This window comes from Eumetopias jubatus, unplaced genomic scaffold (assembly GCF_037043125.1).
Source record: "Eumetopias jubatus isolate StellerSeaLion01/CBP00866 unplaced genomic scaffold, mEumJub1_p1.0 scaffold_13, whole genome shotgun sequence".
In the NCBI taxonomy this organism is placed as follows: Eukaryota; Metazoa; Chordata; class Mammalia; order Carnivora; family Otariidae; genus Eumetopias; species Eumetopias jubatus.
The window spans coordinates 57,704,913-57,840,925 of NW_028274819.1; the positions used below are offsets into that span (position 1 = coordinate 57,704,913).

General features: G+C 53.1%; 2 protein-coding genes across 2 annotated transcripts; both read right to left on the bottom strand.

Annotated features, from left to right (window-relative positions):
• Nucleotides 1–19,827: 19,827 nt before the first annotated feature.
• On the bottom strand, nt 19,828–40,978 carry LRRC32 (leucine rich repeat containing 32). The gene is made up of 7 exons (XM_088017509.1): nt 40,805–40,978; nt 37,206–37,320; nt 36,411–36,607; nt 34,396–34,492; nt 33,557–33,734; nt 26,534–26,624; nt 19,828–22,009 (listed from the first exon to the last, which is right to left on the bottom strand). The coding sequence occupies exons 1-7, from the start codon at nt 40,976–40,978 to the stop codon at nt 20,105–20,107; spliced, it is 2,757 nt and encodes a 918-aa protein (XP_087873635.1). The 3' UTR covers nt 19,828–20,104.
• A 6,150-nt stretch (nt 40,979–47,128) lies between these two features.
• Nucleotides 47,129–87,241, bottom strand: LOC114218609 (guanylate cyclase D-like). Its single transcript, XM_028115778.2, is given in 22 exon segments — nt 47,129–47,237; nt 51,381–51,466; nt 53,283–53,377; nt 54,220–54,318; nt 55,313–55,469; nt 55,471–55,491; nt 61,824–62,016; nt 62,449–62,612; nt 66,161–66,246; nt 66,249–66,308; nt 69,638–69,787; nt 70,065–70,221; nt 70,457–70,633; nt 73,196–73,267; nt 74,601–74,729; nt 74,813–74,912; nt 75,583–75,667; nt 79,217–79,571; nt 81,980–82,275; nt 84,691–85,041; nt 85,044–85,449; nt 87,203–87,241. Coding segments are annotated over 22 exon segments (3,387 nt in total).
• Between the last annotated feature and the right edge of the window lie 48,772 nt (nt 87,242–136,013).

Genomic DNA, 136,013 nt, shown 5'->3' on the forward strand with positions numbered 1-136,013 from the left:
CTCTCTCCGGGGTGGAGGTGGCTGCCAGTGGCAATGGGGACTCCATGCCTCTGTGTACGCGTCTGGCAGGAGAGGGCGAGAGGCTTCTCTCCCAACCCTGGACTAGAAGACCTGCTCTTTGGTCCGCATAGGACAACCTGGGTCATGTTTGCAATCAGTAATGGTCTCTGGGGGCCTACCATGTGCGGACTGGCTTAGATGCATTGGGATCTTGTGTTAAACCCGGGGGTGAGGGGAACGAGCGGTATTGGGGTCCTTTGAGGAAGAAAGAGAGAAATCGGTGCTGGATGGGCAACCAACACGTCCGCATGGTGATGAGCTTCCACTCCCCATCAGCTCATCTGATCCCTACTCAGCCTGGGGCTTGGCAGGACAGCCTTATCTCCAGATGAGCCCTAGGGTCACTGAGGTATAGACAAGCAGAAGGGCTCGCTTGGGTCACCCTGGGTAAGTGGCAGAGCCCAAACTGAGAAAAAGAAAGGCACACCAGACAAACCAAACAGGCCTCAAGCTGCCAGCCCTTGAGTCAAGCTGCTGACCCCGTTCCCTCAAGCCCGGGGCCCACGGCCTCCTCTGGGCTCCCGCGGTGCCTGCCCACCAGCCACCCTCTGACTCAGAGCTCATGCGGCGCCGGGGGGCTGCCTCCCTTTTTAGCCCGAGCGTGCACACTCTTGCTCATGGCATCAGGCTTCCCAAGAGCTTCGGGATCCGAGGCCAAGGGTGTGGGTTCGAATCCTAACTTTGAACTTCTGAGTCTCCCTCCGTGCAGTGGGACCATGAACCCCACCTATACCTCTTGGCATAACTGTTGGATCAGATGACATGACTAACTGTAAAGTGCTATGATGCCATCAGGTCTGTCTCCTGGTGAAAAAGGGTCCTTCTAAGGGTGTCATCTACACTGGAAGGCACCAAGAGACAGGCAGCTGGAGAGACCCCTCAGACAGCCAGATGTGGATCCATTCAACCACAAATGCATAGTTAGAATCTGTCATCTGATAGATGAGGAGATATGCCCAGAGAGGGGCAGCAACCCACGTAAGGGCACATAGGACTAGAACCCCGACCCCCCGGCTCCCAGGCCTGTCCTCCCTGTGCCAGGCCCCTAGCACCGGGTGAGGTCCATTCACCAGCCTGGGGTGGGGTGCTGCAGCTGCAACACCCGTCCCTGCTCCCAGCACGTCCCCACGTTTCTCGGGCGCCAACCTTCAGGGTTCACTGAGGCGAGGCCACCCTGCCCCTCGGGCGGCTTCCTGTTTGGGCCAAACAATGACTTTTGCTGGGACCTGGTGCCAACTGGCTGCAGCTGTTGCCTAGGCCTTGACTTCTCGCCTGCAGAGAGAGGAGATCCTGGCCCCCGGAGTCAGAGGCTGGCCTCCCCCCGGCCAGGAACCCCACACTCAGAGGGGCCTCACTGAATTCAGCAATCCCGTCACGTACCGATCACACACACACAAGCACCTTCTGCTTGCCAGGCTTCATCTGGACACCCAGGACACAGGTACATAAGGGCGAGAGTTGAACAATTCTCCAAGTATTTATCCTCTAGCCGTGAGGAGTAGAACGTTGTACAAGGCCCCGCCGATGCAGACATGAGTAAGATACACCCTGTAAACTCGCTGACTGACTCGTCTGCTTGTCCTCCCTGGCCCGTGCAAGAGCTCAGAGCTGGCTGTCAGTCATTTACCTGCTTGTGTGAATTAGTGAATGCAGCTCCTTCCTGGAATAATCTCCCAGGGCACATGGAAAAGGGGTCATAGGGGTGTGGGTAAAAATAATAAAGATGAAATGTTTAGAATGACTTGTTTTCATGGGTGAGAAAAGCAAGAGGCAGACATGTAAAAGGAGTTGCTAAGGCAGGGGACGGAGCTAGCACTTTGACCCAGGTCTTTAGACTCAGCCTTGCACCCCAAGATGCTTCAGAGAGCTTCCAATCTCATTTGGGGATGCACAGGACCGGAGACGCTGTGGGCTGCCTCCGGGTACACGGGCGGGGTGCTTGCTGCTGGATACAATGCTGGGGGGGGGCCCGATGGCAGAGGGAGGCAGGGAGGGCTTGTATATGACCAGCGCCCAGTCACCTGCGGCCGTACCTGCTCCGCCGATGCAGAAAGTAACGAGGTGGAAAATCTCCCCGAGCATCTGGAAAGCCATGCAGCGGGCACTTCCACCCCGGTCCCACACTGTGCCGGTCCTTCTCTGTGTGCCCCAGTCCGTCCCCTGCCCTGCTCTGTGTCCTAGGGGGCTGACTCCTGTGGCTGATTTACCTTCCCATTAGGTTAGGCCGCCGGGAGGCTGTGGGAGGAGAGCAACGAGAGAGGAAAAAGAGGTCCAAGCCTGCCGCCTCCCTGCTCCTCCCTGCCTGGCCACAGCCCTGGCAGCGCCCCCTCCTAGAGCTCCAGGCACGACCGGCTCCACCACACCGTCGCCACCTTCTGACCCTGTCGGCCGTGGAGGGGAACCGCTTCCTGCTGCTGCTGGGCCGGGTGCCCCTCACCCCCTGTTGGTTCCCTTCACCTTGCCCATCCGTTCACTCATTGCTCCTCAGCCCCTCACTTTGAGTGGCCCCATTTCCTGCTGGAATCCTAGGCAGGACTGAGCTGGACCCTTGTCCCGCCTTCCTGCCTTGCTCCCTGTTTCCATTAGGATGCCCCCCCCCCAGCCCATCCACACCCGCCTGAGACGAGGCAGTGACTTGGCAAAGTCTGCTTCTCCCTGGGCCTCCTGAATTGTTTCTGGGCTGGTGCTGCTGGGGAAACAATGAGAGGGAAGCTTCCAAGGGCTGGGACCGAGTCCCTCTGTGTCCCCCACCTCCTGGGACAGGCTGGATCTCCCCGGCTCTAGGCTGAGAAGAAGCAGAGTGTCCTGCTGGGGCATCTTGGGAGAGTAGAGGTCTAGACCCAGTTGGTCCATCCTCACGTTGGTGGTGAGGAAGGTACCAGAGATAGGGTTGCTGCAAGACCGTTAGGAGTCATCGAGGTAAACCCTCCTGGTTCAGTAGCAGGAACAGGCCCAGGAGTGACAGGCACTACAGAAGTCCCGAGGTGACACCATCTACTTCAAGCCCAACCTCCCTCCCGGGAGCCACACGCACACACCCCAGAGACCTTCGTAACGCACGAGAACCCACACCCAACATATCCCCGTCCTCCCCAACTCCTGTGCCATGTCCCCTCCAGGTTCGGACCAAGTGCAGAAGTTTGATCTTCTCAACTACTCTTGACCCTACCCTCCTCTCTCCCTCGTCTGGGTCTTGTCATCTACACTCGGTACCACAATGGCCTCCTTACTTGTCTCCCTGAACCCATCTTGCTCCCTTCCATCCGTCCTCCACACAGCAGCCAAAGTCGTCTTTCAGAAATACAAATCTAAGCATGCCTCTTCCATGCTTATGTGGAGCCTAGACCCTTTTTTTTTTTTTTAAGATTTATTTATTTTAAAACAGAGAAAGAACACATGCGTGCAAGCAGGGGGAGGATCAGAGAGAGAGGGAGAGAGAGACTCAAGCGGACTCTGCTCTGAGCCCAGAGCCCGACACGAGGCTCCATCCCGTGACCCTGAGATCATGACCTGAGCCAAAACCAAGAGTTGGACACTTAGCCCACTGAGCCACCCAGATGCCCCGAGCCTAGACCCTTTAACCTCTATGCATGCCAGGCCTCCCTCTCCAACTTTCCCTCTGAAGTGGAACCCTATTTGCTGATGCATAAGCCACCAGCCTTTCCTGGCTTTGTGTGTGTGTGGCGCTGAGTCCATCTTGGAATGGCCCCTTGGAAGGGGTTCCTCCTCATCTCCTCCAGCGCCAGCAACACTGTCTTAGTTTGGATTCCTCTAAAAGCAGAGTATGACGCAAGGTCTCGGTGTGAGTAGTTTGCCAGGGTGGTGATCGAGGAAGCAGGAGGAGGGAAGTGGGGAGAGTGGAACAGGGAAGGAAGAAAAGCCCGTGCTCGGGGGTGTTACGTCCGCCTCCACAGCGGGTGACGGGGCCGCATTCCACCAGGACCCCGTGACACCCGCAGAATGCCTCCCAGAACCCGCCACCTGCAGGATGGGCAGCCGCAAGTCCATCTGCTGCCTCCCGCCCATCCGGGCAAGGCCCTTCAGTCCTCTTGGCCGTGCTCACCTGCCCAGGCAAGCTCCTGTGGTGTGAAGAGCCTTGGGGAAGACGCCGGCCAGGAGGCGAGCTTCGGCTGAAATCGGAGGTGAGCCAAGGGACGTGAGCATGGCTTCGGAGGCGGCTGTGCAGAACCGTGCCTTCACCAGCCCATACGGCTGGCTTGTCGGAGCTCAGCAGCTCAGGAGGTGCCTCGAGTCGCCGAAGAGGAGGCTGTGGCCAGAGTGCAGCTGAGGAGCTCTGGAAGGAGATTGGGCTTCGCTGCCGAACCTCCTGGGTTCCAGCCCCGTTCCAGCTGGCACCTGCTGAACCAAATGTACCCTCAGAAATGAATGTCTACGGCAGAGTCTGATGCCAGATGCAACGAGCAATGTCTGTTTTTTCCCTTCCCTCACGGGGCTGTCGCCCTGGACCCTTCCTCGCTCCGCTCCCTCAGTCGAGAGCACCCCGTGTCCTCCACGCCATGGCTTTAGCCGACCTTACCCAGGAGCCCTGGCCCCCAGTAGGCGGCACCGGTTTGGCCCCGTCCCGGCTTTGTGGCCAGGACCTGTGCAATGCCCTCCCCGACTCCACGTTCAGAGCAGAAGGAGCTTCTGTGGAAACACAGAAGGGTTGACAGTGCATACCACACAGCAATAACTTATTTTTTTTTTAAACCCCCATGAGCTCTTTCTGTCCTCCTCGAAATCCCTCTTCCCACCTGGCTGCCTTTCTCACAGGGGCAACTCTAGCCTGAGCTTGCACCTCCCATTCTATTCCTCCATGCTCACCTCATCCCTGTGGGCTCTGGCCTCTATTCACCTGTGATGGGTTGAATTTCATCGCCCCCAAATTCATATGTTGAGGCCCGAACCGCCCCCCCATCCCTCAGAATGTGACCTTATTTGCAAATAGGGTCTTTGCAGATGTTGATTAATTAAGAGGAGAGCCTGCTGGAGTAGGGTGGGCCCTTGACCCAGTCTGACTGACGCCCTGGGAATTTGGGGCGGACACAAGCACACGGGAAGAATGCCCTCTGAAGACTGGAATTGCGCTGCCCAAACCAGGGAACGGACCAGAAGCCAGGAGAGGCGCCTGGAATGCATCCTTCACTGGCACATTCAGAGAGAGCTGGTACCACCCACACCTTGACCTCGGACTTGCAGCCTCCAGGACTAGGAGACATGGGTTTCTGTTGTTTGAAGACATCCAGTTTGTGGTACTTTGTTCTAGCAGCCCCGAGAAACTCATATGCCCCCTCAAAGGGCAACGTATTTTTCTGCTACAAATATCATTTTCCAATCCTTCCCTTTGAATTCCTTTGCATCTGTTTCTGGGTTTCTGGGTGGACCATGAACCCCCTGGAGGCAGGGCCTGTGTCACTCTCATTGCTGTATGCTCAGGGGCTCAGGACAGACCCTGGCCCACGGGAGCCCTCCAGGAAAGTTTTCTGAAGACTGCTTGAAAGAGGTAACTTTGATGCTTGCCTTTGGAAGCATGGTCCCTTTGGGCGGGCAGAGCTGCAGGGGAAGGCATTCCAGAGGGGAAAGCAGCAGGAAAGGGCCATGTGGGAAGGAGCGAGCAGACTGAAGACTGGAGACCGGGGAGGTCGAGGGGGCCATAGTGCAGTGGCCCAGCGCAGCCCAGGGCCTGAAACTTCAGGCAGAGAGAAGATGAGAGACACTAAGGAGGATGCAACGTGGGCCTGATGACTGATTTAGAGATATTTCCCCTTTGAGGTGCCTGCCTCCAAGCTCCTCCTTCTTCTGAAGATGCCACACTGAGACTTTCCATGATGTCAGCAGTGACATATAACTCACCCCACCCCCGGTCCCCACTCTGACTATTGGCAGTCTTGGTGAGGGAGCAAAGGAATGGGCCACCCCCGGCCCAGGCTGCTAAGGTTTCTGGTCCCCCATTGAAAATGTCAATTCATGGAAGCAAGTCATTGTTCACTTTTTTTAAATATCATTTTTTCTCATCGCTCCTGAGTAAGGTAAGTTCACTGTATAAAAAAAAATCTGAAAATACAATGGCATTGGGTCTTAGGAGTATATGGTGAAAATTGCATTCAGTAAAAATGACCCTGGGTAATCCCTTCAGTGGAAGGACCTGGGATATTAGAAATTCAAAAGACAAAGATGACACTGTGCCATTTTCTTTACCTCTGGACTGTGACTTCCTTTTCCCTAGAGCACCAAAGGCCAAGGCGCAGGAGGTGAGAGGGCATGGTTTGCAGGTTGGGCGGGGGGCGGGGTGGCTGGCTTCAGTGTTTGCAGGTTGGGTGGGGGGCTGGCTTCAGTGTTTGCAGGTTGGGCGGGGGGGCTGGCTTCAGTGTTTGCAGGTTGGGCGGGGGGGCTGGCTTCAGTGTTTGCAGGTTGGGCGGGGGGGCTGGCTTCAGTGTTTGGAGTTGGGCAGGGGGCTGGCTTCAGTGTCTGCTGGGTGCGAGTCCAATAAACGTGTAAGTCAAAAAAGAAAGTAAAAATCATCTGAAATCCTCCTCCCGCTCTTATTTTTTGGCCAATATCCTTCCGAGTCTTTTCTCCCCTAACGCATATTAAAAGCCACACTCAGTGGAACATGAGGGGCCTCCTGATGTGGTGACCTGAGAATGACAGACATCGCTTTTGTGGCCTTGTTGCCAAGAAGGCAGGACCTGACAGAGGAAACATCAGACAAAACCGAATTGGAAGCCAGTCTACAGAATAATCGGCCCAGACTCATCAAATGTGCCAATGTCATAAAACACTGTGGAAGACGAGGAGCTTTCCAGACTAAATGAGATGAAAGAGATGCGGCCACCAAATAAATGCAGGATCCTGAGTTAGGTCCTGGATCAGAGGGGAAATTGTTAAAAGGACATTACTGGGGCAATTCGTGGAATTTCAATCTGGCCCGAGGACTAGATGGTAGTCTCATAGCAAGGTTACATTTCCTGAATCCATCACTGTCCTGTAGTTACGTAAGAGAGTGTCTCTTTTCCTTAGGAAATAACATGTTGAAAGATTTGGAGTAGTGATGTATGCAGTTTACTCTCAGATGGTTTGGGGAAAAATGCAGATGTATAGAGAATGTGACAAAGCAAAATGTTAACAATTGCTAACAGCTGGGGAATCTGGGCGAAAGCTCTATGGGCGTTCTTTGTACTATTCTTGTAATTCTTCTGCAAGTTTGAAATTATTTCAAAACTGAAAGTTAAAAAAAACCAGCTCCAGTCTAATTTAACTGAAACTTCGGTCTCTGGGAGAAAGTATTTGCGAAAGACCTATCTGATGAAGGACCACTCTAAAAGAATTTCTGCCTTAGATACACACACACACACACACACACACACACACACACACACACACACACACACACACGAAACTTCGTTCTCCCAGTACACTCCTATTAAATAGATCATATTAAATAGATCAACAAACAACAGTACCAAGTGTTGGTGAGGATGAAGAGCCACTAGAAGTCTTACACGATGCTGATGGGAATTAAACATTAAACAATCACTTTGGAAAACAGGTTGGCATTGGCTTTGAAAGTTAAACATAACACCTGCCTTAGGACCCAACCGTCTCATTCCCAGGTTTTACCCAACAGAAATGAGAATGTGTGTCTGAACCAAAACCTACATGTGAATGTTTAGAACAGGTTTATTTATAATTCCAGCCCCGAAGCTCAAATGTCCTTCGAGAGGTGAACGGTTGGTCACACACCCCGTGGTACCTCCGTTTAATGGAGCACCGTTCAGTACTAGGAGGGAACTTCAGTCCTTTCAACAACGTGGATCAACCTCAAGTGCATTGTACAAAGTGAAAGAGCCCAGACTCAAAAGGCTACATACTGTGTGCTTTCATTTAAATGACATTCTGGGAAAGGCAAAACTATAGCAGAAAACGGATCGGTGACTCCTAGGGGCTGGAGATGAAGAAGGAGGTTGGCTAGAGAGGGTCACAAGGGAACTTTCCAGGGCAATGGCCATGTTTGATATCTTGACTGTGGTGCTGGCTTCACAACTGTTATGTGTTCATCAAAACTCCTAGAACTCTCACAAAGGGCGGATTTTACCATCTGTAAATTATACCTCAATTGCACAAGCAAACAAATGAACCAACCGGAGTTTCTCAGTGCTCCTCTCTTCCCCTCTTGCTCTCAGCCAGAGTTCAGACAGCTGCGGTAAGGAAAGGAAGGATCTTTTGCCTCTCTTTCTGTTCTGTATCTTTGAATCAAGGCTCAGAGTGGAGGGCGGTCAGGGGAGGGTAAAGGAAAGTGCTGCATCTGCTCAGAAGAGGGTTTTGTAAACTGGCATTAGACCCCTCTGGGTGGCAGACGCCCACATTCTGGCCCTTGCTCTCATGAGGCTAACACTTTTCTGGGTTGTGCGGAACCTCCTTTGTGGCCTCTTCCCCTTAGTCCCTGGGCTCTGGGGACGTGCACCTGGCTGACCCCAAGAGCCTATTCTCTCCACGCCTGCTGACAAGTCCCTCTTCAGAGGCAGGGCAGACATCTCAGGCAGAGATCTCTCAGGATGACTCACACTCAGCCATTGTGCGCTGTGTCCAGTAGATCCCGCAGGAAATATTCCTCTCTTTTGCTGGCAAGCTCTGGAAGCACAAGCTGCTCGCACAGCAGCCCCCATCCCCACCTCGGGCTACCACCAGGGTGGCTGCCACCCTCCTCTCCTCTTCAAACCTTTCCATGCAAGAGATGGGCTTGAGTGTGTCCTCTAAGCTCCCGGGGAGCCCCGGTTGCGTGGCTTGAGCCACGTGGGGTGATGCCGGGCACTTGGACAACTGTCCCCACAGAAAGCCTCAGCACCCATCCCCCTCTCCAGGGTCGGTGTCTGCTGCTGGGCCCGAGGCCCGTGAAGCGGGGGAGGACATCACCAGCTCCGCTCTAGTCCTCCGGGCTGTGTCCCGTGCTACTTTTGAGGCTCTGGGGGACAGCAGCGACTCTGAGACAGGACGAGTCCCGTTGAACATCCTATCACGCAGAACTATTATGTTATTTTAACGAAGTGGGATCTTACACATATTTTATACCCCATTTTTTCACTTCATACTATGTTTCGAGCATCTTTCCAGGTCAGTAAATACACCTCTATAGTCATATCATTTTAGAGGTTGTTTTTTTTTTTTTAAGATTTACTTATTTATTTGAGAGCATGAGAGAGCAGGGTGGAGGGAAGGGCAGAGGGAGAGAGATTCTCAAGCAGACTCCCCACTGAGCACAGAGCCCAACAAGGGGTTCGATCTCACAACCCTGAGATCGTGACCTGAGCCGAAATCAGGAGTCGGATGCTTAACAGACTGAGCCACCCAGGCGCCCCTCATATCATTTTAAAGGGCTGATCAGTATTCCCTTGGATAGATATACTATAACTTACTTATATCAAACTCCAATTGTTGACTGTGTTAGGTTATTTCTAATTTTAGATTATGATTGCTAATGTTATGACTGGGTCAATTTACGTGAAGATGATGAAGCTTCAGCTGCAGGGTCCCTCTCAACTGTAGAAACTCAGGCCCCACAAAAGCTGGATGTGTACTTGGCTCCGATAAACATCCTCACACTCAATTTTCCTTTGGCTACATCTTTATTTCCTTAGGATAAACTCCTAGAAGCAGAATTGCTGGGTTAAAGCAGATGCACATTTTTAAGATTCTTGGAACACATTGCCTAAGAGCCCTCCAGAAAAAGTGATCTAATTTACACCTCAACCCCGCCCTGAGTGAGAACATCCAAGACTGGGGTGGCTTCTATGCGATTGTGGCCCCATTGTAGCTGCCATCAGCTCCTTCCCCCCAGAGCAGAGTCCTTGAACTGAGATCCAGGGGGCCCATGGGTGGAATTCTTGAGGTCTGTGAACTTGGATGAGAAAAGAAGATACATTTTTATTTTCATCATTAGCCTTCAATTAAAAATTCTTTCCATCATGAGTGTAGACCTTGTACAAACCCCCGTAATATTATCAGTGCCTGTTACGTTAGCCGCCCCTTCACCAACAAAAATGACAGATGTTTACATGCCTCGTTACAGTTGTTGCAGATCTCTCAAAATATTGTTCATACCCACTGGTGCTTTGAAACTACAGTAGTTATTAGACCTACCACTAGATCTCATTATTTGAAGTTAATAAAAAACATATATTACTCAGTCACAATTATCTTCTTAATATTTTGATAACTACATTCAACAGAATTTACTTCCTTTGTAATCATGTGTATTTTTTGTTTTACAAAATAAAAAACCTCATTCTGAGAAGGGGTCCGTAGGCTTCAACAGACTGCCAAGGGGTCCACGGCACAATAAATGTCAGAACCCTTACTGTAAGAGATTTTACCTTCACGTGTTCTTGAAATGTGTGCGTGATACAGAACGAAAGAAATTGAGCTTTCCTGACCCCCACCTGGAGCCAGGCTTTGTGTCAGGTGCTGGAGTATAGAGCGGACAGGATGACACCTTGTTTTCGAGAAGCTCATAGTCTAAGTAGGAGATACCATTCCACAGCTTGGGTCACTCATTGCCCTGTTGGCTGGGGTCCAAGTTCTCAGATTTCCCAGGATTTTAAGAAAAATTAGAAAGCCAGATTTGATATGTTCTCATATAAGACAATTCTTCCAATTTTTAAATGTTGGCAATTAAACCAGATTTTATTTTTTTAAAGATTTTATTTATTTATTCATGAGAGACAGAGAGAGAAAGGCAGAGACAGAGGGAGAAGCAAGCTCCCCACTGAGCAGGGAGCCCGACGCGGGACTCGATTCCAGGACCCTGGGATCATGACCTGAGCCTAAAGCAGACGCTTAACCATCTGAGCCACCCAGGCGCCCCTAAACCAGTTTTTAATAAACCACTGTGTGGGCCAAATAAAGCATGCCTAAAGGCTAAATCTGGCCCACAGTTCACAAGTTTTCAACCTTTGCTCTAGAAGAAGGACAGAATTCCAGTTAGGGTGGAACAAAGCAGCAGGGATTCTGAGCTCCCTCCACCCACACCTCCACTCTGCTCCTGCAAATCAGGGAGACAGAGGATGAGAGCCCCAAGTCTTGGGAAGAGAGGATGTGGAAGAAGAGGTTCTGTGGTGGGCAGTGGGGCGGGGGGGGGGGTCCCTGCCACCTGGCTGCAGGCCAGGCAAGGAGAGGCCTGGCTGAGGCAGATGCTGCTGTGGGGAGGGTAATCAAGGGAGCTGTGGGAACAGTGAGGTCATTAAATGATTGTATACCTAGAAAACCCAAGAGTCTCTGGCAGAGAAACAGAAAGCAAAAACACACGCAAAACCAAAAGAAACAAACAAAAACCTTTATCTGAGTGAAGAAAAATTGAGAAGGTTATTGGGTGCAAGATAAATATACAAAACCAAGCTCTTTTCTCTGTTTTGAAAATAAGCACATAAAAATGGAAATAGAAAAATATTCCACTTACAATATTGACAAAAAGTACAAAATATAAAAAAAAAATTAAAAAAAAGTACAAAATAGTTAGGAATAAATTTAACAAGAAAGGCACAGGGCCCACACGAAGAAAGCTATACGATCTTATCGAAGGATTGAAAACAAGTTCTGAACAAAAAGAAAGACATACCATTCTCTTGGATGGGAAGTTCTGATATCACAGAAATGTCAAAACCCCCCAGATCAATTCCAAACAGCATGAAATGTCTATTTGGAAGAAGAAATGCCTGAAAATAGTAAAAAAAATTATGGAAGATAATAGCGATGCAAGAGGACTTACCTTATACATGTCAGAACAAACTCTAAAATCAATCACTAGAGTATTGGTATAGGAATAAGCATAGATCGGTGACATGTACAGAGGAGGAAATCCAGAAATAGATACCAAACATATATCAGAATTTAATATCTGACAGAGTGAACTTTTAAGTATTTAATAAATGATGCTGGCACAACCACTGTTCACCGGGAAACAAAATTTGACCAACCACCCAACTCCATAATCAAAAATACATTTCAGATTACTTAAAAGATTTAAATGTAAAAAATAAAAGAAGGAAAAAACTAGGAGACAATACGAGCAATCTGAGTGAAACAATCAAATCAAGAACTCTAAAGGAAAAGCGAGGCCCCAAAACATTGGGGGGCAAAGATGCATAAGCAGAGTCAAGAGACAAATGAGAGCTTTGGAAAACATTTGTTATAAAAGTGCTAGATAAAGTTGAATAACCACGTTGCACAATGAGATTTACACATTGACAAGGAAAAGATAACAGAAAAATGGGCAAAGGACAAAAATGGGTGATTCATGGAAGAGTCCATCCAAATGGCAAACAAACAAAGGAAAAGCTACTCAGATCCAGCAATAGGGAAATGTGATTTAAAGTAACAATGGGTGACCACTCTCCAGACCACTCCTTAGCTATTACCTGCATTTCTGGCAGGGAAATGCAGAAAAGATACTCTTATAAGTTGTTCATGGAAAGGTGAAACATTACTGTCTTTTTTAAAGGTAAGCTTTATTAAAATCATCTATATCACATATATATAATATCTATCCCTTGATCTAGAATTTTGCTTGTAAGAACTTATCTGACAAAAGTACAACTCCCAGAGATACGGGCATATGAACAAAGATGTTTTTGCAGCATGTTTACAGTGGCAAGAAAAGATTAAACAGTGAATGTCTATCAAGTGGTCAACAGCTGAATAAATTATGGAACGTTCACACTATGGAATATTATGTACTGTCCAAAATGAATTAGAGCTAGGGGCGCCTGGGTGGCTCAGCCGGTTAAGCGTCTGCCTTTGGCTCAGGTCACGATCCCAGGGTCCAGGGATCGAGCCCCGCATCGGGCTTCCTGCTCCGCGGGAAGCCTGCTTCTCCCTCCCCCACTCCCCCTGCTTGTGTTCCCTCTCTCGCTGTCAAATAAATAAATAAAATCTTTAAAAAAATGAATTAGAGCTATATCAGTTTGCCTGGGGGGGGGATTTCTTTGAAATATTGTTGAATAAAAAAAGTGAGATGCAGGAAAATGTATTTACCACAATCCTGTTTTTATAAAACAATGATACATGCATGTGTTTTTGCATATAATTTAAATGTGTCTATCAATGATAATTATAGAGAAAACACACAGAAGGTGTTAGTAAACACATATAGATGAGAATGTCTCAAGTTACCTAGGATCAAAGAGGAGAGTTGGTGCAAGCTAATATGCGTGGTGCGGGAACGGAGGAGGGAGCCAAGCCCATGTTATCTGCCCCTACGCCACCTCCGCCCCCACCCCTGCCCCCAAATGACAAAGCAAGGGCCTTTGGAAGGGGACTCTCACCCTGTAGCCTAGCTCCCCTCCCCCCACGATGCTTGACTCCTGGGACCCCTCCTTTGGCCATCCCTCCCACCAATCCATATGTGGCCTTCCATATTTTTCTCTGTGATTCTAGAATAGGGCAGCCAAGGCACTGAGAGGGACAGAAGACAGAAAGGGTCCCAGTGTAGGGTGGCTGCTTTCAGCACATGAAAATTGGCCGCAGGGTCTAGAGTGTGGCTCTTACTCTCCTGGGCATTTTGGCAAATCCACGGGAGTGAGGGCAAGAGGCGAGAAGGACTATTATTAATCCACTCTCTCATCTTTTTTTTTTTTTTAAGATTTTCTTTATTTATTTGACAGAGAGAGATAGCGAGAGAGGGAACACAAGCAGGGGGAGTGGGAGAGGGAGAAGCAGGCCTCCCGCGGAGCAGGGAGCCCGATGTGGGGCTCGATCCCAGGACCCTGGGACCATGACCTGAGCTGAAGGCAGACGCTTAACGAGCCACCCAGGCGCCCCTCTCCACTCTCTCGAGTCGTCCTCCAGGCTCGGCTTACAGCTGGCGTCCTCAGAGAGGACATCTCAGTTACACCTCCCCTTCGTTTCCCCGCATAGGACTCATCACAGATGCCATTCTGTCCCCATCCGTGTGCGCGTGTGTGTGCGCAGGCCCCGGTGTGAACATCCGTTTCCTCCAGCAGACAGCGAGTACAGCGAGGGGTGGGATCTTGTACGCACAGCACCTAGCGTGGTGTGTAGCAGGGGCTTAAGAAAAATAAATGTCAGTTGAATGTAGTAATTCACTTACTCACTTATTCTCCTCTTCATTGACTCACTCTTCCATTCATTCCTTTATGCATGCATTCCCTTATTCATTCCAGAAACATGTGCTATGGGCCAGTGACGTTTCCCCTGATCTGGGTCTTCCACTTTCTGGGGTGGCTTTTGGTGTGTGCGGGGTGGGCGTGGTTGGGACATGACTGGAGAATTCCAGGAACACATCCACGACTTGGATGAGCCGGAAGCTCTCCAGGGAAGGAAAGAAGATTCCAGAAGGCTGGAAGGTTGGGGTGGAAGGTGCTAAAGGACCAGAGAGGACAAAGTTGGGAGACTCCTCTCTGTCCCATCCAGACCTGGGTTTGCTGGTTCCCGTTCGCTCTGCCTGGGAAGAACCTCTCCCCACCTCCGAGTGTTGAAATCCTACCCTTCCCTGCCTGGCCAGCCCAGATGTCCTCGAAGTCTGCTCTCCTCCAGCTGGAAGGGCCGCTCCCTGCTGCAAACAATCTTCCCGAGCACAAAATCTGGACCTCCCTCGTGGCGCTGACCACTTCCTGCTTGTGATGTGGTGTGGCCTCGCCTTCCACCCAATAGGCAGAGGCCCTGTCTGACTGTTCCCAGGAACCCTGCGGGGCCCAGCACAGAGCGGGCGCTCAAGCCACTCAGGCCTAAAGAGTGAACAGCGCTGTGCATTCGGTGGGCAGTGATTATGACCCCATTTTAGGGATGGGGAAGTGGAGGCACAGACAAGTGGCAGGACTTGCCCTTACGCCCAAAGCAGAGCCTAGACTTAGCCCTGCATTTCTGGTCCCCGAGGCAGGGATCTTTCTAGGGCAGCTTGGTGGGAGGTGGGAGGAGGGTGGGGTGGGGTGGGAGCTGGGTCCTGAGAACCAGCGGGCCAGAGAGATTTGGAGTTCGAATGGCCAAGTTCAGGAAAAGCACAGCTGGGGAGGAGCCAAGGTATTTATTATGCTTGGTCTCCCGCTCCAAACAGAGCTGATGGATGGAGCTGCTCCAGTTCCTATAAACAGCTCCGGCCTCCCTCTCTTCTGCCCCTCCCCACTTTCAGCCACCGCAGCCCCAACTGCTTCTGGGTTGGGGGGGGGGGGTTGGTGGAGACGACCAAGGGAGGGAAAGGAGAAGTGAAGAGTGGGGGGAGGAGGAAAGGAAGGAGACCATAAAACAGGGTCCCAGAGGCAAGAAGAAAGTGATGGGAGGTAGAGGATGTTGAGAGAAGATTTTTCCTTTTTCTCTTCACTGGCCAGGCCGCCCACATCCTGCCTCCCCCTCTCTGCCCCTGCGTCCCTTGCATCTGTCTGAGAAGCCCATTGCCCCCTTCTCTTTCTGAGGGCTGATCTTAGTCCCCGTAAGTGGTTAAGTCCTGCAGGGTCGGGGTCCTGCATTCAGGAAACCTTTTCTGAACTCACCGTCTGTTTGGCTCACGGGCCCTGGGGACGCAGAAAGGACTCAGGTAGAAGCTCTTAGTCTGGTGGCAGATGAGGCAGGGATCTCCACCGCTGTGGCCCACAGCAGCCTGGGGCTGTGGAGGGAAATCAGGGCAGACTCCCCAGAAGAGGTGGTACAGGCCAGAGTTGAAACAGGAGTTTGGCAGGTGGGTCTGAGTGGGTGAGACATTTCAGGTGGAAGAGATGGGAGAGAGCCTGGTGTTGGGAGGTAGGGAACCCCATGGTCAAGACCGCTGGCTCTGGAGCAGGGCATACCTGGGTTCCAGTCTCAGCTCTGGTGCTTTACCGCTGTGGGAAACTAGAGTCTCTCTTTCTTTAAAATGAGGTTGATAATAATAGAAATCTCTTCAAAGATGGTAAGAATTACATATAACAACGTACATCAAGTGCTCAGTGCAGGGCTGACCCGGAAGTGGTCACTAATTGTCAGCTCTGAGCACAGGGTTGGAGGTGGGCCAGAGAGAGACGGACCGCAAGGCCCTTGTGAGCTGCCTGAAGGACAGGGGCACAGAAAGCAGACTGTGGCTCCTGGGCCCTGTTGGGGGTGGGGGTGACCGCCCAGGGGACTGAGAAGTCAAGGCAGCTAGTGGGCCGTGAGCGCTGCCTGCCTCCCCTCCTGCCCACCAGGCCTGTGAGCCTCCCGGAGCGCCATAGCAGCTTACTGAGTTGAATGGGCCGGGTGACCCGGCACCGCAGGCTGAGACGTGGGTAGAGGGCCTCCCCTCTCCCTGGAGCTTGCCGGATGCTCCGATGATCTAGTTGGCAGCTGCGTCCATGTTTGGCTGAAAACAGGAATTTCTGCCTCGCTGGGGGTCTTGGCCAGGTAAGCAAACTCCCCTGTTTGCCAGGAAAAGGGGTCAGGGACCCGGTAGGCTCCAGCTGGTGTGGAGGTCCGCAGAGCCCTGGGCTGAGCTCAGCCTGTGCTGTTGCCCCCCCCCCCTTAGGCCTTCCTGAGCACCTACTGTGTGCCAGGTCACTGAGTCACATGCCTTCTCACCCCCAGCCCCATCTCTGACATAGGCATTTAAAATTTTCCTTTGGAGTAGGAACTGGGAGGTGAGAGGTCAGAGCCCGGAGAAGCTGCCTTGGAGAAACCTCCAGGATGTTTGGGGATAGAGGCGGTAGAGCATCACTGAGCTGGAATTTGTGGGAGACGAAGCAGGGCAGAGAAGATGAGCACCCACAAAGGGGGTAGTGTCTGGGTGCCAGGCAGCTGAGAAGGGGAGACAGGGCCACATGAGGACAGGCACAGGGGTCTGCCAATTAGAGGGTGGGGGAACCCCCTGCCCTCGTGACCCCACCTCAGAGGCCCTCACCCACCCCCACCCCCACCACGGGTGAGGGGGCTCTTGTGCCTTCGCCCAGACCTCACAGCCCACACTGTCACCCTCCAGTTCCCTTCCAGAAACCAGGAACGCCCTTCTTCAAGGTCAGTCTTGAACTGCAGCCTGACCACTCGCTCAATTCTCTGGCCCCTGAGAGACCTTTAGCTCTCCAGCTGGGGAGGCCTCTGGGTATCAGGTATCAGAGCTGGATGCTCAGGGCTGGCTGGGGCTGGAGACAGAGATATGGGCATCATCAGAGTGATGGAGTGGCTATGACAATGAGGGTGGTGACATTCCTGAGGAAAGAGGGCCTGGGACAGAGTGCTGGTGATCACCACTCAGATGCCTCGAGGAAGATGAGCACATAGCAGAGTCCGAAAAGGAGCGGTCTGAGAGCAAGGTGGAAACCAGTGGGGCGGGCGGGGGAGGGGGGATTGGCCCTAGATGCCAAGGAGAGTGTGCCGAGGGGAGGGACCCCAGCAGCTGAGGGGTCGAGGAGGTCCAGTCTGGAAAGAACACGGAGTTCAGCAAAGGATATCCTTGGTGACCTCAGCCAGGGCAGTGTGCGGGTAGGGAGGGCAAAGGCACTTGGGGTGGGTGGAGAATGGAGGGCAGGAGGGCAGGAGGAGGGGGCTACTTCACCAGCAAGTAAGGAGAAGGAAAGGGGAAGTGGTTTAAGGGTCTTTTAACTATTTTTCAGATCGGCGAGACTTTGGCACAGCCACTGTGTGGAAGGAAGATGTGACGAGAGAAGAGAGGCTGCAGAGGGAGGCCCCCGAGGGTGGGCAGGACAGGTAGCACGGCCTCTGCCATGAGGCAGGGGGCTGAGCACAGAGAGAAGGTGAGAACAGGAGCTACCCAAGAAGGAAGGGCTGGGTGGGGTCGGCCTGGGTGGAGTGTGAGGGTCAGAGATGTGGCAGGGGAATGAGGGCTGAGGCCCCACGGTCCAGGGTGCTGAGGACCCAGAGCCTCAGTCTCCCCGCCGTGGGGTTCGCCATGAGCATTCAAAGACCGGGATGGAAGTAGAGGGAGGCCAAGTGGATGCAGGGATGCCAACGATCCGCAGCAAGGAGGAAGCTGGCAGGCCACACTGTTTCTCCAAAATTATATTTTAATACATTCATGTGGGTTATACAAAGAGCTGGTCCCCAGGCCGGAATTGCGGCCTGGCTCCTTGAGGTGAGAGCAGCATTGTGTAGTGTTTTCAGAGATCAGGCCTGAAGGGGCCCACACCTTGCCCTCCAGGCCTGGGGAAGAGTGTTTCTGGGCAGTGAGCACCTATGGTTGTGATCCCAACCAGGACTGGGTCCACTTGGCTGTCCCACATGCCACCAGGGCCCCAGGCTGAGGCCAGGACACCAGCTTCTAGCCCCGGCTCTGCCACTGACTCCCTGAGTCCTTGACCCTCTCTGGGCCTCAGTTTTCTTGTCTATAAAATGGGGCGGAGAGAAGGGTGTTTTCATTGTCTCACACTTTACCAAGCACCATCGTGAGCCAGACCACGGGCCAAGTATGGGTAAAGACAACAACATGGGTGAAGACAACAACAGAGGGTCTTGGGCTGACCCCAGGGCTTCCTGGACAGCCCACGATTCCAAGGGCGTGAGGAACAGGGGGTCATATCTAGATGGGCTTTTCTACCCACTTTGGTAGGAGGAAAGGTCCGTGCATGACGAGGACCCGAAAGCGTTTGGAGCCAGCGTTATCTTGTGATAGGACAGCTGGGGGAGAAGGAAATCACTCCGGTCCAGCCCCCAAATCCCCTTCACACCCGCAATGAGGTCTGAATCCACTTGTGTCACAGGCTTTACCACTGGCTTGTGAGGCTCTGAGCAAGTGCCAGTCTCTTCCTCAGCCTCAGTTTCCCTATCTGTGCAATGGGGAGGTTGGACTCCCCGGTCTCAAACTCCAGGCTCTGCTCAATGGACGAAGAGAGAACGCAAGAGCAAGAGGTGAACACACACCAGTCTGCAAACGAGGGAATAAGGGAAACTGAGGCAGAGAACGAGGCAGCCTGTGTCTGCCTGCCCAGGAGAGAGGAGGGAGAGGAGTGGGTGGGCATGTGCAGTGCCAGATGCTCCCAGGCCCTGCTCCCTCGATATGGGGCCATTTCCTGTCCACCTAACAGCCGACTGCCCCCGCAGTGGCAAAGGTCAGGCTGGGGAGACAGGCGGATTTGAGCCTGAATCTCAGGTCTGGCATTTCTTAGCTGCAGGACCCTGGAGGGAGAGTTCTGGAGTTCTTGTAAAATGGTTAAATCCCAACCTCAGAGGGCTGGCTGTCCTAGAGAGGCAAGACGTGTTCCCGCTGCCGGCAAGCCTGGGGCAAAACAGAACCGGGTACCTTAGGTTCTAACTCCTGGCTCACCAGCCAGGGTGGGGGCGCTGGGGACGAACAGGGTGCCTGCATAGGGAGTTGAGGGGCTAGAACAGTACTGGGGTGAGTATGCGCACCCCGAGAGTGCCGGGCAGGGAAAGAGCCCCCTCGGAGCAGGAAGTGGAAGGGTCGGCCCTGGGGCCAGAACCCCAGGCTCTGCAGGAACCGATGCAGCCACATAGCTGGATCCAAGACCCACTCACGTGGCTGCTCTTCCGCTCACAAGCTCTTCGTGCGCCAGAGAAGCTGAAAGTCATTATGGGAAGATGTGACACACAGTCCGCTTGGACACGTCTCAGACAACTGTCCCTGGTCTCGCCCCTCCTGTGCTCTGGCCCCGCCGGGGCAGGACTCTCCGCGTCTCAGCCAGCTGGGGCTGCAGCGCCCCGGAGCCCCGGCCTTCCACTCTGCGTGGTCACTGCGTGGCTTGGCGACCCCCTCCCCCCCCCAAGGACTCGGAGCTGCTTCAGGGCAGGGGTGTGTCTCCCTCACTGGCGTCCCCCACGCCCGGAGCAGGATGTGGCACAAAACAGATGCCTGGCCGAGATTTGCTGATTGGGCAGGTCGACCTCGCTCTCTGTCACTCCTGAAACTGGCCAACTTCCGGCCTGCACAGCCGGACCACATGTGTGGCCTGGGAAGTGGGTTGCCTACCAAGACAGCAGCACACGAGGAAAGGAGCCCTGGGCTGGGATGTAGAGACTCGCCGTGTGACCTTGGGTCAGTCCCCACCCCCGTCTGAGCTCCGGCTGCCCGGCTCACCTGGGCAGGTCTCCCGGCTGCGCCGTTCTGCCGCCCCCGGCTTCTCTAGGCTTTGTACTGTTGGCTGAACTTCTGCCGGCGGACACAGCAACAGGTGGCCAGGGTGGTGAGGAGGATGGCCGAGACCAGTGTAAAGGTGAGGATGATGATGAGGTTGACATTCTTGAGCCCCCCCTTCTCACAGTCCTCGGGGCGCACGTGGCTCAGGGCCACCTCCTCCTGGGAGCCGAAGCGGCAGGTCAGGTCCTGGGTGCCGTCCACGTCCACACGGCCCTGGTGCAGCTGGGCGGCCAGCCAGCCATTGCCGCAGCAGCTCAGCGGATTGCCCTGCAGGTAGAGGCGCCGGAGGCTGGTCTCCAGGCCACCCATGGCGCTGCCGGGCAGGAGGCTGAAGCTGTTGTTTCTCAGGTCCAGTACCTCCAGGGACACGGCCTGCGTCCAGGCGGGCAGGCGGCTCAGGCGGTTCTCGGCGAGATTGAGACGCTTAAGGCAGCTGAAGCAGGGCAGGTCCACTTGCAAGACGGCCAGCCCGTTGCCTTGCAGGGCCAGGACCTCCAAGGAGGCCTCCAGGCCTGCCAGGGCCCCTGTGACCACATCCAACCCGGGGTTCGCAGAGAGGTCCAGCTCGGTAAGCGGCGTGTGGAGGAAGGCCCCCGCCCGCAGCCGCTCCATCTCGTTGTCCACCAGGTTCAGGACGCGGAGGGAGGAGAGGCCAGAGAAGGCCACACACCCCAGGGCTCCAGGTTCCCCCGGCCCCCCACAAGGCCTGACTCGGTTTCCCTGAAGGTTCAGCCTCTGCAGACTGGCCAGGCCGGCAAAAGTGTACGGGGGCAGGTCCTGCAGGGCATTGTCCTGGAGGAGCAGTGTCCGCAGAGACCCCAGCGCTCTGGAGGCCAGCGCCAGCGTCACCAGCGCATTGTGGCTCACGTCCAGGTGCACGAGGCAAGGCAGGAAGGCGGCGCCCGGCACCGCAAAGCCTCGCAGGCAGTTCCGGCTGAGATTCAGGAAGCGAAGGGAGGTCAGGGGCTCCAGAAAGCCCTCGGGGACCAGCTCGATCTCATTGTAGCTCAAATCCAGATTCAGGAGCTGGGAGAGGGGGTGGCTGCTGGCGTTCCGGCTGGGGTTCGAGAAGGGCAAGGCCGACCAGCCCTCAGAAGGTGCGTGGATGCCCTCGCCGCCCTGGGGTGGCCCTGCAGGGAGCCGGATGAGGTTGTTGGACACGTTCAGGTAGATGAGTCTCGGGAGCGCGGCCAAGTCGGGGAAGTGGAGCAGTTTGTTCTCCCGCAGGTCGAGCCAGGCCAGCTGATACTCGGCCCAGGGCTCGGGGGCCGTCTGAAAGGCCTCAATACTGTTGCAGCTCAGGTCAAGTACTCGTAGCTGCTGGAGGCTGAAGTCGGAGATGCAGGTGAGGGAGTTCCTGGAGAGATTCAGGTGGGCCAGGTGGGGCAGGGCCTCGAAAGCACCGTCCTCGATGTCCATGAGCACGTTGCTGTGCAGGTCGAGCCGCTCAAGTGCAGGCGTGCCCCAGAAGGTATGGCGGGCCAGGCGGGTCAGGCTGTTCTCGGCCAGCGAGAGGGTGAGCAGGGCGGGCGCCTCCCCCAGCAGCTGCTCCACCAGGCCACTGTACAGGCTGTTCCCCGACAGGTCCAGAGATGTCACACGAGGCAGGGGGCCCAGGCCAGGGGCGCTCAGCACAGTGCCCGCTGCCAGGCGGTTACGGGCTAGGTTGAGGTGCTCCAGGTGGGGCAGGGCCTGGAAGACACCTGTCTGGATGAAGCTGATCTCATTGGTGCTCAGGTCCAGGTGTCGAAGGGCCATGTAGAAGCCCAGCGGTGAGGCCAGGATGCTCCGCAGCTGGTTTCCAGATAGGTCGAGGGCCTCGATGTCCCGCGGGAGCATCGAGGGGACCTGGAGCAGGCCAAGACCCTGGCACGAGACCTCCTTGTCGACCTGGGGTGGGTTGGGGAGGGCAGGGAAGAGCAGTGGGACTGAGTGGGTACAGCAGGGGGTGCAACCAGACACACCTTCTAGGAAGGATGCCTCAAGCCCCGCCCCCCCCAACTCCAGCGAGGCTCAGCTAGGCTTCTCCTCTGGCTCCCAAGATGCTCCACATTTCTCCCCCTCAAGCCCAATCCTCCCACATCTGGATGATCCCTATCTTGCTCCCTGCCCCCATCTCTGGCACTCAGTACTGTGCGGGGCATCAGAGAGGGACTTAAGGAAGTTTGATGGATACACAGACTCAGAAAAGACAGATGTGAAGACAAATGAACTCACAAAACACCCAATACTGACTATTACCCCATTTCACAGGAAACTGAGCCATATATCACCTGGAGGGACCCCAAGCCAGTGAGCAGCAGGGTCAAGCTGGAACCCAGGGCCTCCTGGGTCACGTCCTGGGTTCCTTTTATGGGTCCAGATAGTTAAATTTCCCCAGCGGCTGTTACACCAGAAACCATTTGGGGAGAAATGTTTCCAAAATGCGATTTGCACTCCTCTCACCGGTTTTTATTTTGGCCTCCTACCCTCAGCCCTCATTCCAGCCCTCATTCCGTGGGGCAGAGCTCCGGGTCCCAGTGCCTGCCTTTCTCGCCACGGACCCCCAGCTGAGACCTCCTTTTTGCTGCTTCCACCTGCCCCGCCTCCATCAGTGGCCTGGCCCTCCATGGCCTGGTCCAGATTGGCCCCTGGAGATGGGAGTGGGGGTAGGAAGCCGGGGGAAAGATGGCCAGGGTCCCAACCCACATTCCTGGGTGACAAGACTATGGTTTTGCTGTGCGAGCCTCACCAAGTCCCATTACCGCTCCGGGCTACTTATCCAGAAAGTAGCACCCTTCCCCAGTACCCACTCAGCATTTTACATTTTATTTAGCACGTTCAGGCCCATGGTCTCCCTGGAGCCTCACAAGAGCAAGCACATCAAATATGATCACCCCTCTGTTCAGAAACCCAAGCCCAGAGAGGGCAGGGGGGCTCCGGGGTCACCCAGCCGAGGAGGAGCAGAGCTGGGGTTTGAACCCATATCTTTTCACAACCAAGGCCAACTTCATCCTTCTAAGCACATGTGCCTTCTGGAGCCTGATTTCTTTTCTGTGCAAATACAGTCTCCCTCTCACCTTTTCAAAGACCCCAGGAATCCAGCCTTTCTCAGGAAAGGGTCTGACTTCCACAACCACCCAGCTCAGGCCCACTCCCGCCCTGGGCTCTCTATATCCGCGGGCCCCTTCTGACCCCTCCACCCGCCTAATGCCTGGCAACAGCTAAAAGAAAACCTTCACTCTGTGCTACTCTCTGCTTCCACCCCTCCCGGGCAAAATCCGGGACATTCAGCAGGGTTCAAGGCTGTCTGTAGCTCTTGCTGACCTGTCCTCTCTCCACCCAACCCCCTCCCAACCCCCTCCGGCCCAGCCCATATGCAGTGACCACACCTGACCACTGCCCTTTGTGCCCTCGCACACCTACCTCTGGGCCTCCTCCCTGCTGCTCCCTGCACTGGTCACCCCCCGCTCCCCAGATCTGCAGGGGAAACCTGGTGTTTGGTGTACTGAGCCGGGCAGGTGGGGCCTCCTCTGGCCTCTCACCACCCCGGTGCTCCCTCTCTCGTAGCTTTGGCCTCTGATTGTGACAGTCTGTGTGGGACCTGGCAGGCAGGGAGCTCAGAGCTAACAGGAATTGGTGTGGTTGGTGTGGATACCTTGGGCCTGGCCGACAAAAGGTGCTCAGTGCATTTTTTTAATGAATGAAAGAGTCACGGACATCACTGGCTTAGTAAAGGACTCAGGGATTGAATCAATCACCTTTCTGAAAGGAAAGAAAAGAGACAGTCCATGTCTTCTAACTGACCATTAGAGTAAAAAGACTCTGGCTCCCCCACTTCCCTGACGGGGGAGACAGAACCTGAAGATGGCAGTGAGCTGTGCCAGGTCACAGTGAGTGGCGGAGCCCCCCCCCCCCCCGCCCCCGGAAGCAGGAACACCAGACTGGGCGGTGCTCCTTGCCTGGCCCAGCTCTTGGCTTCCTCCCCAGAGCTCCAAGGAGAGGTCAGGGGAGGGGAGGGTGGGATAGAACTGCCCTCATCAGGCACCTGTGTGACTCTTCCTGCTCCTGGCAGTCCAGGGACTTGGCCCTACCACCCCCAGCCAAGCAGCTTCCTCGAGGCCTCCGAGGCCCATGGATACCGCCACAGCTGAGCTCCCCTCTAAACCACAAGCCTAGCCCGGCCACCTTGCCGGCCCTGCCTGGCTCTTGGCTTCCTCCCTCACAACCTCTCCATCAGCTCAGGCCACTGGGCATGGCCTCCTCATCCCTCCCCTCAGCTCCCTGGACCATCCTGACTGAAGGAAGAAACAGCAAAGGAAGAACAGGACCACCCGTCATGGAGCACCAGCTCTGGGGCAGGCTCCATGGCTGAGTGCACAGAGCCCTGGCCTCGTTTAATCCTGGCACGTATTAGTTGCCCTGCTGAAGCCCGGGGTGAGCTTCCCCCAGATTAGTCAGAGGCTCCAGAGTACCAGCACAAGTTCCTTTTCCTTTCGGTGCCAGCCGAGGACCCAGGCTGACGCCTTCTGCACAGTAAATAGGAGCAGCTGGCATTTACTGAGCATCTGCTGTGTAGGGGGCACTGTACTGGGATCCACGAGACCCCACACCCCGTTTCACCTCCGGATATCAAAGACTCCCAAGACACCAGCCCCTGAGAGCTGAGCCAGGACACAAAGCTGGCCAAGCCCAGGGCCTAGGACTTGCTTTCTACCCTGGTGCCCACAAGGCCCAGCGGGGGCTGCTAGTCGGCAGGGCGGCACCGGGCTGCCCATCCAGAAGGAAGCTTGAAGGCCAGGGTCGCTCTCAGAACTCTGTTTCTAAAGTCACCCATGGCTCCCTGAGCTCTGAGCCTCCAGCATGACAGACATAGCCAAGTTCAGAGCTACCCTTGACAACCTGCTACTCACTCTCTCTGGGATGCCGGGATGCTGCTGCCCCCATTTTTTTTTTTTTTTTTTAAGGAAGGAAGAGGACTTGCCACCCAACTCCATTTGGCCTTCTGTGCATAGAAGGGAAACAGGGTAGAAAGAAGTGCCCGGCAGTAGCCAGCATAAGCTCGGGAGAGCTGGGTTCATGTCCTAGCTCTGGTACTTCCTGTCTGTATGACCCTGGTGCGTCACATCTCTTCTCTCAGCCTTGGTTTCCTCCACTGAAAAGAGGAGTTCTTTGCAGGATAAAACAAGAGAAAGCCTTTAGTGTGGTGCGGGCACCTCAAGAGCCCTTAGTATGTGGCAATTTCTTTTTACTATTTTGAAAATGATCATAATCCCTGTACTGATCTTCCACAGTAGTTCAGAAAGTGCTTTCCTGCCTATCATCCACCCAGGATCCAAAGCCCACCCAGCTTCCCTCTGCCTGTGGCGTAGTCCGGGCCCTTCACCTCTCTGAGCCTCTCTCCCCAGGCAGAATGTGGCGCTGCATTTGGGAATGTCTGAGGCCTCCTCTGCCGATTATTCTGGGATCTGGGAATCTCAGAAGGGCTCTGAGGAGCAAGAAGGGAGGTGGCAACAGCAGGGCACGGCCAACCCCAGGGAAGGGCTGCAGGCCTCTGCCTCCCAGCACTCCCAGAGGCTGCTGCCCCACCTGTGTCAGAAGCTTCCAGTCCCGGCTCCAAGTGGGGCTGCTAGAGGGCCTGTTGCTTCCCCAGCCCCACTCCCGCCTTGACCTCAGTGACTGCCCAGGCTTATGAGGGGACCTACGTGGTCCCCCTCCCTGTATCCTGCAGGGTCCCAGTGACTTCAGGGCTAGTCTCCCTGGCCAAGGGCAAGAAAAAGGAACAAAAGTAAATCAAACCTTGTCCCTGCCCTGAAGAAGTTCTTGGTCTGCCAAGTGAAACAGGCTTGGACCCATTCACCCACTACCCCACGTGCTCAGTATGAGAGTCCAGAAAACGGCACACAGAACCAGATCAGCCTGGGAGGGGTCGGGGAGGGCTCTCTGGAGGAGGCAGCATTTGATCTGGGTAGCAATGAGTGAGAGACATCCCATCAGGGGAGCAGCAGACGGACCCAAGTCAAGGACCTATTAGGAAAGGGGATTTGGCCATGAGGGACCCGGCTAGACCACCCCAAGTTCCCCACATATACGTATAATCTAGATCACCCCGAGGGTCCACTGCCTTGCGGGGGCAGCTGGGGGAAATAGAGTCCAATCTCAGCCCCACTGGTCCTAGCTGAATGCCCTTGGACGAGTCATCCAACCTCTCTAAATTGCAGTTTCCAACTCTATAAAATGGGAATAATGGTACTTACTGACAGGATGAAGAGTACATCAAGTATTTAAACATCCTGGTAGGTACTTATGAAATGCAAGGGTTAAATGCGTTCAATGTGTCCCCTTTCCTCTTCTAACTCCCCTGACTTCTGGCTTGTGGGGCTGGGGCAGTAGGACACCCTGGGGGGCTTATCCCGCCTGGGCAGGGCTTCTTACCATCTCACAGGGCACCTTGTCTCGCTGTTGGGAGGTGGCCAGGCCCTGGGTCAGCACGGCCAGGAGCAGCAGGATCTGGTGGCTCATGGCTCTGCAGAGGGTGGGGAGGAAAGGGAAACATTGTAAGACCCCTGGCTCCTTTCCTCTGCCAGCCCCCATTGCTCCCATCCTGCCCGTGCCTGCCTTCAGCGAGCCCCAGATCACAGCTAGAGCTGGACCAAAGGTGCCGTGAAGGACCGTGGATGCTGGGGTCTGCAGCCCATCACAAAGGACCTCTCGTGCCAGGCCAAGGAGCTAGGCTGTCACCCCAGGCAGCAAGAGTTTTGAAGCAGGTGGGTGACTTGGTCAGATCTGGGTTTCAAAAGACCCTACCTGAGGGAAGACTGCCTGCAGGGGGTGAGTGGGAGACAGAGGGACTCTAAGGGCTGCCTGGGGCCAAGCTCAGGGCTGGGGTGGGGTCAGGTGGGGAGCTAGGCCTCTGACTGCATTTCCACCCAGGTCCTAAGCAGGTCCCCCATCTTAGTTTCTTAGGCCCCAAACGGAATTCCTCAATCTCCCCACCCCTAGACTTTTATTTTGCCCTTTTTCTTTTGATTTTCTGATTCTGGAGTCCCTGCCATTGTTTGAAGGCTGGGCCTGGAGCCCTGACAGGAAGCCCCGCCAGGAGGCCTGCCCTGCCCCCAGCACTGTTGTTGCGGACTTCCCCAGGAGCAGGCTCCAGGCCCTTTACTTTCACTGAAGTTACCACCAGCGCAGGGGGCCACTCGGGCCTGCTGGTGTCCTCTCTATGTACAACCAAGGTGGCGTTGAGGGGGACCGCAGAGTCAAAGCCCAGTGCTGCTAGGGGCTCACTTACTGAGGACCTGGCCCAAGTGCTAGGAGTACATATCAAGTCTCTTTTTCTTTTCTTTTCTTTTCTTTTCCTCTTTCTTTTTCTTTCTTTTTCTTTCTTTTTCTTTCTTTCTTTCTTTCTTTCTTTCTTTCTTTCTTTTTCTTTTCTTTTCTTTTCTTTCTCTTCCTTCCTTCCTTCCTTCCTCCCTCCCTCCTTCCCTCTCCCTCCCTTCCTTCCTTCCTTCCTCCCTCCCTCCTTCCCTCTCCCTCCCTTCCTTCCTTCCTTTCTCTCTCTCTCTGTCTCTCTCTCTTTCACACCTTAACTGAATGCTTCCTCAAGTCTGGCTCTGGGGCGCCTGGGTGGCTCAGTTGGTTAAGCGACTGCCTTCGGCTCAGGTCATGATCCTGGAGTCCCGGGATCGAGTCCCACATCTGGCTCCCTGCTCAGCAGGGAGTATTCTTCTCCCTCTGACCCTCCCCCCCCTCATGTACTCTCTCTCTCTCTCTCTCTCTCTCTCTCTCATCCTCACTCTCTCAAAATAAATAATAAATAAATCTTTAAAAAAAAAAAGTCTGGCTCTGTGCTGGGAACTGGGGTCACAAATAAGTGCACAGAAGTGACCAGAACACACACAGAGTGTTCACGAGGAAGGACACATAAAGCCCTCCAAGAGCACTGGACTCAGTCACCCATAACTGAGTGCTCTCTCCTTCCCTCCACTTACCTGCTATGGGACCTGTACAAGTCACTTCACCTCTCTGAGCCTCAGTTTCCTCTTTTGAGATTAATGCCAACTTTGCTAGGTTTTGGTAAAGATCAAATGAGATGCATTGTATGAAAGTGCCTTTACAGAGCCCTTATTATGCACCAGGCACTCTTCTCCATACTTTAAGGTATTAACTCACTTAATCCTTACAGTAAATTAAGGAGTTGGTTCTATGATTATCATTCCCATTTTGCAGATGGAAACTGAGGCTCAGAGAGATTAAGTAACATGACCAAAGTCACACAGCTTACTAGTGGCAGGCCCACGCCATCTTTACCCTTAACCTCTACTCTAGAACATCACCTGCAGGTGCTCGGTAAATGAGCGCTGAATTGCAACCCTGAAGGGTGCTTTAGAAGAAGAGGCATCTACAGGACCTTTGAGGACTGAGTCTTTGGCTGTTGGAATCCCCTAGTGTCCTGGTGATGAATTTTAAATTAAGATGGTTACTCTGAGGCCCTTTCTGGTCCACACACGCCTGGGCCACAGTGGCGTCTTTTCAACCCCATTCCCTGGGTTCAGCTCGGGGCCATGGGCCGCCTGCCCCCCATAGCTGCTCTTTTCTCACCGCCTGCGTTCACAGGAAATTTGGTTCTGCTGTTTAAAAAGCAGAACATCACAACCCATTTGAAAGCTAGTGTACTCAGAATTGAATGGAAACCTCCAGTGGGACCTTTGCACTCCTTGGGGAGTGTGCCTGCCCACCCCAGCTCTTTCCCCCAGCTTCATGGCTCACTGTCTCCCCTCTCCCGCTCTGGCTTCTGGCAGCCTCTATTTCCTTCAGTTCTGTGTGCACTTCTGCATTGCTCCAAGCCTTCACTTCCTCCCCCCTCTTGTGCTGAATGCCTCCTCATCCTCTGGGTCTCAGCTTAGATACCGCTTCCTCCAGGAAGCCTTCTCTGATTCCCCAAGTCTGGGTAGCTCATCCTCCACGTTCCCACAGACCCTGAGCTTCAAGTGAGCACAGCACTGAGCCCTCCGTGGTTCGTTCCGCTGACCCTGGCTCCTATGGGAGGCGCCCCGGGGCAAAGAGGACTCACCATCCGCTGGGATCTTACACCACCGGGCAGGCCAGGGAGGCACTGAGAACTGACACAAGGTGACACTGGCAAGAGCAGTCCTTCTTGACTCTCTTTTCATCTCCCTGCCTTACTCCTTACCCCCAACAGCAGGTTCTGTCTGTTCTGCCTGAAAAACAGACCCTGAGTCTGCTACCTCCCTCCTGCCTCGCTGCTCCGCACGGAGGCACCACCACAGCCCTGGGCCTCGAAAGCAGCAACACCTGCTTCCACCTCGACCCCCTTCAGGCTGTCCTCCACACACAGCCGGAGTGATGTCTTTGAATCATGTATCGGAGCATGGGTCTCACTGCTTGAGAACATCCAATGAAATCCAGGCTTTACACAATCGCCTCCCTGGCCACAGCTACCATTTGTCCTGCCCTTACCAAATTCTAGCTTTCCCACCGTTCCTCAAACATAGCAAGTGCATTCCTGCCTCAGGGCCTGGAAGGCTACCCCCCAGAGACCCACACATTTTGTTTCCTCGCATTGATCATTTCCTGCTAATTTCTTTCTTTTTTTTTTTTTTAAGATTTTATTTCTTTGTTTGAAAAAGAGAGAGAGAGAGCGTGCGAGCAGGGGGATGGGCAGAGGGAGAAGAACAAGCAGACTCCCCGCTGAGCAGGGAGCCCGATGCGGGGCTCCATCCCAGGACCCTGGGATCATGACCTGAGCCGAAGGCAGATGCTTAACCAACTGAGCCACCCAGGCGCCCCTCCTGTTCATTTATTTCTGATTCTATGAGAACAGGGGTCTATTAAGTGGTGCTCACCAAACATCTATTGAACAAATGGCAAAGTGAGGGGTAGAAGCTCTACTTCAGGGGCTGTGAGGTCAGGACAAGGAAGGACCTGGATTGGTTCTGAACCTGAAGGCAGGGCTGCCCAAAAGAGCCCTCACTACGCCCCTCTTCCGCCTGTCAAATTTCACCCTACCCCCAAGGTGGGCACCTGTGCATCCAGCCGAAGGCCCTGGAGCCCATGGACCTCTGCCCTGGCATCTCGTCTGCGGGCCCCCTTCAGTAGTGCCCCCGACTCGCTGTGGGGACCCCGAGGGCCACTCACTCTCAAGAGGGAGGACTGTGGTCACTTAGACCCAGGCTTACATTCGGACACTACTGCTTCCGTGCTCCCCGTGCCTCAGTGTCCCATCTGTACAGCAGGTCGCCTGGTGGCTGTTCTGCCACTGGCTTCCCCCAGCCACTGTGACGATCGAGCTGAGAGTGGCTGTGAGGTGTCCTGGACACATCGTGGGCAATGACCTGGAGGGCTGAAGGGCCCAGGTGAGGCACGCTGAGGAGGGAGGCCCTAGGCCTGCCGACTAGTAGCCTAGGCAAGAGAAGGCAGGAGACATTTTAGGACTCTGACTGGCCTCCCAAATGCCAGAGAATATCCGTGTGTGTGCGCGCGCGTGCGCGCGTGTGTGTGTGTGTGTGTGAGAGAGAGAGAGAGAGAGAGAGAGAGAGAAATAGTGGGGGGATGGGGAGAAGGCAATGCCTATTATACTATTATAATAAGCCTGTCCCTACTATTTCAAGGCATTAGACACTGTTCTAAGCCCTTGATCTGTATTATCTTATTGAAGTCACAACGCATTAAGGTGGTTACCATAATTTCCATTTTACAGATGAGAAAACCGAGGCTCAGAAAGTGACTTAGCCCATAGTTCATAAGCATTTAGGGGGTAAGTGTTAGCCCAGGTCTACATGACCCAAATGCTGTGTTTTCTCCATTAGGTGCTGAGCTGCCTGCTCCCTCCCCTATAGAACTACCCTTATTGTGCCCAGGAGGAAAACAAAGCTCAGAGAGGTGACTTACCCAAAGTCACACAGGCAGTGAATAGCAGATGGAGTCAGAATCTGGTCTGTCTGCCTCCAAAGCAAGTGTTCCAGCTACACCAGGCCAAGATCTCCCTCGTTAACCACCTCCAACGACTCCCACCCGCACCCCTATACACATAAACAGACAAGCTCACAGGGCTGGGCTCTGGGGTGCTCCTCTCCCTCCTCTCGGCCCCAATCACCAGCAGAGTAGGGTCCTGGGAGAGCTGCTGTGGACGTTCATACCAAGCAGTGAATCACTAAGGGCAAGCCCCATTCTGGAGACATGTGCATCCCACGGGGGAATTAGACCTTAACCCAAAGGAATGTAGCTGTGATGGCGGAATTTCAGGCAGCTCGGGTGGGGGTGGGGGTCCCTCACATCTTACCACTCATGAAGAAGGCCGGCTTCAGAACCCCTCAGGGAGAGGTGGGTGCCCCCCCCCAGTCCCCATCCAGAGATGGGCAAGCTATTTGGTGCGGTGGGATGGAAAGCGCCGGCCCGCCTGAGTCCGAGGGCGGTAGGAGACTTGGATTCAAATCCTGATCTGCCCTTGACTAGCTGTGAGTTCCCCGGCAAGTAAGTGCCGGCCTTTTGGCTGCTGTTTTCCCATCTGTCAAATAGGAAAGCCGGCCCCTCCCTTTCGCGGGAAAGATCAGCTGAGACAGGGTCCCGTTTGGCTCCGTGCGGAGAGTGGGGGCGACGGCGGCAGGGGCCTACTGGGGGGCGGAGGGGGGGCATCGGGATGGCCCGGCCGCACCCCGCGCTCTCCAGGGGCGCGGGCCAGCGGGTTCCCCGAGGGGCCGGCAGCCTCGCCCGCGGGGCGGCTCCTACCTGGCTCAGCGCGGCCGCCGCTCCTCTCCCGCGCAGCCCCGGCACATCTTGCGCAAACCTGCCCCCCCCCACGGCCCCACCCCGCGCCAGACCCGGGGTCACGGCCCGAGGAGGCCCACGGCTGCTCCACTGCCCCACGGGAACCCGACCCGCGAGGGGGCGGCTCGGGCTCCAATTTAAATACCTCTCCCGCCGACCCGCCCCACCACGCCCCCCCCTCGGCCAAGCTGCGGGGTCCTAGCGCCCGGCCGGCGCGCCCCCGCGTGACTCGGTTTCTCCGGAACGCGCGAGGGGGTGAAGCATCTTTCCGCTGGAACCCCGGCTGGGAAGGGGCGGGGTGGCAGGGGGCGGGATGAAAGGGCCGGGAGGAGGGGGGGTCGCTAAGGAAGCGCTAGGCGGGCGAGGCCGCCCGGACCGCCGCACGTGCAGCTCGTGGCCCCGCGGGGTCCGGAGGGGCGGGAGTGGGGGGAGAGCTCTAGGAGCCGCAGGTCCGCAGAGGAAATCCGGCCTGGCCCCGTTTTCCCGTTGCCGGCGCCGCCGCACTTAGAGTGAGCAAACAGGAGAGGTGACGGCGGGGCTGAACGCGGAAGGAAATGACCCTTCTCTGGCCCTGGGGCGGCCACAGAGGGGGTTCCCCACACCGCGGCCATCCCCTCTGACGAGTCCAGGCAGGTCCCTTCCCCTCTCTGATTGTGCTCTCTCCTATCCGCGCTGGCCTTCCTCCTGCATCTCCGGGACCCTTAAGCAGTCCTGTGAAATGGTACCGTCAAAGTCCCCAGTTTTCGGATGGAGAAAGTGAGGCTAGGGATGGGACAGCGAATATCAATAAAAACCAGTTGTCTGGGACTAGTAAGGTCCCCATTTATGTTTAGGGAGACTGAGTCTCAGAAGGGTTACATGGCACATCCAAAGTCGCACAGCCTGTAAGAGCAGGGATTTGAGCCCAGTCTGTCCACAAAGCTAAGTCCAGGCCGATCTGGCTGCTCTTTTCAGGCACCGTCTTGCTCAGGCTGGTTTAAAGTGTGGACAGAAAGTAGCATGGTGGTATTCTTGTCTTTTGCATTAGAGATTGATGCACGTCTTCCCCCAAAGCCACCCCCTCTCCCAGATGCCTTGGCCCTCCCAAATCACAGGTACTCTGCCCTGCTAGGTGTTGACCCAAGGGTTGGGGTACCTGGGAGAGAAAGGTCATGGCCATCCTCTGGGTCCTGGTTCCAAGGATAGAATATTTCTCTTCCCAGCCCCGACAGTGACACGGGGTGCCCCATTTTACAGATGGGAAAGTGACCCCCCCCAAAGCCTCATGGTAAATCAGGATAAAGCTGGGATCCCTGAATCCCTAGGTGGTTGCCATCTTTACTTCCTCCCGTCTGTCTCATTGGGGACAGGCCTGCGCAGGTGGGGACAGTCCAGAGAGGTTAAAGTGTGATAGCAGGGGGCCCAGGGCCTAACCTAGCCTCAGCGGAGGAAATCAGGGAAGTCTTCCCTAAGGAGGGGCCTGAACTGCAATGAAGGTGTGGGTAGGAAAGAGTGCAGGAATGGGGAAGGATGTCCAAACCTCCCTCGTCCCTCTCAGCCACTGGAGGCCTCAGATTTATGCTCATGGAGGTCCCAGCTGGTCACCCCAACCCTCTCTCTGGACCCTAGTGTTCTCCTGGTCCAATGGAACCTCTGTTTCCCTGCCTCTAAAGTGAAGAAGATAGTAGCTACTTCTTGAGGTTGGTGGAAGCCAGCAGAGTACAGCAAAGCCAGCCTGGGGCCTGGACCCAGCGGATGTTAGGTAACTTCTTGCTGTTTTTATTGGTGATACCTCTGCTGTAGTTGCTGGCTTCCTTTTCCAGATCCTTGTCCAAGGGGCCAGATGTCCAGAAAGTGCTTCGCAGCTCCGCTGCAGCATGGGCAGAGCATGGCTGAGCCAGATTCAGGCATCTCCCGGGTTCTCCCATGCGACCTTCTCCTGCCACATCCAGGCCCAGGCTGGCTGAGTGCCAGCTCATCTTTCCCTGAGCTGCTGCCAAGCAGAATCACTGGGCTGGCACAGAGCTTTGGCTGGTTTGGGGGTAGGGCAGGACTGGAGCTGTGACAGGCTGGGGGACAGGGCCTCCCACACACCCCCAAAGGCTGTGGTTGTGGTTAGTGAGTTCATGGAGTTCCACCTCACTCGGCGTCCGGATGGGGCTCCCCAAGAGTTGGAGATAGATGGGCAACCAAGTGTGCCTACCTGCTGTGGGTGCCCCTGGGGACGGGGGACTAAAAGCCAAGAACACCACGTGCTCAGCACCCCTTCCTTCGTCCTTTCACTTCTTCAGCACTCATGTTGCTGTGTGATTTTTGGCAAGTTGCTTAATCTTTCTGACCTCAGTTTGAGGATCTGCAAAGTGAGGCTAATAATATCATCTGACGTCATGGCTTGCTGTAAAGAATCAAATGTAACTGTGTGTGTAAAGTACCTGGGCAGAGGCCTGGCCCGTGGTACTTGCTCAGTAAATATGACCTCCCTTCCCTGATGGGCCCCAGAAAGCTGAGGAATAAAAGTGTCCGGGACCTACCCTTGTGGAGCTCCCAGACCAGATGGGAGGCAGATGAGAACATAGGATGATTGAGTCCAGAGGCCTCGAAGGCTGAGTCTAGGAGTCTGAGCTTGATCTGAAGGAGGGGGAGAGGTTGGAACTGAGCAGGGTCAGGGTTGCCTGGCAGCCATGGGGGGGGGGGGGGATGGCGGCGGTGGCTTTCTTTAAAAGGCCACCAAGGCCAGCTTGCCATCCAGTGTTGATTAGTCCCAGCTCGCACACCTCCAGGAATAGGGAGTTCTCCTGAACAGCCAGTCAGTGGGCAGCTCAGTCTGGACTGTGTTGGTATTTTTGTGAAAATGCTTCCATTCCCTCATCCCTCTGTCAGTGAAGATAGTAGTTGCGTCTTTTCCTGTGTCCTTAGGACTACCACCTTTAACTGAGAAGACCCTCTCGGGCACCAGGTTGGGCTCAAGGCTCCCTGGGAGGGCTTTACTTCAGGCCAAGATGAAACCCAAAAGTCTCAAGTAGGAGTGAGTGGCCCCTGAGACCACACAGGATGGCCCAGGAAGGCAATGATGTGCACATCCTGTGTGACCTTGGGCAAGTCTCTAAACCTCTGGGCCTTGCTGTCCCCATGTAACCATAAAACTGAAGTGGAAAGGACCATGGTACCTTGGGCCCTCAATTTGGTTTCCACTGCTCTTTGCTGAACCCCCACCGTGGGCCAGTCTTTCATCTCATGTGGCAAATCAGGATAAAAACAACCACAAAGAGCCTTTCAGTTAGGTGTCTTTATTATCAATTACTGACTAGGCAACAGGTTCAGCGAGGTTAAGTAACTGGCCTGAGTCACACAGCTTTGGAGTCAGGAATTGAACCCTGGTCTCTGTACTCCCAGGCCAGATCTCAGTGCAAGGATACGGCCGTCCTCACTCCCTGCCCCTGCCTAGCGCCTCTGTGGGCCCTTGGGAGTCAGGAAGTCCCTTATCAGCCCCTCCTGGGGCCCTGCTTTCTGGGGCAAAACCCTGGGTTCCCCAGTTCTTTTACCGCCAACCCCCCCTTTGCTCCCTAGGGCAACTGGGTTCAGACCGTGCCAGCTGTGGGCCACGTCCTGGAGTCACAGTAGGAGAGGAAAGCAAATGTTGCTGGATGTCAGCTGTAGGGAGTTTGTGAACCAAAAGCCCAGGTTGGGTGCTGGGGAAATTAGCACTTATAAAGGGGCCAGAGGTGTGTCCCTTGCTCTGAGAAATAGCTGATGTGTTAAAAGGGAGTAATGAGGGCTTGCAAGACCAGGCCCGGTGCTAGGTACTGCACTGGAACTCTCTCCTCCTCATGGCCATCTGATGAGGTGGGGACTGTTGTTGCCCCCCTCTCACAAAAGAAAGACCGAGACTCAGAGGGATGGAGTGACTTCCCCATAGTCACACGACAGGAAAAGGGCACAGCAACCATTTCCATCTGAGTCCTCAGACTCCAAGGCCCTCACACATGGCCAGGGACTAGCTTGGTAAGTTTTCTGTTCTCAGTGGGGGCCCGAGCACTAGGAGAGACCAATGCAGGGGAAGGCGAGGCCCTGTGTACCCCTCCACAGCCACACAGGAGGCTCCGGGCTCTGAGCCTGGTCATCGAGAACTGGTTCTGAGGAGCCTGCAGGCTCCGGGAGGCCCCAGGGGAGAGGGGGGATGGTAGATGAGAAAAGTCGAGACTGGGCGAAGCAGGCAGGCAGGATCAGAAGCGTCTCCAGAGCTTGACTGGGCTGCGCCGTGGACCATGAAACCACAGGTCTCTGCAGCACCCAGGCTGCTGGGAACTTGAAGGTTTGTCCCTTTGAACCACATAACTTTCTCTTCCATTTTAACCATTTGAAGGTTGAACCCCATGTAACCTTTGCTGATCCAGAGTTATTGGTATGGGCTTGGGTTATAGTCCACGATGTTGTAAGGAGTCACGTCCAACAGCAGCAGCAGAGCGAAGCCCAGGGGGAGACGGCAGGCACATGAGTGCCCTTGAGGACAGCATTAAGTAGAGGCCAGGCGGCCGAGCTGGCCCACCTCGGGCAAGTCATTCTCTTCTCGTAGTCTCAGTTTCTCATCTGTGTACTTGGGACCGTCATTCTGCCACCTCACCGTTGAGGCGTTGGGATGATACTGTGGAAAGCCGGGTGGAGTAGAGGTTGTTGGGTCAGTGTGATTATTGATGTCGTCTTCCTCACCTGAGAGGCTGTGACTCTCTGGTTGCCTGAAGGGACCTGTTGTTGGCAGATAAAGCACCCAGTGATAGGAGACAATGGGAGCGGCTGAGGTAGAGGGACCCAAGTGCTATAGGTGTAGTGGGCCCAGGGCTGACGTGGGCCCTGGGCTCCTCAGACAAGGCCCGGCTCCTGTGAGGGGAAGGGCTGTGGCCCAGGGAAGGCATCCCATGGTGGGTGCACCCTGCATCTAGGGTTTCCCTGGAGGTCCCTTCCGAAAGTCAGGTTCCCTGCTGTGCTGAGCTCCCAGTAGGCTCTGGGCTCCTGTCTTCCCCTGGGAAGGGGGTCAAAGCCCCAAGCTTTCAGAAACTGGCTCACATGTACTCAGGTGACCCCCACAGATAAAGATCACCTCCTGAAGTTTCAGAGAATCCTGCTTGCCTCTTCTACTTCCACTCCAAGAAAAATAGCAGACTCAAGGCGCCAAGAGGGTGCTGAGGCGGTGATTCCCCTCCCGCACCCTACTTTCTTTGACTTGCCCCACATGAGGTACTCTGGGGTTCACAGCACAGGCTCTTCAGAGGCCTCACCTAGCTCCTCTCAAATTGTGGAGACGATCAGAATCCCGGAGGGCTTGATAAAACAGACTGCCGGGTACCCTTGAGACTCTGGTTCAGTAGGTCCCAGGTGGGGCCCAGAAGCTTCAGCTCGTGCAAACCCCCAGTGGCGCTGGTGCTGCCCGTCAGCAGGCCGCCCTTGGAGAAGCGCCGCACCTGTGAGGGTGAGGGGCAGCCTTCATCCTCTGTGAGACGGAGGTGACCACAGCCCCTCCTCACTGAGCTGCCGAAATGAAAGCAGGGAATGGGAAGCTATGGCTACCAGGATTATGAGTCTCTCTCACCATGAGTGAAATTCTGAGACCATCATGAGGCGTCTGTATACTTTCAAGCTGGGAAGGGGATGGGCTAGCCCAGGCAGCTTTCGTGTTGTAACCCGTTTAATCCTACAACACCCACTGAGGTAAATATTATTTTATTATTATTATTGTTGTTGTTATTATTATTACTGTCATTTCCTCCATTTTATATAGATGATATATGAGGAAACCCAGAGAGGTTAAGTGATTAACTCAAGCTTGCACAGCAAGGACAGATGAGTCCAGGCAGCAGGGCTCCATCCCCGACGCATTTAATACTCTAACGTGTTGTCACTGGTTGGACCATTAATTAGCCGAAAGAGCACTTGTTCTAAACCTCTTTAAGTTTACCACAACGCCCCTTATGTGTAATGTTGTATTTTCTGCCCTCTTGCGTGGGAGGAGGAGAGTCCTGAGGAGGGCAAAGCCGAGGGAGAGAAGCGGCCCAGACATCAGAGGGGGCCCGCACCCGGTGTGCTGCCCACTGCTGTGTGACTTTGGGCCGATGGCCTCACCTCTCTGAACATATTCCATCTCTGCGAAGCGGAGCAGTGATGGACAACGAGGGCTGTTTGAGGAGTGAGCTCCTTTGTGTCAGTGACTGCCTGCCCGTGGCATTCATCCAGTCGATGGCACTGCTTGTGATTTCTGGATGGTTATTGTTTGCTTTTTTTTTTTTTTTTGGCAGCAGTTCTATCTTCTTCATGCTGGTTTCGTTCAGGGAAGGAGTGAAGTGGTTTGTGAAGTTTGCCCTGGCTGTGCTTGGAAGGTGTGGGGAGGGGGCCTGTCTAACGTGCATCTGTGGCTGCCCCCAGGGGCAATGAGAGTGGGCAGCATTCCCATTCTGCAGGGGGACAGGGGGGGCCTCTGGAGCATGGGCCAGGCGGCGGAGGGCTGGGCACACCCAGCTCTTACTGGGACCATCTTCTTTGGCACAGGCCACTGTGACCCCCTCCTGTCCTACTCAAACTGCTTTCCTCATGACCAGAAGGCCTTTCTAGAATACCTCAAGTGCTGGACTTTGAGGGAAATCTGAGGCTGGAGGGGGGCAGTACTAGCTCATGTCACACAGCCCAGCGATGGCAGCGTGGAAGCTAGAACTCTGCCCCTCTCCGCAGTGTTGGGCTATCCCGCCTTCCCCTGTGACATCCCCTCACACCCGCATGCTCCCCCCCCACAGACACAGTGCACCTGCAAAAGCATACGCCCCACCGCCCCCACGCCCTTCGTATATCCCCTCAAAGACCATACAGGACACACAGGGCCCCAACTCATGAAAACAACACGCGTCAACCTTACACAAACATTACACACAGGTACACACTGTCCACAAACGTTGCAAACATTCCACAGAGACACCCTCGAAAGTCACGTAGTCACAACACACAGATACACACCCTCACAAATTCAGCTCTCATGTTAACACTACACAGGCAGCACTCATCACAAACATACACTTGAGCATACATGATGAGCACACGGTATATATATATATGTATCCTGTGCAAACACCAGTCACAAACACACCACATACGTTGCCCACAAACACACTCCTATCCCATATACACAGCAAAGACTTAAAATCCCCAGGCTCCCAGACCCAGTGCACATACACAGACACACGTGCACATGCCAATGGGAACTAGGCTGTGACCTCACGTTGCTTGTGACTCCAATTTTCTCCAAAGCAGGTCATACACGAGCCGAGTGGCTGATTTCCTGGGGTGTGAAAGGGAAGAAGGGAAAGGACACAGCTTGACAGACTGCTGTGGCCTCCCAGGGAGCCTGTGCTTCATCCCGATGGCATGCTGGGAGCTCAGGAGCCCGGGAGCTTAGAGGCCAGGCTGGGGCTGCAGGAGGCAGAGGGCTGGATCCTGTCTCCTAAGCACTGGCTGCCTGGCCCTGTCCCCAAAGCCAGCCCCTCTCACTAGGTCTGGAAGCTTGGGAATGGGTATTCAGCCTTACAGACTGCTGTTCTCTGGCCTCTTCTGGGCCATGTGACTTCTGCCTGCTTGCTCTCCCTCTCCTCTGTATGCTGGCGGCAGGAGAGCTGGGTTTGAGGCCTGATCCAGACCCCCGAAACCGCCCTCCCTGCTGCTCGCATCAGGGCCCACCTGGCGTCCTGGGGGCCGGGCTCTGCTTCCCGCTGGCAGAGGTCATCTCTCAGGAGACCCGGCAGCCCCTCTCCCTGCAGCCTCTCCCCTCAGCGTGGACACTCCCCTATTTCCCAAACCCCTCCCAGGCTGACCCACATCCCCTCCAGCTACTGCCCCGTCCCTTTGTCTCCAGGCAAGACGTGCCCTTGCTGTGTCCATCCCCCGCTTCCAACCCCCCCCACCACATGTCTCCCTTCTTCCTCCACTTGTCTCCAGCCTCCTCAGTCCAACCAGCTCATCGCCAGCTTCCTCGGTCCCTTGGTCACTTGGCTGCTTCACAGCTGCCCACTCCCTCCTTCCCGAATCGCCCTCTCCCCTTGGCACCCACCCTGTGACGCCCTCCCTGGCTCTAATGTCACCTCTCCAGCACCTCCTCCCGGATCCTTCTCTGGCCCCTCTTCTTCCTCTTCCTCCTCCTCCATCTGCTCTTTAAATGTGGAAGCTCCTGGGTCTCCCTCTGCATTCGGCCTGCTTGTTCCTCTCCTCGCCCTCCCTGCAGGAGACCTTCCTGCCCCGGGGTCTCCCTTTCCGGTTCATCCATCCAGCCATTCATCCTCCACGTGGCGGCCAGATGGAGTCTCTTCAAAACACAAATTTGACCAGGTCACTCCCAGCTTAAAACACTTTGATGGCCCTGGGGGTCCAAGCCCATGTCACATTTCCCATTTTCCTGTCTCTTTCACTACTCACAGGGACCAGATTCCATATCACGCACCCACATACATCCTCCAGCAGCTCCCTTCCTGCTGTCGCCCAACTGTGCTCAGTGATCTCTGCCACACTCCCGCTCTCCCTGCCCCCCATTCTCTCCTGCTCTTCCCCACCGCCACCTCCCCCTTCTGTCTCTGTCCCTCTCTACGTTTAGAGTCACCAGAGGACCACCCTCCCTAGGGTTGCCTGCCTTGAAGACATCTTGCCCAGTGCCTGGAAGGCCCCGCAAAGGCTTCTGGATGGCCAGAATCCATTGGCGCCCTCGCTCTTCCGTTCTCCCACCGCCCCACTACACTGCAGACACAGACTTTGACCTCTGTCCGCAACACACTCTGATGTCTGCCCGCTCAGCATCTCCACCCGCCATCCGGACAGCTGGCTGCTGGTCTTGGCTTCACCCGGGGCCCAGCCTCACCTTCCTGCTCCTCTGGACCTCACCCCAGAGCTCATCCCATTTCCTTTGGCTGGTCCCACCCTGTCACTGGCGGTTAAGGCCGTCACCGTGTCCGCGTCAGCTTTTTCCATGTAGTGTGTAGCCGTGGCCAACAAGGCAGGTAGGGTGGCGCACGTGGTGGGGCCTTTGGAGTCGAGGTCTGGCTCTGCCCCTGGCTTGCTGGGTAACCTTGGACTGAGTCTCAAGAGCTTCATCGAAAATAAGGGGAGAATAATGTCTACCTGGCATGATCGTGGTGACGCTTAAAGCGCAGGTATTCCGTCCATATCGGTTCCTTCTTTTCAGTGGGATGAAGACCCTCCTATGGGCTCCCCACAGGCAGGTGAGCCTGATTCGGCCCTTTAAAAGGCTCCTGGGCCTTTGATCAATTTTATAATTGCTCTTCGGGTAGCTACCAATGAAGCAGGATGCAGAGGCTGGGTGCTGGTTGCTTTGGGACCATAGAACATAGGTGCTTGGGAGGCGAGGGGGACATGGGGGAAAGGAGGGGCGGTGGCTCTGCGAGGGAGGGGGCTGGAGGGAGACCTGAGGGGCTGGGAGGGGTCCACAAAGTCCAACTATATGACGCAGTGATGTGATCTCTTCTCTGGCTCCCGGGAGATCTCCAGCAAACTCTCCACTTCTCACGATGCACTGGGAAGTTGGGTCTGGTTTTAGGGCTAAGTCAAAGTGCTGCTTGTGGGCTCCAGGTGGACACAGAGGGAAAACACAGACTGCCCCCACAGCCTATCTTTCCCCATCAGGGCCATGCACCTGATGACAATTGGGAGGTGGGCCCAGTGGATATTGTGATGTTCCTCAAGCTAGGATTTGGGACTTGGACACCATGGTCACCCAGCCTCCAGGCCACTGAGTCCAGATATTAGGGGGTTATTAAAACTACTAATAAGAATGCCTCATAATAGCAGTCCTGTAGGTTTGAGCTGAGTGTGAGGGTCTGAGCAATTTGAGAGGACAAGGTGGGGCTAGGCAAGGAAAGGGCTGGGTGCCAGAGGAGTCAGTGGGAAGGATCCATTGGCAGGAGCTCCCTGGTGAAGAGCTCTGGTGTGGGTGTAGGGTGGGCACCTTGTGGGAACATGCTAGGTAGGAAGGTCACACGGCAAGGTCTGTGCTGCAGGTAGACCGGGAATGGCGTGGGCCAATGGGGAATGGAGGCAGGAGAGTGGCCCGGAGGTCGATGCCATCACCGAGGACCTCAGTAGTGGGGCCTGGACAAAGGCAGAGGCTGGTGTAGTGGGTGGGACGGACTTGGGGATTGATGGTGGGGATGGTGGTTGGGGAGAGAGTCATGGGAACGACAGGGGAGGGGGGGTGATCACTCCTGCTTCTGACCAGGTGACCAGGCAGAGCACAGTCAGGTGATCTGTGGCTTACTGGGGGGGTGCCCAGCAGGCAGCCAGATGTTGGGCCTGGAGCCCAGAAGGAGATCTAAGTCAGCGATGGAAGAGAACTGCCAACAAGAGCTTCATTCTCCTGCCCATGCATGGGGACCACAACCCCTGCCTCCCAGGGAAAGGTATGGGGGGCCATGTGAATGTCACCTGGGTGTTATTCAATAGGAGTGCAAATTTCTGGAGACTGGACAAAACTCTGACATAGCCAACTTGGACCAGGCTTTCTAGACGGGGAAAGGACACAGACACCTGCTGTCCTCTCATTGTTCTTCACTCATCAGAGAGAGCCCCCAGCAGGACTCCTCTGTGAGGTGGGGCCCCACCTCCTTTTCTGGCTGGACAGTCAGCCCCTGGAGCCTGGGGCTGGGGAGGGGCAGGGAATCCTGGGGTGGCCCGAGGGGCTCCTGCTTCTCTCTGGAACAGCTTGCCTGCCCCCTAGTGGACTTCTGAAAGAGTCTCAAGGACTCCCTGAAACTGGAAAGGGACCTTGAAGATTCAGTCCACCCTGTCCACAGCCCAGGGGGAAGACTGAAGTTCCCAGCAGGAATGGCTTGTGTGAGTCCAGGGCTGGAGCTGGGACAAGAGGGGCATGGCTGACCCTCCGGAAAGACCCCGGGCTTTGACGTCCCACAGCCCCAGGTAAATACAGCGGCGGTGGGGATGATGACACCCCCTGCCTAGGGCTACAAGACCAGCTCTGTGAGACAACACACACACCACATGTTCAGTAACGTGTGGCCCTTTTGTCCTGCTCTATGTCACTTCAGCCCCCGCCCCCCCCAGAAGAGCGTAGACTCAGCTCAAACAGTCTTTGAGCAAACCTGGATCTTTGTGCAGGTGGATTTCCTCAAAGTGAGGTTCACCTGCCACCATAATGGCCTCCTCTACTTTCCCTGCCCTATTGTAGTTCTTCCCCTACTGGGGTCACAGAAAGAGGGCTTAGACCCAGCCCTGCCGTTAGGAAGCCCCGAGTCTGCAGGGACAGGGCGGGACAAGGGGGCTGGGCGGCTGGGGACCAGAGGAGGTGCCCCTCGTGCAGTATGCAGGGGTGAAGCAAGGATTTCAGGGAAGGCTTCCTGGAGGAGGCAGCAGAGGAACAGAGGTGTGGAGGGTGAGGAGGAGTTGGCCAGATGGGGTGGGAAGCAAGGGGCTAGGGAAGACTACCCACGCTAGTGCTGGGGTGGAGGTGAGAGCATCCGTAGCCGCAGGAGGGGGGGTGGTGAGGAGAGACAGGGCAGCCAAGGGAAGCCATGGGCTGACACACTGCCCATACCTGGCGTGCAGGGTCCCAGCTAAGCATTTGACTAAGCAAGCCCAACACAGAGAAGAGCAGAGGAGAAACTTGGCAGGAGAGCTCAGGAAGTGGCATTGCGGAGGGGAGACTGTTCACTGGAAAACTGTGGGCTAGCTAGTTCTTTAGTTTGTCAGTTCATCCATTCAGTTTCCCACTGCACACCTCCTTCTGGGCATTGGGCTAAAGGAATGAACTAAATACAGCTCCTGCCATCAAGTGAGGGTTAGACGTGCAATTACTGATTACATATAGGGGGTGGTTTGAGAAAGGGTTTCAGGAGGAGGTGGTTTCTAGGTGGGCTTTGAATGGTGTTTGGGAGTTCGCCAAATGTGGGTAAAAGGATAAAGAAGTGTAGGTAGAGAAAACGGCAAGACTAAGATGTGGCATCATTCAGGGTTTGGGGAAGCGCAGTCTGTCATGACCAGAATGTTGAGTGGAAGGGCGCAGATGGGGTGAAGCCAGCGTGAGTAGAAGAAGGCCAGGCTAGAGCATTTGGCTTTCCCAGGGAGTCCGTCCTACACTGTGCCTGCCTGAAGAACCATACACCAAACACTTCCAGATCCCCAGGCCCAGCAACAACCTTCTGGAGCCCTGTGGTTCTGTCTGCCATCATGAGTACTCCACTCCTTAGACGTGCCAAGAATGTTCTGTTGCTAGAAACCAACCAAGGCACCAGGGTAATGGCAAAGGTGGGGGACTTCACAGGGACCAGCTAGCACTGACTCACCATGAAAATCATGACTTGGGGCCCCATCTCTGGGGTTCTACCAGGACGGATTCAAGGAAGCCCCATGCAAATGCCAGGCTGGCTCCTCATGAGAGAAGTGTGAGCTCCTCAAAGCCTCCTCAGCCTCAGCTGGAAGGTTCTGTCCTCACCCGCCATTCACAGAAGAGCTGTGTGCCCCCTGCGGCTGCCCCCTTTCGAGTTTTCCAGGGACCACTGCTATTTCTCTGGGCCTTTGTCACACTGTGTAACCACCTCCTATCCGAAGACAGAGGCATGGACAATCACTTCACCCCTCTGAGCCTCTGTCTCCTCATCCAGGGAGGAGGGCAATTAACTCCTATCTTCGTGAGTGTTGTGGTTGAGACAATGTACATGGAAGCTCCAGGCACAGGGCCGGTAGTGGTACGTGCAGAACAGGTAAGCCTGAATGTCTCCCAGCACAGAGGAAACCAGCCCAGCCCCGGGGCAGAGGCACAATCCAGGAGTCAGGCGGCGCTGGCCTTTGTCCTCAGCGATGGCATCCCCAGCTGATGAGGGAAGGTTGGGGAAAGGCGAGTACCCCGGTGGAGGCTGGGGGGGGGCATCTATTCATATGCAGTATGTCAGCCTTGGAGACAAGAGTTGCCTCCTGGAGTCCCCAGGTTCTGCACTGGAGGATCTGAGAGGGACCTCTGAGAACAGAGCTGCCTCGGCCCTTCTCAACATGGGCAGCTCAGAGGGTGGCCAGAAGGACAAGGCCTACTGTCCTCAACACCACCATTCCAGGGGCCCAAGAGCAAGGAGACCATGGCTGGATCCAGGCACCGTCTGACATATAACCCACACACGTACAAGGCGTGCACTTGGACACACACCTTAAATGCATGAATATATGGAGATCTGGTGCTGCTCCCAGACACAGACACATGTGGACACATAACATACACAGCTAAAGCAGTGCATGTGCAGACCCCCCGAGGCCCACAGATATACAAATGCACACGTGCGTCTGCATAAATGCACATATGCGCGCCCTGACACACATTCACCGACGGGCACACACATGCAGACGCGTCGCTCGCCTGCTCAGAGCCCTTTCACCCCCGACATCCACATAATGTACACAGAGCCACACAGCTCTGTTCACACACGGGTGCGCCCCTCAGGTGACAGCGTGTGTTCACAGCTATTGCCACCTTTGACCCAATGGCATCCCCATAAGGCAGGCAGGGCAGGGGCCTGGTCCCTGCTGCACGGTGAGGAGCCCAGAGCACCGAGAGACTGGGGTCTGGGATGCCATTGGAAAGCTGGCTCTTGCTTTGAATTCTGGTCTCCTGGGTCTGCCCACCACACTGGTCTCCATTTCCTCCATGGGTGCTCACAGAGACTCACTGTGCACAAAGCCTCACACCCAGAGGGACCTCGAAGTCACCTACATCCCTTCTACAGATGAGGAGAGAAAATCCACAAGCAGAACAGAGTGCAGTGGAGGAACCAGGGCCACGCTGCTGTCCCCGCCACCCCCTTGGCTACACCACAGTCACAGATGTGGGCAGCCACAAAGCCATGGTGGGTCCCGCTCCTGGGCAAGTGCAGCTCCTCCCTCCTCAACACCTCTGCCGCCCCGCTCAGCCACATGTGCTGTCTCCACAGAGCTCTCTCACAAGGGAGCTGAGGGTGACCGGCCCCGTTCTGCATTTCCAGAAACTCGGGAGTAAAACGGTTAGGCCCAAAGTCATGCAAGGTCAGGAACGGCAGGGGCGTCCCCCAAAGCTGAGTCTAGCACTTTCCACCACACAGCTGTTTGTGGCTCCTAACACACATCATCCATGAGCCTCTCACATTTCCTCTCTCGTGCTCCGGTGCAGGCGCGTGTACATACACACACACACACACACACACGCACGCACGCACGCGCACGCAGCCTAGCTTCTGTGAGCGCACCCCCCACCGGCACGTTTTTCCAACGACCCCCAGTTCCATGTAGTGCCAGGTCTTTTTCCCTAGGGGTCTTTTGAAGAAGGACAAGTTTGTTTAGGGCTGAACCTGCCCCCTGGCCCCTGGCCCTCTGCCCTTAGTCAGGAAAATGAATTCCACCTGCTTCTGTCCGCCTGCTCTGAAATCAGCCCCGGGGGCTTTGGTGAGCACTCTTTGATGTTAGAAGCCAATTTAATGAGTGGGTTGTGGATTTGTTTGTTCCCCGCCTCCCCCCCCCCCCCGTAAGACAGAAGTCTCATTTTCCTAAGAACTAAGGAATTATCACTCCGCTACCCTTCCTTCCCCTGAGATTCTGGGAGCCCGCGAACCTGGACTCCCCGCACAGTGCTCACAGACACCCAGAAGGTGAGGCTGGTTAGAGCAGGAGAGGCAGGGAAGGAGGCAGCATACTTACAGTGTTTCAGGAACAGGGCTTACATGGGCCTCGTCAGCACCCATTTTAGAAATGACAGTCTTGGAGACGTGAGGTGACGTCAGGAGGTAGTCCCTCTAAATCGGGGACCCTCGTCTGCCTGGCTCTAGCTCCTGGTCCCCGTCATGCTTTTCCCTGTGACAGCTGTGCCACTGGGGGCACATAGCCTCCTGCCTCTGGGCCCAGGCACTTCAGCCATACAGTGGGAACAGTGTTCTGGATGTGAGGAATAATAAGCTCTATGATAACAAGCTCTCAGAGTGCAAACGATTTGTCAGGAACAAAGCACTGCGTGAAAGGGAGGGAATATTTCTATTTTTATTGTTTTTGTGTCAAGGGGCAAGTTTACCCACAGGATTCATACTGGAATGCATCAATTAATATCGCTCTAGGGCACTTAGTAATGAGTACCCTGTTGGCTGCCAGGTTGCTCAGCAAGGGAATTCTTTGTGGGGACTGGAACAAGGAGAGGGTTTGGGAATATCTAGGCACGAGACTTTCCGGGCTGGCACAGGCCCCTGCTCCGCTCTGTTCCCCTTCTCAGGGCCCAGTGAAGGCCTCCCCCGAGCTCCCAGGCCTGGCCATGCTCTGGCGCGCTTTGGCGAATGCCACCCTGATTTCTTGGTTGATGAGGTCCTGCCAGGGATCCCTAGAGGAAAAGGAGAAACAAGAATAATAAGACCACCACCCAGAACAACAGGGGTGGGCGTTTTGAGCCCCCAAGTGCTGGCAAAGAGCCCCTCTCCTTCGTGGGCTTCTCCTGCTCCCAGCAGCAACCCCGCCGTGGGCATCCTCAGACCAGGCTCAGAGAGGTGAAGTGTTGTAGACTCGTGTGCATGCGGGCCTTCGTGTCCAGCAGCCTCCCAGGAGGTGGGGAGCTGGCCCCATCCCCTGCTCCAGATGGTTGCTAGGAAGCCAGAAGGCCGTGGCTTGAGGGGCTCTGTGACTCTCGGGGTATGAGGCATATCTGGGACAGGGACCTTGGACCCCCACCCTGCACACACTTTCATTTTCTTACTTGTTTCCCTTATGTGCCTGGAGGAGGGTAGGTTAGGGTTATGACCTTTGCGTGGAGAAGAGAGCAAGGCTCTGAGTGACAGCCAGGGCCTCACATCAACCTGGCAGGGGACACTTTTGAGCCTGGTTGCAGAGATAGAGGGAAGACAAGGGACCATTCTGCAGAGTGTTTCTGTGACATGAGAAGGAAGGCACTTCTGCGGGCCCTTCTGTTGTGGCTACACCAAGACATGGGAGGGGGCTTTGTATCCCCTTCCCCTGATCTTCACCAGCTTCCCCAAACATCCCCAAATAGATAAAGATAAATAACTTCTGCAGGTATGGCAAAGACAGCAAGTGAAGATAAAAGCATCTTTAGAAAATTTGACTTTAAAAAAAAATCATGTTACAGCATATAGTTCAAGTAAAAATTTGGTAACTGCCTTACAGACACAACTCCAAGACAAGTCCCCCTAAGCCCTTCCTGCAGAGATTCCTTGTGTGTGTGTGTGTGTGTGTGTGTGTGTGTGTGTGTGTGTGTGTGTGTGTGTGTGTTGGTCTGTCTGTGATCTCATCTCCAAGCAAGCAGAGGGCCTGTGGTGGCATTTCCATGTGTTCGTGTATCTGATGCCCACGACGGATGTAATGTGGGTGTGCACACGTGTAGGCACACTTATGTTTGTGGGTCCCGTGTGTCCCCGCACTAGGTCTGAGCCGATTCTCCCCCGCCTGCCCGAAGGCCTGGGAGGCTCCCAAATCAGGTGGAACTCCCTGGGACTCATCTCAGCTCCCTTCCCTCCCTGAGCCAAGAAGATGAAAACGTTTCTAGCACTTTCTAAAGTTTCCATCAGGGAGTGGAAAAGTCATCAGCTGACGAGCTCAGGATGACAAATGGTTGCCAGACCTGCTATTCCCGCTCCTAGGTTGGGGTGGGCCAGGGCCTGATGGGAGCCAGCAGGAGCTTGAGAGCTTCCCTTCCCTGGGCTCCTGGCACTGAAAGCCCTGCGGTGCATCTGCCGCCCCCGGCCAGATCCCCTGGAGCTTATGTAAGCAGGGGAAAGTTCCACAAAGGAATCAAAAAGAAGTGTCAGGAAGCGGCAAGTGCTATGGGGGTGCAATACTGGGAGATGGGAAGGAGGTGACAGCAGGGTTTCCTTTAGCGCGTGACATCAGAACTGCCTGCCTGCCGAACGAGCCACATCAGAGCTGAGGCCTGGAGGATAGCAAGGGACTGGGCCAGGGCATTGGGATAGCAGGCGCAAAGGCCCTGAGTTAGAAAGACGTTCAGGGTGTTTTAAGGTAACAGCAAGGAGGTCCCGAGCAGGTGGTGTGCAGTGGAAGGTGGCCAGACAGCCCAGGCCAGGGGCAGGCCCAGGCCCAGAGCAGCAGGCCTCCATGGTAGCAGGAAAGAGTTTGGGCTTGAGCGTCAGAGCAGTAGGGAGCCCCAGAGGGTGTTAACCGGTGGACTTTCCTATGTATCCCGTTCGTCTTGTACTTAAGACCTCGCTTGGCGGGGCGCCTGGGTGGCTCAGTCGTTAACCATCTGCCTTCGGCTCAGGTCATGGTCCCAGGGTCCTGGGATCGAGCCCCACATCGGGCTCCCTGCTCCGTGGCGGCCTGCTTCTCCCTCTCCCACTCCCCCTGCTTGTGTTCCTGCTCTCACTGTGTCTCTCTCTGTCAAATAAATACATAAAATCTTAAAAAAAAAAAAAAAAAAAGACCTTGCTTGGGCTGCCAGGTGGTGGGTGGAGAGGCACAGTGGATAGGGGAGTGGTGAGCCGCCCCTGCTCCAGGGCAGGAGACAGGTGCCCAGGTGGAGCCCTCGGGTGGGGGTGTGGTGGAGGCAGAGCCCTGGGGACTCCAGGACGGCGACTTCCACCTTTCAGAAGGAGGATGGCGAGGCCACCCACGAGGAGAGAGCTCTGGAGGAGGGCCAGGCTGCCAGGTGGGGCTCCTGAAAGGATCTGTTGAGGGACAGCGAGCGCTCCACAGCCCTGAGCTCCGGAGCGGAGGTCAGGCTGAGGCCCTTGATAGACGTCAGCAGCGTCTGGGTGGGAAGGGAACCCCCGCATTTCAGAGCCTGGGAGAGGCACGGGGCTGGCTGGCGGGGAGCCTGAGGAGGGTGAGTTGGAGAGGAAGGAGCCCAGCTGGGAGGCCTGGGGCATGTTTCTGGGAAGAGGGAGGGCAAAGGGGAAATGCTCCCGAGCTGTGGGTCAGGTTGAGAACGTAAAACCGGCCCGCAGACCTAGTGACACGGATGGAGGTCACCGGTGACCTTCACAGAGTCTTCTGGGCGCGTGGGGGTGAAAGTCAGACTGCGGGGGCTGGGCAGGGAGTGGTGGGTGAGGAAGTGAGGTCACCGTCAGCAGACAGGCCTTCTGAGAAGTGCGGCTCCCGGTGGGGGCGGGACCTGGAAGGCTGTAAGGCAGAGGAGGCCTGCTGTGTAAGGCCCAAGAGAGGCGGGCTGGAGCAGAGCACCTTGATGGACAAGGAAAGGACACGAAGGGCCACAGCTGTTCTCCTGCAGATGGGTGAGCCGGGGTGCTGTGGCACACGGGAAGGCCCTGGGCCACACCGCGTTCCTCACCCCACGCTGCTGCCCAGCAAGCTGTCCACACAGACACTGTCTGCGAAGCGGAAGGACCCTGGGCTGCGTGGAGGACTTTCTGTGAGCAGAAGCTGCTTCTGCACCCACGAGGCTGGGGTGGCCTTATAAAAAGGGTGCCCCTGTGTGTCCTGCACCCCGGTGGGCACACCAGTGTGGGCCCACCCGCCCCCACCCCTGCCCTGCTGCGCTGGACCCTGCTCTGTGTCAAGGGAAGGACACTCGAGATGGCCTTGGGGCACCCTGACAGCAGGTGGAGAGGAAACGGCCTCCGTGAGCAGCTCCCTGCCGGTAGCCCCGGCCCCGCCAGTCGGGCCCCTTGAGCTGCTTCAGTGCGGGTCTTTTCCCAGGAAGCCCACGAGTGTCCCGCACACTTCTTGTCTTTGAGAGATGGGGGCAGCCTTGGGTGGGGGGCCGTCCTGGAAGAGTTGAGGGGAGCCAGTCGGAAGTTCTGATGACAGAAAACCCTAGTAGGGCTCAGCCTCCACACCTGCAATGGGCCCGTGGGCCCCAGGACCTTCTCATTTCTAGGAAACTGTCCTTTTCAGCCATTGGCAGCACCCCCGGCCGCCCTGCCCTGGGCCCTCTGTGGACCGGCTCCTGCCTGAGAAGAACACATCGCAGTAACAGCTCCCCCGCCACCCCGCCCTTATTGCCCTCAGGGAAGGACACAGGGTCACACAGGACCGAGGACAAAGGGAAGAGCCAAAGTGCCAGGCAGGCACAAGCTCTCTGAGGATCTGCCTCATTTGGCCCCTGACATGTGCGTGTCCTTTGATCTATAAATTCCTCATCTGCAGAAAGAGTCTGAACGGCGACAAACGCCCAGTCACTTTTTTACCAGCGCATCACCAGGACCCGGCTCAGAGTGGGCCGACTGCGCGTGCGCAGCACCGGTGTTGCGCTCCGGATGCCGTCGCCAGGGACGTGCGTTTCTGAAGTGCTCTGACCCGAATGGAGAGCGCAAATCAGAATGAGAGACCAGCCAGGCAGCGTGACTGCATCCACAGCCAACGCATCAGCAACAGGCTGTCTCTCAGCAGTGGGAAGAGGTGACTATTTAATCGCTGAAGAATTGTGTATGTTCCAAGTTTTCCACATTGGGCAGGTGATAATCTTATAATCAGAAAAAGAACAAACCAAACTTCAAACAAAAAAGGCTGAGCTTTGGGGGAAATTCCTCTTACTCACCCAGGTTTGATGTCCAGAGGTGGGGGGAGGGACCCAGGGAAGCCTGCCTTCCCCACCAGCCAGTAGGTCTCCTCTACACCCTTCCCCTGGAGGAGAGAGGACAGGGGATTACGCCCAGCTTCGCAGGCAGAAAGCAAGGCCGGAGGAAGGGGCACAGTTCCGAACAGCTCCGTGCAGAGCAGCCTGGAGCCGGGGGTCAGACTGTTTCCGTCCAAATCCTGGCTCCGTCACTGGCTAGCTGTGTGGCTTTGGCCAACTTACTTCACCTCTCTGTTCCTCAGTACCTCATGAGTTGCTTTGAGGATTACATGCATTAATATTTATCTGTTAGAGAAGTAACTGAATAATAAATCATGAATTCTATGACCAGCAGGTCTGGAATGCTAAGATCCCAAGATGCTATGATCTGTGATCTTTCCCAAACCGTCGAAGGACCCCATTGCCTGGGATGGGGGTACGGCTGCCTGGAACTCAGGAGTAGAGGGGGCATTAGGGGCGCTGGGGCCAGGGCTGGCTGGCCCATGGATTCGGCCACGGATGGGTATTGCCCCGTGGAGCCCCCAGGCCATCCTGAAGAACTGTGGTTGGTGTGCTGTCCTCCCCCCCCCCCCCCCCCCGCCTTCTCCGCATTGCCCTCTGGCATCAGAATCCTCTGTTCCTCAGGACATCTCGTGCCTCCTCCCCCAAACAAGACTTATTCCGGCTCACTCTCCCATAACCTCCATAGTAAAGGTTTCCACATACGCCAGTGCTCACAGGCTGTGTGACTGTGGACAAGTTGCTACCCCTCTCTGAGCTGTACCCTCCTGCTCTGACATTTCACAGTGTAATGAAGTGAGTTCCACCGAGCGCACAATTTCTAGGGCCTGGTCATAGTTCTGGGCCTTTAAATGTCTGGGCTGCTCCGGTCTTGCCACCAGGCCTGTCTGTACCGGAGGAATGGGGGCAATGAGAAGAAGTGCGGTAGGAAGAAAAGTCACTCACTCACGGGAACACTGAACCATTACCTTTATTGAATGTTAACATTGCAAAAAAGAATGCAGAGGTGCTCATGGGCAGGTATCACCCAGCGTCACCCTGCAGCAGCAGAAGGAGGTCGTGGGAGGGGTGGGTGCACAGAGAGGTATGAGAGCTACCACTGGGGAAAGGGAAGATGGGTGTTCCCAGGGGCGCCTGGGTGGCTCAGTCGTTAAGTGTCTGCCTTCGGCTCAGGTCATGCTCCCAGGGTCCTGGGATCGAGCCCCACATCGGGCTCCCTGCTCGGCGGGAAGCCTGCTTCTCCCTCCCCCCCACCCCCCTGCTTGTGTCCCCTCTCTTGCTGTGTCTCTCTCTGTCAAATAAATAAATAAAACCTTTAAAACAAAGATGGGTGTTCCTGGGTCGGGGCAGGCTTCCATGAGAGGTGAGATCTGCTCTAGGGTTCTGAGGGATGAGTAGGAACCCGACAATGTTATGGAGAAAGCACAGGTTTTAGAGCCATCAGATCTGGGATACAAGCTAATGTGACTTTGAATGAATCACTTTGCCTAATTTCATTTCCTCAACTATAAAATGGGGACAGTGAGCCTTCTTTCATGATTGCTGTGGCAATAAATATGTTAATGTTGGGCACCAGCCTGCTGTCCACATATGTCATCAGTAGAAGTAACTTCTCAACCCTGGCCCTTCTTCCTGTGAGGAGTCAATGAGGGAGTGGTTCCCAGGAAGAAATGTTTTTTTTTTTTTAGAATTTGGGGAATGATGAGGTCCATGAGGTCCAGGTGATCAGGTCCATCCTCGACTACAGACAGAGCATTTCCTTCTCTATCAGTCAAACGAGTAAGAATCTCTCCGGCTGCCCACAGAAACTGGATTGGGGGGGGGGGATTTTTCCATCAATTCCAGGAAAGAAACCTCCCCTACCTTTAGCTCTGTCTGGCCTCTGATGTCATTTCTGTAGCCTTCGTCCAGGCTGAGAAGTGTCTGGACTGTGCTTCTGCTGACGTGAATTCTGTATGCTGACAAGAAATGTAGCGATCAAGTCACCACCTGGTGACAGCATACCTGGTGTTTAGTAATATCATTAAGACCTGTAACAGCCCCAGGTCCAGCCAGTAATGCACACAATTCTGATTCCTACAACACCCTTCACCTGACCTTCCTGTCCCTCTGGTAGACTTGGTCACTAAAATAGAGGCCTCGAGGAAAAGCAGATTCCATAGATCGAGTGTTCAGAGGAACTCAAGATGAAGTCAGAACCCATAGGAACATAATTTTCATTTATAGGGAAGTCTGTGAAGGCTGAGTCAGAGCAGATTAGCTGTTATTTTTCTTTTAAGAGCAAGACTCTCCACGAGGGCCAGCACATCTAGTCATGCAGGATATGTACCAAACAACATTAGGGAGCACATGACTTCCGTAGCCAGAAGCAGAGGTCCTAGGACTCCAACTTTTACACCTGCTCTAACTAAGCCATCAAGAGTCGCCTCTGCTGCCAGCAAGGGCCTAAAATGGCATTAAAAAATTGAGAGGGGTCTCCTCGTCGTAAAGATGTGGAAACCAAGGCCTAGAGGAAGAGTATTTTGCTCGAGGACACCAAGCAAGCCAGTGGCAGACAGGGCTGGGACCCAGGCCTCCTGCCTCTCAAGTCATTGTCTTCTCTCATGAGATCATCACAAAAGCCCCATGGAAAGTTAAAAGAACCAGTGACATACATTATCTCCATGTAGTTGTTTTACTGACAACTAAGGTACACTGCCACCAGGTGGTGGTTTGGTTACTAAGCACTGTTTCAAATAGCCAGGTTGCAGGGGTCATTGAGAGTCCTCACCCAGGCAAGATAGAAATATAAGACACTCACGCAGTCCTGTGGACTCCATCCGGGATGCAGTGTTAACAGTATCACCAAAGAGGCAGTACCTGGGCATGGTGAGACCGACGACCCCTGCCACGCAGGGCCCTGAAACTCAAATGTGCCCAGTGAGTTCCAGGAGATCCTGGACCCAAGAGAGGTTCTCATGGCAGTCTTGCCCTTCCCCATGCCCTCTCCCCACCCCTGCTGTCTCTACCCCACCTCCTGGGCTCCAGCTGGGGGGGAAGATGAAGCTATATGGAGTCTCCAACAGTACCCAGAGAAGAGATGATAGCTGTGCCAGGCTCTGGGCCGGGGATAGGGGGACACAGTTAAATCAGAGCCAGTTTTTGCTCTTGGGGAGCTCCCAGCCTGGTGGGGGGGGGGCATGTAAGCTGTGATCAATGTTGTCAGATGGAAGCATCAGAGCTGTGCCAGCCCAGAGATGGGGGTCTGACCCAGCCCAGAGGACTTTCTGGAGGAGGTGGTGCATGAGCTGTGTCTTGGAGGACGAGAGAATGAGTGGGCAGGGAATGGCAGGAGCCCAGGGCAGAGAGCCCACCTGTCTGTGGGAAGCGGCAAGCAGCTGAGCGTGGTTGGAGTGGCAAGGGGGGAAGTGATGGGAGATGAGGTTGGACGGAATAGCAAGGGCCTGGGAGGCTGTTGGGGGGGGCGAGGAATTTGAATTTTATCCTGCAGGGGGAACATGGAGGGAGGAAGGGGTGGGGGCCTGAGAAGCATGTATTAGAGACCCCTCGGTCTCTCCTAGACCCATCCCAGCAAACATTTCGTTGTTGGCAGAACCACAGAAGGTCTCTGTCCTGCCTCTTCCATCAGACTATCAGCTCCTTGGCATGGCCTCAGATGACTCTGACAGAGGCTGAGACAAAACATGTGCGTGTATGTATATATATGAATGAAACTGAGCATCACAGATTCTTTGACTTATAACATCTCAGAACCTTCAAATAATGGAAGAAAAAGAGGAATGTCAAATTTTCTATCGTAGAGCTTTAGAATCTCAGAATGCCAGAAGCACACCATTGGGGTTGCCCAGCCCATGTCGGTCTGGCCCGTTGCCCCCACGGCCCCCAGTTTGTACCTGAGTGCAGGCCAGCCCGGATGTAAATGGGCACATCGGGCACATGCTTCATCCGGAAGCCCCTCACAGAGCTGAGGATGTCCGGGGCCATGTTGGCTATCTCAGCTGCGTGCCGGCTCCCGTTGCGCCGGGGCAGCCCTGAGGCCACCATGTAGGCATGCATCCCCAATGGTCTCCACCTAGAAGCCACAGCCTTCACACTCCAGTGCAAGAGCACGCCCTCGCTGGACCGCCCCAGAGCCCAGACAAGGCCCTTCTGGGGAGCCCTGACCCGCCCCTCAAGTCTGGCCCACGGTGCCGTCCCTAGCGGCCCTCCCGTCCCAGGTGCGCTAGCGACAGTTAGATCTGCGCACTTCAAGTCGCCTTCGGTCTGAAGTGGAGCTGACTGTGCCTGTCTGGTCTCCTCTGGCCCCAGGCCGTGACCTGGCGGCAAGACCTGGGCACCCCGCCTGCACAACGCCACAGCGACGGATCAGGCCTTCATCTGGAGAGGAGCACGTGCGTATTGGATGCATATATACCCTCCCCCGGTGGGGGGGGGAGCTTTTGGAAAGTAAGTACACCTAGTATGCCTTCCAAGGTGTACTAGAAAAAATGTAGGTTTGGGAATCATAGAGACGTGGGTTCAATCCCTGGCTCTGCCGTTTACCTTGGGCAGACCATTTCACTGTGCGAGCCTCAGTTTCCTCTTAGGTGGAATGCGCATTAAAGATAAAGTATTAAAAGAACTAGGCTTTGGTTATCAGAAGGGAGGTGGCTGGGGGATGGGTGAAACAGGTGATGGGGATTAAGGAGGGCACTTGTGATGAGCACTGGGTGTTGTATGGAAGTGTTCAATCACCAAATTCTACACTTGAAACTAATATTACACTGTATGTTACCTAAAAAAAAAAGTTTTTTTAAAAGACTTTATTATCTGAGAAAGAGCACGAGCCGGGGGAGGGGCAGAGGGAGAAGCAAGCTTCCCGCCGAGCAGGGAGCCCGATGCAGGGCTCGATCCCAGGACTCCAGGATCATGACCTGAGCCAAAGGCAGATGCTTAACGACTGAGCCACCCAGGCGCCCCCCAAAAAATTTTTTTAAAGGAACTAGGCTCATTATAGTTGCTCAATGGATGGAGACTTCTGTCACCACCACCATCATCATCATCATTTTCTTGGCTGATGGTGTCGGAGATGAAAGACTCCCAGAATCTCAGAACTCAGAGGGACTTTAAAGGCCACCCGTCTGCCTCCTCAGTGGCTGGCCTGGTCTGCTTGCATCTGTTAATAGGAAAGTCCCCCCTTCTAGAGGTGGCTGCTTCTTCCTCTAGGTAACTCTGGTTTGGACCCAGATGTGTACTGTGGCCTTCTCTGCCACCAGCCTGGCCAGCCAAGGTGAAGAAGGCGACTCTACCTCAACGCCCCCCCCCTCCCCCCCCCGGCCAAGTCTTTCCCTCTCCAGGCTCAAGAGCCCAGTTCCGGCACTGCATCTCCTGCAGCCAGCAAATACTTCCCGGACCTGGGGAGTAGAGCTGTCCTTCTGGTGCTGCACATCTGCTCTCCCTCAGCACCCGGTGGGCAATAATAATTATAATAATAATACATCCCCCGCCCACAGAGGGCATTGTAATTCAACAAATCTTTCCCACATTTGCTGTGGACTGTGCCCTGCTCCCTATGCCCCCCAAACCTCTCCCCGACCCAGGCTGTCTCTACCCCAACATCAGGCAGTGATCTGCCCTAATCATGCCACATTCTGTTTAGATAATTAAATTTGCTCCCAGTGGGCTGGCGGTGAGGAACTCCCATGACTTACAGAATTTCCTGACTAATTCCTAACCGTTGCTCCTGGTGCCCCATGCTTCCGCCAATGGGAACGTTTCTGCCAACCGCAGAGACACTTAGTGCTTGCTTGATGGCCTGGCCCCTCTGCCTCAAATGCTCTCTCTCGGTCCCTGTCTGCTGAGATCCAAGCCCTCCACCAGCCCCGCTCCCACTTCATCGAGTCTGTAAAATCTTCCAGGTCACCAGATGCTTCCCTCCTCGGGGCTGTGAGCTCCCCCTCCCTCTCCATCACCTGCTCTTGTCCACCCAGCGCTGGTGGGCTGGCGGTGAATGTGGCAGGGGTCAGGGACATGGCTACTCCCCCACTGTGTACATTTTCCACAGAGGAAAAAGACCTCCCACCCCCCCATGCCCCAGGAGGGAAAAATAGGGGTGAGGCTTTCCCTCACCCAGCTTTCCCTCTGCCCACCCACTTCTTCCCCACAGGAGGAAGAACCTGTGATCTGCCTGGCAAGTTTGGAAGGACTAAATGCTTAAGAACTTGGATAGCAGCTACTACATGACAGACGCTGTTCCAAACCCTTCACAAATATCAGTGCATTAGATCTTCACAAGAATCTTACCAATTCACAGGGGGACAGCAGGCCAGAGAATTAAGTCACTTGCCAATGTCACACAGTGCAGATTTGAACTTGGTCAGTCCAGCGCCAGAGCCCGTATGCTGTGCTGCCTCTTGATACACAGGGCTTGGGCCCTTTCCTTCTATGTTTTGGGGAGCGTGCCTGCTGTGTGGGGTTTCCCTCTGCTACTGCCCTGCACGTGGTCAGCACATGCGTATCGGTCAGCCCCGCCTTCCCAGAGGCAGCCCCGGAGACCTACAGCTCGCTGGCCCTGCTTCTAGCCGCCAAGCGTACGGCTGCAATTCAGGGACAGTGCATCTGCTCTGGGGACCCAGCGCTGCCTCAGTTGGGTGACCCAAGGTCCAGACTGCGGAGGAGGAGCATGGTGGTTTCTCTAAGCTGTTACACTGACCTCTAGCCCTCCATCTGCCTGCCACCTGAGCTGGGAGAGTTTGGTGTCATTAGTAATCACCCCTACAACTCCAGTGACAGAAAGGTGACCAGGCACAGGCCCCACTTTCTAGGAGCTTGGATCCATAATCATGATCACTCAAAGACTCCTATGATCGTGGGCACTCAGCCGCAAGCAAGGGTATACACAGGTATACACAGGTGCGGTACTTTTGCAGATGGGAGAACACAGCCAGAGGAGAAGTGAGGGCAAAGGTTTCCACACTAGCAAACACAGATGTGAATTCCAGCTCCACCACTGACTTGCTGTGTGACCTTGGGCTAGTTACTCACCTCTCTGAACCTGTGTTGCGTCTGAAGGGATAACGGCCTCTGCGGGCCATTGCAGAGGTTCATGAAATCCCCTGTGATAGTCCCTAGGTTGGGCCAGTCCTCTGTAGAGGCTTACCTGGCGCTGGCCCCACCTCCGACCCCTGCCCCGTTCTGTGCTTTCAGGGGGAGGCCTCAGCCCCTGCACATGGTGGTGCTCGGCAGCATCGGCATCACACTGGTGAGTGAAGGGACCATAGCACTTCCTCTCACATTGCTTGATCGGTGAAACCATGCCAAGCCATAGGCACTTTCCCCTCTGTTTTACAGATGGGAGCCTGAGACTCAGAGAGGTCAAGTGATTTGCCCAGGGTCCGCTTGGCAGCATGGCCAAGGCTGGTCTCACCTGCGGGGGCTGAGTGGCTGGGGTAAGGCCTCTCTGCCCCTGTAGCCCACATGGGCTCGGCGCTGGAGCTGCGTCCATAAAGTGCTCATTCAGTGTGTGCTGGCAGGGGATCACAAACCCCATTGGAACCAGGAAATGATTGCCTGGCTGCCTCCCAACCCAGACCGGATTAAAGAGCAGTAACCAGATCCTGCTGGGGACAGAGGGGAAACTGAGGCGGATGGCGGGAGTGATGACAGACACGCTTGCACATCGTCAGCCACAGGCTGCCTGCTTCCCCACATCTGGAGGGGTGTGCGGGCCTTGTTTTATTTCATATCATTCTGCCAGAAAGATGCAGACCTCTTGGCCAGAGTTCAGAGCAGATCAGAAAGCATGATTCAGAGCTGGGAGGGACACATGTGTGAGAAAAGATTAGCAGGAGAGGAAAAGACAAGGCCAGGGGTGACTCAGGGCACATCAAAGCCTTGGGGCTCAGCAAGACGAGATGAGAGATGAGGCATCTTTTCTTGGGGCCCACAGGGCTAGGGCAGCTCTGGAAGCAAGAGGGAAACTCAGCCAGCATGAGAGACAACAACACCTCCGAACCAGGGGCTGGGGCAGGGGTGCGGGAATGTTGGTGGCTCGGGTCTCTGAGGCTCCGTGGGGGGCAGTGTGGTGTAGTGGACAGAGCCGGGCAGCGGTGGTAGGCATTGCAGATTCCTGGCTCTACCACTTACCGGCTGTGTGACCTTGGGCAAGTCACTTTCCTCTCTCTGGGCTTCAGCAAGCTCCTCACTCAGTCAGTATCGGTTTCCAGAGGACCTACGATGTGCTGGATATTGCCAAGCACTGGGGACAGAGTGATTTGGGTTCGAACCATAAAGTGTGGCTGTCCTATCCGGGGGTAGTTATGAGAGTACCACACAGGAGCTCCTAACCATGTCTGGGAGGGGAAGGAGGCTAACCTGAGACCAGGGATGAGTAGGAGGGAGCCAGGTGAGGAGGAGGGAGAGCAGTGTTGCAGGAGGAGGCAATCACATGTGCAGAGGCCTAGTGTCTCCAAGAGCAAAGCAGGTGTGAGGAGTGCAGAGGTCTGCATGGCGTGGCCAGAGATACCATTGGGGAGGTAGGTGGTGCCAGTTCCTGGAGGGTCTTGTAGGCCACTATGAACCTGTGGCTTTCTCCTGAGGATGTCCATGTCATGAGGATGGTGAGCCCCTTGAAGGTGGGGGGTCTTGGGATCAGAATGCCCCAGTTCAAATCTCAGCTCCGCATCCCATTGGAAATACGTAATTAGATAAGCCCCTTAATCACCCATTTCCTCCTCTATACATTAGGGGCACTACTACCTACCTCACAGATTGTTAGGATGGTAAAATGGATTAGTACGTATAAAGCACTTAGACTAGTGTCCAGTATACAGTAAGCACTCAATAAGTACTGGCAATTATTGTTGTTGGGATACTGTACATAGTGCCATCAGCAGACTGCCTCTGAAACTTCCCGCCCAGGCCTCCTGTCCGTCCTGGCTTCCACCCCAGGGCCTGGCCCTCCCCTGTCCCTGCCTCCCTGGAGGGCTGTGGCTGGAAGGGGACTGTGGGTCGCAGAAGACGGCTAAGGCCAGTGGAGTCTGAGTATGGCGGTTTCTGGGGAGCTCCCTCCCCATCCCATCCCCACTGTGTCTGAAGCAACCCAAGGCCTCCAGCAAGTGGATGAGAATAAGGGGCAGGATTGGGGTGGGGTCCCCACAGCCAGCAGGGAGGGATAGGACGCTTGTCACTTTTACAATCTCAGTTTACACAGCACTGCTTCAAGAGGGATAGGATCCGCCCATCGTCTGTAAACCCCCAGGGCTGGGGTCATCATTCCTGTTTTATAGGTGAGGAAACAGAAGTCCAGAGAGAGGAAGCCATTTGCCCGAAGCTACACAGATGCTGGTGGCCAAGCTGGAACTCAAACCCAGGATGGAGAGATGCACAGGTACTAGATCATGGAAGGTCTTGACAGCTCTGCCCCTGCTCCTCTCTCCAGTGTCCCCCAGCCACCCCCCCCTCCACCACTGGCCCACTTCATGTCTGGCCATTTCAACCCATTCAGTACTCCTCATCTCACTAGCCCCATGCTCTTAAGGCTCGAGCTTTGGCACGTTATTCCTCCATGGCTTGCCTGGAGCAACCACACCCAGACTGGACAGCACTAGGAAAACAGCACCTCCTCCAGGAAAACTTTCTTGCTTTTCACTCGACACATCTATCCCTAGCTGGATTGGGGGCCCGCTCAGCCTCCTCTGCCTGCCCTGATTATCACCTTGACTCTTTCATCTACAGCACTGAGAGCTCCTGGAGAGGAGGCACAGGAGATGACTCCTCTGTTGGCTCTTGCCCAGCACAGGTGGAGTTTATTTCCGCCCCCTCTTGAATCTGGGTTGGCCTTTTTTGTTAAGTAAATTCTATGCCCAATGTGGGGCTCGAACTCATGACCCTGAGATCAAGAATTATGTGCTCTACTGACTGAGCCAGCCAGGTGCCCCTGGGTTGGCTTTTTGACTTGCTCTGACCAATAGAATATGTCAGACATAGCCACATGCCCAATCCCAGCTAAGACCTCCAGAGGATTCTGTGCTCCTGCCTTCTCTCTCAGAACCCTGCCACACCATGGGAATGATATCAACCAGCCTGCTTGAGGTTGACAGACCATGTGAGCTAGAGCTGTCCCATTCAAGGTTCCAGAGATGTGAGAGAGCCCAGCCAAGATCAGCAGAACTTTCCATCTCACCCACAACTGCCCACAGATTTATGAGTGGTCCAGCTGAGTCCAGAGAACTTTCTAGCTGACCTATAGGTTTGTGAGCAATAACAAATGCCTATAATTTTACACTACTGGGTTTCGGTATTATTTGTTACACGGCAATAGCTCACTGATAAAAACACACAGATAAATGACCAGAAGGGAATGTATGACACAAACGCAGCAGTAAAGGAAGGAGGGATGTGATACCGGCCTCCTGGTCTCCTCACCTTGTACACATCGTGGCTCCCCAGAACAGCATCGAACAGTGTGTAGAGGTCGTTGAGCAAGCCTACCACCTCAATGGGCTCACTCAGGGCTGAGATGATGGTGGAACCCACAATGTCACTGAAGTATATGGTGACCTGGTCAAAGTACTCTGGCTCCACAGCTGCCCCCATTTTCAGAGCTTCAGCCACAGACCTGAAGGAATGGGAAGGACCAGAGTCACACAGTGGGAGGACCCCCTTCCCACAGTTTGGCGGTGAGGGAGGGATCTCGGGAGGAAATTCCTGGGTTGAGCATCAGGGGATCTGGGTCAGGTCTGCTTGTGTGCTGGCTGCCCTCCAGCAAATACCTGTCCCTCTCTGGACTTTACTTCCTCTGAAGTCAGATGGGGGACACTGCACCCTCTCCTTGCTCTCAAGGGAGCGAGGTAGCAGAATGAATACTTAAAAGTCCAGCATAGTGCCTGGTACATATAAGGGCTCTGTGAAAATGTGTTAGATAAATAAACAATGAATAAATTGAATGAATTTAGGGAGCCCAGATTTACTGAGCATTTACTCTGTCCCAGGTCCCAGGCTCAGAGCCACTGAGGCTAGAGGCACAATCGAGTCCCAAGGGGCCACTCACGGTGGGAGCATCTGAGAGAGCAGCCTCTCTGTCTTCTGCCTCTCCAGCTCCAGTTCTTCAGTCCGCTCCTGGATCAGGTCCTCCAGGTTCTGGGAATACTTTTCCAGCATCCACAGCATAGAGTCAGCAACACTGGTCTTCTTGCCTTGATTGATGCTTTTGAACTGAAAATGGAACAAAAGTCCCAATTCATCCACGAAGGTCAGCACACTCGCTCTCAGGTTGGAAATCTCAGCCACAGGAATGAAGCAGACATAGTCCCTGCCCGGAGGAGCTCCACTGGTGGGGAGCAGGTATGGAACAGACAAGGGATGGTGGCTCCAACAAGAGAAAGCACAGACAGCCGGGAGGAAAAGCGAGTTAGTTCTCTATGAGGCAGGTAGTCAGGGAGATGACTTTACAAAGGAGCCTATGCCCAGCATAGCATTACCACTAACCCTACTGCTCTGGTTCTCACAACAACACTGTAGGAGAGACATTCTTTGTTCTTCTCAAAGATGGATGGACGGATGGATGGAAGAATAGTTAGGTAGATGGGTAGATATGACGGATGGAAGGATGGATGGGTGGATGAACAGATGGGTAGATAGAAAGGATGTATGTAGACTATTTATGTATATAATCATTTCTACCTCTCCATTTCTCTCCTTGTGCAAAAAAAAAAAAAAACTTTTTTACAAAATAAAATAATAGGGCGCCTGGGTGGCTCAGTTGGTTAAGCAACTGCCTTCGGCTCAGGTCATGATCCTGGAGTCCCGGGATCGAGTCCCGCATCCGGCTCCCTGCTCAGCAGGGAGTCTGCTTCTCCCTCTGACCCTCTTCCCTCTCATGCTCTCTCTCATGCTCTCTCTCTCTCAAATAAATAAATAAAATCTTTAAAAAATAATAATAAATAGGTAAGGATACTGGGACCAAAGAAGAATAAATTCATGCTACTTTGGTCCAGCAAAATGCATGCTAGAAGTTGGTCACAATTTTGAATATGAGCTTCCTAGCAACAAAGCAAAGAAGGAAATAGAGATTACACAATCCACAGGGTCCATGAGACAGTGGAGCCTTAAGGTGGTTGCTCAAAAGAAACACAACCGCTGGTTGCTGCACAGAGAGAAATAACTCACATAGGTCTTCATAAGAGGACATTCATGTGTGGTCATAAATCATACGTTCCATGAAAAACTTGCGGGAAATATGGCAGTGTGTTCCCTAAGGAGGTTTACTAGAACCTTCCCCAATCTGGTTCACAGCTTTCCAAAGTGCAGTCAGTGGGAGACGCGCAAATTAATGATGGTCAAAGTGAAGGAGTCCATTCCTGTCTAAATCCAGCAGCTTAGCATTTGTGTGCGTGTGTGTGTGTTATGTGCGTGCATGTGCACACGTGTGTGTGTGTAGGTGTGCATATCCAGCCTCCATTAATACCAAACATCTGTAAGGTGGAGAGCAGTAGCAGCCCCTAATGCCCACCTACTTTGTATTGCCCGTTAAAAGCAGAGGCACAGGGCGCCTGGGTGGCTCAGATGGTTAAGCATCTGCCTTCGGCTCAGGTCATGATCCCAGGGTCCTGGGATCAAGTCCCACATCGGGCTCCCTGCTCCTGGGGAGCCTGCTTCTCCCTCTGCCTCTCTCTCTCTCTCTCTGTCTCTCATGAATAAATAAATAAAAAATCTTAAAAAAAAAAAGCAGAGGCACAAGCTTTAAAGGTCAGTCAGGGTGGGCACAACAGCTGCTGACCTTGAGACACAAAGGACACAATGCTGACGGGAAGTTCACCTCTGCAAGGAAGGCCCCCATTATACAAATGAAAAAACAAAGGATCTGAGAGGTACAATACTTGCCAAGGACCTCATAAGGGTGGAACTGAGTTTCAAACTGAGATCTTTCCTGTGTTAATTTTATCAGCAGCCACCCCACTGAATTATTTTAAAATTTGGGATGTGTTTTCCATTGTTTCCCTCGGGTTGCCCAGGAACACAATCATAGGATTTGCAAATAGCTATCATTTTCTTCTTCCTTTCTAACATTCATCTTCTTGTGTAATTGCATTAGCTGGGACTCCCAGAACAATGTCAAGTGAACACGAACCCAAGCCTTTGGACTTCGAGGTCAACGTTCTTTCTCTAACACCTCACTCACTCTCTTTCTCAGAGAACCACCATGTTTTTAACTTCGTTCTCTCACTTGATGGTCACTCCGGTATGGCAATTCGGGCCAGAGTTTGTCTTTCTGGGCAACTTTTAGGGAGGTTGAAGCTCAACAGAGCAATCAACTTGCCCAAGGTCAAGGAGGTGAACTGAAGTATAGATGTGAACGCAGGCATTCTGGCCCTTGGCCCCCACAGTGTGATGCAATTCCCACCCTCATGCTGTCTCTCACGTGCCCACGCCTGCCTTCTCTGCCCCGGAGCCTTGGGCAGGATCTTTCCTCACAGTCACCCACCACTGGCCACCGCAGTCTCTGATCCCTGGATAGATCCCAGGCTCGTGTTTGAAGCATTGGCTGCTGGTCCTAGCTCTGCAACCCGCCCTCACTGTGGCCACTGAGAGCTCATTTACTGAGACCCAGATTTCTGTGGGATGGGGACACTGCCCCTGAGGCCAGAGCTGAGGTGGGGAGAGGGTGTGGGAAGTCAGGGGGATGTGGGGAGGGTTCTCGGAGGACACCTGTGCATTTCTCCTGTCTGTCTTCCTGGATCTCGCTCCCTCATCACCTGTCTGGACGCCCCTCTCGCTCGCTGAGCCTCTCCTTGGCAACATGCCACCGCGGCTGGGGAGTGGAGGGGAGGAGGGGATGCACGAAGCTGTCACCTCAGGCTTGACAGGTTGGTCCCGTGGGAGCCATTAGCCAGCTCAGTCAGGCCCACACACTCCACCTCCACCCCGCAAACTCGTACGGGCTTGCCTCACCCCTCCTGTTGCAGTTCCCAAGGCAGGCCCGGGGGCGGGGATGCACCCGTGCCCCTCACAAATTCCTCTCATGGACAAGGGGCACCAGCGCTGCGTCCACGGCCACAAAGGGCCTCTGCTGTGGTGCCGAAGGGCCCGGTGAGGGTCGAGGTTTCCAGCACCAGCTCGGCAGACAGACAAACCCGAGTTTGGATTCCAGCCCCACCTGTCATTCCCTGAGTTACCTTGGGGGAGCCCCTCACCTCTCTGTGCCTCAGTTTCTCTCCTAGGAGGCCAAGATAATACGGGTACTTCTTTGGAGGGCTATTATAAGGATTAAATGAAGTGAGCATAACACTAAGCATGGGGGGTGGCACTTAGGAAGCCACTCAACAAATATCCCTGGAACCCAGGGTTCTGAGAAAGTTTTCCTCAGAGGGTGGACCTCAGGTCCAGCCCTCCAGAATGGTGGTGCTGGGGGCGCCTGGGTGGCTCAGTCGGCGCCTGGGTGGCTCAGTCGGTTAAGCATCTGCCTTCAGCTCAGGTCATGATCCCGGGGTCCTGGGATCGAGCCCCGCCTCGGGCTCCCTGCTCCGCAGGAAGCCTGCTTCTCCCTCTCCCACTCCCCCGGCTTGTGTTCCCTCTCTCTCGTGTTTCTCTCTGTCAAATGGATAAATAAAATCTTAAGAAAAAAAAAAAAATGGTGGTGCTGGCCTGCGCACCCTTACTACATAGGATTTCTTGGCCCCAGCGGTAGTGTCTGGCTCCCGCTGGGCAAAGTGAGGTGAACTGATGAGCCATTTCATATGAGCACTGGCCTGGGGAGCACTGACCTGGGTGTAGATCTGGTCTAGGCTGGGTCTGTCCTCCGGAGCCTCCTCCCAGCACTGCTCCATCAGCTGGATACACTCCGGTGGCCATGGTCAGCGGACACCAGGGGCCGGCACAAGGGAGGGGGTGATGCCACCCTACTGATGATTTCTGCAATAAACGCCATGTGCATGTTAGGCTCGTGGTCCCCCGCAAGGCTCGTGGGAAGGGGTTGGCCTGGGGTCCTGAGAGAGAAGGCAGGGGAGGCCTTTGGGGATGCAGAGACCGGGCCCTGAGGGTATTCCTTGGCTCCCCTGCTCTGTACCGCAGAGCATCCTGGCCAGTGGACCCAGGATTGTCCAGGATGTGACCCGTGCCTCACGCTAGGAGCTGGAAGAGCAGGTTTTAAATTCTGAATCTGCTACGACGTCTCCAGGAGATGGTGGACAAGACAGAGATCTCTCTAAGCCTCAGTCTTCCCATCTGTGAAATGAGCTTAATAAACCGCCTTCTTAAGAGGGGTGCAGAGGTAAGAGAGAACCTAGCAGGCTCTCCCCCACCCCGAAACCCAGCTGCTGCTGCCAGCCAGCAATGCCCACCGATGTGCTTGAGACCTTGACGCTGTGGCTCCTTCCACCAGCCCTGTCACCTGGAGACTTTCTGGTGCCAGTTCCCCGGGTAAGAAACAAGACTGTCTGCTTTCATTATCATCATCATTATTATTTTCCCAAGACAGCCCCTGCCATGATCTTCCCATCCCCACTCCCTGTAATAAAGACCACCAGACTAAGTCGAGGTCCAACAGATCAGAGTTCTAGCTCTGGCTCTGCCACTTGCCATCGCTCTGTGCCTCAGTTTCCCCACCTAACAACTGTTTGAAAAAGCTCTGCCTCGGGAAGCTATTGGAGACATTGGGGGAGCTGAGAGATTCACAAGGGCACTGGGAGGAAGTGGGGCTGAGATCAGGAGGGGAGTGCTAGACCCCCCACTGACGTTCTAAGTTATGTCACTTCTCTGAGCCTCAGTTTACTCATGTATAAAAAGGGCATAAAATAGTACAGACTTCCTAGGGCTGAGGGGTACAGCAGGTTACTTCCTGAGGAGGACTAGGGTCCTCCTCTCTTGGCCGAGGAGGTGGGAGCCCTTAATGGCGCTGAGGAGAAGCTTCTTTCTGGATTTCAATCCCCTCCCCACTCCTTGTTGGCCCCCTGGTTGGGGACAGGGCATGAGTCCCTGTCTCATTTTACAGATAGGGAAACTGAGGCTCCTGGGAGTGAAGTAGCTCATGCACAGCTACAGGGCTGATAAGAAGCAAACTCTAGATCTGAGCCTGATCTCTTCCTGCATGATTTTCTTTGCCCAGAGGCTTCCAGCCTGCAGGCAGCAGACCCTGAGGGCCTCTGGGTAAAGGATCTGGAAAGCTGTATGCAGATGGACTCAATAATACATCACACACGCACGTACAACTCTTTTTCAAAAAGTATTCGGATGGTGTTGGGATGAATAAAATACAAATCCATTTCAAAGTGTTGCTGATTTCAGAGCAGATTCTGTCTTGGGGTATGGTCTCAGTCAGCGGATATTAAAAATCAAATAGTAGCATGTGAGGCTCCAAACGTTTTTGACATTAAAGTGGAGTCCTCATACGTGAACATGCTGAAAGCCACCGGCCCAGGCCAGGCTGGGTGTCACGTTCCCTCACCACGCCAGGCACGCACACCCAATGCAACACCGTATCACTGTGACTGAGGGGCCATGTCAGTGGCTGCAGGAGGGGACTGCACGTCCAGCTCTGTGGGCATGTGCTCCATGGACGGCTCCAGGAGATTTGAGGGCAAGAGCACGGACCCACTGCTTCCCGCTGAGAAGTCCCTTCCCTCCTCTGAGCCTCAACCAATTATCCCAAAAGAATGCCCTTACCCCCTCACGAGGTTGTCCAGTGGAATAATGCATATGACAGAGCTCTGGAAGCTGCAGGTGTCCCCCCCCACACACAGGATCTTGAAAAGATGTTATTTCTGAGAGCGAGGAGGGTCTGCTTCCAAGTTGGGAAGTCAGGAGAGAATGTGGGGTCCCCCATCAGCACCTCCCTAAAACCACTGAGGCAAATATTTATAGAGTGCCCACCAGGGGTCAGACACTTTGTGTAAAGAACTTCACTGAATCCTCACAACCACTCTGGGAAGCTGGTATGTTCTTCTAGCTGTCCCCCTGCTGCCTGTTTCTAGTCCAGACCCTGTTTGGTCCCCATTTTACAGATGAGGAAACTGAGGCTCAGACCCTGAAAGGGATTTCAGACTTAGGCCAGTGTCCCCCAGTACCTGTGCTCTTTGCATTTCCTCCCTGAGACCAGGGAGGGCACCCCCTGCCCAGGAAGGAGCAGGCCCTGGATTGACAGCCCAATCCAGTGGTGACCATCCAAGGATTCCAGGCCTGGTCCCTTCCCCTAAAACCTCACGGAGTCCAGGCCCGAGGGGCCGTGCCCTGGCAGCCTGGCTTGCACACTCTGTCTGGCCGGTCTCCCCTCTCCTGGCGGGCAAATGTGGGGGGGCAAGGCTGCTGAGGAGTGTTAAACAAATGGCCTGACAAAGGCCCCTCTCCTTCCCACTCCTCCACCTCATAAATCTGGGGCCTGGAATGCTCATTAGTCACCGAGCAGTGCTATGGTGGAGAAAGGAAGTGAGCCAGGCCTCCCTTGAGTTAGATTATCCACTGGGGGTGGGAGGGGATGGAGGGCTCAGCTTCGTCGCTGCCCTGCCCTGTGGCTGAGATGCCAGGCTGTCTGTGGGGACAGGTCCCTGGGACTGGACACAGGCAGCAGGGGGACAGCTAGAAGAACAACACAGAAGGGGAGGAAATGTTTCTGAAGTCGGGCCCTGGCACTGGGGTCAGAGAAGAAAATGTCTAAGACCGGGTAATGATGAGGAAGGTATGAGTGAGGATCCTGCACACCTTGAAGGAGATGAGATGCTTTTGAAGGAGCCCCACCTGGACAGAGAAGCAAGCCCCCAAATACTGAGCGGCCTAGCCACATCCGACATGGGCCAGATGTCTGGCCCATTTTTTATTTCATCCCCATTTTAAAGATGAGAAAACTGAGGCTCAGAGAGGGGGAAGTGATTTGTGTAAAGTCGCGTAGTAAGTAAGTGACACAGCTGGGGAAAACGGAGGTCTGCATGAGCACAGGGTCGGCACTAAGCAAGGGGGTGGTTAGGGCAGGAGCACCCACAGACACCACAATGACCCTGGAAGAGGCACAAGGGGGTGGAGGTTTTCTCCCAGAAACCAATGTCTTCAGCCCCAGAGCTGGTCAGCTGCCATTTTGGCAGAGCTGCTGAAGGCTCCCTGGCTTAAGCCAAAGAAACTCAATTCTCACGGTCAAACCAGGCCAAGTGTGTCTGTGTGGTCATTCCTGGATTTTCTGATGGCCACGGGGCTCCCCAACTGCATGGGGACTCCAGCCAGGGGAAGGCCGAGGAAGGAGGACACGGGTGCCGTACCTTCTGCGGAGAGCCCCGAGGAGCTGTAGGGTGGGCCTCGGGTCAGCACCTCCTGCAGGACGATGCCGAGGCTGAAGGTGTCTGCTTGGAGGGTCCCCCGCCCAGGCGCCCCCGGCGTCCGCAGCAGCTCCGGAGCCGTCCATAGCAGCTCTGCGGTCACAGGGCAGAGCCACATCGTCCTCACCCACCGACCCCCAAGCTGGGCTGAGATGGGCGGGCGCTTCACACATGTGGTGTCCTTGCCCAGGAGGATGTAGGTGCTTCTGTTCTCCCCCATTCACAGGCAAGGGGCTGGAGGCAGCTCAAGGTGACACCACGGGAGGTGCTGAAGGATTGGACATCTCCGCCCTCCCCCTGCCTTATAAGCATCCAATTGAAACAGAGGCCTCAGAACCTACTGGTGGCCCCTGCCTACCCCTGAGCTGACCTTCTGGGGCTGGCCGGGGGCGGGGAGCCCGCTGAACATCCAGGAGCTCCGCATAACCATGGTCAGTGACCTTGAGAACAAAGCGTCCATCCACCACACAGTTTCGGGACTTGAGGCGGCCATGAGGGAAATGCCGATGGTGCAGATACCGCATGCCCTGGAGTGGACATAATGGTGGTCCATAAGGCCTGTGATGAATGAAAGGGGCCCCTGGTCCTCTCAGAATCCCACAGACCCTAGAAACCCTTCCTGTCTCCTCTCACCTTTTCCCACACTGTTCAAGTTTTTCTTAGACGAAGTGGAAAGAGACCAGGTCTTGGAAATCTGAGCATCTCTTGTCTCCCTGCCCTCCCCATGTTCCCCATAGCTCCAGACCCGGGGAGGGTTCTCACACGGATCAAATCCAGCAGCAGAGAGGCCTTGAAGGTCCAGTCCAGCCGCAGAGCTTCATTCCGCAGCAGGTCCTCCAGGCTGCCCCGGGCACAGTGCTCCAGCACCAAAGCACTGACCCCAGTGGCTACAAAGACGCCCAGGCAGGCAGCAACATTCTCATGCCTCAGCTCCCGCATCTGTTGGGGCAATGGGCACAGTAGCAGCCCCCAGGAGCTTGTCAAAGGCTGAACCAGGTACAACCCACATCTGGGCCTCTAGTATTTAGCACCCAGCAGAGGGCAGAGCACAGGGAGACACCAGAAATGTTGGATGGATGGATGGATAGATAAGATGGATATGTGGATGGATGGATGCATGCATGGATGGGTGGATAGATAAATGGATGGATGGATGGATGGATGATGGATAGATGGATGGATGGATGATGGATAGATAGATGATGGATGATGGATGATGGATGATGGATGATGGATGATGGATGCATGGATGGATGGATAGATAAATGGATGGATGGATGGATGGATGATGGATGCATGGATGGATGGATAGATAAATGGATGGTTGGATGGATGAATAGATGGACGGATGATGGATGGATGATGGATGGATGGATGGATGATGGATGATGGATGGATGATGGATGATGGATGGATGGATGATAGATAGATGGAGGATAGATGAGATGATGGATGGGTGGAGGATGGATGGATGGATAGATGGACAGATGATGGACAGATGAATAAGTAGGTGAAAAACTGAGTGGAAATGTCATGGGTAAATAAGTAAGTTGTAGCCAACTCCACGGTATAGGCATCTAGGCCTGTTTCCCCAAGCTAGGTGGCACCATGTACCTGAAAACTGTACATTCTTTCCCCTCAAGACTCAAGGACTGATGAGGAGAGGAAGAAGAGCAGAAGGGATCAGCCTCAAGAAGAAAACAGCCTCCCTGATGGCTGCCCAGCTGGTCAGAGAGCTCCAACCTAACCAGCAATGCTAACATTTGTCCAAGCAAGAGAGACGGAAGCCTTATTTGGTGGGGACCGCCTCACAAAAACAGTTCAAGCGTCACCTAAGTGGGGGAGACCTGAATGGAGGTCACAATCATATTAATATATCTGGTGAGTTGAGAATGGCCTCAATCCTTTGACCCTCCTGATATCAAGAGGCGGGACGTCTGTCCTTTCCCCTTGAGTGAGTCCTGTGATGGCTGTGACCAACAGAACATGGTAGAAGTGGTCTTGTGCATTTCGGGTTTGGTTCTTAGGACACTGGCAGCTTCTATTTTCTGTCTCTTGGAGCCTTCTCTGTTGGGGCCTTGAATGGCTGTAAGAAGTCCCTCTACCCAGAGTCATCACACTGGAGAGACCACGTGGAGAGGCCCTCAGACTACACAGAGTGGAAAGTCAGGTCTGGCTGAGCCCACACTTCCAAATGCCCTGCCACGTGTGTAAGTAACCAAGCGTGTAAGTAAAGCCATTTTAGGCCCTCTAGACCTGAGGTCAGCAAACTCTCTGTAAAAGTCCAGTTCGTAAATATGTTAGGCTTTGCAGCCCATACAGTCTCTGTCACAAATACTTACCTCTGCCATCTGCGGGCAAAAGCTGACATGGACAATATGTAAAGGAATGCGCATGAGTTCCAGTAAAGCTTTTTCTATAAAAACAGGCCTGTGGGCCATAGTTTGCCAACCTCTGACAGCCCATTTAAAGCCTAATACCATTGAGTGACCCCCAACCAATGCCAAATAGAACCAAGGACTTGCTCAGCCGGGCCCTGCCCAAATTTCCTACCCATACAAGTGTATCATAAAAATGATTATTGTTTGAAGCCACTACATTTCGTTACATGGTCATAGATAACCAGAACATATCGAAGGTTCTGAAAAGCCCGATGGCTAACTCAAGCAATTTCCAAACTTATTTGACCACATCTAGGACTCTTTCTTTTAAGAAACATCTATTCACTCTGGTTGCAAGATACCCACCAGCTCAGGCCTACCCTCGCCTCCAGACACTTAATCTTTCCAAACTTGATTTCAGATGGTGGTCGTGTAGGAAATAATTACAGTAAAATTCACCATTTATCAAAGGCACACTGCTAACCAGGGACAGTTCTAGGTTATTTCATATGTTCTCTCGAATCCTCATACTTCCCCGGGAGTGGACTTCATTAGTTCCATCTTACAGGAAAGCCAAGCGTTTCACGGAGGCAGAACTCTCATTAGGACCTTCCTGACTCAAACCCTGTGCTCTGTCCTCCAGCCCACAGTGCCTCTCGGGATGGTGGCAACCTCAGGAGTGAAGGCGCTCATGTGGTTAGTGATGAACAAGTGACTGGAAGCTCCCTGAAGGAAGGAACCCTGTCCCTCATCTCCACAGCTGTACCCCCAAAACCCAGAACATGGCCTGGCACATAGGTGGTGCTCCATACACAGTGAATAAATGGGTGGATGGGTGGAGGGTTGGAGGGCACGGCATGGGGTCCTTCGCCTCTGGTGGTCATGGTGATGGCCATGTTGGGGTGTGATGTGACTGTAGGGATACCGGTGTGTGAAGATGACAGTGATTGTGTATAACAGTGGTTGAGGGGTCGGCCATGGGGCAGGGACTGTGACTATAGGAAGGACTCCTTCCTGAGGCCAGAAGCTTCTACGTTGAGTGGGGCCCACTTCATACCCCTAGGGGTCTCCTGGCAGCACCCCCTCCACAGCCCACCCCCCACCCCCTCGGCAGCCCTACCTTTCTCAGGAGGCTGAGACAGCTGGGCCGCAGCTCAGGGGCTTCAGGCCTCTTCAGCCACACCCACTCTCCCTGTTAAGGAAGGACAAGAGTTTACTGCTGCTGGTCCGCAGCTGTGTGGCCTTGGGTAAATCCTTCGGTGTTTCTTGGCCTCAGCTTCTCCCCCATAAATGTATCCTTTCTGTGTGCTCCAAGCCAGGCAGAGCCTGGCCAGCGGAAACCAAAGTTAGACTTTCACTTTGGTGGGGCAAAGCCAGGGGCCTGGCTTTGGCTGACAGACCTGCGTTCAGTCCTAACTCCGCCACTGTCTGGCTCTGTGACCTTGCATAAGAGACGTTGGTTCTCTGAGCCGCGTGTTCCAGCTCCGTAAAGTGAAGATGAGACCCCCACCCACAACGCAAGGGCTAACAATTGGTGCATATAGAGCATGTTAGCTCCCAGTCTCAAGGTCAGCTTTACTCTGCAGGCCTCAGGCACCCACGATACCCCAAAGCCTGGGAAGTGACTGGGGTTGGGGAGGGCGGTCTGTGACCCAGGGCTTGTAGGAGAGGGTACGGTGGGAGAGAAGGAAGCTTCGGGCCGGGGCTCTGTCCTCGCCCTGGCCTGACCCAGAGCTCGCTGCAGCCTTCGCCCTTTTGTCCCCTGTCACCGATGGGTTTCTGGCTCCTCAGCCACACGCACGGCCCGTCAGCTAACTCAGAGGAGCAGACAAAACACGCTGTGTACATCATTAAAGCCTCCTTTCAGCATAAAAGAAACAAGATGGGATTCCCCTGCAGAGAAGGTGGAAAAGAAGGAGCCTGAGCCTCATGTCGCTTCCTGTACAATTAGCCCGGCTCATCAATCGTGAGTCACGGAGTATGAGAATGGGAGCATCAGTGAATTGTTGAATTTGCGAACACAGCACCTGAGAAACCACAGCATCCTCAGCAACTTTAGAATCCTGCTGGTCTAATCTCTGACTTTGCAGCCTCCCTATCAGCTGGTGGCGAGGCTCTGCCCAGAGGCTGTCTGGGGCTGGGTGCTGGCCCACACCTCTGAGCCTCAGGGACCTGGAATCTCACTGTCCCTTGCCAAAACAGGTAGGAGGGTGACCTAGGCTAGAAGCCCTGGGGTGGACCCATGCCGGGAGAGCTCAGGCCCAAGTGGCCAGGAACTGGTTGTTTCTCAAGGTCCGATCACGAACCATGCTGAACTGGGAGCTGGGAGTCCTGCTTCCCACTCTTACCATGCCACTGATTTGCTGTGGGACCCAGGAAAATCACCGGTCCTCTTCAAGCCTCAGTTTCCCATCCCGTAACAGGAGTAGGGCATACCGACGACGGAGAGGCCATGCGCTCCCTCGGCTTCTCCCAAACTGACTGCAGCTCCTCAGGCCTGGACGTGGGGTGGCAGAGGCCCTCACCTGGTACAGGGCCACATTGGCGGGCTCCTGGGGGGCTGGCAGGCTCCTGGCTGACCCCTGGGCCACCGACCTCAGGCTCCCGCCATCCACCACACTCCTTGATGCGCTCATGCTCTCCATGTGCAGCCTCTGGAGGGAGCAGGCGTGGTCAAGAGCCTGGCCAGGCTTCAGTCAGTGGCTTGCCCAGCCAACCCGGTGCCTGCCCCACCTACCCGTCTCCTGCTTGGGGGCCGTTGGATGAAGGTGAGCTCCTGGGCTGTCGGCAGGATCCGGTGGGGGCCCCGCACCAGCTGCAGCTGTTGGATGCCCAATCTGGAGGCAAGAGAAAGTGGAGGGCAGAGGGATGGCACACACGTCACTCCCACCTTGGTCTGGTCCCTTGGACCTGCGCTGACCCCGGAGCCCCCTTCCTGTCTCCCCGGCAGGCCCAGCTGGGCTGGGAGGGCTCCGCTGAGCACTTCCTCCTGCAGAGACCCTCGGCCCCAGCTCAGGGCTCGCCCCCTGGCCTGCTATGCCTGCTGGTCCCTAGCCTGCGAGTTCCCAAATTACCTGGGGGCTTTCTGAGGTGATCAGAGCCTGGGGTGAGGGCTGGGCGTGGAGACCCATCCCTCCCAGGTGTGGCTGAGGCTCAGGAAACACAGAGGACTTCAGACCCAGGAAGAATTGTTTTCAATGCTGAAGGTGCCCAGGGGAGTCATCCTGGTCCATGTTCATAGCCTGAAGCTCAGTGAGGGACAGTCCTGTGTAAGGTCCCAGGCTTCTTCCCCAACCTTCAAATGGACCTTTTCTGGAGGCACCCCAGCCTCGACAGGGCCCTGACCGAGGCTCTAGGACGGACAGGAGTTCTGGGCAGTCCTGAGGTGCTGGGATGGAGAATAGGAAAGTCTCCTGCGGGTGGCCAGGTGTGCCTACGGAAGAGAGGCCCTGCAGGGTGGGGGGCATCGAGGGGCAGAATTAAGCTCCAGCGCAGACAGAGTCTCACCTGATGAGGCAAGTGAGGGCCCCGCCGGCCAGCACCAGGAGACAGGCCAGAGCAAAAGCGAGGAGGCTGCCCAGGGGTTGTGTATCTGTGGGCGGAGCAGGGCGGATGTGAGTCCTAACAGTAACAACAGCACAAGGAGGGCAGCCCCCTTCCCCCAGCTCCTGCACCTCGTCCTTGACCTTCCTCTGGGAAATGGAAACAGAAGCCCCTACCCGGACCCTCCCCAGGGATGAGGCTCAGAACGGCCTCCCGGTGGGAAAGTCCTATCTGCGGACTGGTCATCACACACAGATACTGATTCCTAGCGTTTCTGTCTGGGTTCTTGGGCTCCCTGTCACCAGGTCCCCATTGACCCTGCTCAGGTCCCATTATAGTCCTGATCATACTATGGTCTTCTGTCTCCTGGCATAGCAGGTCCCTTCCCACTAGACAGAGTAACTTGATAGCAGGGCCTGTGTCTTACTCATCTCACTGTGCCTGGCACCCAACACAGGGCCTGGATGGGGCAGGTGTGAATAAAAATTTTGTATCCCTCTCAATTGCTGTCTTACTTTTTACACCCTCCCTGGGATGGGCCACTTACTACCTGTTTTGGCAGCCAGTCTCATTGTCCTCCACTCTGTTGGGAGAGCCCTCCTTACACTGATTCCAAATCTCCAGCCCTCATGTCAGAAGTTGGCTATAAAGAGGCTGCTAAGGATCACTGGGCAAGGTTGGGAGGGCACTTGGTTTGGGCAACCCCAGCATCCGTTTAAGGCTGGCAAGGAGGCTAAATGCCCAGCCCTGTTCTGGAGAAAGGACATTGACCTCTGCTGCCTCGGGAAGGGGGCCATCCCTTCCTCCTTCCTTGCCTCCTCCTGTCCTCTTGTTGGAGGACCAGCACTGCTCTCTGCCCCTGCTGAGGCCCCCAATCCGAGTTAAGTCCATCATAATAATAGCAGCAAATACCTCGCAATCCTCTTATACTGTTGTACTGCATGAAGCACCTATTCTGAGGCTATTATGTATTTCAATTCAGTTATTCTGCACAATGACCTCTGGAAGTAGGTATGGTCATGATCACAATTTGGCTGAAGAGGAAAGAGAGAAATAACAGTCTGTGAGTGCCAGAGCCTGGGTTCAAACCCAGGCAGTTTTGCCCTGGCCTCTGGGCTCCTCACCACCGCACCATCCTGACACTCTCCCAGGCTCCGAGGGGGCTAAGCTCTGATGCTTAATCTGGAGGCGACCAGGGAGCAAGCATACAGCCTGCGCAGAAAAGCGTTATGGGCCTAGAGGGCAGCAAGTGTCAAGGTTCTGAAGCAGGATCGGCCAGGTGTGCTTGAGGGAGGGCGGGGCAGAGCGGGAGGAAGACGGGCCAGGGAGCTGAGGGGCCAGGGTGCTGTGAAGTCCGAGGCCAGGACTCTGGCGTGACTCCGGGTGAGGCCACGGCTCTGCAGGTCCCGCTGGGGGTGTGCCCGATCTGATCACGGTTCCAAAGGATCCTCCAACCTGCCAGGTTGTACAAGGACAAGGGGGAAGCAGGGTAGCAATCCAGTGAGAGATGATGAGGGCCTGGCCCAGGGAGGGCGCAGTGAGTAATGGGAACAGCTCTGCTTCTGGGCAAATTCTAAAGACGGAGCCCTCAGGGCGTGCTGACCGACCAGATGTGGGGTGTGAGGAGACAGAAGGTTCCTGCGCCTCTGGGAGGTTGGGGGATCATTACCTGCAATGGGGAAGATGATGGGAAGCAGGCTGGGGGGCAGACCAGGAGTTCAGGGTCAGACAACATCAAGCCTGAGATGCCCACGAGACCTGCAGGTAGCGTCTTACTGGACTTGTCCAGTAGGAGGTGGGGCAGAAACAGAGTGTGGGAGCCAACAGGCTGGAGACGTCAATCTGGGGGCCACAAGAATGGATGAGACGCCAAGGGAGTGAGTGCAGAGAGAACACAGAAAGGCTCAAAGCCCCCGAGGCCACAGGAGTCGGTGGTAACAAGTCAGGACTGCAGGAGAACAGACAGGTGCCGGAGAAGGAGCAGGGGAGGCTGGAGAGCGACGGGGCGGCAGGGAGGAGGCAGTGGAGCTGACCACTCCCTGGCCAAGCAAGGCACAGACTGACAGCAAGCACTGGACCTCAGCCCCATGGAGGCCACGGGGGCCTCGATATGGCTGCTCCTGTTCGACAGTGGTGGGTCCGCGGAGCGGGTGCAAGAGAAGAGGGGAAGTGACATTTAATCCCCTTAGCATGGACACCATTTCAAGGAATCTTGCTCCCAAAGGGAGTCAAGGAATACGGCGGAGGCTGAAAGGAGAGGTGAATGAATGAATCTCTGAGGTTAACATTTCAAGACAGAGATAATCAGAGAAAACAAAGAACGTGGCACATCCTCTTGCCAACAAGATGCCTGAGACTCAGGCGGCAGGGAAGCCAGCCGTGGACAGGACAAGTCCAGCCGGTCCTGGCGTTCCTAAGTGCCCCCTGAGGGAGTGGTTTTCACTGAGAACCTGTGACCACACAGCCCCTTCCCATCTCCTTGAAGTACAAGCCCTGCTCCTGGGCTCTGCCTTGCCCCTCGTACAAGGACAAGCCTTTGAGGGTGCTAGGTGTTTGTTCCTATTTATACATGAGAGAGGGAGACCCAGAGAGGGTATGCAACTTGCCCAAGGTCACACAGCTAGTCAGCAGCAGCACTAAGCACATTTGCCCCAAAGCCCCTGCTGTCTGGTCTCTCAATCCATGATGCCTGATCAGTTGTATTGGAGATAATCATGACAACCCTGGGCTAGAGCGTGAGTTGTCATTTTCAGATCCCTGAGAGAAGACACATCCTGTGGCCGGGACTGCCACTCAGGCTCCCACCACCTCTTGGTTTCCCCTCCCAGAGCCCTCTCCCAGAGCACCTGCCCTACCCCTGTCCCCCCTTAGTTGGTGAGCTTCATCATGGGTGCTGGCTGTGAGAAGGACTCTTATCTGCCATTGCATCCTCAATTCTCAGCTCGAGCTTAGGACACAGTGGATGTTCGATAAATGTTTGCTGACTGATTTGTTGAGTGAATGAATTGAAACCGGCTAGACGGTGAAGTCTGTGAGCCAGGGCTGACAGAGGAGGATCTTCTGTGGGCTCCGTCAGCCCCTGGCTTCCCCATTCATGGCTCTGATCACACTGTGTTGTGTTGTTTTCAGCTGTCCCTGTCTCTGCCACCAGACAGAGGCCCCTGGAAAGCAGGCCCTGGGGCTGGTCTTCAAGTACATCAGCTCTATGAGGGCAGGGACATCATTTCATTCACTCCTATATCCCTGGGGCTGTGCACAGTGCCTGACATGTGGGAGGTCCTCCAGCAGCATTTGTGGAAGACAAGGGGCAAAGAAACAATTAGGGGAAGGTAGCTTCGTGAGCTACTTGCTAGTCGAGGGAACAGGTGACACTGGTCCTCCGCAGCGCGGGCACACACCCTATGAACATAAAGCAATTCACCCAGGTGCTGTGGGGATCACGGAAGAGGGGTCCCAGCCCTGAAAGGTAAGACAAATAAGATTTAACCAGGCAAGGCGGGGAGCACTCCAGGAAGAGGAAAATGCATTAGATGGATGGACAGCTAGATGGATGGATGGATGGATGGATGGATGGATGGATGGATGGACGATGAATTACCTCTCATGCACAGCATATTGGGGTCAAACCAGCAGCTGGAGTCACGTGCCGGAGGGGCCCCTCCTGGAAAGTGTATGGCCCTGTCCAGGGGCTGCACTCGCCACGTGCCTGTGTCCAGAATGTGGGTGGGGACCACCTGGCTTCCCCGACCATCTGTGTCCAAAATCACATACTGAGCCAGCCTCCTGCCCTTCTCATCCATCCGGATCCTCTGGCTAAAGCCAGCCACGTTCAGAGCCCCTGTGTGGTCCCCCAAGTGGGCCCCTGAGAGCCCGGCACCATGGCTCTGAGAGCGGTTCAGGGCATGGGCCAGCAGGACAACAGCATCATAGATGGTCCCAAAGAGCGGGGACACCTGTGGAAGAGAAGGTCCCTCAACCCCTCAACCCCATGGCACTGACTCCTAGACATCTCTGAGCCCTGCCAGCCACAATCATGTGGATTATCACCCCACCCTGCCCTCAACGCAGCCCTCTCTGTGGTCCCACCATGACCTCAGTCCCCACTCAGCGGTGTCACAGTCTCCCTGGCCACCACCAACTCCAATGCTGCACAGGCACCTCAAACCGGCCTGATATGTCCGAAATGGAACTCCTGTTCTTCAAGGTTTCTGCCTAGTTCTGCTGCCCAAACCCCACTCCTCCCGCACTCTGGGAAACGGAACTACCACCTGGTGTCTCAAGTCTAGGTTTTATTCCCGACTCCTCTCTTTCTCTCTTCCCATTCGTCATTGAATCTTTTTGTTTTTTTGGGTTTTTTTAAGATTTATTTATTTATTTTGAGAGAGTGAGAATGAGAGAGAGAGAGAGAGAGAGAGTACATGAGAGCGGGGAGGGTTAGAGGGAGAAGCAGGCCCCTCGCCAAGCAGGGACCCCGATGCGGGACTCGATCCCGGGACTCCAGGATCATGACCTGAGCCGAAGGCAGTTGCTTAACCAACTGAGCCACCCAGGCGCCCTGAATCTTTTTGGTTTTATTTCAGAACTTATTCCCAACCCAAATGACTCCTCACCCCCTCTGCTTCTGCCACCTGGGTCCAGGCCCCCTCACTGCTCACCCGGCCCACACAGGAGCCTCCTAAAGGCCTCCTTGCTTCATCAGGGTCTCTTCAGGCCACTCAGGCAACCAAAGTGATTTTTTTTTTAAGATTTTGTTTATTTGGCAGAGAGAGACACAGCGAGAGAGAGAACACAAGCAGGGGGAGTGGGAGAGGGAGAAGCAGGAGCAGGGAGCCCGATGCGGGACTCGATCCCAGGACTCTGAGATCATGACACGAGCCGAAGGCAGTCACTTAACCAACTGAGCCACCCAGGCGTCCCAAAGCGATTTTTTTTAAAAAACATAAATCAAGGGGTGCCTGGATTAGGTGCAGGCGTTAGGTAGCCAACTCTCGGTTTCAGCTCCTGTCATGATCTCAGGGTCATGGGATCGAGACCGGGGTTGGGCTGTGCACTCAGCGCGGCGTCTGCTTCAGATTCTCTCGCCCTCTCCCTCTGCCCCTCCCATTCATTCTCTCTTTCTCTGTGTCTCTAAAATAAATCTTAAAAAAAAAACGAATCAAATTATTCCTTACTTAAAACCTGCTGATCATTTCCCATTTCACGTATAATTTGAAACTCCTTACCCTGGCATAAAATGCCTCACATGGCCTGGCCCGAAGCTCATCTCAGACCCCCGTTCCCACATTTCATGACAGTCCAGCCTCTCTACGCCCTCTGCCTATTCCTCTAGCCTCCAAAGCTCACTCTGCCTCCAGGCCTTACACCTAACGCTGCCCCTGGCTGGTCGCTCCTCACCCACATCTGCACCCTGGCTGCTTCCTTCCCATTCAGGACTCAGCTCAAGAGCCACCTCTTCACAGTGGGCCCCCCTGCCTGTCCTAACTCCTGTTGCCCACTCCTCCATCCTGGCCACTCTCTGTCCCTTTATCCTGTTTCATTTTCTTGGCGACATTATCACAATTTGAATTCGTTGTATGGTTGCTTGGATATTATCTGTCTCACCCTAATGGAAGCTCCCTAAGGCCAGGTCTGTCTTATCCATTGCTGTGTCCCTGAGGCCTGGCCCAGTGGCACAGCAGAGGGACCCAATTCACATTTGTCAGATGAACGCTTCGTTACAAGACCTTCCATCAGCATCTGCATCCCTGTCATCACCTCCAGACACGGTCGTCTCCTTGTCACCAAGAAACAGACATCCCAAGGGGGACTCAAGCGGCTGAGTGCCATACGCCAAAGCTGAGCCGGCACCCACACCCCCCGCCCTGCTGGCTCCCCTCAGATTCACAGCAGTGACTCCAGGAAACCTTCCCATTCTCCCACACCCCAGCATCTCTCCTACTGCTCTGCACAATTTGCTAGGCAGATGCAGAGGGAGAAGGTTTGCGAGAGAAAGAGCAGCTGGGCCAGAAATGAAAATTGCAAGCGCTGAGCTGGAGATAGAAAAATAGAAGCAAAAAGTCACAAGAGAGGGAGAATTGATGAAGCGGGCCAAGAGCGATTAATAGGCACCCACACCCAAGCAAGCACGTGCACACACACACACAGACACGAGAGAGGGAGAGAGAGACAGTGAGAACTAGAGATGGAGAGAGTATCCCTAGGGACGAGGCAGGGACACCTTGTCCAGTAAGGGACAGGTCATGTGCCCACAGTGGAGCTGGGGCTGGCCGGCCGGGTGGGTAGCTGGCCAAGGCCAGGAAGGCCTAGAGTACATGGGGGGCACACGTAACCTGCCTGCCTCGCAGGGCCCGGACGGACCCACCTGCTCTGGCTCCAGGTAGGCGGCCACCTCTCCACTGGCCCTGGCAGCTTCAGAGGCCTTGTCCACAGGGCCGGACTCCAAGCTGATGGTGAGCACGGCGTCGTAGACCTCCGGCAGGGGTCCGCTGTCGCTGAGAGCCAGGTAGGAGTGGTTGCGGTAGGGCAAGGCGAAGAACATGGTATCGTAGGGCAGGAAGACCAGCCTCCCATCTGCCAGGCCCTGGGCCCACGCTTGGCTCAGCAGGGCGGTCTGCTCCGGGCCTCCCAGGAGCGCCGAGTGCATGCAAAGCACCACAACCGGGGGGCAGGGAGAAGCGGCAGGCTTGCCTCTGCTGGCCTTCCCCGACGCCCAGGATCTGTGGCCCGGGAGAGCTGCTCCTAACTCTCCGGTCAGCTCCCCTACCATGAACTCATTCCTCTTTGCCTTCGCGACAGAGATAGGCCCTTGGTGATAAGGCAGCCAATTTGGTCCCCAGGCCCCCAGGACAGAAGAGAGCCCCTGCCCAAGGCAAGGGTCTCACACATCTATCCAAGGTAGGGGTTCCCTGTATCCTTCCTCTTCTCCACCTGGGTCCCTGACCAGGGCTACAACCTCAGCCAACAAAGGGTCTCCACTCAGGTTCCTGCTGCAATCCCTTTCTCTAGCAAATCCAGGAAAACAGAGCCACCCAAGAAGGCTGGGGGGTCTCCTTGCTGGTGCCTGGGGGCCCCTGGTCATGTGGAAGTCAGAGCCTGGAGCCCTGGGCTCTGCTGAGCCCCTGGGTGGCCATGCCGTGTAGGCCGTGGGCCACAAGCCTCTTGCTCCCTGTGCCGGCGGAGAGGGGATGACCCGCAGAGACTCACTCACCAGGACTGGGAAAAAAGAGAACCAGCGCTTCCTTTGCCCCATCTCTTCTGCACTGTCGGCTAAGGCTTCTAATCAAAAAAACCCTTTGTTTGGTAAGTTGGGGCGCTGGTCTGCAGTTGGCCACAGGAGAAAGCTGATATCCACAACCTGGGAGGCAGCGTGGACTGGGATGCAGGGGGTTTATTAGCCTCATGTCACGGGGAGGACACTATTGCCCAGAGAGGTTTAGTGGGTTGCCTGAGGTCACACTGCTGGCAAGAGCTGGGGCCAGGAGTGTGCCTCCGGCAATCTGATCCCGAAGAATATGCCCTGAACCACTCAGCCTCCTGGCTCCTGAAAGCCGGCAATTTGGTTGGAACTAAATACTCTGGGCAACAGGGGTGGGGAAGGAGTCTGATGAGGTGTCCCCTACCCCTTGCCACCCAGCTCCGGCTACACAGAACTGAGCTGTCCATTGTCCCAGTCCCATGGACATGTAACTCCATCCCCTTGCACTAGCTCGTCCCTCTGCCTGGAGCGCCTTCCTCCCCATTGCCGCCTGCAATCAGCTTCTCCTTCTCAGGCCCTGCCTGGTGTCACCTCCTCTGGGAAGCCCTCCCCACCCCCAAGCGAAGCAGCTCCTGCCAGACTGGAGCTCCTCACGGCTGGGGCCTGGGCACCCTCTCCCCACCTCTTCCCTGGAGCCCAGCCAGCCTCGGGCCCAGGGCAGGGCTCAGTGGCTCTTGGCTGAATGAGGTGTTGACAAAGCGCTCAGCCACAAGCAGCTGCTGCTCATGACCCTGTGAGGTGACTGTCATTATCCCCATCTCACCTACTGGAAAACCGGGGCTCACAGAAGTGAGGTCCTGTTCCTAACGGGTAGCGGGCACGCCTGGGCCAGGTCTCGCTGTCCACCTGGCGCGAGCTCTCGGCCGCACGAGCTCGGGGGCTGCCCACCCGCCCTCCTCGGGCTCAGGCTGCAGGCCCCTCTTGTCCCATTCCACTTCTTCTCTCCCACTGAGTTCCGTTCTTCTCTCTTTCTAGCCCATTCTTTCTTTTTTGGTACTGCTCGTCTCGATTCGCCAGTTTCTTGGCCCCAGTGGGCCACAAGCCACAGTTTGAAATAACCCCAGTCTAGACTAACTTTAAGGTCCCTCTGTTCTCCAGGAGCCGCCCCTGCCCTACAGTCTCCCCACTGTGCCTCTCCCTAGCTGACGACTTCCTGAAAGATAGGCACTTGCCGCCTCCTCCAAGAAGCCTCAGACCCCCAGGGCCGAGCCCTAAACCTCGTCTCATTCTCCAAGCCTCTATTCCCTCGGATGGCCTTGACCTCTCTGTCATAACCACCTGCTTATATTCCTGTCTCTCCATCACATCGTTGCCCCCGGAGACCCACCCCTTGTCGGTCCTGTGCCCCGACGTGACCCAGCACTCGGCACGGCAGGGGCTTGATAAAGGCAAGAAGTGGCCGGCTCGGTCGGGAGAGCATGCCCCTCTTGATCTCCGGGCTGTAAGTTCAAGCCCCACGTTGGGTGTGGAGATCACTTAAAAATAAAATCTTAAAAAAAAAAAAAGTGATTCTGACTCTAGCTGCCTTCCTGGGCTCAAGTACTGCTTCGCTCTCATTTCCTTCAGTGTGCCAGGCGGGAAGCAAGGAAGCTTTGGCTCCCACTCCACAACCAACACTTGAATCAGAGCTCAAAATCCGTCCGCACTGCTTGCCAGTTACATACCTTCTCTGAGCTGCAAAGTGCAGAGCTCAACAGGACTAGCTCACAGGCTGCTGCGAGATTAACTGCAGGGCTGTGGTCAAGGGCTCAGGCCAGTGTCTTCGTGGCCATAGGAAGTCCTGTGCCCACAGGAGGAAGGCACCCAGGTACACTTACTTCTCAGGCCGTCCACACTGCAGAGCTGCTCCAGGACCTCCGTGGCCCCCTGCTCTCCGGGTCCTAGAGAGGTCACCAGCCCCACAGGCAGCCCATGTGTCCTGAGAGTCATGGCCACCTGCCGGGCTGTAGCCACCCAGATGTCCTGGTGGGAGGACGCGATGGCCACGTGTGCCCAGCCAAAGTGTCTCGTGATAGACAGCAGCACGTGGGCAGCCGAAGGCAAGGTGGGCACTAGCTCACCTCCTCCTTCTGGAGCTCCGCACGCCCAAGAGAAAAGCGTCTTGCCCCAGCCTTGAGCCAGCAGGGCTGCTGCTTGGCAGTAACCGGGATTGACAGGGCCCACAAAGCAGCTGTGGTATTCTTGTGGGTCAGGAACGTGGCCAGGGCATGAGGGGTGTCACAGCCTGTGGGGAGGACCACGGAAACCAGCCTTGAACCCAGCACCAGTGAGGAATCCCGGTTGGCTTGGTCCACAGCCAGTTGGGCAGCCACACTAGGGAGGGCCTGGGCAAAGATGGGGTCACAGTCCCAGGGACCCAGCACCCCTAAGGTGAAGGTCCCTGCCCCCAGGGCCAGATCGGGGAGGGAGCCAACCCACAGGAGGACACCCCAAGGCACCACAGAGAGAAGAGGAGGGAAAAAGGCTGTCCTCGGATGACTGACAGTGGCCGCCCATGGGCCCTGGGAGGGCAGGCACATCTTCTCGTGTGGCAGCACCCGGCACCAACCTTCAGGGTACAAGCCCCCCTGTAAGTCCTGGGAAAGGGGGACAAGAATAAAGTTTGCGCTCTAGCACTTTCTGCCATTACTCCCGGCGTGATTTTGAAGCAAATGGCACTGCTTCCCAGAACCTCAGCCTCCTCACTGATAAAATGAGGGATTTGGACCCATCATGTCTGAAGACTCCCCCCACCCTGCTTTAGGGGCCTAACGTCCTCCCCAAGACCGACTCACAGCCTGGTGATGCCCATGCATGATCCTGGGCTGAAGCTCAGTCACTCATTGTGGGCTCCAGAGTCAGAGCTATCCAGCCCTGTCTCACTGCTTCCCCGCCTTGTTGCCCTAGACCCATCTCTGAGGTTCTGACCCTCACTTCCTTCTTCTATAGAAATGTGGGAAACAAAGCCTACTTTATGCAGGGACTGCGATGATTAAGTGGGCATGACATGAAGCACTTAGTGCAGTCCCTGGTACTTTGGTGTTCCATAAATCCTGCTTTTCTCAACCTATTATCTGTTTGTGTCCTGCACTCATCCCAGTCGGGCCAGTTCTCTTGGTGCCCCTCTGAGACTCCCCTGCCCCATCCCCTCAAGCCCAGCACCACCGCCCAGCACCATCCCCCAGCTCTTGACTCCGCTGGACTCTGGGCCCCATAGCACAAGCGCGTTTGTAGCAAGTGGGTTTACAATGCACGTGCACAGTCCTCTCTCTAATCCGCACAGCCCTGTTCAGACAAAGGTCATTCTGTCTCCACGGTACAGACGAGGAAACTAAGGGGGACTGAATGGAGTTGGCAGAGAGCCAGGATGAGGACAATCTCTCTAACTCATCCTCCACCCCACACAGGACCTCCTTGACAAGGACATTTGGACTAGAGCACCTCCCACTCCATCCCACTCTCCCAGGACTTCGGTGTCCACCTTGCAACCCTGCCACTTCTGCTTGGCCTCTGCCTACAGCCTGGTCATGGCCCATTCCCCAGGCACAGCCCTTGGCCAAGTCCTCCCACCCCCTTAGTGCAGCCAGCAGCCTTCCACTCTGGGTGCCCCATATGGATAAAATCCAATATCACCCTTAAGAAGCTGCCGGGCCGGTAGGGATGTAAGTTCCAGCCAAGAGAAGAGCTGACCACAAGTGCAGGCAGTAAGCAGGACCAGTAAGGAGGTGCTGTGAGCTTAGGGAGGGCTTCCCAGGGGAGGCAAGCTGGAAGCAGCTTACGCTTGGAAGTGCAGGTCAGGAGAGTAAGGGGATGACTTCTCAATGTCAACAGCAATGGTCTGTGCAGAGGAGGTCCTTAGAAATTATGTTCAGGGGCGCCTGGGTGGTGCAGTTGGTTAAACGTCCAACTCTGGGTTTCGGCTCAGGTCGTGATTTCAGGGTTGTGAGATCGAGCCCCGTGTGAGCACGGAGCCTGCTTGAGAGTCTCTCTCCCTCTCCCTCTGCCCCTCCCACTTGTGCTCTCTCTCTTAAATAAATAAATAAATCTTTTAAAAAAAAGGAAATTATGTTCAGTGCAGAGGAGTAAGAAGGTCCTTGGAATCACAGAGCGGAATAAATCCTGATTTTATCACTCACTTGTCCCTAACCCTGGATGAGATGCTTAACGTCTCTGGCCTCCATTTTCTTGTCTGTAAAGTGGAGATGACAGTAGCTATCTGGCAGATATTGTGGCAAAAACTAAAATGCGTAGAGTATCTACACTGGGGCTATCATTATGGTAGGGAAGTAAGTAAGTAGTAAGTAGTACTTGCTGAATGGGAGTACGAGGGTACTTACTCAGAAGAGTTACCATCATCACCAGCACTGTCACTGCCACGATCATCACCATCTTGGGATCTTTGAGGAGCGGCCGGGCTACTGTGGTGTAGAAAGAGCTGGACAGGGAGGTGGAGGCCTGAATTTCAGCCGCAGCCCTGCCCCTGCCCCCGCCCCGCCTTGAGGGCTCAGCCTCCCTATCTGGGAGAGTAGCCAGTCGGCAGTGCTGGCCAACCCTGGGATGCTACCCTTCTCCCCGCTCCGGGCTCAGGGACTTGGGGAGGGCTGCTCTCCTGCCAGCCTCCGAGGAGCACCCTGGGCCCTCCCTCCTCCTCTGTCATGATGTGCCAAGTGGTCTCCTAGCAACCCCACCCCTCGGGATGAACCCCTCTGGAGCAGCTGGGCTCGTTCAGGGCTCCCAGAGAGCTAATTGTTTCCGGTTGGAAACGTAAGCCTACTCGCCTGATACGAATGACAACTGCCTCCCCCCTAATTTGTACTTTCCAAAGCACCTGTGATCCACTACTTTGCCTTGTCCTCTCCGAGACCCCCAAGAAGAGACCTTTTACCCTCTTCTTCAGAGGAGGAAACTGACTCTGGTGGAACAGCCACGTGATGTCCGAGCTCTCGCCAAAAGTTAGAGCTGAGTTGGAATTGGAGCTTGGCTTCCTACTTCCCAACCAAAGACAATAACCCCCGTTTTATCAAACGCCTAGAACATCACAGATGAAGGATCCTTGAAGACCTAAACATTTAAACCAACCCCTCTGTGTACAGATGGAGAAACTGAGGCACAGAAGGCATATGGATTTCCTTCAGTCTCACAAAGCAGCAGCAAGCTCCCCTGGCCCCACGGTCCCGCTGGCCACACTCAGCGTCCCAGGAATCCTGCAGCTGATGGCATGCAGGGGCTCAGAGAACTCAGGCGTGGAGCTACTTTTAGCTCCAGCTCTGCTCCCGACTTGTGGGACAGAGCCCACACCCCTTTCTGTGCCTTGGTTTTCCCGTCTGTACAGGGAGGGCTTAGTTTAGATGTAGGTCCCCAAAGATCCTTCAGCTCTAGTGCTCTAGTTGTCAGTAAAAATCAGGAACTGATTTGTTTTTGTCTCTGAAGCTGGCCACGTCCCATGTGTCAGCCCTTCCCCCAGGAGTGTGTGAGCCGCCAATGCTGCCACCTCCAGCACAATGGGTTAATTCAACACCCTTCTGGGAAAACCATTTGTATTTTTAGACTCTAGGAGATGGATGCCAATGATTAGGCACATATTGCTTGGCTCATAGAGCCAAGCCCATGGAATTAATCAACTCATAGTATCCGAACCCAAAAAGATAAAGATGCCTTTGGCTGCATTAAAAGACAAATGAGCAAAATAAAAAAGGTAATAGGAACCCAAGGAAGGAGGACGGAGGATGCCTGTTAGAGCCAGGGCCCCTTCAGGTCCTGTAGCCAAGGGTCACCCTGCTGACACACGCCCCCCCACCTCGCCCTTCTTGCCTTCCTTCAGGGCAGCTCCCCGAGGACCCACCTGCCATGCTGTGCTATGCTGTGCCATTGGGGCTGACTCACTGTCTCTTTGCGGATCCTAAGATTGCTGCACCAGGGTCTCAGATGTCAAGCTCTTCAAGTAGGTTCTAGCCTGGGGAGCCCCCATTCCCACCACAACCCCCATGGTTAACACTCCAGCTCCAGCTGCCTGTCAGCTTCCCAGCCCTCTTGTCCAAGGAGTGCCTCATATATGGCTCATTTCCTCCCTGTCCCCCTCAGGGGCATGAAGAAGCCACTTGGAAAATTCGATCTATTCAAGCCCTAGGGCTCTGGGGAGCCAGGTAGAGAAAGGAAGGGGAGAATGAAGGACAAAGGAACTGAGGGAGGGAGGGAGGGAGGATGTCTTCAGCACTTCGGACAGCTCCAGGCCTGGCCTGTACTCCCTGGAGGAAGGAAGGATGGGCCAATGCTAAAGTAACCAGCATTACTGAGCATCCAGTATGTGCCAAGCCCTGTGCTGGGCAGTATTTATACAACCCAGTGAGACAGGTGTTACTGTTATTCCCATTTAATAGATAAGGAAAATACTACCCAGAGAGGTTAGGTAATTTGACCAAGGGCACAGAGCTAGTAAGTGGCAGGGCCAACTACACGTCCAAGCTTCTGCTCATCACAACACACTGATTTTGGGGGATTATAATGGTGATTTTTCTATCTTCATTTTTGGGGTGGACCCTTCTCTGCAAATAGATACCACAGTCCAGTGGATTTTCAACTTTTCCTTTTCCATCTGTTCTCTCCTACTTAGGCAAAACTGACCTTTACTAAGTACACAAAATATTTGCTATGTGCTAGTGATCCCAACTCATTTAATTCTTACAACAACCTTGTAAAGTGGGTGTTGTATTTTGCTTTGTTCACATCACTTAATTCATACTAACAATATTTACTGAGCACCTACTATGTTTCAGGAACTGTTCACTTAAGATATAGCAACAAACAAAAAAAACCAAAGTTTTTTTTCCCCTCACAGAACTAACTTTCTAACAGGAGTAGGGCATCAACAAACAATACACATGATAAATAGTTAGATTTATTTTTTATTTTACAAAGTGATAGGTGGTATAAAAAAAGAAAAAGCAAAGAAGGGTAATAATGTATTATAATTCAGTGTAAGTATTTTCTATATTGCTACACAATCTTCATATTTATCTCAGTGGTCAAGGAACACACTGGGTGGATGTGTCATAAGTTAGTAATTATCTTTTTGTTGGATATTTTTAGCCCTAATCTTGTTCTGGAAGGATTTTAGGGTCCTTGTTGATGTGCCAGACTTATGCCTATTCGCTCTCAGATCCATTCACTGACCTCCCCAAACCTGACTGGGCTCCCAGTACAGAGGTTAGAGAGGGCCCTCTGTCCCACAGAGAGCTGACCTTGAAAACTTCATTCCCAGCATCCCTTGCCCCTGGTTTCTGGCTGGATCTAGCCAATAGGAGACACTCACAGGAGACTGGAGGCAAGGAGAAAGAGAGAAGCCAGAGATCCCCCACTCCCACCCCCGCATGTGGAAAGTATCCCAGTGACAGCTATGTCTCTCTGGTTCTGGTCTCTTCAAATACCCCTCTGGATGTGGCTCCAATTTCTGGGCTCAGGTATTACCACTTCCTTCCCCCCTTTTCCCTTCCCCGGTAGGGGTGGTAGAAATTTCCTACTGTTGCCAATGTCTGAACTGCTTCATATCCTAACATCTTTGTAATCACTCTCCCACTATTGATACACTGATGAGGACTGTGTTTTCCAGAATATAGCATGACTCATATACTATATATCTGAGTTATTTGCAATTTCTCACCATTATGAATAATTCTTTAGTAGATATCATGCCTTTATCATCTTTCGAATTTTTTCTTTATGATAAACCTTCAGGAATAGCCATCCTAGATCAAAGAATAGGAACATATTTAAGGTACTCATTACATATTGCTTCATATTATAATGTATTAATGTCAAGATATTCTTTAGGTAATTGGAGATGTTTGAATATGGACTGAGCAGTAGCTGATACATGGTTATTCTTAAGATTTTTAGGTGTACTAATGGCAAGGTGGTTATGTAAAGAAATTTGCCATTTGTTTTCAACTATGCATATTTGAATTATGTAGAGGGAAATGACATGATGTCTCGGGTTTTGAAATTATCATACAAAAGGGAGAGAGATAAATGAAGTATGAAAATATCTTAATTTTTGAATGTAGGCTATGGTTGTACTTGGGTTAATTATAACCACTTTCCCTACTTTTGCTTGTGTTTGAGAACTTGCATAACAAGAGAAAGTAGTGTTAATACCAATTAACAATGTAGGTATACAGATTTCACCAAATCTTCTTCAACATTCAGTATAATATTTTTTTTAAGATTTATTTATTTATTTAAGAGAGAGAGAGCATGCACGAGAGCTAGTGTGGGGTGGGGGGAGGTGCAGAAGGAGAAGGAGAGAGAATCCCAAGCAGTTTCCCCTCTGAGCAGAGCCCGAGTTGGGGCTTGATCCCACAACCCTGAGATCGTGACCTGAGCTGGAATCAAGAGTCAGATGCTTAACTGACTGAGCCACCCAGGCATCCCCAATTTTTTTAATTTAACCAGCATTTTTAAAAATCATGCATTGTATTAGTTTCTTTATGTTGTATGACAAATTACCACAATCTTAGTGACTTAAAACAATACATGTGTATTATCTCAGTTTCTGTGGATCATAGGTATGGGTGCAGCTTCGTGGGACTTCAGGTTAGGGTCTCACAGGCTACAGTAAGGACACTGGTCAAGGCTGAGTACTCATCTGGAGGCTCACCTAGGGAAGGATCTGTTTCCAAACTCCTTCAGGTTGTTGTCTATAGGATTCACGAGAACTGCTTCTTCAAAACCAGCAACAGAGAGAATCTTCTAGCAAGACAGTCTCAGAAAACATAACGTAATCTAATGCAACATAATCATCAGAGTAGCATCATACCATATTCTTTACCATATTCTATTGGTTCGAAGCAAGTCACAGGTTCCACCCACACTCAGAGGGAGGGGTTATACAAGGGCACAAATGCCAGGATGCAAGAGTTGTGGAGGCCACCTTAGAATCTGTCCACCACAGGCATATTATAGTAGAAGAAACTGACAGCCTGGAGGAGTTCACTCCACAGCAAACTGGGTCGAGGCTAGAACCAGAACCCAAGCCTCCCTATGAAAATCAACATCACCTGCTTTATGACTTTGCTAAGGGGAGAGGAGAGCCATCTTCTTTTCTTCCCCCCATACTCCACCCCTAACTTCTATCATCTCTCTCTCGCTCCCTGCAATACCCCAGGCAGGACCCTGTTATCTAGTCTAAAATCTTCTCTTAGGAAGGTCACATAAAGATCATTCTTGCACTAACGGACCGACGGTAGTTACAAACTTACTAGGATTTCCAGCCCGGGGTATCTGCTGGACTGATACAAGACAACAAGGCAACAACATGATTTGCTCCAAGAGAATGAAGGTTGACTCTTAGACACTTGGGCCATGAACAATCACTGGGGACAGTTTTTGAATGGAAGGAATAATCAGTTATTATCTCAGAGTGGGTAAACTCATCCTGGCACAGTAACCAGGAAGGAACTCTGAGGTCTACGGACCTCAGTTAAAATCTTCAACCCATCATTCTCTCTCCGAGTAACCCTAGGTGAGTCACTTAGCCTCTCTGAGCTTCAGTTTCCTTATCTATAAACTCGGTGATACTATTATAATATCTATCTCACAGGGGAGCAGTGAATGAGTGTTAAAGCATTCAGTAAATTATGGACACTAATAATGACAATAATCACTATCATCACCATTACCAAACACTTACTAGATGCAGATACAGATCACATGATTCTAAAAAGAAAGTGCTCAGTGCCCTTGAGTCATACAGGAAAGGGGGGTGTTTAAAGAAAGAAAAGTTTATACCAGTCAGGATCCCAGCTGGAAGCAGAGGCACATGCAAAGTAGGATAATTCAAGGAGGGTTTATTTACCAAGGAACTGTTAACAAAAGGATATAGAATCTAGTGCTATCACCTGTGGTTAGCAGTAGCAGAGCTGCTACCATTCCTGGTCCCAAAGCGGGGGCGGGCACCGTTACTAGACCCTAGGAGGATAAAGTCATGAGAGAAGGCTGCCTTGATGGAGGCAATGACCTCTGGTTGAGGGATACAGCCAGCTCGAGACAACCCTTCAGGGAAGCAGCAATGGAAACAAATTTCTTGACCGCACTCTTTTTGATCTCCCAGGTCTCTCCTTGGTCAAACCCAAGCAGAAGCCAGCAGGCATGGAGGTTTGATGGTGTTTCCCACACAAACCAGCCTCGCAGGTCAGAGTAAGGGAGGGGGAGAGATCACCTGGCAGGCAAAGGGAAAGTATGTGGCACAGTCTCTACCTGGTGTAGTGATCCAAATCCTCATTCCCAAATGAACTGAGTCCTCAGTGGCCTGCTCTTTACTGGGTTGCCCTATTTACTATTGACCAGAACCCAGTGGCAAGAAAGGACTAACAGCCTCCCCAGTTAATGTCCTGGGTGCTGGTCACAGTCCTCCCTGCCCCATTGTAAGGCAACAATGACACTTCCTCATAGCAGTTGGGACCCATCATTTGACTTATATAGTCGTGAATTCCGTTCTCTGCCTGTTGATTCAGGGTCATGAGGATCCCAAAATGGTCAAAGGACAGTTTCAGCTTCCAATTCCTAAGGTGAATTACTGTGTCCTCCGGTGAAACTGTTCCTCTCCTAGGAACTAGGTGCTCCGAACTGCCAAGTCCAAGATCAGGCATAGGTGGCAGCAAACATTCTTCCAGTGAGTTTGTGGGCTAAGAGTGAGAGACACCACTGCTCTTTATTTTTTGGTTTCCAACCTGTGCATTCTGTCCACAGGAAGACAGCACAGTTGGTCACTAGTATAAAGTATATATTGCATCCTGTAAGTACAAGCTAGTGTCTCCAGCTCATTCTATAACTGAGTGTCAGCAGACCATTCCACAGTCCATCAGGCCAGATGCTTCTGGGTGATGGGAGATGAAGCTCAACCAGTGAGCCCACCGCTGCAGCTTGTTTGCAGTCAGTTGCTCCCCTAGTCGGATCACTGTTGTAGAAGACACCATGGTAAGTCCAGGAATAACGGTTCTGGCAAAAGCATGGTGGGCAGGGAAGGCAAATCTATACACAGTTACAGCCCTATCTCTGTGAGTAGGAAAAAGCGTTGCCTCCTCTATGAGGGGAGAGATCTGATATAACAGGTAGTTGGCTGATCCTCCGAGGGAAATGGTGCCAGTTTTTGTGTTTGGCATGGCCTCTGCTATTGGCAGGTTGGGCACTGAGCTGGGGCAGTGGTCAGATAAGGCACGAAGTCCATGTTATGGAACCCACACACAGCCTCCATTCTGGCTGCCGGGGCCACTTTGTATGGCCATTGAACAAGCACTTGGGGTGACTGGGAAGAAGCTGACTGATAGCCACAGCTCATCTTGTCCACTGAAGTACTGAGGGCTTCCTCTGTCATAGATGCCCTCTGCAGGGGCATTCACGTGAGATGTGTATCTTCATACCCTGTGATGATTCTGAGATCCATCCACATACCTCATTGACACCAATTTTCAAATTTCATTTATACTAAGACCTTGGTCATCCAGATGACTAATTATCAACTACCCATGAGTCAAAGTGAATTAGGTCCTCAGGCCATCTCTCCTTCTGCGCAAAAATTTTTTTAAGACTTTTTATTTATTGGGGTGCCTGGGTGGCTCGGTCGTTAAGCATCTGCCTTCGGCTCGGGTCATGATCCCAGGGTCCTGGGATCAAGCCCCTCATCAGGCCCCGCATCGGGCTCCCTGCTCGACAGAGAGCCTGCTTCTCCCTCTCCCACTCCCCCTGCTTGTGTTCCCTCTCTCGCTGTGTCTCTCTCTGTCAAATAAATAAATCTTTAAAAAAAAAAAAGACTTTTTATTTATTTATTTGACAGAGAGAGAGACAGCGAGAGAGGGAACACAAGCAGGGGGAGTGGGAGAGGGAGAAGCAGGCTTCCCGCGGAGCAGGGAGCCCGATGCGGGGCTCGATCCCAGGACCCTGAGATCATGACCTGAGCTGAAGGCAGACGCTTAACAACTGAGCCACCCAGGCGCCCCCTTCTGCACAAAATGGACAATGAGAGGGACCCCCTGAATTTCTGCCCACTGGGAAGATTTCCCTTCATCACTTGGGTCTAACGCAGCTGCCGTCACAGTGTATCATAGTGTCTATCCGTGAACCAGGTGCACTTTTTTCTCCTCCACTAACTGATGATGAGGAATTCCTAATAAGGTCATGGGTACGGGTTGAAGGAGAAGTGGCAAAAAACAAGGGTAGGTACCATGGGAGTTTGAACCATCTCCTTGGTCTCCCATTTGCCACCTCCATTTTTTTAAGGAGTGCTTCTGTGCATATCAGTATTATTGTTCAGGGGATCAGATAACACCCAGTTCACTGGTCAGCTCTGGTGGTACAATCACTGGTTATCTGTGGTGTGTTTCAGTCTCTACCGGGGCCAGGAACAAGTCATAAATTTCTCCTTAAATGGATAGAAGTTGTCCACAAGAAAGACTATGGTTTGGGGTGCCTGGGTGGCTCAGTCGTTAAGCGTCTGCCTTCGGCTCAGGTCGTGATCCCAGGGTCCTGGGATCGAGTCCCGCATCAGGCTCCCTGCTCAGTGGGAGGCCTGCTTCTCCCTCTCCCTCTACCTGCCGCTCCCCTTGCTTGTGCTCTTTCTCTTTCTCATAAATAAATAAATAAATAAATAAATAAATAAATAAATAAATAATAAAACCCTTCTAGGTGATCAAATGAAAAAATTAAACCCCAAATCCCAGGTTAGGGCATTTGTCAGTGAATTTGGCCCAGTCAAGTCTTACAATTCTTCCCCTTGGTCTAACGTCCTTGGAATCCACTCCCACAGGCTCCTGCCAATATAGATTGACAAAGTCTTCTAAGAATTTCACTGTATAGACAATCTTCTTGTGGTGTAGGATTTGTATTTCTCCTCCATGCCACACTCCAGTTATGGGCTTGGAGGCCCATTAAGAATGATAAGAGTATATTCTGAGGAGCGTAGGGATCAGCTTTCTGGAAGGACTGCTCCTGGTTGGACCACTGAAAGTCTTTTATGCAGAGAAGGGGTACATTCTGACAGGTATGGAGGGGCTGCCTCTGCTGGCAAAGGAGGTTCAGGGGAATTTGCCCGTGGAAATTCTCAACCCATACCATGTCTCCCCAATGCCCACTCCTTCCTTGTTAGTACCCTTCATTTAATGTGAGGCGCCTGGGCTGGGGATGCCGTGACTCTGCAGCCTTTACCACCAGAACCTGGGTTCAGTCCTGCTACCCTCCCACAGCCCCAGGGCATAAGGGACTCCTTCAAGCTCTCATGGGAGCCTTCTACTGTTCACGCATCTTCTCAATTATGTGGTCATAATTTTTCATTTATTTCCTCTATTTTCTCTTGGGCTGTAGGAAGAAGCCAGGTGCCTCCACTGTCTTTATAATGAGTATTGTTGCCACAGGGCCATGGGCCACAGCCACTTGATACACCGACTGGCCTTCCAAATGCACGACATCCCGTGCGACTACTAATGATCATCTGAGTCATGGCGATACTACCGTGATACTACCATGATACGGAGCATCAGCTGGGCGCTTGCCGGAGGCAAGTCCTAGGGGTGGGGGCATGTCTGGGAGCAGGAGGCTTTTCCTGGGAGGGCTGGTCAGGTCTCCACTGGTCTCCCAGGTCCTGGCGGAGATGGAGTCACAAGCAGAGGGCAGTTGCCTGGCATCAGGGTTGAGACCAGGAGGCGGTTCTTCCTCTCCATCTTAGGGGGCTCTCTACAGGGGTCTTAGAGTCCACACCATCTGTCCTCCGGAAAAATGGCAGCCCTTAGCTGAGGAAGGAGCTTCACGTGGCCTCTGTGCCACCTCTCAGGCATGCTTGCACACCTCCACTGGAGCCACTCACTGCCCCTGGACCAGCTGCCCTGCTGGGGGGTCCTTGGCTGTTAAGGCTTCTGTCCTGCCTCCCTCTAGCCTCAACACCCGGGTCCCTGTTCTACACTCTGCCCACAGAACAAGCTGGCCCCTCATCACCTTCGTCAGCACCAGATAGTCAAGAAGCATCACAAACATAAAGTACTAATAAATACTCAAAAGTCAGGATAATCACAATAATGAACACACAGTGCATATTATGTTTAGGGCTGTTCTAGGTGCTTGGCGTGTAATAATTCATTTAATCTTCACACTCTCAGGATAGACCTCTGTCTTGTTCATTTCTGGGTCCCCAAGACGCTGTCCAGCACTTACTAGCTAGATAATAAGTATATGTTGAATTATTACCCCTATTCGGTGATGAGAAGACCAAAGCACAGTGAAGTTGTTACTTGCTGCAGATCACACAGCTTAATCTTAAGGGGCAATGCTGGGATTTCAATTTATCGCTCTAACTCCAGACTCCATGGGTGCCCTCAACTCCCATGGGTGCTGCCTTTTTTTTTAACGTCATGTCAACCATTCCCTCACCTTTTCTCTTCCCAGCAAAGCATCCCCAAATCCTTTCCTGTTCCTCAGAGAGGCAGTGATGATGACGTGACATGAATCGTCACTTATATGGCACGTGATATGCTCCTGTCTCCTTGAAGCCTTGTTGTAGCCTCTATAGTGTGAGGTTTGGAAGAGCAGGGACCGTCCCAGGCCTGCTCAGTGCTGTCTCCCCAAAGCCAGGCCTAGCACATAGCATATGCATAATAAATGGAAGTTGTGTGAGATGATCTTACAGATGAGGGACTGAGGTTCGTAGAGCTTAAGAAGCTTGCCTGAGGTGGCAGGGGCACCTGGGTGGCTCAGTAGGTTGAACGTCTGACCCTTGGTTTCAGCTCAGGTCATGATCTCAGGGTGGGGAGACTTGAGACACACGTCCGGCTCCACGCTCAGCAGGGAGTCTGCTTGAGATTCTCTCTCTCCCTCTCCGTCAGCCCCTGCTCGCTTGCTCTCTCTCATAAATAAATAAATATTAAAAAAAAAAGAAGCTTGCCTGAGGTGACAGAATTAGTAAGTGACAGAATCCTGCTTTGAAATCAGTCTCCTGCACCATGCTGCCTCTCCGGGGCTCAGTTTCCTCATCAGTTAAATGGGGTGGAATTCTAAACCTCCTCAGGGTTGTTGCAGAGACAAAGGGTACAATGGTTGTGCAGGTGCTCTGCACACAGCATGGGGCTTCCTGGTTTCCTTCTCTTCATCACTGAGGCCCGTGCAAGGCCAGGTGTAGAGCAGGAGCTAGGGGGGTTTCGGGGGGCCCCAGAGAGTGAGGGTGATGCTACAGGACATCAGCAAAACTGGGATGGACAGATGGATGTGTCAGCACCTGGGTGGGTGAACGGAAGGCTGGACAGATGGATGGATGAAGAAATAAGTGTTCTTTTGAAGAAGACATTAATGTGGCAATGTGGACTCGAGCTGGTATTTTAGCCTTTATCCAGCAGAGGGCACCAAGGCTCCAATCACTGGCGTGGAGGAGCATGGCTTGGCCCTGCAGGAGGGCACCGCAGCCCGCAGGGAGCCTGGCCGGAAGCTTGCTGGCAGCTCTGGCAGATAAAAGGAACGGAGACATTGGGGACCACACCAGAGTCCGTGGGGTGAAGAACAAGGAGAAAAGAGCACAGGCTAGAGACAGACCCAGGAGTCCACCCCCACTAATGGGGACCTTGGGGAGTACTTCACACCCAGTGCTGTTTCCTTCTGTAAAATGCGAAAATAAGTGTCCGTTTGGGCTCGTCATGAGGATTAGATGAAATATACTCTAGGGAGTGCACATTGTTGGCTCAGAGAGGTTGGTCTGACCTACCCGAGGCCACCCAGCAAGTACGAGGTGGTCTCTGAGGATCCTAAGGAGATGTCTAGGAGAACAGAGTTGTATTAGGGTAAAAGTGATCCTGCAGAATGGAGTGAGTTCTAGGTGAGTGTGGCAGTTTTGGGGGAGGGAAGCTGCTCAGAGGCTGGAAGAGGTTCTTGGAGACTCTGAGTTAAGAGAGCCCCCATCCTGCTGCCCAGGCTGGATACCAAAGACCCACCTGACAGCCAGCCTAGGAGCTCCAGGTGCATCTCAGTAGCATGGGAAATTGATTTTAATGTGGAACTTGACTCACACGTCCTCTGGCAACGGGGTGTGAATTTGCCACCTAACAGGTACTTCAAGGGTTTTTCCGTTGGCATGTATTTTTCCGTGTTGCTGTCACTCCTGAGCCCTGCCAGGGATTTATCACAGGGACCAGGCCTGGCTTGAGCTGCCTCAGAATGAGCTTGACGACAGGCGACCCCCAGGTGACCCCCTGCAGAAGGCCAAGCGCCATTCTAGATGGCTTCAAAAGCATAAACAGAAACCCGATGCCATGTTTCCCTGGAGGAGCAAGCAGCCTTGCCAGGCTGAGGAAGTGTCCGGGGCAAGCAACAACAGCAAGCGAGCCCCCAGTGGTAAGCTGGTCCCCTGGCCTGGATCACGGCCCTGGTCCTGAGCAAGAATATTGTCCACACTGCCATGCTTCTATTTCTGAAAGTGGCTTGCACAGGATCAGCCTCCCTTTTGGGGAGAGGAACCAAAAGTGGAGCAGTGATGCTTTGTTTTGCCCTTTTTCTTCTAGAAACTGCCAAGGAGCTGCAGGCAATGTAGAGTTGGGTGGGACCTGGGCCAGCCTGGTCTAAACCTGCTCCTGCTGGGGCCCCTGAGACCGACTCAGGCTTCAGCTGCCCCCACTGCTGTTCCGCAGGGTGAGCCCACAGCCTCCGCCACCTGGAGGGTCTATCTCTTCCCTGGCCCCAGGACTCCCTGTCCCCGGCTCAAGCAGGATCTTTGCATTCATTCTTTTTTTTTTTTTTTTAAGATTTTATTTATTTATTTGACAGAGAGAGAGACACAGCGAGAGAGGGAACACAAGCAGGGGGAGTGGGAGAGGGAAAAGCAGGCTTCCCGCAGAGCAGGGAGCCCGATGCGGGGCTCGATCCCAGGACCCTGGGATCATGACCTGAGCTGAAGGCAGACGCTTAACGACTGAGCCACCCAGGCGCCCCTTTGCATTCATTCTTTTTTTTTTTTTTTTTTTTTTTTGCATTCATTCTTGATAAAGTTCCTCTGGGCACATCCCATTCACGAATCCAGCTTGTTGGGATTTACCTCTTCATTCGTCTGGGTCATCAACGTTTTCTGATGTTCCACTCTGGGCCAGCTCTGTCTTTGGGACCAGGAGACAGGGTGATGAAGCCGGGGCCCCTGTGAAAATCTCCTCTCAGGAGCGACGCAGAGGGTTGGCACCTAGTGGAGGGCAGAAACCCAGAAGGAGGTGGGAACGATGCTTTGGAAGGAATCCTGCCGTCTGGTGAACTTCCTCCCCCACCACCCCCCACTGCCAGCCTCATGTGTGTGCGGGTTGTGGAGCCTGCCCATGGCTGTTTCACCCCGATCTCCTGCACACTGACTGAGCAGGGCAGAAGCAGCCGGAGGGCAGGTTGGTGGAGCCCCGCCCACTGACAAAAGTCCAGCAGCAGATGGGGAGGAGTAGATGGAAGAACGAAGAAGACCGAGAGCAACAGTGTGATGGGCAAGCAAGCCCCCCTTGTCCCATGGGCCCCTGTCAGTGTCCGGGAGTGCGTGGGGCTGAGAGGCGGCAGTACCCAGACAGGGCAGCACAGGGTCTGTAGAACTAACCGGGGCTGGGAACAGAACTGAAGGCACAGAGCCGACACTAGGCCATGGAGGCCTGAGGAGCCCACTGTGACTCCCTGTCAAGGGGCCCTGGGCAGTGAGTGGGGGAAGGAGGCTGCTCCTCCCTCTGCCGGCTGCCCACCAGCCGGGCGCCTCCAAACAGGCAGCCTGCCCCTTCCCACTGCGACATCTGAGCCCACTCTGTGGGACCTTCTTGCTTCCCTTAAGGACACAGGACGTGTGATGTGGCCCGCTCCCAACCCTGACTGAAACACTCTCTCGCCCCTAAAATGTCGATCTCAAGCCTTTGGGCCGAACTCTGGCAATACCAGGGCAGCTGCTGGGATATCAGCTCTGACTAACTTTCTCTCTGTTGTGCCTTCTCCAGGACTCCAACCAGCCGCCCAGAGCTGCTTCGCAGGATCTCCCGGCTTCTCCTCCCCCTGCCACATTCGCATCCTTGGGTTGTCTCGGCGGGTAGAGCGCAGGGGCAGGTCAGACTCATATGGGGCTGAAAACTCTGCCCGATGGGCCTCTGACCTGGGGAGCCTAAGCCTCCTCACCTGTGAAATGGAGGACATTTGCACCGGGCTCCCGAGGCTGCTGCGAGGCTTGGGGGGGGCGGGCGGGATAGGGGACAGGCGCGCCTGGCACTGGTTGGGAGATGCCCCATAAATGTCTATGAGGCCTGGATTCTGGAAAGCCTGGGTCCAGACTGCAAGGTGCAAAACCTGTGGGTTTGATGGGAATGAAGCCAGATCCTAACCCTTGGACGGGTCTGAATTTTCTCTCTCAACTGAGTCTTATCTTTTTTTTTTTTAAGATTTTTATTTATTTATTGAGAGAGAGAGAGAATGGTAGAGAGAGAGCATGAGAGGGAAGAAGGTCAGAGGGAGAGGGAGACTCCCTGCTGAGCAGGGAGCCCAATGCGGGACTCAATCCCGGGACTCCAGGGTCATGACCTGAGCCGAAGGCAGTGGCTTAACCAACTGAGCCACCCAGGCACCCTCAACTGAGTCTTGATCCATGTCTCCGTGGAGAACATTGCGAGGGCTGGAAGCTTGCAATTAAGGCCAGAATAGACTTCAAAGAGAGGAAACAAGGTTTCTATGAACTTGAGTGCCAGCAGCAGTTCCTGGTGAGAAATGACTGCCCGTGCACCTACCTCAGCTGTGTGTGTGTGTGTGTGTGTGTGTGTGTGTGTGTGTGTGCCCATGCCCGCTCTCTGGGTCTGGCTGTGACAGGACTGGACACCCTCTCGGAGTGCTGCGTGTGACTTCATGGCGCTTCTTTGAGACAGAGGCAGCCAACAGGGCCCCACATGCCTGGGGCCCGCCTCACAGCTGCTTCTTCCATTATAGGGAGGAGCCTGGCTCTGGTTGGGGCCGCGTGGCAGCGGGCGCCCAGCTCCTAGCCCCAGGCCAGGGCATGGATGGGAAAGGGGACCCTGGGCAGGGACAAGGAAGGGGTGCGGACCCAGAAACATTGGTTCAGGAATAGGCTGAGAAAGCAATGTGGGGCAGGGAGCTGGGGAAGGGGGGCCAGTGATCAGAAGGAGAAACAGAATTCAGAGCAAAGTTGTCATAGGCAGGGACACGGTAGAAAGCCAGAGAACAGGGCAGAGAGACCCAGAGGCTAGAGAGTTGGAGGCAGTAGAAAGAGAGAAAGGGAGAGGGAGAAAGAAGAGATTCAAGAAAGAAAATTAAGATAGGAAGTCGATGTCATAGAAGAGAATAAAGTCACAGAAAGAGGAGGGAGAGGGACTCCCAGAGAATCAGAGGCAGAGAGGAAAGAGCATGCGATAAGCAGACAGGGAGCGGGAAGAGAGATGGCAGAGCCAGGAGGGGCCTTAACATCTACATTCAACCCTCCCCCCATTTTCCAGATGAGAAAACTGAGGCCCAGCAAACCGGTGGCAGAATCAAGCTTAGCACACGGGAGACAAAGATGGTGAAAAGAGAAAGAAACCTGGAGAAAACCTGAGAGCCTGACAGAAAGCCCCAAAGGGGAGGGGAGCAAGAAAAGATGGGGGCGGTGGGGCTGGGGTCTGGCCGTAGACCAGGCCGCTGGAGCAGGGAGCCCCAGGTGCCCAGAGCAGTGAACACCCACTTCTCCCTCATTTGGGGGTCTGGCAGTGACCCACAGAGCCAAGGACCTCCCACCTGAGCCCCGATCCCAGGTAAAGGCAGAGAAACTGGGGGTGTGGTTTGGGCTGAAGAAGCACCAATGCAATGGTAACCATTTTCACACACTTACCAGAAGGGAGCACATGGAGGTGGGCACCCTGGCAGGTCTAAGTAATGTCAGCTGATGGCAAAGTAGGAGATGGCATAATTGTGAACAACAGAGGCCAAAAGTTACCATGTTTCTCGAGGTGGGACCATGCAGGAGCAGGAGCATCAGAATTCTAACAGTGAGTGTGCTTCCCAATGATCCACAGTTATCAAGAATGGGTAACCCACCTTAGTGAGCATTGCTCACAAAGATGTGGAAGCATTGCATGCATTTGAGGGAGAGGGTCTCAAATCAGGAGTCCAGCAATGTATTCTGAGGGTACAAGATTTATTTTTTTTAAGATTTTATTTATTTATTTTTAGAGAGCGAGAGAGACAGCACAAGCAGGAGGGGCAGGGAGAGAGAGAGAGCAAGAATCTGAAGCAGACTCCACGCTGAGCGCAGAGCCCGATGCGGGGCTCGATCCCGAGACCCCGAGATCATGACCTGAACTGAAACCAAGAGTCAGATGCTTAACAGACGGCGCCAGCCAGGCACCACCTGATGGTATAAGATTTCTAAGGGCATTTTAAACTGTGTGTTTTCCTTATTTTATATTATATTAAAAATTCTCTTTCTAGTTGATCAAGAGTACACTTACCATGATGAGCACCGAATAATGTATAGAGTTGTTGAATCACTATATTGTATACCTGAAACTAATATAACACTGCATATTAACTCTACTGGAACTAAAAGAAAAAGAAAAACAAAACAAAAAATGATCTTCCCAGTTACGAAAACCAATGGTCTCTTTTTCACTGACAATTCAAATTTAAAAGAGATTTTTGTAGAATAAAGCTTGAGTTTCTTGCTGAGGGTTACTCAAGAAAGACTGAGCTTTGAGGGGATCAATTCAACAAATGTTGACCATGTGGGGGCCTGGGCCCGGCCTGGGGTAGCCAAGCACAGAAAGGGTGAGGAAGGCATCCGCACAAAGGAGGGGGGCAGTGGCTGTGATGGGAGGTTGGTTATATGTATCAAATAAGTAAATATATTCAGGATAATGGGAGCCAGCTTTCCTCACTGTTGGAGGAGAAAGTCACAAATATGGAAAGAGACAGGGGCGCCTGGGTGGCTCCGGCGTTAAGCGTCCGCCTTCGGCTCAGGTCATGGTCCCAGGGTCCTGGGATCGAGCCCCACATCGGGCTCCCTGTTCCGCGGGGAGCCTGCTTCTCCCTCTCCCACCCCCCCTGCTCGTGTTCCCTCTCTCGCTGTGTCTCTCTCTGTCAAATAAATAAACAAAATCTTTAAAAAAAAAAAAATATGGAAAGAGACATAGAGAATGAGCTGCGTGGTGTGGGAGTGGAATTGGAGGAAGGGCGGTGAACTCAACAATTTCACAGATAGACATGCTTTTAGCTCTCTCCACTGAGAAGACCTGGGAGACGTAACACCCCGATAGCCATGAGCACCCCAAATACCTAGATCTTGTCTTCTAAAAGGATCCAGGGCTCCTTGTAGAAATGGCTTATTCCTGAGGCCCAGAAAGAATAAGATGAGCCTGTTGTTCTGGAAAGTGAGGAAGTACTTAAAGGCGGGGATCTATCCAAAAGTCACAGAAGTCACTGTGTCTGATCTGGAACACTTTGAGCATCAAAATAAATAATGATAGTAACAGATTACAGCGCATTGAATAAAATAAGAAACCATGAGTCCAAACAGGGAGGAAGGGAAGGGAGGAGGAGGAAGGGAGAATTTGATGGGGAACGGGATATTCATATCATTTCAAAATACCTCCCCACAAAAATACTCTTTCTTTGCAGATGGAAAAGGAATAGTTTCCTGAGTAATGTTCCTGCGCAGAAGCTTGCCAAACACAATCAGGGTGATCAAACAGCGCCAGTAAGAAGACAAACTGAAATCATGTGCCGCCTGATAACGTGCGCTGAGAACACAGCATCGCTTCTGTGGTATTCCTGCTAAAGATTCGAAACCTGAATCTAATCACGAGAGAATAGCAGACAAAACCAAAATTGAAGGGCATTCTACCAGGGCAAGGCAAGAATCACTGGCTTATAATCTTCACAAGTATCAAGGTCATGAAAGGCAAGGGAAGGCCTGGGAAACTGTTCCAGTCTGAAGGAGACTAAGACACAGACGTGACAGGAGACTCTGAACTGGATTCTTTGGGTATAAAGGATAGGATTGGGACAACGGGAGAACTTTGAAGGGGGCCTACGGGGTGGATTACGGTCACGTACACATGTTCATTTCCTGACTTTGATGGTCCTGGTGTGCTTGTGAAGGAAGAGGCCCTTGTTTGTAGGAAACACTAAAATATTCACGTGGGAAAAAAAATACATTATGTGTACTTGCAACTTTTCTGTAAATGTGAAAATTGTTTTAAAAATTTTTAACCAAGGGGCACGGGGGCGGCTCAGCCAGTTAAGGGTTCAAAGATCCAGCCCCACATCGGGCTCTGCACTCAGCAGGGAGTCTGCTTGGGATTCTCTCTCTCCCTTTCCCCCTGCTCGTTCTCTCTCTTTCCCTCTCAAATAAATAAATAAATCTTTTAAAAATTTTTAATAAAATTAAAAATAAAATTTTTTAAATAAAAAATTTTAATAAGACTCAGGATAAAGGATTTTTCATCAGAGCAATGCCAAACCTTCAAGGAATTAATAACCTGAATTCATACAACATTTCCGTACCAAAATCAGAGTCAGTGTGGTAAAGGAAAATTATAAGCCTATAGGACCTATGAACGTGTTTGTAAAAATCCCAAATAGGGGCGCCTGGGCCGCTGAGTCAGTTAAGTGTTGGACTCTTGGTTTCGGCTCAGGTCATGACCTCGGGGTCATGAGATCGAGCCTGCATCAGGCTCCACACTGGGCATGGAACCTACTTAAGATTCTTCCTCTCCCTCTGCCCGTCCCCCCGCGCTCTCTCTCTCTCTCTCTCTCTCTCTCAAATAAGTAAATAAATAAATAAATCTTGTTTTAAAGTCCTAAATAAAACACAAGCAAAGTTTATGGCACCATACTCCAGGAGACTTTCCTGGGAGCCATTGGCTTGTCCCTTGCTCCTGAGCAAGAGCCTGTGCAGCTGGGGCGCCATCTTGGGTCATGACGGTCAGCCTGATCGACAGGTGACAGGGTGCAAAATGGAAGAGCCTGGGGCATTGAGGGCTTCCTGGAGTACAGTTGCCCAACTACTCCTGAATGCCCACTCCAGACTTGTATGTGGGGGAGACATAAACTCCTCTTATGTTTAAGCTGCTATTATTTTGGCTTTTCTGTCATTCACTGCCAAATCTTATGTTACCTATTATTCAGCAATAGCGGATTAAAGGAGAAAAGCTGTATTTTCATCCTGTAGATGAAAAAAAAGGATTCAATACTATTCAATGTTTACTCATGACTAAACAAACAAAACAGCTCTTAGACTCAGAGGGCAGAAAAACTTTCCAAATCTCACAAATAATACCTACAAAATCTCCACCGGCAAACCATATTCAATAGTGAGTTTTGTTTTTTTTTTTTAATCCTCTTTACAATCAGGAACAAGGGTTCCTACTGTCACAGCTTCTGTGGAATTGGGTTCTGGAGTCCCTAGCCAGCACAATAAAATAAGGAGAAGAACTGAGAAGTACAAAGATACCAAAGGGAAAAACAAGACTCTCATTGTTTACAGATATTGTTATCTACGTGTAACCTACAAACGACCCTCAAATAATTAAAATCATAGAGTTTAGCAAGATGGGTGAAGATAAGATAAATACATAAAAAGCAGCAGCATTTTTTTATACCAGCAACATAAAGTTCAAAAGTGTACTTTTTCAAAAGATGCGTTCATAATAGCAACAAAAATTAGAATGTGTCTTGAAATCAGTTTAACAAAGACATACAAGCCCTTTGATGAAGAAAGATTTTAAACTCAATTGAAAACATTAAGGAAGACCTTTAAAAAGTGGGGACATATTTAAGATTCATGGATAAAAAATGACCACTTATCAGCGTCAATTATCTCCAAATCAATTTGTAGATTCCATATCATCCCACTAAAAAGTCCAGCAAATCTTTTGGAGAATTTTGCAAGTTGGTTTTAGCATTTTGTTTAATTGACAAGCAAAAAGGCCAAGATACTCCCAAGAAAAGAAAAAGAAGGTGAGAGGCCTGCCCTACCAGCTACTGAGACTTATCAGAAAACCACAGAAATTAAGAAAGTGGGTGTTGGCGCCCACAACTAAAGCGATGGAACAGAACAGAGACCCCAGAAGTAGGACCCCATGCATGTGGAAACTTGATATCTGATAGCTGCGTTGCAGATGAACAAAGGACTATTCACTGAATAGCACTGACACTTCTTGGGATCCTTCTGCAAAAAACGAAATGTGATCTGCACCTTACACCGTCCACAACAATCAGTTCCAGATGGGTTACGAGTTCAACTACGAGAACCAACTTTTTTGTTGTGAATTTTTGGAGAAAACAGAGGAACATTCCTTTATGAACTTCCTTTATGGAACAAGAAATTTTTTTAAAAAATGCAAATATAAAGGGAAAAGTGCAGGAAGGCTGACGGTTACAGACTTTAGAACTTCTGTTCATCCAAAGATACCGTAAAGTCAAAACGCAAGCCTCAAAGTGGGTGTGGCAGATTTTATTTTCCCCAAAGGGCTGCAATTATATCTCTCATCCCACATGCTCTTTTAGGACCTTGCCACTCCCCATCAAGAAGTAGAGTTTATACCCTCTCCCCTTGGACCTGGCAGACGCTTGTAACTGCCTTGACTAATAAGGGACAGCCAAAGTGATGCCATTGACTGCCGGGCTGGGTCATAAAACTGCCATCCATGTGAACCTCCATCCCCCCTGCTTCTGGCCTTCTCCCCCTCTCCCCACCTGCACTTTGCAGGTGACACGGAGCTCCTGTCTGGTTCAGACTCTGTCTCCACCACATCTGATATGCCAATGTTTGCTTGGGCTCAGCTTCTGCAGCTGAGCAAGATCCTCTCCCAGAACCACCTGGCCTGGAAACCTGCCTGGGACTTACCTGAGACATCTATTTTTACAGTCTCCCACCTGAGAGGTGGAGAGAGGCACAGAAATCAATGGCATATCCAACATCCATCAGTACTGAGGAGTTGGGAAGAAAGGGCTGGCCTGGAGAAAGCATGTTGGGTACACTTAGAATGAGAAGCCGTGTCCCTGCCAGCTACCCAGGGCTGTCCACCGGAGTCATGGCCAGGAAGGGAGGGAAAAGGTGAGGACTTGGAGAGTTCCAAGTCCTTGCTCCGCCCCTCATATGCCGTGTGACTCTGGGCATGTCACTTTGCCTCTCTGGGTCTCAGCTTCCTTAATACCAGGGTTCCTGTGTTCATCATTTCCATACATTTAGTACCTAGCAGCGTTCTGATATATGGAGCAGGTGCTCCATACATGGAGTTGAAGGACTGCTCTCTCCCCCTGTCCCCACATTGTTCCTACCTTGTAGTAAACTTCTGCTCATTTGCCAAGAGCCATCTCATGCATCACCCCTGCAGTAAGTCTCCCTTGACTCATCAAGCCACCTGGGGGTCTCCGTGCTTCCCTCTATCACAGGACTAAACTCTGTCCCCCATCCCAGCCACTCCTGACGGTGAGCCCAAGAGCAGAAATCAAATCTGAACCACCTCTGTGTCCCAGGACCCAGCCCAGGAAATGGCTGCTGAACTAATTACTTAATTAGCACATAAAGAAAGCTGTTCACTTAAGAGGACCCAGAAGGGTCTGCTCTGGCTGAAGGCCACACAACAGTCAGATGGGGAACCAAGTCCCAGGCTGCTCTGAGATTCCCGTCAGTGAGGCCAGTCCCGAGGCTGCTGGGGAAAGTCACCGGCTTCCAGACAGCTGCTTTCTCAGCCGATCTCATGACGCACATGAGTCTCTCATTTATTCATTTATTTTCCAATAGTGGCAATATTCCAAGGGTGGCATACTTTTTTTTTCCTGGTAAGATCTACAGATATATATATATATGGATATGAATTGTCATTTGTGCTGCTTTAAATATATCTTCATACCTTTTATGCCATGGTCAAACGGCCCAGGGTAAACTCTCCATTATCGGTATGTGGATTATCCGTGGCCCGAGTGGACTCCCAGATGGCTTCCCTGGGCTTTCTGGGTCATCTCTTACTCTCACCTGAAGACTCGACCTTTCCAATTTCATGTGAACCAAGTAAATTTTTAGTCCGACGCTTGCTCTCTCACCTGTGGCCTGTTCTCGTCCAGAATGGCCCAGTTTAGCTCAGCTTGGGCTGAACTCAAAGTCCCTCAGTGAGTCCCACCGTGGGAGCCAATCTGTCTCACCACCCCCCCACCTGCTTCTTTGTTTTCATACAGTTCAGCCTGGGACACCGTGTCTCTGGAAGACCCCTCTGGAGGCAGAGTGGAGACGGGCAGGAGGAGAGACTCAGTCAGAAGAACACCGTCACAGATGCTGGGATGTCCCGCCCCGGGTCGCCTTGGTCCACGTCGAGTTCACAAGCAGCCTCAGGAAACAGTCTCATCCACGCTGACGGCTTCCCACCGTAGCATCTTCCTCCCTCTGCTCTGTGCCCAGGAAGAGAAGGGCCTTCCCAGGAACCTGCTCAGCCCTGCAGACACCTCCAGGCCCCCGACGGACTGCGCTGTACTGTTTGTTCTCCTCGCTCTCTGCACTGCCTGATTCACTTTGAGGGTCACCCCCCAAATAATCTATGTGCATCCAAGTCCTTGTCTCAGGGCCTGCTTTTGGGAGAACCCAAGTTAAGACAGCCAAGGAAGAGGCTGATGCAACAGGGCGGGGAGGAGTGATAGGGCCTGACCCAGGGGAGGGCTGTGAGGATGCAGAGAGCCAGCAGATCCCACAGAAGTCTCAAAGGCAGAACAGGGCATGATCTGGCTTAATGTAGGGACAGGGTGAGAAGGGGGGACATAGTGACACCCAGGTTTCTAATTTGAGCAACACCTTTACTGCCATAAGAAACAGTAAAGTAGGGGCGCCTGGGTGTCTCAGTTCTTTGAGTGTTTGACTCTTGGTTTTGGCTCAGGTGGTGATCTCAGGGTTGTGATCTGGGATCCAGGGATGGAGCCCCACATTGGGCTCCGAGCTCAGCACGCAGAGTCTGCTTGTCCCCCTCCCTCCCCTTCTGTCCCTACCCCCAATCCCTCACTCACCCTCATATGCGCACATGCATGCGTGCGTGCACTCTTTCAAATAAACAGATGAATAAAATCTTTTAAAAAGAAGAAAGAAGGGCGCCTGGGTGGCTCAGTCAGTTAAGTGGCTGCCTTCAGCTCAGGTCCTGATCCCAGGGGCCTGGGATGGAGCCCTGCATTGGGCTCCCTACTCAGCGGAGAGTCTGTTTCTCCCTCTCCCTCTGCCCCTGCCCCCACCCCCATGCTCCCTCTTTCACATAAATAAATAAAATCTGAAAGAAAGAGAGTGAGAAAGAAAGAAGGAAAGAAGAAAGAAAGAAAGAAAGAAAGAAAGAAAGAAAGAAAGAAAGAAAGAAAGAAAGAAAGAAAGAAAGAAAGAAGAAAAAGAGTAAAGTAAATTTGGCAAAAAAAAGTATGACCAGCTTTGAGTGGATTACAATTTCAAATTTTACATATATTATAGATAATCCTCATAACAACCTTGTGAGACATTCATAAGTATATTGATTTCTCATAACGTCAAAAAGAAAAAAGGGATTTAAAGTGGCTTATAAGATTTTATAATAATACAGGATAGGGTATATATAAAATTGTGTATCAATTAGTGGAGTGTTAAAGGTAGTTGTGAAAACGATGATGTAGAAGAATATTTAATGACACAGAAAGCTCTTTACAACATTTTATTAAGTTAAGAAAAATTAGCCTACAAGAAAACAGAGGAGCCCTAACTGTGGGAGTATATACATGGGTGTATGGAATGGGTTCCAAATGCAGACCATTCAGATATATACAAAAAAGTGGTAACTGCCTTTTTCTACCTAAATTTAATTTCTATTACAAACTCCCATTTTGTGAGATGGAAGCTTAACCTCAGTCATTTCTGGGTCGCCACGCACACAACCAACTCCACCTCCTTTTCCCTGTCCTCAAGTGCCATCTGCCCACGATGGTGGAATGTCCCCGAGACATCCCACGAGCCTGGCCTAGCCCACCGTCAGTTCTCACGGGCGGCGCTGTGGGATCGAGGCCGGTTCCTGTCCACCTGACCCTTCAGTCCAGGCAGCTTTCTTGGCCCCTGTGTCAGCAGAAAAAATGCCCCCCTCCCCCAACACATATTCACTTCCTAATCTCCCCGAACCTGTGAATATTACCTTATATGGCAAAAGAGGAATATTGCACTATATAGAAAAATATGTGATTAAGATAAAGATCTTTTTTTAAAAATCCCATCCCATAATTTCAAAAAGGAAACTGAGGTCCAAAGAGATGAGTTCTCTTACCGCAGATCGCCCCTAGAGGCTCCTGATTTTTCCCCTTCCCTTTCTCACATCAGAATAAAACATAACGGGGCATGATAATGTAGAAAAGTGCCATCAGTGGGCAAACTGAATTCACTGATAATTTCAGCATTTACTAAGAACCTATATACCACAAGTTCTGCTAAGCGCTGGGGCTCGTGGACCCCGGCCCTCACTGAGCTTAGGTTCCCATGCAGAGAAGGAATCTTCCTCACCTTTGTTCAGTCAGTCTCTTCTATCCAAAAACCCTACAGATGCCTCTCTGACCCATCAGAGGCCAACAAGACGTTCTCTGTCCTTTATTCTGTGCGTATTTCATGCATTCAGTTGGGTGCCTTAACTCGGGCACAGACAAACCAAAAGAATAGCAGCGACTGGAGCCCCACCTCCCTCAGCTCTTCTTTGGTTCCTGTACAAGAGGCAAGACACGTAAGGACGATGCACACACGTGCACACATGGATAGAGACGGAGAAGAGCGTAAGACTGATATCTTTATTTCATTCTCACCTAGGACAGAAATTCACTGGTGTATTTAAATTATTACGTATTCACGATTTTTAATGACTCGCCTATTTAAAATTATTATTATGTATTTGTTTACAATTTTAATTTTACTTCTTTTTAAAATTGTGTTTAATTATTTTTTAAAGATTTTATTTATTTGTTTATTTGAGAGAGAGAGAGACCAAGAGAGAGGGTGGAGAGCAAGGCAGGGAGGGGCCAAAGGAGAGGGAGAAATAGGCTCCCCCCTGAGAACCCCCCGCACACAAGGGGCTCAATTACAGGACCCTGCGCAGAGGGCAGACACTTAACAGACTGAGCCACCCAGGTGCCCCTTAATTATTTTTATCTTATTATTTATAAGGGAAGTTTTTCTATTGAGACGTAGTTGACATATAACATTATTTTAGTTTCAGGTCTATATCATAATGATTTGGTATTTGTACATATTGTGCAATGATCACCACAATAGGTCATTAACATCCTTCCTTAGACATAGTTACAAAAATTTTTTTTCTTGTGATGAGAACTTTTAAGGTCTATTCTCTTAGCAATTTTCAAATATACAACACAGTATTGTTAACCATGGTCACCATGCTGTGCATTATTATCTCCAGGACTTTATAAATGGAATTTTGTACCTTTTGAGCACCTCCACCCATTTCACCTACCTCCTACCCCCACTGCTCGCAATCACCAATCTTTTCTCTGTATCTCTAAGTTCAGTTTGGGGGGGGGTGTTTTTTTAGATTTCACATATAAACGAGGTCATGCAGTACTTGTCTTTCTACGTCTGACTTACTTAGCATAATGCCCTCCAAGTCCCTCCATGTTGTCACAGATGGCAAGATTTCCTTCTTTTTTATGACCAAAAATTATGCCATTTTTTACATGTCCACCACATCTCCTTGATTCGTTCATCCATCAGCGCACTCCGGTTGCTTCCATATCTTTGCTATTATAAATACTGCTGCAACAAGCACGGGAATGTATATATCTTTCTAAGTTAGTGTTTTCCTTTTCATCTGATAAATACCCGGAAGTGGAATTGCTGGATTGTAGGGTAGCTCTATTTTCAACTTTTTGAGGAAACTCCATACTGTTTCCAGAGTGGCTGCGCCAGCTTGCATTCCCACCAACAGTGTAGGAGGGTTCCCCTTTCTCCACATCCTCGCCAACACTTGTTATTTCTTATCTTTTTGATGATAGCCATTCTAACAGGGGTGAGGTGATATTTCATGAATCCTATGCTTGGATTTTCATGTCCTTGATGACGAGTGATATAGAACATCTTCTCATGTATCTGTTGGCCATCTGCATCTCTTCTCTGGAAACATGCCTGTGCAGATCCTCTGCCCACTGTTTAATCAGATTGTTTTTTGTTTTGTTTTGTTTCATCTTGTCACTGAGTTGTAGGAGTTACATATTTTGTTGTTGTAGGTGTAATATATTTTGGATATTAACCCCTTACCGTATATATGATTTTCAAATGTTTTCTCCCATTCAGTAGGTTGCCTCTTCACATTGTTGATGGTTTCCTTTGCTGTGCAGAAGGCTTTTAGTTTGATGTATTGTTTTATTTTTCCTTCTGTTTAAGATAAGGATCTTGAGGGAAGGAGCTTATCCTGGACTATCCAGATGGATTTGAACTGCAATCACATGTATCCTCGTAAGCGAGAGGCAGAGGGAGATTAGACAGGCATGAAAACAGAACAGAGGGGTAGCCACAAGCTAATGAATGCCAACAGCCACCAGGGGCTGGAGGGGGCAAGAAGCTTCTCCCCCGGGGCCCTGCCAGCACTTTGATTTCAGTGCAGCGAAATGACTTTGGAGCTCTGGCTTCCAGAACTGTGAGAGAATAAATGTCTGTGGTTTCAAGCCAGCAAGTGTGTGGTAATGTGGGATAGCCAGCAGCCACAGGAAACTGGTACAGCCCCACATCGGGGCACCGTGATGGTCCCGCTGGTGTGCGTGAGCCAAGGGGAACCCCGGGAGCTCTCCATCATGCCCCACAACCTCCCCAGAGCCCAGGACCTCCCTCTCCCTCCCCTAGCCTCTCCTGGGCTGGGGAATATTCTGCAGGGCTCTCACCGCCCATCCGCTTGGACTCCCCAGTCATCTCTGCTCTGCTCTGCTGTCCAGCACCTCAGCGCGGTGCCAGGAACTCAGGGGCCCTGTCCTCCTCAAGATGTGTTGACAGGGAGGGCACAGGTCCTACCTGCTCATGGAGTCCTACAGCACCCTTCTGCCACGCCGGGGCAGGTCCCCACGCCTCCACTTCCTGGGACGAAGCAGGGGCAGCGGACAGACGGGACAGACAGGAGGGAGACAGACAGGGCCCTCTTTCAGCACCCACACTTCCTCACCTTCCCTCCATTGCTGTCCCCCGGCTCCGTTAGAGCATTCCTGCCTGCTCTGGACTCTCCCTCTACTCTTCCGATGTGTAGCTTATACTCAAACCTCAAAAGCCAGATCTTTGCTTCATTATTTGTTTTCCACTGTGGCATGAAGTTTCAGTCCCCCGGGAGCCTGGGTGAGGGAAAGGGCACGGGATTAAAGGAATTGTGGGAGAAGGAAAATAAACGTTTAGTAGCTCACTGCTACACATACATTACATATATGTCATATATATGTATATATATATAATTTGTCTATATATGTACATATATATAATCAAATGGAAATTCTACCAGAAACAAGACTTACGGTAGTTACCTTTGAGTCACGTATTTTCCCCATGCTGTATTCTACATGTCCATTTTCCAAAATACCTAACCTGAACATGTATTATTGTTGTAATCGAGGGAAAACTGTTATTGTCAAGGAAATTATGGAAGAGGCATGACATTCGAAAACAATTCGCAAGCAGGTAGGAAAGCAGCAAGCACAGAAATAAAGCTGCCACTACCTAAAGGTCAAGGCGCGGCTCTGGCTGGTCACGTGCTTTGCGTCGGGCTCCCCAGCAGCCAATCAGCACGAGCAGCGCCGCCAAAGTTCCCAGGAGTGAAAGGGACCGTCGGCTCCGAAGGACTGCTATTCTTAGGCCTGAAAGCAGACGAGAATTTATGCCAAGGATCTGTTGGAGGCATATTCTTAATCTGCTTTTTTACAGAGGAGAAAAATGAAGCTGAGTGGTAAAACGTCTTGCCCCGTGAGAGCTACGAAGAGGCAGAGCTGGGTTTTGAACCCACAGAACAGCCCTGCAGAGTGATCATTTTAAAACATAAGTCATGGGTGAAGGGGGTCAAAAGGTACAAACTCCTAGTTATAAGATAAACGAGTCCGGGGAAGCCGTGCACAGCGTAGTGACTATAGTTAATAATATATATTTGAAAGTTGCTAAGAGAGTAGAACTTAAAAGTTCTCATCACAGAGCGCCTGGGTGGCCCAGTTGGTTAAGGGTCTGTCTGCCTTCGGCTCAGGTCGTGATCCCAGGCTCCTGGGATCGAGCCCCATATCGGGCTCCCCGCTCAGCGGGGAACCTGCTTCTCCCTCTCCTCCCCACTCTTGCTCTCTCTGTCTCTGTCTCTCTCTCTCTCTCAAATAAATAAATAAGAATCTTTAAAAAAAAAAAGTTCTCATCACAAGAAGAAACTATTTTTGTAACTATGTGTGGCGATGGATGTTAATTAAACTTATTGTGATGATCATTTGGCATGTGTCAAATTATTAGATTATACACCTGAAACTACAATAGCGTATGCCAAGTATATCTCTACAAAAATAAGTATTAGATAAATCAAATCAAATCAAATCATGTCATTCCTACGCTCAAAACCTCCCATGGCTCCTTAACTCATTCAGGGCGAAAATGAAAGTCCTTCTGATAGCCTATAAGGGCTGGTGAACTAGCCCAGTAACCACCCTGGCTTCATGCCCTAATGTTCTCCTGTTTCCCTTCTCCACCCCCAACAAACCAGGTCAGCTCCACCCTAAGGTCTTGGCCCCAGCTCTTCCCCTGGTCAAGAACCACCCCCTCCCTGCCCCTACAGGTAAAACTGTCTGGCCAAGTCCCTCACCTCCTTCAAGCTTTGGCTCAAAGTTCCTCTTTGAAGGAGTCATACACCAACCATCCTGTTTAAGATGGCAACCTACTCCCTTTTCCCCACACTCCCGCTAGCACTGCTCTATTTTTATTCACAGCACTTGTCACCGTCTAACACTCATGTTTGCTCTTTGTCATCTGCTCCCTCTGCTAGAAGGCAAGTTCTCCGAGGACAGGATTTGTGCCCTTGGTTCACCGATATTACCTAAGTGCTGCTCACAGGACCCGACACAGTGTAGAAGCTCACCAGGTATTTGTTAGGTGGTTGAATGATGCTCAGAGAATGCTCCCCACCTTGCCTGGTGCATAGTAAGTGCTCAGAGAACGTGGCTGTCGGGGGCCGGGGGCCACTTCCCTTTGCACGCATTGTATTGGGTCAGGTCCTCTGTTAGGCACCGGGAATGGGAAAATCCTATCCTCAAGGATTTCCCACTTTCTCGTGAGTTTTCTCACTAAATGCTCGTGTGACCCACAGGTAGGTATGAACAGTCCCATCTTACAAGTGCGTACACTAAATTCACGGAGTCAGGTAAACCGCCCAAGGTCTAGCTAAGGAGTGACTCATCTGACTCAGGGAGATCTTGGGACGGTTGCAGTAGAGTTGGCTGCTGAAGAGTTAGCAGGAGAGTCACAGAAATAGAAGGCTGGACTGCACATCCCAGGTGGCAAGGCCAGCGGGCCCCAAGGCACAGGTGTGTTTGCATGTGGGATGTGTTCAAGGGCAGCCAGAAATCAGGTAAGGGCAGATCTATCTGGCCTGCCACTGTGGGGCCTCCCCCACCCCTGCTCAGGTGAGCAGGGGTCAGTGCCCGGCCTGGAGACAGGATGTGCCCCCTGAGCTCACTAACAAGACGGGACAAAGCTTGCGAGTTACAGAAATAGCCTCACCCCTGGCCTCCAGCTTCACTGGCAGGAACAGCCCCCTGACCCTGGCCTACTTGGGTCTACTCCAGGCCGTAGCTTCCTTGGGTTTAGAGTTCTGGCTCCTCAGCAGCCGCCCTGGTCAACAGCCTACAGAAACAACTTCCAGGCACCTTCACTCAGTCTGCTGTGAGCCTGAAGGACACTAAAAAGCAAGCCAGACCCTTCCCCACACTCCTTAGCAGTTTGGTTTCAGTGGGGCAACTGGCCCCATATATAAGGATAAGGGTTGATCCTTATATACTGAATGTTTCCTTGTAATTCTTGTGCTGTGATTATCATAATTCATAAGGATTGAGATTTATTGAACACTGACTATGTACTTTTACATTCCCTACTTAATTGCCTTCTCTTTTTTTAAGATTTTATTTGTTTATTTGAAAGAGAGAGAGAGAGAGTGAGAGAGAGAGCACAAGTTGGGGGGCGCAGGGAGAGGGAGAAGCAGACTCTCTGCTGAGCAAGGAGCCAGACACGGGGGCTCAAACTCAGGACCCCGGAGCATGACCCGAGCCAAAGGCAGATGCTTAACCGACTGAGCCACCCAGGTGCCCCTAATTTCATCCTTATAACAACCTTGCAAAGTAAAGATGACCTCTCCATTTTACTGAGGACCTGCGGTTTATGCAAGGCCACCACTGGTCGGTGACTGAGATTCAGGCATTCCTCCCTTCCTCCCTTCCTCCCTTCCTCCCTTCCTTTATTTATACGTGGAGGCTTTCTGAGCATCCTCCTCTGCTCACCCCCGTGCCAGCCTGAGAGGGCACAGGTGGGATTTGAATGCAGATTCCATGTCAGGTAACATTTATTGGGAGCCTTCAGTGTCGGGTGTTTGATCCATATCTTAACACTTAATTCTTGCAACAGTGCACCGGGAGGGAATCTGCTGCCTCATTTTACAGGCTCAGAAACAAATGGTTGGCCTAAGACTACCCCATGGGTAGGGGGCAGAGCCCAGGACCCAACAGACACCATGTGCTCAATCCCCACCTCAGGTTTCACATTCCAGTCTCACATTTGCTCTTGCGTTCCCTCGTGCCACTCTGGCTGGGTCCTGGGCTCTTACTCCTCTCAACAGAAGCAGCCCTGGTATCTAATAGCCCAGCTCCCAGCAGGCTCTGTGGGAGGAAGGTGGCAGAGGGAAGCAGCCCCCTTGGGGAGCCCATAAGTGCAGTCCTTGTTTGGGGGACCGCTCCCTGGCCAGGGCCCTGGAGCAGTCAGGGGCAGGAAGGGGGCCAGGCTGCTCCGCTCTGCACGGGGTGGGGGTGGGGTATCTCCAGGCCTGAAAAGTCAAGCCAGACCAGGGGTCACAGCCACTCCCTCCTTCCCCCAAGATGTCATGGGTCCAGCAGGCTCCCCCTGGCTGTGCTGGTGCCCTTCACCATCCTGGAGCACCTGCCTGGCGGAGGGGTGGAGTGAGAATTTAAGCTTGCCAGGCCCCGGGCTGCGTTGAGTCAGGAGCCAGGAAGGAGCTTTGGGAGAAACTAACACCACCACTCCACTGGGCTGGGAAGACGAAGGGGGCCACTAGGGTGGGAAACGGGCCTGGAGAGAAGAACACAGAAAAACCAAGACAAGGAGAGAGGGACAGAGAAGGAAACACAGATGCAAAGAACACGTAGAGAGAAGAAAGACAAAGAGCACAGAGGCCAAGAGACAGACACACAGAGAGGAGAGGAAGAGCCTGAGAGAGGGAAGAGGGACTCCCCCCACCTCCAGGACGGGGAGAGGCCTCGGGCAGCTCCTCAGCTGGGGTTCGGCCACAGCCTGCTGGACTCCGGGAAAGAGGCAGGGACCACACCCCTCTGGAAGCAGTCAGGGTCCCTCAAGGAGGAGGGTGTGGGGAGGAAGCCAGACATGAGCCACGTCTGAAAAGAGAAAACAGCAGGATTTTTTGCAAAGGCCTGAACTGGCTCTGGGCAGGGAGGTTACGCAGACTGGGTTCTCTGGTCTGATATTTCACAGTGGACAGAAGGGACAGAGCCCCAGGCAGTCTTGGGCTCCATAGAAGAAGGATTGGGCGGGCAAGGTTGTCCAAAAGAGAAGCCCGGCTCCCTCACCACCACTCCCTTGCAGATGGAAAACAGAGACCCAGGGAGGGGAAAATGTCCGGCCAAAGGTCACACGGTTTCCAGGTTTTCTAGAACGGCAGCCCCTCAGTCACTCATTCAGTGATTCACTGAATTATTCCACAAGCATTGGCTGAGCAACTGCCATGTGCTAAATACTGTGCTAGGTACTAAGGGGACATTGATGAATAGTAGATGGCCTTCCTTCCCCAGAGAGAGGCAAGCATGACAACGCATTGTGCTAAATGCTGTGATGAAGGGGAGCTCTGGGGTGTGGAGCCAGTCTGGGAGTTCAAGGGTAGTTCCCCAAGGAGGAATAATAGGGCTAAATTGAAAAGTTGAGTAGGAGCCAACCAGGAAGGTGGGGAGGGGGAAGGGGGGGAGGGGAGACATGCCCGGCAGAGGCAACAGAATGAACAAAGTGCATTGCATCCAGGTCACAAAATTCAGCTCACTCTGCATCCCAGTGCACAAGGAAGCTCAGTTATTTTGTTTGTTACTAATCTGACTTTCCTCCCAAACCACGCCCTGCCTTGGTTAGCAGGAAAATATGACATAATGTCATCTAATGTGGTTTAAAGCTGGGTCTGATCCGATGTAAATGATCTCTTTAGGTAATGCTCAGTCTGTCTCATGTAAAAATGTTCCATCTTTCAGGTCACTTCTACCTCCATCTGCCTCCCCAGGTGTGTGTGTGTGTGTGTGTGTGTGTGTGTGTGTGTGTGTGTGTTGTGTGTGTGAGAGAGAGAGAGAGAGAGAGTGTAGGGGGCTCTAATGTGAGCAACCAGGCAGATGCTGGGTTGCCCTGAAGGGCAGATGGGATCCATACCATCTCCCTCTCCAGGGTGATGATGGGGTCCTCACAGGAGGTCTCCAGCCCAGTCCAGGCCCAGTCGTGGCCCTGGCTGGTCTGGCTGCACCTTGGCTGGTGGTGCTTACGAAACCACAGTCTCTCGCTTGTTCCCCGTCTGACCTCCTGCCCGTGGTCTCCCCTCAACCTCTGCTGCCCGGGTCCTTTACCCTCCCAGGACTACTTGCTCACTTGTTCTCATTTCAGCCTCCAGGTTACTTGGAATGCAGGACAGCCCAGGAAAACAAGTGCTCAGGACTCCCTCTCTTGGACCACAGCGTGAGGCTGCATGCCCCTGTTCCTGCGTGGTATTGCGGAGAATGAATGCATCATCCCCTGTTCTTGTATATTTACCTCTAATTTTTCGCTATTATGAATAATCCTGTAATACATGTCTTTGAACCTTTTTCTATGTGCACACATGCAAATGTTTCTCTGAGGTAGATACCAAGAGGTGAGTCACCAGGTCAAATACACCAAGGTATGAGTATTCTAAATTCTGAATTGAGTCTGTGAGTTGGCCTCCAAAAAAGTCTACACCAACTTACACGGCCACTCATCAACATTGGATATCATCAATATTTTTCAAAATTTGTCAAATAATTTTTCCAAAATTTCCTATTTGCCAAATGAATTTCCTTTGGCATTGCCCAAGCAATATTCCCCTTTAACTTCCATTTCTCTGAGGAGCTGCAAGGCAGGCATCTTTGCAGGCATAAATCCATTTTATTTCTCTTATGACTTTCCTGTTCCAACGCTTTGCCCAGTCTTCTATCGGGTTGCCTATCTTTTGTTGTTGATTTACAGAAGTCCTATTTTCCAGACATTGATCTCCTCCTCTGTGGCAAATATTTCTCTTGATTTGTCATTCGAGTTTTGCCATTATGCTGTCTCCTTTTACAAAGAAGTTCCTAACCGAGAGGCGGTCAAATGTAGCAAACCTAACTTTAGAGCTATCGTCTTTTATTTTATATTTTGTTTTTTCTAAGTTAAAATTAAACGTTGCTCAGGTATCCCAAATGGTCTCCCACACAAGGGACTTAGTGACTGACCCACAAAGGATTTAGTCCAACTTTCCGCGTCAGAGAGAGAGCCCTGTGCCCAAGCAGCCACTGCCACCATCACTCCTGTCTGCCACCCGGCATCACCCGCCCCCCATCCCCGATCCAACAGCCAAAGCAGGGCCCTCTGCCAGGCCCCGTGTTCCTCCAAGGGCCGCCCCACCGTCTCCACTTTAAGTTCAGATAAGGGTGCACAGTGCCCGGGCTCCTTGCCTGGCAGGTCTGCCTGCTTGGCCCAAGGCCATGGGCAGTCCTGGTGGGGTAGGGTACAGCCTCCACCTTCCTGTGGATGTGACTTTGGTCCCTTTTTCTCCTCTGGGATCTGGCAGCTTTTCCTTTTCAGCCCACAAAACACTCTAATTACACTCTGGTTACACTCCCTATCCCTGACCACCCTGTTGGCCCCTGGCTGCATTTCCCAGAGCCAGGCAGAAGATGCATGCTCTGGTGTCTTCCTCACTCCCTCCCTCACAGCCCCTCACAACCTGACAGCCTGAGCCCATGCTGTGCAGCTTTTCAGGGTCCCCTTTCCCACTTCTCATTCCCAGGGAACCCCAGAGCCAGGGATCCAGGTTGTTTCCAGTATCTGCCTTCTCAAAACTGCTGATCTGCTGCCCCTTCCCCCTGAGGACCCCACATTCTTGTAGGACATCTGGGGGCCTCCCCTGCAGCAACACTCTAAAAAAAGGCCACACTCATGAATTCCAAGGTCATTTTCTGCCTAGAGCTTCTCTCATTAAAGACAATATAACTTCGTTCCTTAACAGAACAGTCCTCCTGAGCCCATACCCCATCTGAATTCTAGGGTGACCACTAAGGTACATACAGACATTCAGAGTAGCACCCATCAGCCGCTGTGCCTGAAATGTCACCATGTGTATGTCACAATGTCATTCCCTTGTGTAAAATGCCTTTTCGGGGAGCTTTCTTTAAATGCAAACATATTCCACTCTTTATGCTTTAGTATGAATTAGATTATCATTGGGTCCCCCGTGACAAGAAAAACTATGACAACCAGACAGCCCAGATTTTCCAGGGACACCCTGATTCTAAATATTAAAATATTATATTAATTGATATGTGCATAACCAAAATTTGTACTCCCTTTATGTGAGTCTATTTTTTCAATGAAATTATTTATTACGTGTGTGACTACGTATGGTTTAATTTTTGTAAATTATTCACACTTAACCCTGTCCCAGGCCCTGAGCTAGAGCTAGGGATACAAGCACAAAGACCCTGGACACTGATTCAAGATGAAGCTCATGGCCACAGGAGAGGACAGGTGGGCAACAACTGTATCCTACAGAAGATAAGTGCTGGGACAGGGGTTTGACCCAAGCACTTTGGAGCCAGCGAGGGGGGTAACTAACCGCTTGAGGCAAAGGGGAAGGTCCCGAAGGGCCTCCGGATGTAGCCATATGGGATAGACAGTCAAGGGCATTCACACAGATGTAACAGCTGTGCAAAAGCCCGGAGGCCAGAGACAGCATCTTGCTTCTGGGGAACGGCAAAGCCCCTGGTGCTGTTAGGGCCAGAGGACAGGGTGCGTGGAGGAGGGGAGGGAGGCAGCAAGACAGGGACCAGATCATGAAGGGCCTGGCATTTACCAGGCTAGAAAGGAGCTTGTGGGTTTTATCTTGATCGCAATCAAGAGCCCACAGAGGATTTTCTTTCTTTCTTTCAAATATTTTATTGACACACTTACAGAAAGATTCACGTATCTTAAGCATACATGTCGATGAATTTTTACAGGAAGTACACCCATATAAACCAGCATCCCAAGCAAAATACAGAACATTTTCACTACCCAGAGGTACTCCCCAGGCCCCTTCCGGTCATTATGCACTCCCCCCGCCCCCCACCAAGGTTAACCACTTGTTCCGTCTTCCAGCACCATAGTTTCATCTCACCGGGTTTGAACTTGATGAAGGTAGAATCGTACAGTATGAACTCCCTGGTGTCTCTGAGAGTCACTGGAACCGCCGCGGTAGCAGTAACTAGAGCGAAGCGCGTGCGCAGTCTCGGGTCTGGGCGCGTGCGCAGTCTCCGTCTAGGCGCTCTGGCACAGTGCTGCGGACGTTCCGGTGCGTGTCTTTCAGAGCTCATATGTACACATCTGGGGGAATATTTCGAAGAGTGGAATCTGGCTCAGCTTTAATATGTGGTGCCAAATAGTTTTCCAGAGTGTTCGTAGGTGAAAAGTTTTGAGCAAAGAAAAGGCAGAATGAGGCAACCCGTCTCGGAAAAAGCGGAGTGTGAGGGGCGCGGGGACATCGCAGGGGAGCTGCCCTGAGGCTGGTGGCTGGTGGGTATGGAGCTGGGGGAGATTGCCACCTCGGCCGGAGAGGGAGATCAGGGAGTGGTCAGAGCAGGGAGGACAGAGAACGTGTGCTGTGGAGAAGGACTGTGACCAGAGACAGGCCCTGGACACAGCCATGGTGAGGGAGCCGTGGAGACAGAGGAGCCTTCACAGGCTACCGAGAAGTCATAGCCTAGGAAAGAGGGAAGAGCCAGCCAGGGGAGGGGGACCAATCATAGGCACTAAGGGGAGTGTCTGAGGTAGAAGGGCAGGTCTAGAGCACCGGAGACACCAAGAGGGCCACCGATTAGGACCAAACGAGAGATGTCCACTGAATTTGATGAGAGCGTGCGGGGGATCTGTCGGAGGGCATGGTCAGTAGTTCTGGTGTGCACGCCAGTCTGCGCACTAGGCTGCCACACGATGAAGCAGGAGAAATAAGCAACAGGCTTAAAGGGCTCAGCACTGCATCTGGAACCCTGACATCCGTCCTACTGAAATCATCCCCACTGGAGGCTGGGTGCCACCTCCGGCAAGGGGCAGGTGCGGTCTGCTCCTCCCTTTGTCTCCCCTCTCCCCAGCACCTTCCAGGGCTTCAGTAGGAGTTGTCCTCAGGGCCCAGGCTGAGGAGGAGAAGGTGGTGATGCCAAGGGGTTAAGCCTGAAGGGCCAGGCAAATCTCTCAACAGCTGCGTGGTTTATCAGAAGCTTAAAGGTTACTAGAGGGGGTAGGAATGGGAATCGCTTCTTGAGATGAGAATGAGAACAAAGCAAAGCAGCCTGGGTCCCTGTCCAGGTCCTCTCCTTCCTGGGGACACCCTGCCCTTGCCCTTCCCCAGGTGTGGCACTCATGCCAACCCCAGGGGACCTCCCTCCCAGCACTAATGATGACAGCCACAGATGAGCCCCGAGCCAGGACCTCGTGCTAAGTGCTTTCCTCACAGCCTCTCTTTCAACTTTCAAGGGGATCTGCTGAAGAGAGTGGAGTGTATCATTACCCCCATTTTACAGGCGAGAAAACTGAGACCCGGGGAAGTAAATTCACCTGCCCAAGAATACCAGCCAGGAGGCTGCAGACACTGACTCCAAAGCCTCTGGGTGCTCTAACCCCCACCCAGTCCATCTCTGCACCCAGGCTCTTTGAATCTCGGAGTTGTGTTGACCCCCGCTCCATCCTCTGGGAAGGCCCAGCCTACCCCTTTCCTCTCTACTTCCTGAAGTAGGAGTTCTGCTGTGCATTCGGGAACAAAAGGGCCACTGTGTTAGGGTGGAGTTTTTTACTGGCTGCATGCCCTTGGGCAAGTCATTCGGCCTCTTTTCTTTATAAAAAAGTGGGGATAATCTAACCTGCCAGGGTGGTGGTGAAGAGAAACTTGAGTTGTACGTGAAGGACCAAGTGCAGATGTCTCAGAGTCAGCAGTCCATCGGGTTCTGGTCACTCCTTCCTCTGGTTTCCATGTTTGGAACTCCCTCTTCCCTTTCCTGTCAGAGGCTTGGTCGTTTACATGGACAGCTCCAGTGATGGTCTTTGCTGTGTAATCTGAACAAGGGCTCATGTTTGCTTTGGGTAACCCAGAATATCTCCTTGGACCCTGACATTAACATCCCCCAAAACCTTTCAGCCTGAGGGGTTCCTTGCCTGACACTGACAGACCTTACCAAAAAAAAAAAAAAAAATAGAGCTGGAGTGTTGGCTCAGAGCCCCTGGACCGGCCTACTGAGTAACTGCTGGGGTCCTCATTTGAAATGCACACCTTGACTCAAAGGCTGATGGGCCAATAGCACCTGACGGGTCTTCATTCAGGGTTCTCTGACTTTTTAATTCAGTAAGCTTCCTCCTGTGGACACATACTCTCACACGCAAGCCCCACTCACACTTATGTTCACAGTCAAGCCCACGGTCACACACACACTCATAGCCAAGAGTATATACTCCGAGGAGTCACCTACTGCCAGTTGAGGGGCGGGTGCGGTTGGCAGCCAGCGGGTAGGATGCAGAACTCTGTGACAAGGGAGATGTCATGGTCCTGCCCAAAGGGTTCTGTGTTAGCACCCCTACTCCAAAGAGGGAGTGATGCTTTCAGGTGGGAGGGGCTTCGATGCTCCTTACAATAGAGTAAGTGGGAGGCACTCACCTTGGAGAGCTGTGACACAAGGCTCAGGTTGGAGAGAGGGATGGGCTGCCTCAGCCATGCTCCTGGGTGCAGGGGTGTGACCTCCATGCTTCACTTCTCCTGCTGCTGGAGAGAACTCTGGTCAGGTGAGGGTTCTCTCAGATGATTCAGGGCCCTGGGGTGCTAGAATTCTGGAGATGGATAGGGTGCATAGTGCTAAGGCAATGTCAAGGAGCCACCCATCTTTGGTCCACTACATTCTGTGATAGCAACACCCCTGCTGTCCCCTCATTCCTACTGGTGGCCCTGGTCAGCAGCATCTGTCCCCACTGGCATCTGTTGAAGGGCACACATTCCCATCTGATCAGACCCACCTTAGATCTGGGCAAAAGGGGCCCCTGCCTGGGCCCTGTGCTCTAGAGGCTCATGCACATCACAAAGTCTGAAATACGAGTATAGAGATGCAGAGAGTAAGAAATTATTTTGGAAGCCCATTAACTGACTGAGCAAACAAGAAGACCAGAGATGGAAGTCAGACACAAATTGTCCCCATCTGTGCTGGGCCAGAGGCCCCAGGGCTGAGGTTACATTACTGTGTGAGCATCAAGCCTCCCTGCATCAGACACACTGAAGTGTTAGGACATAAGAGTGCATTGGAGAGGCAGAGCCCTCACCCCTCACATATCCAGGTGGGCTCTCAGCCGCCCCCAGCCTGCCCAGATAACCCTGGGTCCACATGGCTGGCACCATTAGCCTCACAGCGAGTCTGAGCACCCCTCCAAGGGGTTTGGCACAGTAATTAAATCAGGGCCAGGAGGAGGGGGAGAATTGAGTGCAGGAAGTAAAGCAGCAACTGCAAGGTCCAGAAGGAAAAGAGAAGCTCAGAGGCACTCACCTGGGACCTCCCTGGTCAGAGCTCTGGGGACAACACAGCTGGGACACCGTAGCACTGCGGGTCCTGGCAGCCTGTAGGAGGCAGGGAACTGTAGCACAGCTGAGGAGGCAGGTCCAGGGTGGAGGCCGGGATCACTCCAAAGGTACAGAGCTGAGCTGGAATAGAAGCCGGGTCTTTTGGTAAGAGGACTCTTCCCACCTCCCCACACCCCGCAGGAGCCATGGAAGCTCCAGGCTCGTGACTTGCTCCCACACGGCCGGGGCTTTGTTTCTTCGTCACAACATAATGCTGTTAATGAGACCAAGGCACTGAGCCTTGTCCCTAGGCTGGGCTCTCCTCCCCTGACGACAGCTCCTATCCCCCAAAAGACAGACACAATCTTAAGAATAATTGGTCAAATTCAGCAGATAGGTTTTCTAACGGTTGGACTGCTTCCATATCATCTGACTGCCCCCACCCCAACTCTCCAGACCCCCGCCAGGAAGCAGGCAGCCCAGAGCTCGTCTCAGGTTGATCTATCAGTGGTTTGTGAGCAATTCAAGGGCAGGATTGGACCCCACCCCTCCCTGGGTCCGCAGCACCAAGAACAGAGCTTCTCACAGAGGCCTCAAGGGTACCTGATGAATGAATGAATGAATGAATGAATGAACCATGTCTGTTTTGCCTGGAATAATATCCCCATACCAATAAGAGAGCACATGTGACATGGCACAGTGCCAGGAGAGACGTGGAGGGTGGATGGATGGATGGTGTGCTGCGTGTCTTCCCTTTGTCCCTCCAGCTCTGCTCACCACATTTCCACATCTGCTCTCTGTCCCGGAGGCTGACCTGAAGGGACTGCATCAACTGGCTGCAGTGCCCTTTGGTTTCTGGTCGGGTCAGCTGAAGGGAAGCCCAGCAGGAGATAGAAAGGAAGAGAGAAGAAGGGAAGAAGCTGGGGTACTTATTCCTCAGGCCCCCCTCTCTGTGTGGTGTCTCAGACTGACATATCTCTTGACAAAGGGAACTGCTTCTCTCAGGTCCTCTCTCCCCAGGTTCCATCAATGTCTCCCTCTCCTCATTCCTTCAGGTTCTAGGTAATATCAACCTTGCTGTTCCTAACTCTAGGACACTAGAGTGGTTTCCCTTCAAACCACACCTCCTCATCTTAATAGATGTCCCTTTATTAAGCCCACCTTTTTAAAAAAATATTTATTTATTTTGACAGAGAGAGAGGGAATACAAGCAGGAGGAGTGGGAGAGGGAGAAGCAGGCTTCCTGCTGAGCAGAGAGCCTGACATGGGGCTCGATCCCAGGACCCTAGGATCATGACCTGAGCCAAAGGCAGACGCTTAATGACTGAGCCACCCAGGCGCCCCTATTGAGCCCGCCTTGAACTCTCCTACTTTAAGTGTAAATCTGTTTTCTACTGGGATTCTGTCTGATACAAATGGGTAACTGGTTGGATGGATGGATGGATGGATGGGTGATGGATGGATGATGGATGGATGGATGGATGATGGATGGATGGATGAATGGATGGATGGGTGGATGGAGGGATGGGTGGATAGAACCAGAGATGGTCACAGTGGGAAATGGATGAATTCAAACCCACATTTTTCAGATGTGGACCGTGAGTCCCAGAGAGGGAATGGACCTGCCCAAGGCCACCCACCACTTTGGGGCAGAGCCTGTTCCAACCCGGTTTTCCAACTACCAGGCCAGTATCTTTCCATTGCCTGAGTCAGCGAGAGTTTCAGGAAAGGAGACAAAGTGGGTCATGGCTTGGGGCCAGGGAATTGAGGGGCTTTGGAAAGTGACCTGAGTTCAAGGCCTGGCCCCACGGCTGGCTTGCCGGGAGATGTTGGCAAGTCACCTGATCTCTCTCGGCCTCAATTTCCTCAGCTTTGAAATCAGAAGAATAACTCCTCCTTGCAGAGAGTTCCCTCCTGCAAGAATAGAGAGAGAGAATCTCCGGCTTTGTGCCTGAATAACATGTGTTAGGTTGAACGTAAGAAACTGTCAGATTTTCAAATGATGGTTTCACTCACAATTATCACTTTTATTGGTCTTAGTGCAATTATTATCAACTGTGTGCTCTTGCACATATCCCTTTCTCTCTCGGCCTCCTCATCCAAAAAAAGGAAGCTGATATGCAAAGCACATCGCATAAGCCCTGGCACATAGTAGGTGCTCCCTGGAGCTTGGTCTCCTCAACGTCTTCCCCTCCTCATGCAGTCACTTCCTCTGTGGGAGGTCACAGGGGGACCTGTCCTCCCTGCCGAGTACCACGGCCCCGTGAGGCTGAGGATGAGATCGTGACTGAGAGACAGGGGAAGAGTAAGGAGCTGGCTTCTAAAATCATTTTCTCGGGGAAATGTGAAAAGTTAAAAGAAAAACTTACCAGGTCATGTTTTCAAACACCTGACACCGTGCAACCCTATGAAGCCATGCCTGGGACTTCAGGTGTCAGCGACAGGAGACCAGAGCCCTGCGGGTAGAAACTCCCTCCTCCAGTCCCCGCCTCCTCCCTGAGCAGGATTTAGCAAGACAGTTAGTTCAGTGTGTTCTGGGTCATAGCTGAGCAAATTGCCAAAATGTCCTTTGGGCAGCTGGAGGCCACCTGGAGCCATAGCAGAACTGAAAATTCCAGATCTGGGAAGGCCCCTCATCTCTGAGTTCAGCCTCCTGCCTCTAAATGGGTGGCTGTCAGACCCTGAGGGCAGAGGCTGCCCCCACCCAAGGATAGAAGACTGCCATCCCAACTTTCATCCTCTGTAGGGCTTTCCCTCGTGCCAGCCAGGAAGCCTGCCTTTTGTCCAGCCTCAGCCCTTCCTCCCTTGACCCATCAATCAATAGCCCTTGATCGCATCTCCATGTGCTAGCCCAGGGGACACAGGGACCACCAGAGCATCCCTCCCCTGTCCACTCCCCAGTCTGCATCACTGGGTCAAGCATACAACTTCTCTACCAGCCTGGACACAGGCTAAGGCTAGACCCAGGTGAGGCAGGACCCAGGTGACAAAGAGCATGTGGCAAGCACTCCCTAAACAGTTGCTCAGTGTTAAATGAGTGGGTGAACAAATGAGTGAACAGCCAGGCTCTACAGGAGCATTTTTGGGAACCAGGCTCACGGCTTCCCAGGTAGCCCGTTTCCCTAGAGGAAACAGGCTAGAAGTGGTAGGCCCGAGCCGAGGCAGGCATGGCCGGCCACCCAGGCCTCCTTCCGCCCCTGGGGAGGCGCTATCCACTGGAGAGGCCACAAACCTTCCCACACATGCCTCGGCCTCAAACCAGGAGCTGGGGGATCCCCAGGTCTGGAAAAATCCCTCGTGCCTGGTGCTAGGCTTTCCCATCCCACCCCACCTCCCCCACAGTCCTGGACATTCCCAGCACCATTTCTTGGAAGGAGATACTGGCTTATGATCAGAAGTTCTGGAATTCACTACAGGAAGTGGCCATCTGAACAACGGGAAGGGAGCCCTGACTGCAGAGCCAAGAGTTTCAGGCTCTGATGCCCACTCCGGCAACTACAGATGTAGGATGAGGGATCGGATGGACATGGGTTCAACTCCAGCCCTCCCGCTTAGGCGCTGTCTGATTCCTGGCAAGCCATTCCCCTCACTGAGCCCTGGTTTCCTCTTTTTAAGAAGGGATTATAGTATCTGCCTCAGCAGATTCCTCTGAGGATTATGTGAGGAACCAGATATTCAGCTGGCATGCAAAGATTCTAACTTACTGCATGGTAAGTCGCTGGTGCTCAGAGCCCCCTGAGTGCCCCTCCCATCCAACACATCACCACCCCCAGCACGATTCAGCAATGGAAGGGTTAACTTCTAGCTCAACAGAGGATCTCCAGGATCTGGTGACCTTTCTGATCAATGGGTGCCCATATTAAACTAAGGGGTATGAGAAAGTGCTTTATAAACTGCCGGGTGCTGGCTAACCCCTAGATCCACACCTTCATCTCAGATCCGTCTCCTGATCATGGATAGTCCGCCCTGCCTCCTGGACCCCCATCTGGATGGCCCGTGGGCATGGCATGCTCTCCACTCCCACTAAACTGGGTCCCGTTAAACCCAGTGCAAAGATCGGCCTCAACTCCGCCCAGCTGCTCTGCATCGCTTCCATACCCCGTCTGTCCCTGCCTGACGATTCTGTATTCCCTAAGTCCCCCAGATCCGTCCCTCCTTCCTGCCCCCACCCACCTCCTGCCCTCCTCAGTCCTCTGCTGAATCAGAACAGCCTCCTCACCGGCCTCTGCACGCAGACCGCACCCCCGCCCCGGCATTTCATTCTCACGCACTGACATCCCTCAGTGATGGCTGTCACAGGCCGGGTTCCTGGGGAAGGAGGTTCTGGCATGAACATGCGCTGACAGGAGGCTTACTGGGGATTGAGCGCAAGAGCAACACCTGTGGGGGAATGACTGGGCAGAGGGACAAGTTGGGCTGTGAGGCAGACCCCACCTAGGCCTCAGCCACCCTCTCAGGGAGTTCGGCAGTTGGAATGAATTTTCACAGTTGGGCCAAATTGAGGCATGGGCTCTGGGCAGTAGACCCCGCTATGGACCAGTCAGTGGAGACGGACCGGTCCCAGGAAGGGGAGTGCCATTAGATGAGGAGGGTCCCTTCCGCCTAAGGCAATGGCAGGGAGGAGAGTCTCAGCCTGTGAGCTGTCAGCCATCAGAGAGTCGGCTGCTCCGGTCTGAGGGGGGAGGCGCGGGCATCTGAGCAGTGTACACGGTGCCCACTAAAGGTGCTCTGGGTAGAGTAGATCTTCAGGAATGTTTGTTGCATGATGAAAAGGATAACCCTCCATTGCCTTCAAGATGAATTTTGAATGTCTTAATCGGCACACAAGGCCCTCACGATCTGCCCCAGACATCCTCTCCACTGGGCTCTCATCTCCCCCCTCCCCGCTTGCCCTCCACTCTCTTCCCATATTGTGCTTCTCGCAGTTTCCCGAGCCCCACATGCCATTTCACACCTCTGCTTTCACACACGTTATTTCATCTGCCTGCAATGCCTTTAAATGGAAGAAGAAATCCTCCTCTCCTCTTCCAGCCCCTCCCTGCTCCTCTAGTGAAACTCTGGCCAAGCTCTACCTCCCCCCCGGGAAACCTTCTACTCATCCCTCTGCACGTGCTGCTCCCACACCGTCCAAGGGCACTTAGATCCTCTTCCAGGCCCAGATCCACAGGGCCCTCGGCAGCCCAAGACACGCTGTGGAGCCAGAGTAGGAGAGTCTCAGGAAGGGCAGGCAGAGAGAAGAAACAGAGAGTGAAGAGCCCAGGGGCGTGGAGGGGGGGGCGGGCTTCTCGGTGTCTCATACTGTCCAACATGACTGTCCTTGTCACCCTTCTTCCCCCACTGCCATCACCACCATCAGCATGGTGTCAGCAAGACCACACTGTTGAGTGCTTACTACGTACCAGGCTCTGGGCCAAGGATTTTGCAGGCACACTCGCTTTAACCCAATTTTATACTCACTATTAATAACCCCCAACAGCAGATACTATTATTAGGCTCAGGAAGGTTAACAGCTCTGCCCAAGGTCAAACAGCTGGTTAATGGTCTGTCTGGCCTGAGGACTACACCTCACCAGCAGACAGCTGGCCACACTGATCTCATCCCTTCCTGCCCCTCCCGTCCCCGTCCCTGTCCCCATCACCGTCTGCGGGAACTTTTCTCCTAAATGAAAGGACAGCCCACTGAGAAGATATAGGGTGGGCCCAGCTGCAGCTCCAAGAGGCTGGGGAAGGGTGTTGGGAGAGGGTGCGGGAGCATACTCAGAATCACATCTGCCCTTCTAGATCAGACCAAGCTGGGGTCCGATTCAGCTACGGCTGTGAGTGCTGCTTGAAGAGCTGGTCCCCTCCTCTTGTCTGCGAAAAGGGCATCCGAAGCCCTGAGGGAAAGAGCCCCATTGAGGGTCACACTGTGTGTCAGGGGCCAGCCAGCGTTACAGCCTGGACTCCGGGCTCCCAGACTGGGCCACCTTTAAGGGGGAATTTGACAAGAGGCACCCAGGTGGCTCAGTTGTTAAGCGTCTGCCTTTGGCTCAGGTCATGATCCCAGGGTCCTGGGATGGAGTCCCACATCGGGCTCCCTGCTCAGCGGGAAGCCTACTTCTCCCTCTCCTGCTCCCCCTGCTTGGGTTCCCTCTCTCGCTGTGTCTCTCTGTCAAATAAATAAATAAAATCTTTAAAAAGACTTGGGGGGAGAATTTGAGGGTACAGGGAAGACCCCCTCCTCACTCACACAAAGGCCTACCTCCCCAGGCTGCAGAGATGCCTGGAATCCCTCCAGGGTGACGAGCCTCCTGACCCTTGACTCAGGCCCAAAGTCTCCACCCCAGCTGGAAGCCACCCGCCCAGCTCCCTCAGCTCCGGATGTACACAAGCAACCAGGGACTGACTCTGAGGAGGCTTTGGGGGTGAGGAAACCCCAAATGTGGTCATGACAGGGACAGATGGACAAACAAGAGGCAACACAACCTAGTGAGAGGATTTAGCCAAACTGGTTTTAATCAGGCTCCAAGTGTACTGATCATGTGAACTCTGGGAGGATATCTGATTGCTGTGGGCCTCAATTTTCTCATCTACAAAACGGGAATGAGAATTCCTATTGGCAAGGTTGTTGTGGGGATTCGACGAGACAGATATTGAGAACATTTGATGAGGCAACAAGCCTGGTGCCCAGAAGGAGATGTAGGTAGGTGGCAGTTGGATTATAACTAAATCTGGGGTCAGACAGAGCCAGTAGATTTGTCCACATTTCTCCAGTCCTGGCTGGACAACACAGACAACACAGAAACTTCTTGGCCTGACACCTAGGACTCCTACCCTGCCTTTTCACCTCTGCTCCCTCATGCCTTGCTCCAGCAGTTCCAGAATTCTCTGTCATATCATTAGCTTTTACTGAAAGTGCATGTTTGCTTTCTGGTCTGTCTCCCCAACTTGGCAATGATCCCGTAGAGGACCAAGACTGTTTCTGGCTCTTCTGTGTCCCTGGAAGCCAGCCCAAGAGCTCGCCAGGGTGCCCAGTGCCCAGGGTCCATTGAAGTAGAGTTTTGTAGCCTCAGAAGACAGAATGACCCCAGGGGTTGGGTGATGCAGGAAGGCAGATACCGTGTGAGGATGGCCTTTCTGCTAGAACTCTCCAAAGGCAGAAGGGAGTTGCAGATGTGGTGAGTTTCCTGGGAACATTCAGGCAGAACCTGGGTGGATATTTGGCAGTGGTGTGATTACCAAGGACCAGCTGGATCCACAGAATCTACGAGCCTGGGGAGAATGTCTGAGTTGGAAAGCCAGCCAGAGGCCCTCAAGCCCAAACTCCTCAAAAGACAGATGGGGAGACTGAGGCCCCAAGGTACCCAAGGTGAGCCAACGCTACATCCAGGCAGAGGAGCTGGTCTCCTGGCTCTGCAGAGAGAGGGTGGGTACGGTTACACCCATTTTACAAAAGAGGAGAGTGAGGCCCAGAAGGGGGCAGAAATTTGTGGAGGTCACCAAGAGAGTGTGTGATAGACCACATCCATCTCTCTGGCTTCAGGGCTCTGCCATGGCTGTCTGGGCTGAAAGGTTTTTGGCTGGAGGAGAAGGAGCCAGAAGGCTGATCCCCACCCTTAGCAAGGCTGGAATAAGTCATATTTCCTGGGCCATGGGGCAATGTTTTCCGGCTAGAAAAGCTACCACATACTCCCGGCCCAGCTCCATTGGCTCAAACACCAAAACTCCGGGAGGGGAGGCCTGCAAGGCACTCATTACCCGTCCACAGAGAGTCTGAGGAGGAAACGGCCTCAGAATGGGGAATGGCTGTTCTGGGACCTCACCACCACAGGAGCCTGGCCAGGTGGACCTTGACCCCAAGCCCAGTCTCTCTCAGGAGAGAGGCAGAGACAGACACCATTACAGAGGGGAGATTATGCTGACCTGGGAAAGTCAGACAGGAGGGGGCAGGTCTGCCTATCAACAGGTGGGAGGCCTTTGAGAGCTGGGAGAGGAAACAGCTCAGATGTGCACATCCCTCAGCTGGGCTCCCATTAGACCCCCTGCTGTCCCCCTCAAGGACCCCCTGCCAACCCCAGCACCCATCCTCCCAGTTGCGGCACTCATTGGCCCTATCCTGTCTCTATAGCATCAAACAACCCTAACTTGTCATGGTCTCTCATGACTCTGTGCCTTCCACATGCTGTTCCCTGCCTGGAAAACTGTTCCCTCCCTTGTCCCTCTAAGTCTCACTCATCTTTTACTCCTTTAGCTGAGGCTTCCCTGAGAGGCTTCCCTGGCCCTGCCACTGAGCCCCTCTGGCTCCCCGACGTGGATCAGATGCCACCTGCTCTAGCTTCCCCCAGCCCACATGGCTCCTTCCCTCTGTCACAGCACAGGGCACACCATGGTCACTGTTTGTGTCTGCCACCCCCAGAAAACAGGGTTGGGCTCTGATTTAGGCAACATCGTCAGATGCAGCAAAGAGCTGACCACAAAGGATCAACTCATTCATTCATTCATTCCAAAAATAATGACCAAACCCCTCTGGCCATGTGCCAGGAACGTTTCCATGTGCCGGAGACAGAACAGGAACAAAACAGACAAAATTCCTGCTGCAGGATCATCACTGTAGGGGGGAGTGGTGGTGGGGGGTAAACAGTAGTGAAAATGTAATAGTCCAAGCAAGTTTGGATGGTGACAGGCGCTGTGAAGAAGGTAACACAGTGCTTCTTGAACCAGGAACTGCAGAGAGGACGGTGGGTTCCAGCACAGTGGCCGGAGGGAGGTAAATTCCAGACCCGCTCACCTGTAGGTCCCTCTACAGGTTGCATTCTCTCTCACGGGCTGCCAGGCACTGGGGGAAGCAAGCATGTAGGAAGGAAGCCTTGGGGGCCCCTTGGAAGTGCCAGACGTTTCTCCCACCCACAGACACACTTCCTGCCTCTCCAGGAATTCGATTCAGCAACAGTTACTGAGCAGTTAGTTATGAAACAGTCACAGTGGCTGCCATTTATTGTGGGCCTGGAGAGTTCCAGGGGCAGAGCTGGCCTCCCTCTCTCCTGGAGCCTCTCAATAGCTAGGCCCTGACTTGTCCGGGGTCACACAGCTAATTTGTCCAGGGTCACACAGCTAGTCCCTGACCCGGCTGGGATTTGGGCTTCGATCTGGTGACCAGGCTCCATGTACTTCCCACCACACCCCACAGCCCCCCAAGCAAGTGGTCTCCCTGATGGAAAGAGCCAGGGCCTGAGTCTGGATTCCAAGGTCCTAGTCTCAGCATGGGGTTGCTGAGTTAGGAGGAGCCTCTTAACTCCTTTGGGCCTCAGGTTCTCTTCGTGTCAACAGGAGCCCATTAGCCCAGCTCACCTGAAAGGCTTGCTATGAGTATCAGATGAGCTTCATTGTGCAAGTATTTTAGGAAATACCACCACAACGCAAGAGTCAACCTCTCCTCCCCGAGGGCCCCCTGAGCCACCCTCCCTATCCTTTCAACCCTGCCCTGGTGTTGGGGTCTATGCCAAGCTAGCCACCAACTCACAGCAGGTTTGCTGCTGGGCTTAGGCAGAGGCAAAAGCCGCTGTGAACCCTGATGACCTCACAGCCTGTCAGACCGAAAGCCAGTGTCAAAGCCAAGGGCAGTGCTGAGAGTAGGACCGCCAGTCTGGGGAAAGATGAGTGCCAGGTCAAGGTTCAGGGGTCCTGCAGTTTCATGCTGAGGCATGATGACTCAGTAACATCCCAATTTCCCCCCTTCGAGAGAGCCAGCTGCTGTCCCCGTGCTAAGGGTCGCAGGGGGGTGGGGGGGCGCAACACCAGCATTTGCTAAGGACCTACTATGTGCTGGCGCTTTCTCAGGCATTACCTCATTTAATCTACTATTGAAGCACAGAAAGTTTAAGGGGCTATGCTCCATGATGCATAAGGAGAATATTAGTTTACTAAAGGCTGCCATAACCAAGCCCATTATAAGCTTCACCTAAGTTGTTAACTTTTTTTATTTACTGGAGCCACTCCCGCAGGTGCCAGGAGCGCGAAAACTAACCTCAAGTCCCAGTGCTGCCTCTTCCTCACTGTGTGAACTTGGACAACTGCTTCCTGTCTCTGAGCCTCCGTCTGTAAAATGAGGGCACGAGCCCCCCTCCCAGGGTCACT

Excerpts from the sequence above, each read along its gene's own strand:
- LRRC32 (XM_088017509.1), bottom strand. The coding sequence starts at position 40,978 with ATGAAGCTCTTGAGACTCAGTCCAAGGTTACCCAGCAAGCCAGGGGCA. Across the intron at positions 34,493-36,410 it reads AAGAGAATGACTTGCCCGAG|ATCAAGCTCAGACTCCTAGA; the intron begins GTGGGCCAGCTC and ends CCCCTCCTTCAG. Across the intron at positions 33,735-34,395 it reads GGTCTGGGAGCTCCACAAGG|CGGAGCTGCGAAGCACTTTC; the intron begins GTAGGTCCCGGA and ends CCCATGCTGCAG.